Source organism: Oxyura jamaicensis, chromosome 1 (genome assembly GCF_011077185.1).
Source record: "Oxyura jamaicensis isolate SHBP4307 breed ruddy duck chromosome 1, BPBGC_Ojam_1.0, whole genome shotgun sequence".
In the NCBI taxonomy this organism is placed as follows: domain Eukaryota; kingdom Metazoa; phylum Chordata; class Aves; order Anseriformes; family Anatidae; genus Oxyura; species Oxyura jamaicensis.
In genome coordinates, this window is record NC_048893.1 from 56,581,003 (window position 1) to 56,725,181 (window position 144,179).

The 144,179-nt window shown below is 39.7% G+C and overlaps 5 protein-coding genes across 7 annotated transcripts in view; 3 read left to right on the forward strand and 2 right to left on the reverse strand.

Annotated features, from left to right (window-relative positions):
- Positions 1-7,966: 7,966 nt before the first annotated feature.
- Positions 7,967-45,900, forward strand: APPL2 (adaptor protein, phosphotyrosine interacting with PH domain and leucine zipper 2). Its single transcript, XM_035341386.1, has 21 exons — positions 7,967-8,020; positions 12,938-13,036; positions 22,878-22,937; positions 23,366-23,437; positions 26,826-26,913; positions 28,598-28,639; positions 28,759-28,817; positions 29,795-29,941; positions 32,819-32,901; positions 36,806-36,964; positions 38,154-38,342; positions 38,669-38,711; positions 38,790-38,846; positions 38,963-39,051; positions 40,706-40,858; positions 40,963-41,015; positions 41,846-42,020; positions 42,674-42,710; positions 42,842-42,982; positions 43,689-43,736; positions 44,371-45,900. Exons 1-21 carry the CDS (start codon positions 7,967-7,969, stop codon positions 44,497-44,499), a joined length of 1,977 nt encoding a protein of 658 aa, XP_035197277.1. The 3' UTR covers positions 44,500-45,900.
- Positions 45,901-46,665: 765 nt separating this feature from the next.
- Positions 46,666-88,532, reverse strand: WASHC4 (WASH complex subunit 4). 3 transcript variants are annotated; one of them, XM_035341358.1, is made up of 34 exons: positions 88,416-88,532; positions 84,621-84,760; positions 83,598-83,651; positions 83,387-83,452; positions 83,179-83,224; positions 80,739-80,806; positions 77,666-77,748; positions 76,328-76,370; positions 75,704-75,807; positions 74,967-75,087; positions 73,299-73,422; positions 73,073-73,200; positions 72,190-72,350; positions 70,284-70,410; positions 68,922-69,047; positions 68,257-68,364; positions 66,295-66,441; positions 66,069-66,148; positions 64,866-64,971; positions 64,003-64,119; positions 63,228-63,396; positions 62,939-63,093; positions 61,357-61,431; positions 60,467-60,571; positions 57,225-57,359; positions 56,320-56,428; positions 55,517-55,583; positions 54,681-54,767; positions 54,019-54,166; positions 52,325-52,421; positions 51,662-51,858; positions 50,574-50,673; positions 49,117-49,192; positions 46,666-48,381 (listed from the first exon to the last, which is right to left on the reverse strand). In XM_035341358.1, the coding sequence occupies exons 1-33, from the start codon at positions 88,474-88,476 to the stop codon at positions 49,125-49,127; spliced, it is 3,522 nt and encodes a 1,173-aa protein (XP_035197249.1). In that variant the 5' UTR covers positions 88,477-88,532; the 3' UTR covers positions 46,666-48,381; positions 49,117-49,124. The 3 variants fall into 3 exon arrangements, with proteins under 3 accessions (XP_035197249.1, XP_035197261.1, XP_035197239.1); XM_035341370.1 differs by having other exon boundaries at positions 46,666-48,438; XM_035341348.1 differs by having other exon boundaries at positions 46,669-49,192.
- A 6,077-nt stretch (positions 88,533-94,609) lies between these two features.
- Positions 94,610-128,423, forward strand: ALDH1L2 (aldehyde dehydrogenase 1 family member L2). The gene is made up of 23 exons (XM_035341427.1): positions 94,610-94,751; positions 101,500-101,641; positions 103,958-104,192; positions 106,198-106,363; positions 107,217-107,318; positions 108,977-109,066; positions 110,471-110,605; positions 110,979-111,104; positions 112,513-112,604; positions 113,529-113,676; positions 114,415-114,534; positions 115,529-115,656; positions 118,788-118,938; positions 119,607-119,677; positions 119,783-119,888; positions 120,246-120,333; positions 121,096-121,189; positions 121,463-121,559; positions 123,019-123,117; positions 123,770-123,935; positions 125,188-125,293; positions 126,437-126,636; positions 127,666-128,423. Exons 1-23 carry the CDS (start codon positions 94,701-94,703, stop codon positions 127,719-127,721), a joined length of 2,769 nt encoding a protein of 922 aa, XP_035197318.1. The 5' UTR covers positions 94,610-94,700; the 3' UTR covers positions 127,722-128,423.
- Positions 128,424-129,500: 1,077 nt separating this feature from the next.
- Positions 129,501-133,386, reverse strand: C1H12orf45 (chromosome 1 C12orf45 homolog). The gene is made up of 4 exons (XM_035341459.1): positions 133,259-133,386; positions 132,446-132,532; positions 131,207-131,343; positions 129,501-130,162 (listed from the first exon to the last, which is right to left on the reverse strand). Exons 1-4 carry the CDS (start codon positions 133,311-133,313, stop codon positions 129,980-129,982), a joined length of 462 nt encoding a protein of 153 aa, XP_035197350.1. The 5' UTR covers positions 133,314-133,386; the 3' UTR covers positions 129,501-129,979.
- Positions 133,387-135,278: 1,892 nt separating this feature from the next.
- Positions 135,279-144,179, forward strand: part of SLC41A2 (solute carrier family 41 member 2) — a 60,245-nt gene continuing 51,344 nt past the window's right edge. Inside the window, exons 1-2 of the mRNA XM_035341443.1 lie at positions 135,279-135,300; positions 143,718-144,179. The exon at positions 143,718-144,179 is cut by the window's right edge and continues 283 nt beyond it. Of these exons, the coding sequence (XP_035197334.1) occupies positions 143,908-144,179 (272 nt within the window). The 5' untranslated portion in view covers positions 135,279-135,300; positions 143,718-143,907. The remainder of the gene's footprint in view (positions 135,301-143,717) is intronic.

A 144,179-nucleotide genomic window follows, 5' to 3' on the forward strand; every position in this document is an offset into this window, starting at 1 on the left:
AAGATCTAAGAGCTAGAATGCTAGGAAAGGTAGCAACAGTACATGGCTTGCAACTCTCTGCTCCCCTTGTACTGGCCCCCAAGAAAGAATGCCACCAGCATGCTAGGATGATGCTCCTGCAACCAGTGGCAATGCTGGAGAACCTCAGCACACGCTGCACAATTCTCGCTTTCTGGTAGACAAGAATTTTACAACTGGTGGTCCACTCATATGAGGGGAAAGGGTTTCCAGTATCTGGCTTTCTCCAGACAGCAGAAGAGCTTCTAAAGGGCTGTCACAGGAAGAAAAATTGGAAAGTCTGATCTAGCAAAGCTAGCAGCACCTGAGCACTTTGGAAGAATACAGAGCTCAGTGAGATGATTCCTGTTGGGCTAGACTGGAGGTGTCCAAACCCTCTGCCTGGGCAGCAAGGCAGCAATGCCTTTTCCTGCTATCTCTGCACTTGCTTGTGTACATGTGTTCATGACACTGCCTTGGCAGCCTGCCTAAAAGAGTCACTCCCCTTCAGGAAATAAACAGATTGTGGTAACACTGCCCACTCAGGCATTGCCTAGAGCTTCCTTATTGCTTTCTGTCTCATCTTCTGTTTTTCTGCAAACACAAAATGACACCCTGTTGCACCACCATGCCACTGAATCACAGGATGGTTGTGGTCAGAAGGGACCTCTGGAGGCCATCTGGTCCAAGCCCTGCTCCAGCAGGGCCACCCAGAGCAGGCTGCCCAGGACCACGTCCAGGCAGCTTTTAGAGGTCTCCAGGCAGGGAGAGTCCACAGCCTCTCTGGGCAGCCCGTGCAGGTACTCTGTCACCACCACAGTGCTTCCTGATGCTCAGACACAACCTCCTGTGCTTGTCTGCACCCACTGCCTCTTGTCCTGGCACCGGGCACCACAGAGAAGAGCCTGGCCCCGGCCTCTCTGCGCCCTCCCCTCAGGGATCTGCACACATGGACGAGATCCCCTGAGCCTCCTCTTCTCCAGGCTGACCGGTCCCAGCTCTCTCAGCCCCTCCTAGGAGAGGTGCTCCAGTCCCCTTCATCACCTTCCTGGCCCTTCACTGTCCTCTCTCCCCAGTACGTCCCTGGGAGCCCAGAGCTGGGCCCGGTGTTCCCAGTGCAGCCTCACCAGCCTAAAGCAGCCTGGGATACCACGAGCCTTTGTGGCATGGCACGTTACTGGTTCAAGTCCAAAGCTGCCTTTGCCTTGGGCAGCACAAGCAGGCCCCACTCAAGAGGGAAGCAGCCAGGAGAGCTGTTTGGGGCCTCTGTATTTTCCTTAGTACCCTCAGTTATCAGGCTCGGGATGCTTTGTGCTACACTATGTAAACAGAACAAAAAGGCCCTAAGCAGCAAGCAAGGTGGCCTAAAGGGATATAACAATGCTAGTAGACTTTTGTGGATTTCTAGTAGTGTCCACACTTAGGATATTTCTACTACTTATACCTTAATATTCAACTTTAATTAAATCTAGAAGTTTTAACTTTAACTAAATCTGAATGATAACTCTTGTCATTCAGGTTTTTTAGATTAAGCAGAAAGAGAGAGATGCCGAGGAAGGGTAAATTAAAGAGAGCGATCAATGTTACGACAACATGAAAGCTTCAGTTCTGTTGTTCAAAACAAAACACAGAGTGCAGGGCCTGGATGGCTCAGGTCGTCTCAAGATAAAAAAAAAAAAAGCTGGTTTTAGACACAGTGACATTAGGTACATTTGCATGTGCTATTTATATTAACTGTATTTTAAAGATGATAAAAGAAGGGCTCTGAGTCAGTAATTCCTCTGACACCCAGGTGACAGTGCTACCTGTGGAGCCAACCTGCATTTGCAACATGGTATTTTGGCCTTTAGTAACCTTTACAGCTAACACATTAATCATTAGCATTTCATAAAACAATTATATGCCAGGCATTAGATTTCTCTGGCTTTAATCTACAAACTCATACCACATGCACATTTCTTTGATGAAACACATTTTATTTTATGTTACTTACCTTTCACAGTAAGATTTTTCCTCAGATACCCACAAACTCTAGGATTATCATCTGAAGTAGGGGAGCTCTCTGCTAGGATAGGAGGTTAGGGAGCAGTGTATCTAACAGGTGAAAAGCTTCTGTACCCTAGCATCTGCCCAAGCACTGCAAAAGTTGTACACAAAAGGTAATATGAGCTTACAATATTTCAATACTTCTCCCCACCGATGATTTACCCATTCTCTGTTTGACCCCATTCCCTACAAAGCAAATGCAACATGGTAAACCAGATCCCCTTCACCAGGCAGGCTCCAGACAAAGGGCTGTGTGGACACCAGGAGGAGCCACGCAGCACAGAGCAGGCACGGGCTTAGTCCTGGCAATACCTCTAGCTGATATAGTTATCAGAGACTTGGGCTTTTTAAACCATGTTCTTATTCAGGATCTAGATGGAGGCTGTTCCTGTTTCATGTACCCATATGGTTACATAATGGAACTTAATTGTACTTAAATTACGTGAAATTAAAGATGGCAGTTACACCCTTCACCTTCAAAGAGGTTTTAATTCAATCTATCCCACTATCAAGTACATCTGTACATACCCATTCTGGCGTATTACTAATGTGTTTAATGGAAATAAACAAAGCCATGTGTTTTACATTAAAACAAAAAGCATGAGGTCTTGGTTACATGACAATAATTTCAATGGAATTTTATTTCAGCATGCTATTATCTTGTGGGTCATACACAAAATCACAAAATACTCTTTCTCTCTATGCCCAAGTTCTCATGTATATTAGATACCCTATTATTAATCTAACCAGTAAAGTATTCTGATACTGTTAAAAATTGGATGCTTCTGGCAGTGAGAGTAGCAAGACTCTTTTTTCAGATCCTTCATTTGTAAATAAATAAGAAATAAAATTTGAAGTCATTTATTACAACTGCCATTTAATATACCTTCAGTATTTATTCAAGACAGTTATTACACGTTATTACACCTCTAAAAGTCATCTGTAGTTCAAAGATTTCTTTGTCATTGTTTTAAATGCATAAATAGACTCAGCTGACTTAGCAAACATGTGACTAGCACACCACTGTTCAGAAATTTCTTGTAGTACAAGGTATTAAGCCAAAAAGGAAGTATAATGCAATATGTTCTTTAAAGTTACAATGGAACATATGAAAAAGAAAACACAATGCAGTATGACTTACTCCTGTAACTAGTCTAACCGGAAAAAGTAATTATAGTCAGCTCTCCATTAACTCTGGGTGGATTATCAAATTTGGAAATAAATTATGCTAAGGATGCATAACAGCTGCCTTGTTTCCAAACCGGCCAATTAAGGCTGGCAGGGCTTATTAACCCACACGCAGCACCATCCATTCTCAGCACTACAGCTCCCAGCCCTGAGCAGGCACTGGGCAGTTAGGTGGAAACGTACTTTGGCAAATAAGCCCTCCTGTGGAAGGCAAACCTGGAAGCGTGGCTCCAAGAGACTTGAGTCCTGCCTAGGAGGCACAGCCCCCAGCTGCCATCTCACACCACAGTCCCTTCTGCCACATGAGAAAAGGCAGTCTGGGGAGGAACATGCTTGGCTGGCTTGCTACCAAGGGACATTCCTGGCTGCCCTCAAACAAGAACAAGACTATCACATGTAAAACCCCAAATCTGAGTTTGAAGATGCACTAATTTCTGCAAATCTGCAGTAATACTGTAAGCTTTTACAGCAGTTTACCAAGAAGTGCATATAGCAGACATATCTCAAGCTCACAGATCAATCCAAACTTTCTTCTTTCCTTTAAAATTGTTAATTCTCTCAGCTGTGAAATCTTTGGGCTACATTCAGGCTTTTGCTGGAAGGAAGCACCATCTCTATTTAGAAACAGTACAACTAGCTCATTTGATGAATTACTTCATCCTCAAAATAAATTATTTAGTGATTTTATTTCATGTTATTAAGCCTTATTAGCATTGTAAGCAGTACGTATCAAGTATTTGGCCAATGCAAGGATTTTACCTTATGTTTTCATATTCTAAGAAGCATTTATCTTAACCTAATCAAGTCAGCTGTAGCTTACAGAGTACACATACAAAAATTAGTTGGACTGCTTACTGGAGCTGTTCTCCAGCTCAGCTCATACTTCTGTGATAGATTTTTTGAACTAGAAGGTATGTTCAGGTGAATGATTATAGGTACTGTCTGCTGCTTCCCTATTCTCTTTCTATATGTCCTTTTAAATATGTCTTCAAGGTATAGCTAAGAAACTGCTTTTCAGTAGCAGGATTTCTGTTGTGACTTGAGCGTTGAATTCAACACCTGGATTTAACAGACAGGAGCCAGAGTGGGGTGAGTTCCCCACTACCACTGCCCAGCGCAGTGAACAGCTCTCTGATCACACAGCAACATAAATGTCATGCAGCCGCTCTTCTGGAGGGGGATAAAATACTCTGCAACAGGAAGCTACTGAGCTCTGAAGAAGTCAGCCTGGGCACCAGGTGCAGTACAGGCACTGCAGCATGCCCCAAAGCACGCCAGCGAGAGCTGAGCTGGCCAGGCTGCTTCCTGTGCCCTGGCCAGGCTGGGCAACCCAGCCTAGTGGTGCTGGTGCAATGTGTGGAAACCCATAAAACCCAGAGATGGCGTCTTCTCATCTCAAAGGCATAGGCACCTGCTATGGCAAGGCTCTGCCTTTACACAAACGTTCCTAATTTCTGAATAATATCACTACAGCTGTGAAAGTAGTTGACATCTTCAGTTGTAGTGCTATATGGCTTATTTATTTTAAAAACATAGGAGTTGCCAACACTGAAAAATAATTCTTGAGACTAGTAATACTTATTCTTAATAGGCAGAATATATATATATTTATATATTTTCAGAAACTATGGACTATGTTGGGGCACTTCAATAAAAATGTTCTGATACTATACATAAGAAATCAACAAGGTTTATAGCTGACATAAAAAAGAATGAGAGATACTCACTAGTTACCTACCAGTGGTTACCGAAGTGCTTTGTGCTTTGTTTAAATAAAACTAGTAGAACCTGTTCTGGAAATAGCTAACCTCAATTTTAAAAAGATGACAACAGGCTTCCACGCTTGAACCTTAGCCTAAACAAAGCCATCAAGAAGAACAAGATAAGACCTTAAAGGTTATAGCTCTTGCGAAGCTTCCTTTTATTTCACACCTTGAAATAATAAAAACCCAAACCATACTTACATCTTCTTGTCGAAGGAAATACTTCAGCCCAATGGGGAAGACCTTTTGCTGAACTATTTCAAGTTGGAAGGGGGTGTGGGAGGCACAGAACAGGGAGAAAAAGGCAGAGACGTTAACAGAAATATTAGAGAAATATTCACAAATGCCCTGAAGCTACTTTAATAGATACAGAAAATATGATAAAGCATGGACTTCTCTTCCTCGGTGAATTTCAAGTAATGTTTTTGAACTCTTTGAAAAATAAGACTTTAACACAGGCTGACAAAATTGGCTCAGAAGAGGTCATGGATTCTTAAGGCTAATGCCTGGCTTAAGATTCTGTACACGCACACAAAAAACTCTGACCTCTTTCCACCATTCTAAAACTCTCTGAGACAACATTATTATTACAAAGCCATATCTATTTTTGTTTTCTCATTATATAAATATAATTGACTGTTTGTCATACTTGATATTTTTGGTCTTAGCTAGTGATTTCTATTAGTGCTCAGTGTCTTTACTCAGTCGGGAAAAGGAGACTGAACGTGAGAACCCTGTTTTTACTCAAGGGACTGGAACAGGGAGTCCAGCTTCAGGACTGATGGAGTGGAGTCACGCCGAGGCAGGCTTGGCACATTGGGTTAAAGGTCCTATCACAAGCTTCAGAAGCAATACCAATCAATGTCAGACGCACAGAAATACCTTGGCCAAAATTGCAGGGTTCAATGATCATTTCTCACACATAATTAAAGCAAACAGTCATCCAGCTGATTTGTAAAACTTTTCTAAGGCCATCTACTTGCATACACTCTTTTAATCAACAAGAAAAACTGTATTAGCAGTCACCTTTCTTGCCATACAGCATGTTCACTATTGTTTAAGAATAACAGAAGTGGAAAAATCCACCAGGATTTAGGTGCAAAGGGCAGGCACTTACCATAATGGCAAACACAGGTCAATGCTAATGTTTATAATTCTTTTACAACACAGACACCATTCTTCTTTCACTATTTTCTTTCTTTCTCACTATTTTCTTCTTTCGAAGGAGAGCAGCAAGATGAGTTAACCAAAGACAGGCATTTTTTCTTAGAAGATAACTTCCCAACATTTTAAAACCAAAATTTTTGTTTGCATATTCTGTTTAATAGGCAAGATTCTTCCTAAACTCTTCAGAAATGCTTTTTTTTTTTTTCTTAAATTGTATTGTTTTTGATTATTTCCACTTTTACCTTGAGTCATACTGGAGTAATGAAAGCTACAGATGATAAGCATGGAACAATTGATCTTTACGTAGAAAACTGAAGACTTTCGTAGAAACTGAGGCATCCAAAACCAGTGGCAATCCTTCAAAAAAGTGAACATAATGAAATACTCATGGTGAGACAGTTAACTTTGAATATGTTAGCCTTGGTATCATCTATAAATCTGAATTAAGCCTAAAATACTGAAGTTATACAATGCAATTTAGACTGCAGTAAGATGGCAATAAAAACATGGGTTTTTACATAAATGACCACTACATTAGCACATGTCCCTTTCCAAAATCCTGCATTCTGGCTTGTATCAGGTATAGCATAGCCAGCAGGACCAGGGAGGTGATTGTCCCCTGTACTCTGCTCTGCTGAGTACTGTGTTCAGCTTTGGGTCGCTCAGTACAAGAAGGACATTGAGGCTCTGGAGTGTGTCCAGAGAAGGGCTCCGAAGCTGGTGAAGGTGCCAGGAACCCAAGTCCTGTGAGGAATGTCTGAGGGATCTGGGGTTGTTTAGTCTGGAGAAGAGGAAGCTCAGGGCAGACCATATTGCTCTCTACAACTACCTGAAAGGAAGGTGTAGGGAGCTGAGGGTTGGCCTCTTCTTGCAGGTAACAAGCAATAATACTAGAGGGAATGGCCTCAAGTTGTGCCAGGGGAGGTTCAGGTTGGAAATGAGGGGACATTTCTTCTCAGAAAGAGCAGTCAGGCATTGGAACGGGTTGCCCAGGGAGGTGGTGGAGTCACCATCCCTGTGGGTGTTCAAGGAAAGGTTGGACGTGGTACTTAGGGACATGGTTTAGTGGCTGACAGTGGTAGTAGGGGGGCAGTTGGGCCAGATGATCTCAAAGGTCTTTTTCAACTCTAATGATGCTATGATTCTATGATATGGCTGAGCTGGGATGAGCCTGCCTGGAGCGCTCTATATTTCCCTAATTTTGCTTGCAGAGCAGCCTGTAAACATGAGGAAAACAAAAAAAAACAGCTTAGCCAGCGGCTGCACCCTACCCAGAAGGTCACCCAGGACCTGGGGTGCTTCTCCAAACCCCCTGGGCTAGCCAAGCAGAGCAGGGACACCCCTCCGGGCTGGAGGCCGTCGGGCCCCGCAGACCTAGGCTGGAGGATGCACATTTCCCCTCATTTCCATCACGCTTCCCCCTGCCAGGGAGCATCCCTAGCAGCTGAGGGGAGAGCCCAAAGCCCCACCGTGCAAGGGGGCTGAGCCACGAGCGGGGCAGCGGGAGTGCACTTCAGGAGGAGGAGAAGGGCTACCCCCCATTTGGGGCCGCCAGCCCCCATGGGGGAACCTCCAGCGAGCCCCGAAGAGTTAATGGCGGCCGGGAGCCGCCTCCTGCCCGCCCTACGCCGTGACTCGCTTCCTCCCACGGACGGGAACTGGGAGGAGTGAGCGGCCCCGGGCTGCCGCCCCGACCCCGCCAGCGCAGCCAGCAGCCGTGCCCCGCTGCCCGCCCAGAGCCGCGGCCGCCCCGGCGCGGAGGGACGCCGCCGCCGAGCCCCAGCTCCCTGCGGCCAGCCGCCGCCATGCCCGCCGTCGACAAGCTCCTTCTGGAGGAGGCTTTGCAGGACAGCCCGCAGGTAGCGGCCCGCCGCGGGGGGCGACGCCGGGGGGATGCACCCGAGCTGGCGGGGCCGGTGTCCCGGGGAGGTGACACCGCCGGGGAGCGGGGCAGACGGGTGTGTGAGGGCCGGTGAGGAGGGCAGGGCGCCGGGGAGCGGAGCGGGTCCCGGCGGGTGGAGGGAGGAGTGGGTCGGGGGCTCCAGCCCGTCGGGAGGATGCTCGGCGGCTGGCGGTGGAGCAGGTAGGTGGCATCCTGGTGGTGTTGGTGAAGGCTTTGGGCTCCTGATGATCGTCTGTTTTGGGAAAATAAGCTGTGGCTGGGGCTGGGGAATCTGGGGAAGGAGCAGGGTACGAGGAGGTCAGGGCACAGCGCCTTTCCTCCTCACCGCCCTCAGGTTAAGCCCTCCTTTGGCTTTTTCCTCGCGCTGCCCCATCCCGGGGTGCTTTGGCTTTAGGGGGTGCCCTGAAGTGGTGAGGTCTGTTTTGGGGGGGAGAGGTGGCACGGCTTGTCACCCTGGCTCCCGCCGTGCTCCGTGAGAGGAAAGCAAGCCGCAGCGCTGTGCGTCACCTGGCCCCAGCGCGGGCGGCAGAAGTAGGCTGAATGGATCTCGTTGCCAACATGCCCGCACTCCTTGCGAGGTGTCCCAAGGGGTGTAGCTCAGATACAGGAGCTCCCCGGAGGACACGTGAGGTTTGGTGAGGTGAATCTCACTGAAGGTGACCTCGTTCTGAAGGAGTCTCAGAAAGGAGGCTGGTGGTTATTGCCTTTTCCGCCCCAGCCCTTGCAGGCAAGGGAGGAAGGACATTTTTCCTCTCACCCTCATGCTCTGTCAAAACCAGTGTAGAATCTGTGCTGGGAGCTCCCCTCGGCTGCAGAATGGACCCCTGAGCACTGTGGGAGCCCCACAGGAGAGAACATGCCATGTAGAGATGGTTATAGGCATTTTGGAGGGGCATGTGGCCTTGAGAGCTGGGAAGGGAGGGTAGAGGGAAGGAAGAGGGGAATTTTGTGTGGAAGAGAGACGTGAGGGGAAAGGGAGAGAGGAAATCCCACAGAGGGGTGGAGAGGGTGCACTTGAGGTCAAAATGTGGTGCAGGCAGAGATACACAAGTAGCTGGTGAAGCAGGGAAGGAGGAAAGAAGGGCGGGGTGGATCTGCGTGGATCCTGTTCCCGGTGCCCTGTGTTGTAACCCAGACTCATCTGCTGGTGGACCAGGAGGACAAATCTGTAGGTAAGCTGTGGAGCAGATTGCTAAAAGGTGTTGTGGAGTCTGTCATGAGACATTTTGAAGGAGAGATTGGACGTGCACCTGTCAGGAATTCGTGAGTCCTGGGGCTCATCTTGATCACCTGTTCTTGTCTGTCTGTGATTCCGTGAAATCCCATCCCAGTAAGAAGGATTTTCATCAAATGTTTGATGTGACCCGTGGAATCTCAAAGCTTGGAGATTTTCAAAACTCGATAGGAAAAAGTCTTGAGTAATCTGATGCATTGTCAGACTTAGACCTCCTTTGAGCTGGGGTTTGGACCAGATGACCTCCAGAGCTTCGTTCTGACCTGAATTGTACTATGCTCCACAGTTTAACAAAATCTGCTAGATTTATTATGAGCGGTTATTAACATTTTTAGTAGTTACCTCCCCAGAGCATTCTGGAGCTAAAGAACTTGACATGCAGGATACATGAACTCATTTTCCTCTTCAATCAACACTTCCTTCAATGATTAAAAAAGTAATGCTGACTGAAAGCAGCTGAACAAAGCACTGAATTGTATTTGGAGGTCTTCATCTTTTTTTTTTTTTTTTCTTTTCTTTTTTCTTTTTTTTTTTTTCTGACCTGAAGGCTGTTAACATCTCCTTTCCAATTACTGGAAACAGTGGGCTGAACATAAACCTGGGTGTTTGCAGGATGTTTTGGCTTGATTCGGTCATCACTTTCTGTTCAAGTTATGCAACTTTGGAGGGATGGGCATTGTTTAATTTTATAGAATGGCCCAGTGTTGCTAAAATCTACTTTTTCATGCAGGGAAATAGATTTTTTTTTTCCCTGGTCTTTTGCATTTTTATTATTTTTTTCTTGGGGAGGCTTTTAGAATCACAGCCCTACAGGTTGCCTCTGTGAGCTGGATACTGTAAAATCAAAGCAAAAAGACAGTTTGTGTCCCTCAGAGCTTGCTGTGTAGCAGCTTATGTGATCACTACTTACTTTTGCATAAAGTGACCTGATTCTCTTCTTCCCCGTGCAGAAATGCAGAGAGACAGTAAAACAAGGACATAACCTCACTTTGTGGAAAGTATATGAAGTATGTAAATTATGTGCAAAAAAGAAGAGGATTAGGCCATTATTTCTTCACTAGTTTTCTGAAAGTTGATTTCTTTCTCCCTGACAATACAGTATTTTGTCTTGATTCATCTCCAAGCACTGACCAAAAAAGGCCTTAAGAAATGGCTTAATTTTGAAGTGCTTGGCCACGGCATAGGAGAGAAATTGACGTAAGCAGCAATGCTAAAACCAAGGGAAATACTTACATGAAGTAAGATTTTTATTTTTTTCCTGTGTTGCCAGCAGCCAAGATGATGGTGCTATTAACGAGGCCTCCAAAAACATAAGCTTAATATTTGGATTCCTGCTTTATTTCAGGATTGTTATCTGCTATTCCAGAATTTGTCGAAACAGAAACAACAAAAATTGCAGACATTGCTATTTTGTTGCAGTATTTTAAAGTAGTGTCCTTACATGTGAAAGTTTCCAAGCATAACTTCCAAAGTGCTTAATCATTTATTGTTTTTCTTATTTTTGAACAAAGTGCTAATAACTGAGGCCAAGACCTTCAGAAATGCTTTCCCAGAGCTGCTTTACCTCGAGACATATTTCGACATTCTGAAAAACTGAATGTGCAAAAATTCAGGAAGAGTTAGGAATCTGAATGAATTCAAATTTGAAAACCTGAAAACTAGGGGGCAGAAATGTGATGTGTACTCTCATGCAGGCAACTACTTTCTAATTTTTTAGTCTTAGTTTGAGATTGGTCTTGATTAACATTATATGTCAAGTTTTATCATTTTTTACCTTCCCTAAATTTACTTTTCTTTAACCACCCTGTGGAACTCATCTGCTTTTACAATATGTAGCAGGGAAGATAGCACTGTATAGTTAGGAGATAGTTTGATGACCTCAGTTTTGCTTATCTTAATTAATTCATCATTGAAGATTAAACATTTTAAACCAGATATTTTTGAAAAGCATTATTTTCTTAATTACTGAAGTAATAGTTTAGTACTGAAAACTCAAAATCATGCCACAGTCCCTGTAGAGAAGTTCTGCGCAAAGGTCCTTTATAAATTTGTGTTCTTGGTATCAATTTCATTGATTAGTCCATTTCTCCATGCTTCGTTTTTTTGTTTTCTTCATTTGAGAACAGTATTTTGTATTCTGTATCTCCTTCTATGCTGAGATCTCCAACTAGTTTCCCCAAAGCATTAACTGCCAGTGTCTCTAAGGTAGGAGGTGTTGTAGCAGCTTAGCGTGTCAGCAGACTGAAATGCTGAGAGCTTTTGTGTTGCTCGAAGTGTGGAAGTACTCCCGTGCAATGTCTAGACCAGAGCCCCAGGACTGACTCCCATGTCATGTACTTTAACCTCTGGGCAACTAATTTCTGGCTTAGATACTTCTCAGCAGAGATGAAATGATACCTTAGTCCAGAGTTCTTGAAGGATGCTGATTTCAAGTTTTTCAGGACAAACAAAATCTTGGCCGAGATTTGCAAAGAAGAATAAATGCCTTGGGGAATTACAGGTTAAAATACTGGAGTTACTTAAAACTTTCTTAAGACTATAAAATAAATTTTCCAGATATTAACCTGGATATTTCAGCTGTGTTAGAGGTTCCTGTAATAGGAGGGCAGATAAAGCATTTGCTCTGTTACAGGACTGACATGATTATTAGAGTACTGCAGTTTATTATGGGTGCCCCTCAGATAAGCAGATGAAACTAATTAATGTCATATAAATTAGCTGTACAGACGGAAAGACACTGCCGCTTAGCATCAAACAGATTGGATTTACCAAAGTTAAGACTAAGGATGGATCATGACTTTGTAAAAGGGACACTGTCAAATTTAGTGACAGCCTTTCCTCTTTCGATACTGTGTTGATCTAGCAAAATCTGGAGCCGCCATTATTGTGAGATACTTTTCTTTCCCTTCTCAGAAGCTGTGTCAGCAACACAATTCATTGTTACTGGTGATTCCACCAAAACAAACCAAGGGAATTCATGGCTGTAAGATAAAGCCAGTCATTATGCTCTTCTTTTCTCTCGTTTGCTGACAAGGATGAGCTAGCAGAATGGAGAAAGTACGGGGTATCTCTGAGCGGGTGTGTGCTTGTGTGCCTGTTGTTGCAGATGAACACTGGGTTGTTTGGTGGGGCTACGTCAGCAAGGTTTGGCAGCAGCCCTTTAAGAGTTGCTCAAGACAGTTGAGAGTGAATAATACTCTGTAAATTACCTAATGGAAAGGGGTGCTTTTAGTGCAGCCTGACATTAGAGAAGTAAAGTGAGCAAGCACTGGTGTTTGACCCAGAGTCCTTAACGTGGTTAGGATTACTGTAGTCAGCAGGCAGATATTCAGGATTTTTTACATTCCTGATTGTGTTGGAAGGAATGTTTATTAGTTAGAGGAAGAGTCCGGGAGTTAGGAGTTGTCCAAGCACTTTTCTCACTTTGTTTCCTAATGCCTCGGTTTACCTGTCCCTAGTTGGAGGGCTAATTTCTACGAGTGTGTTTAGATTGTGAATAAACAGAACCATACAAAGTGGAAGGCTTATTGTTTCTGATTGATTTATATTTTTGCTACCACGTATTTGCAGAGTCTTTTATAAATTTTTAATATTTTCACTTGTAACTAAAACTGTTTGCTTTTTTTTCTCTTATCAAAGACTCGGTCGTTGCTCAGTGTATTTGAAGAAGATGCGGGAACCCTTACTGAATACACAAACCAGTTGCTTCAGGCAATGCAGCGAGTCTATGGTGCTCAGGTAATTTTTCATTTGTGTTTCTTTTGTTCCATGTGCAGTAGAAGATAAGTTGCTATTATGATGCTGTTATTTACGTGAAGGGTGCCAAGTACCTGCAGCTCTTGCGGCTTGAGTAGAGTTGTGGGTGTTTTCCATCTGACGTCACAGCCCCTTCCCACCTTAATGTTCTGAAAAGCCGTACACATGAAAAAACATCTTACCTGCTTTGTCTGTCTGCAAACTATTCACAAAAGAAATATTGTGGTATGTCCGTACTTCATGGTGTATTAGAAGGCCAGCCTTTACAAAATTGCTGGCTTGCACATAGGTAAAGTCAGGTATCACTTTAGCCACCTAACTTTGGTGCTCTGACTCACCATCTTGAAGAAACTGTCCATGCCCATTGATTACAGAGAGAATGTACACTCTGAGTCATCCTGAACCTAAGTACCTAAGTAGTCAGTGTGAAAAGTATGGGAGTAGGAACAGAAAAAGATAACACTTTCCTAGAGCACCTACATGACCTAGATGACTAAATCCCTTTGAAAGTAAAACTTTTAAGTCATATCCAAATGCTTTCAAAAATATAAATCTGGGTGATTTTTGGTGGAGCTAGGGATTCCCAGGTGTGTAAGGCCAGATATTTTAAAGTACCATATCTAGGCCTTTAAAGGCATACGCGGTATCTCATGGCACTTGTGCAGGCGTTTATGTAAGTTAGGTATGTGACTTCCTAAGCAGCAACGGTTTTCCCATTCTTCAATCAGTACATCAGAGAAAATGGAAAGATGAGAGGAACGAGAGTACTTGGAACTTACTGGGAGGCTGAGTGCCTGATTCTCATCTTAAGTTACCAGTAATCAGCTGTATAGCTAGTGCAAGTATATGCCCATTTGGTGGGATTGCTCTTTGGGCTGACCGGTGCTGTGTGACTGGGAAGAAAAAGCAGTCTGCTGAGGGTCTAAATATGTAAGTATTTACCTGGAAGCTCCAGCTTTGAAGATCTAGTCTTAATGTCCTGGATCCTGTGCAAATGCAGAGCAATCAGAGACTTGCAGCACAGCTCAGATACTCAGAAGACAATACAGTGCATAGGCAGGGGCTGGAGAGGCGGCATGGAATCTGCTCTCAAAGTTTGTGCTGGGTGTTTTGTTAGTGTCACTGAGCTTTAAGAGAGTGTTGGCCTGTTGGACGGTGGAAATGTGAGGCCACAGAGCAGGTAGGATTGAAACAGGTGGAAGAAGGAAATCAGAGGGTAAATATGGTTTGGTTAAGTGTTCAGCCTGTGGACTGTGTGTCCATTTCCCCTGCTGATGCCTTTTTCAGATGCAGTTTTGGGAAGCAGTGCCTTTACTGTGATTCATGTAAAAATGCTTTGTCTGCTTTTGTTTGCCTCTTTCTTTCCATCTCAGCTTTTAGCCATCTCTATTTCTGTTGCCCCGCTGTTATGACATTTCCTCTTTCTTCTCACTATATCAGCGCATTTACCCATCTGTACTTTGCAATATTACTGAGTCTTTTGTATTTTCATAGCGCTTCTTGGCCATTTTCTTCCTGCTCAGTTCCTGCTTTAGTTTAATCTAAATATTCAGTCACTTGTGAATATTAGATGTGTGCCTTGAAATAGAGGACGTTTGTTGACATTTTGAGATGGGGAACACTTTTTTAAGTCTTTGTAAGGATGCGCTTACCAATGACTTAGGAGAATTCAGGTTTAGTGGCCAGAGTTGGAGACTTTACCAAAGATGTTGCCTTAGTGTTTAGTGTTGGTACTGTTGCTACTTCTGCCATTTAATTCCTTGGGAATTGTGTGTTGTGACTTTGTTTTGGGTTTGTGCTCCTGGGACCCAGAACTACAGTAGCAAAAAATGACACTGCATTAACAAGCAAGCAGCAAGAGATCATATGAATTATGTAAGTGGAAAAGGAAGCTGAAACCTTTTTTTCCCTGTGTGCTTTAAAAAGTCGCGATATTCTTGAATGAGATTTAAAAGAATACAGTAAAATTGGGGCAAAATTCTGATTTTTAAATAAAAATTAATGGGAATAATGAATTCAGCCATATACTATGGTGGTTAATTCTACATTGTCGGTGCTGTGTAGGATAACAGTGATTTCTGACTGATTTTACTGAGCTTTGCAAATGTCAATGTATCCTTTTAAGGAGCTGTTTCTGAATATTTTGAAGGAATACCCTCTTCCAGACTGAATGCACCTTCAGTTTTTGAGATGCACACTACTTGCTACAAAACTTTTGATTGCACTTGCCCTAGAAAGAGAATTATAATACTGAATATGCACCACTGAAACTTGAGTGGAGGGTTACGAAGAGTCAGGGTGCAATATTTCTTTGCTGCCTCATCACAAGAGAAAATAAACGTTTGCTGATGCTTGTGGTAGGAGACCCACTGTCTGGGCCTCGTTATCTGCACACTAGGAGGTGTTCCCAGCACCTTTTCATTTTGAGAGGGAATGAGATTAAGTAGTGGGAATGTAAAAGTTGAGAGTAGTGAGAAGACAGATTCTGAATTTTCTTCTTTATTTGCCCAACTGCTTTGTCTTTGCAAAGTCACTGTCATCCGCTGCTCTTATTTCCTTATCTGTATAATAGGAATTACAGTGACTGACCTACTTTGAAGCAGTGATAAAAGTTCTGATTGCACAGCCATAGAAATGGCTGGAATCAGAGTCGTGGCAGTTGGACAGGACAGAAGTGGGTTGTACTGGTCAACAGGACTGAAAAATCGGGGTTTATGCCCCCTGAAAACAGTTACTACAGTCTTCAAAATGTAAATTTCTTTCTAACTGTGCTCTGAACTTTAAAATCTCCCATATTTTCAAGATATCCTAGAGAAGTTTACTAGAATTTTGGTGTTTCTTTGTGATGAAAACTTGGGTTTTCCTGTAATTCAAACCACTATAGCCTGTGATCAAATAACAATAGTTGATGGTTCTTAATGGAGCAGTGCAGAGTCTCGGGGGACTTGCAATTAGTACCAACTGAAAGCTGTTAATTATCCATCTGGATATATGCTTATATTTGTCCCAGAACCCTGCTTTGTGTGCAGAGCAGCAGTAAGTTTGTAAATTGACAGCTCAAGCTGCTCTAAATGCTTGGATCAGTGCCTTGGAAAGGAATGCGAGAAAGATAGAAGTATTTGCCCAGAGATTTTTTTAAGCACTTGGAAAGTAGGATTTTTTTTTTGAAAACTTTTTTTTAAACTATTAATGCTTCCTCCTTCTCACCCTCCTTTTTTTTTGTTGTTGTTTCTTGAAGTTACAGAATTCAGCTAGGTGCTGGGGCTCTTACAGTTCAGAAAGCTAGGTATTCAAGCAGAACTTCATTTAATGTGCCTTCGTTGCCAGCCGCTCTTCTAATGACAGCAGGGCGGTTGTTGGGATGGGCACATTTATTGGGATGGGCTTTAGTAAAGGCAGTAGAGAGACCTTTGAAGTGACTTGGAGCTGCTTTTGTCCCATGGGAGGCAGCACCCTGTTGTGTGGCGGAGGTGTGGAGGTATCTGTTGGTGGACGTGCTGCTGAGGCACGTGGGGCCAGGTGGTGCAAGAGGGGCCATAACCCTAAGCTGCAGCTGGGTGGTGGGCTTCAGCAGCTCTCTTTTGGGTGCAAGACCCTCAGGCTGTGATGGCTGCAAGGCAGGTGAGTGCGTGGTGCTGTGGTTAGGGAAAAGGTCACAGGAGCCAAACATATGAGCTGTGCTCAAGGAGCAAGACTTGGTAGCTCTGACAAGCCCGTGTGTGTAAATAGAAGCATTTTTATATTTCTTCTTCAAATAAACCACATCCGTGTGAGTACGCGTTGTGCTTCCTGCTCTAGTTCTGTTCTCCCATCTGTGCTGTAGAACCCTGAAGTAGTTCATCACGAGATGGTCTTAACAGAAGAAATGTTTCTTACAGATTTTGTTCTTGTAGTTCTTCCTCCTTGCAAGCAAACCCTCGTGCTGCATCTGGCATTGCTGCTGTCTGATTTCTGTGATTTTATGTTAATTGTTCTGGACATTTTATTACCTGAGCAGTATGTAATGCAGCAAGCAGGGACTTAATTTACTGGGTTGCACGCTGAAGCACTTGCAACAGTGTTTGACCAAGCTGTGCCCAGTTCACATTCCTGGCTTCCCACTGCCACATTAAATTATTTGCAGAGCTTTGCCATCATCTCTAGTTCTTCATCGTACTACAGAAACGGCTTACGTGGGATCTTCACATAATGAAAAGGAATGCCGTTTATGAACTCAGGAGGCTGTTGTGTCTCTGCGGACTATTAGAAGGGATAAACAGTTAAGTAAATTAGAGGAAAATAAGATGTGTTATGTCTTTGGAGAGAAGTTTCATCTCGTTATTTCTGATAAATCTGTCTAGATACTGAAAACAGCGATGGCAGAAAGAGAATCAAACTAAACCCATGTTGCCTTTGGCAATATATCCAGAGAGAGAACAGCATGGGAATTGTGAAGAGTAATTCTGTTCGGCTTCAGTGTCTCTGCGAGCAGTTGTCTTGTGATTCCAGAGTCACGAGGGTACAGCAGCTTTATGGCCAGGCTCTTAAGGAAACTCTCAACAATTGTGAAACAGCCTTGGTTTATATGCGCCACATTACTAGGTATCAGGACGGCTTGTATCTGTCCAGGACTGTTTTAAGTAGTGCTTTATAACTGTTATTTTCCTCCCCAAATCCGTGACACCTCGTGTCTGCATTTTTCAACAGTGCTTCTTGTTTGATCTTACCATCTACTGACTTCTGCGAAATAGTGTATATAATACTGTTCCTTTTTCGGTGGAGGTTTGCACCACATACCTCTGCGGTTCTTGAGGTCTGTGCACCATATGCTGCTAACAGGTAAAGGGCATTATCCCCTGAGAACTAATGCGTTTACAAAGCCTTGGGAGTTGATGTTAATACTGCTGATGAAGTGGGAGCCCCCATGCTTGGAAGCAAGCCAACGTTGCGCTAAGCAGGATCTGGAGACCCGAGTACTGCAAGGAAGCATAAATATATAGATGCCCTGCTGATAGGAGCTGTTTCGCAGGAAACTGAAGATTCTTTCCCTACTTAACTAGATATCCTATGGTGGCTGCTTTTGCTGTTTTACAGCAGAGTTTTGACTGGTGCCTTTTCTTTTTTTTCAAGCTGTTAGGTGATCCTTTGCTGAACTTACCGCATTTGTGAGGACTGAATGCCATGCTGTGAATCAGCAGCAAGGCAAACTGTATTTTAGCCTGGTCTTGGGAAGTGCTGGGCAGCCTGAGCACCCCGGTGAGGCTTAGCTTCTCTCAACATGGGGTTCAAGATTCCAAGCAATTTAATTTGAAAACCCAAATGTGTGGGACTGTAGCATTTACCAGATTGCTGGAAAATTATATTTTGTAGGAAGATACCATGCGCGTGTAGACAGAGATGCATAAACCAGAAATATCAAGACCCAGTTCTTTCTGTGCTGTGTCTGGTTTTGAAGGTCAGTGTGTTCTCTAGTTCTGAAAGGATGAGAAGGCTGCAACTGCCTTGTGGACCTCCTCTCTCAACCACCTGCCTGGTTTTTCCTCATATATCAGGCATTAAGCCTTCCCAAATGTAAGCCAGACTTTACTATGTGTCATTCTGCACATACAGACTGCATGAACAAATGCGTTTTCCAGTCTCTTGCTTGTTTACATGAAGAAGCATTTGGCAGTTCTGTGTGCTGGTTACTTGCAGAGTTTTAAAAATGCCAGCTTTAGCTGGGGTAGGAAAGTAGCTTTGCAGAAAGCTTCATTATATTGGGATTGGAAGTGGATGTGAAGGAATAGCTCTCTCTGTCTTTAGAAGTTAATTTATAGCTCAACCTAATCCTTTACATGACCTCAAACCTGGAGTCTGTTAGACAACTGTCTGTAGAAATATCTTCTGACTTTTAATGTGTTGGCTCTCTGATTTTATTTTGAAAAATACAAGAAAGAGATTCTAAAAAGTGATGGACTGCCTCACTGGTAAATGGTCAATACAGCAGAGATTTTATTACAAACGGGTTACAGAAAAATCAGTCTCTCCTGATACGAACAGCTTGGTGAATAAAGGTGATAAGTGAGAAGGTGGAATCAGCCCAGAAAATCATGTGGCTTTACTCTGGTGCTAGATCAGAAAACAGTTGGACATTTTGTTGCTGACTTGTTTGAAGGCAGGATGAGGTGCCGAAGTAACCCAAGAATTAAACAGAATGTTTTTTAATCTGTTGGGTTTTTATTTGTGGTGGATTAATGCTGGATTCAAGACACCACTCACATTACCTTATTATGTGAACTGGTGAGAGTGAACTTTACAAAAATCTGTTCCTAGGGAATGTCCTAGCTTGCCAGCCATGGGCTTTGTTTGTTTATTTTAACTTAAAAAGTACAGGATTTTATCTGTGATCATAACTGTCTGCTGGATACCTATTTGTGTCCAGACCTTTGCTCTGTTCTTCTAGTGTACTTTTTGCATTATTGCTGCAGTGATGCTTTCCCTGATGTATAAAATCATCTGATGAAAATTAATGAATTTGTGAGTCCCAGTACTGGTTAATTTTGCTGCCATGTAGGATGCCTTGATTTCTGTTCAGGTTTCTCTTGGTTTTCTGCCTGAAACTATCATTTCATCAATAGCTTTTCCACTCCAGAAATACTTGATGCATTCTGAAGTTTTGAGGTAATGTGGAAGAGATGCTGAGTAGGCAGTTGGGACTGTAGAATAGCTTTTCTTTTGCTATGGTCTACTGAATTTCAGTCACTTCAGGATAAAGGAAGTGAACGTTGCTGTATTGTATAGGAGAATATTTTTGAAATAGATTGAAACCCGATAAAATGATTTGCCTGGATTCAGTGGATCTATCAGTTGAAGCAATCCAAATAATTTATAAGTCTTGAGACTGGTATGTCGTGGCAGTAGGGGGGTGGGAGAAGGCTGGTTAGGAACAAATGGGAGGAGGATTAACCAAACTTTCCCAGATCAGTGCGTTTAGCAATGCAGTATTACCACTAGGTCAGCAGAGCACTTTGCCTGCTTCCTGTTCCTTATGCAATATGATGGTGTTTAAATTCACCAACTTAATTTGAATCATTTGCAAGTGTTCTTTTTGTGCGTGTGGTGTGATGGATATAAGTCTGGTGGCAGAGAGAGTTACAAAGAGGCAGGGAGGGAAGAGGGAAGGGCCCAGGATTAACTCCTCCACGTGGGCAGGGATTGAGTAAAAAGCTTGCTCGTGGTGTTTTGACACACAGTAAGAGGCATGAGCAATGTGTCCTGCTGGCATCCATGGGACGTAAGTGGGATGTGGAGCTGGTGGCCTAAAGTCAGCCCAAAATTTTGAAGGAAATTTTATGTCAGGCTTTTCCATCACTTTGGACCTGGGGTAGCATGCCATGGTTGTCTGCTTGGGGTCTTCATGTGGCTGTTGTCACCTGATTGTATATTAAGACATGATGTTAACTTACAGCCCCATGAGACACTCTGGGTGTGTGTATTCTCCCTGTTAGCCTGCCACATACTAGAAACCTCTCCTGGGGAGTGGTGATCACTGGAAGATGCTTCTTCCACACCTCTCTGCATTGCCCACTCTCAAACTGCCTCAGGTCAATGAGTAAAGATGCTCCTTGTTACTCTTTGCATATCATTGGGATGGGGCAGGAGGGTGAGCATCTGGTAATCTTAAAAGTCAAACTGGTCGAAGCTTAGAGGATGGCTGACACAAAGGGATATAATACCTTTGGTGTCAGGCTGGTAATCCAAAGATGTTTTTAATGTTGGCAAGTTTGAGCCACCAACATGTATTTTCAAAACAGGACAGCAGGAATAAGTGAACTAAAACAAAGAGGGGAAGAAGGCTTATTTCTAAATGCAGATTATTTCAGAAGATTCCTCTCACGCTGATCCACCTGTAAAACTAACAGCACCACAGCTTCTGTGTGAGGACTTACTCTTAAAGCTTTTACTCAGCTTTATCTTTGACATTGATGGAGTAGATCCCATGCCTGAGAACCTCTGCTGCTTTCTGTAGTCTTAAATCCATCTCTGGACTCCAGCCACAAGCACACAAACAAGCACACCCTTCTAATGTCATCAGTCCACACGGAGCGAGTCTCATCCTTCCTGTCATCCAGTCCCTGCTTGCCAGCGCCAGCTTTGAAGGCTTCGGTCTCTCAAGTGTCCTTACTGCCTGGGGGCCGATAGTTAAGGCTTATGCCATCCTTCCCTGAGCCCTTAACAAGGTTTGTTGATTCAGAAGGCACAGCCTCCTTTTTCATCCACTGGCTTGGGAAATACTTAAATGCCAAGTGTTTGTGTAGAGCCTTTTCACGTTGAAAACTTCACAATCCGTATAACCTGCAAATCTTACATGAATCCTGGGTATTATTGCTTTATGAAATTGTAATGCTCGTTACTAATTGGTCTGAGACAAGCAACAAGACTATAATCCCCTGTTGTGAGAGTGGTGAGAATAGTCATGGGGTGCACATGATCTGAATTTGGGCCCAGATTAACTCCAGCTCTGAGCCCTTGTTTGTGACTTGGAAGGCCTCTGCCCTTACATCTCCAGCCACCTGTGAGCGTTACTGCCCAGGTGTTTTAAGATTGTCAGACTTAGCTCATCCTTCTTCTGCTTGCGTTCACAGTGCAGTTATTCACATACAGCTGCGCCTCTTTTTTTTTTTTTTTTTTCCTGTTCTCTTGGGCACACCTCAGATGCTGGCTGAATGTTGGGGACAAGCCTTGCTGTCTGGATTAACGCTCCTTCCTGACGTGCCAAAGTGGTGCAGAAGCAGCAGGCTGTAATGCAGTATGTCAGAGGTGGCATGAGGCCAAAGTAAAGCTGTTTCTGGCCCAGATGGTTAACCTTGCCATGTTCTGCATGCTCAGGACGGTGAGAGAGGGAGCACACAAACTCTGTCCCAGTTTTAATGATTTTGTATACAAGCCTCAGAAGAAGGATGCTATAAAAGCAGTTCAGAGATTGCCCTGAGTTTTACAAACTCTCTGTGGCCTTAACATACTTTATTCCCCCCTCCAAATGTGTAACGTTTAAAATGAAATTACAGGTGATTAGTTTTGTATGTTACCAAGAGAAGGATCTGACAGAGTCTGAGACAGATCTGAGTTCCCCCGCTCCCTTTTTCTTTCCTTCCCCAGTTTTAAGTCACTGCTAACAAATGGGGCCACAACAGCTGATTTACTAGTGTTGTGAATATACTGAGTAAAAGCTGACGTATCCAAACGCTTGGCTGTATTTACTTCTAGTGAGGTCAAGCAAAATTATGCCCCCTCCCTACAAGCCTTGCTTTGCTTAACTCTTAAGGATGTGTGTGCTTTCATTGGGCAGTTTAGCCATAGGAGTACAGAATTACATGCATCTTGTACTCCTGTATCAACTTAAGGCAGTTTAATTACATCAGTACGTTCCCTGAGCATGATCACGTCATATAAAGGCACATCTGTGGGTTCTCTTTATTCCTGTGGATTTTGGAGAAAGATGATTAACAAATATGAAACATTCTCATGCTAGTATGACAGCTGACTTGTTTGAGGTTGTTCTGGTTCTGTCCTAGAAGAAAACAAAATGACAAATTTCACCTCTGTTCAAAGAGGTTAAGCTGAAATAAGCTGTGTGTTGATTATGTGTGAAATGTACCTGATATTGCTGCTTCTCTGTGCAGGTATTTAGTTCTATTTTGAGCCAGGTATTGCTTTATTTTTGTTTTATTTTCTTTGTTTACATGCAACTGAATGTTTGTCTGAGTAGTTGCAGATTCAGGCAAGAGGCTGATTATGAAATAGTAGTAACAGCAGAGCTAAAGATTTGTCATTATTTCTATTAATATGTAACTTCTGTTTGTAGAATGAAATGTGTCTTGCCACGCAACAGCTTTCGAAGCAGCTCCTCGCCTATGAAAAGCAGGTATGTTCAACATTACGCCTCTGATTTACTTGTCCGTGCCGTGAAGCCTGTTGTAAAATTCCCCAGGATTTTCAAGGGTATCGAGTCACTTCTCAGCATCTTTAAAAGTAACAAAAAATAAAACAAAAACAAGCCCCCCCCAAAATAGTGCAAAATGTAAGTTAATAAAATTATGAAGATGAAAGCCAGTTTGTTCCTACTGTATAACCATAACATTAAAATGAACCTAATAAGCATTAATTGCATGTTGTCCAAAATGCATTAATTTAAAACAAGAGTAGCAGTGCATAAAGTACATATATATTGAGTTGCTGTTTTTCCATTTAGTTTTACTGCATTTTGTAAAAGTACCTTTGTAGTAAAACGCTTCTTGTGTCTTAGGCTCAGCTTTGTTGATTTAGTAACCAAATACTTGTTCCTATTTTCAGCATTTTGCCTTAGGGAAAGGAGATGAAGAAGTGATATCCACCCTTCATTACTTTTCAAAAGTTGTGGATGAGGTAATTTGAACTGCCATTATTCTATTATTACAATGTTAGTGGAATATTGGAGCTCTTTCTTTTGATCTTTGCCCTTTTGGTTCTGAGCCTTCCCTCTGAAGGACAGATTGTGTGAGAGTTTTATAGAATCATTTATGCAGGGTTGGAAAGAAGTATAATACCACCCTTTAGTAATGGTCTCTTTAGCTCTGCAGATCACTAGAGCAGGGTCTGTGGCTTCCTCACACATGCTATTCACAGAGCAAATCTGAATTTAGTAAATTGGGGAATTACAAAAGAGATTGAAGCAGGACATGTTTCAGATAGGCTGGGGCCATTTTTGATTTCATTTGATTTAAAAATGACACATTTTCAAGCTTTAAATACTGCAGTTTGAGCCAACACCATCCAGGGATGGGCACAGAACAGCTGTGCAGTGGTACAGTTGCAGCTTATTTACTGTAGGATCACACAGAATCCAAAGGTGTCTGGGGAGGCTGCAGAAAGGTCTGCTGAAGGCAGGTTAGCTACTACAGCTGTATGTACACTTGTAGTATGTACACTGGAGTGTACACTTGTACACTCCATAGGTGGTGGCTAAGTAGCAGGTGTCTTCTTAAATGTGCTCCTGTTAGACCTGCCCATGTAACATTTCATTCTAATGTCAGTATCTGGGTTCTTATTGCTTCCGTATCATTTGTTACATCGTTCTCTCTGGTGTGAGCAGGACTGAGTGTCATCAGAAAAGTGCTGTTCTTCTTTAGTCTACTTCTAACCTTCACTTAGAAGACAAAGGGCTATAACAAGGTTTACTTTTGGGGAGAGGAGAGTAAAGAGAGTTGATTGCAGGGCAAAAATAAGTTAAAAATTTTAGAGCTGTGCTCATTCCATGGATAACTTTAATGATATAATGGGAGGAATTCCAAGGATTAACTTTGCCCTTATCCTTATCCCACTGCATGCCTACTCTCAGGATATACTTGGAAGGAGCATTTACTGTCACAAGTACTTGTCTTGGTGATGTATTAGTAGATGAAAACTAGTACATTCTCCTCCCTAGATACAAGAGAACCATCGCTTTTGTGGGCTGAAGGTGGAGAACCCTGCTGCTCATTTCTGTCAGTCACATTTTCCCTCACAAGAACCTGCTCCATTCCTCAACATCCTTTCACATCTGCTAGCTAGCCCCTGTATCTATTTTCCAGTTGTCCTTCCTACAGGTGTTGAGTTGCCCCAGTGTAGTTCTATGTTGTCGAGTGGGAAATACTGACTTCATCCTTACCTACCTAACCCTAATCACAACAGGAAAATGCTGTGAAGGTAAAATACTGCCCCCTGTTGTGACTGAGTCCTGGGTAACCTTCCTGAATGGAAGTTGATTCTAGTCATGGAAGTGGAACTGTAACTGTGGTGTAAAGCTTAACAAAATCTGGTTAATAGAAGCAAATTACAGACGAAATCCCACTGGGTTACTCACTAGAATTAATCATCAAGTGAACTGCTCTAATACAGCACGTGGGAAATGAAAAGTTCTTGTATCCTTATAAAACAGTAGGCAGGAATTAACCACTTAGAGAAAAATCCCCATCTGTCCCACAGAAATATGTTTTAAGCACTGAAGCACATGGAGGTACCTTACGTCTTGTCTGCTGGGCACAAATGGCAGGTGTGGCTCTTCAAAAGCTGTAGAGTGCTGGGGCCCGTGCTCTAATTTAGATGGTTCTCTTGTGGATCATCGCTCTGCAGTTTGTTCCTCCAAAGCTGACTTTTTTATTATAGGGTTTAGCAACTCTAGCTGATGGCTGAACTCAGTTGTCATAGGTGATTCAGTTCACGAATCTTTTTTTCTTTTTTGAAAGAGTTTGTATACTTTTATTTCCATGAGAGAAATACATTTTGTAGGTTAGATATACAGATCTTACACAAACACTTAGGTGTCTGTATCTTCAAAAGATTTTTTAAAAACTTGCCTTGCATCTGTGTGCATCCATGTGTACTGAGGAAGCAGAGGTTACAATGAAAACCTGCAGTGGGTGCTTAAGTGTTCACCAGAAAGCTGTGGTAGATACTAGGCTGGAAAATATAGCAATTACAGTAACGTGAGTATTGTGGTCATAGTTTAACCACTGGGGCTTGTTGGTCTGCCTCAACCCACGTGGAAATGGGAGTAAGAGGCGTTACGTAGAATGTGGTGCTAATTTTTCTGGTGGAAAAAGGTCACTGTGGTCATCTAATTCTTACTGGGAAAAGTGCATGTTGATGTTGACAATTGCACGCAGAAAGACCGTAGGAGTCACTTATTTTTGTAGGAGACATTTGAGTTCAAGTATTATGAAAAGAAGGACAAAATCTGTAAGGTGGCTGTGGTTGCCAGACATTGAACTTGTAATTTTGAAAATTTTGGTTATACTTGTAACTTTTTCCGACTTTACATGGGGGGCAAAAAGTAAAGGAACAGAAGTGTAGATAAATTGAAAGTTTAAATTTAAATTAGCACATTAAACTATATAAAAGTTAAGATTGCTTTACGTTTTACTTTGAAAACTTGAAATTGCACTGACTGGGTACTTAAATCTTTTATTTGGACAAAATGTGTGTTTATAAATGTACCAAAGTAAGAGACAGGAATGGTTCCCTGTGTCAAACAGTGTGGGCAACGCATAGCATGAAGGTACAGGCTTTTGTTCCAGTTTTATCTTCTGACAAGTCTGCCTCATTTACCTGGTTATTAATTGATAAGATAATATTTCAGACTTCAAGATGTGTGTTGATGGCTGCTGGTCTGTAGCCATCAGTGTCTTGATGAGGACTTGTTTTTTTAGGTGGCATCAAGGAGTGTTTTACATGAGTTTCCAAAGTAATTAATATAAAGGCCCAAATACCAGAATTTGGATACACTGATGTTTTCTGGTCACAGATTTTTAATGCCTTGAAGAAGGCACGGATAAGGCCAGAATGATTAATAGGGTAGGGGTGGTCAAGTACTGGAACAGGTTGCCTGGAGAGGTTATGGAGTCTCTTGTCTGAAGTTACTCATAACCTGACTGGACATGGTCCTGGGTAACCTGCGCTAGCTGACCCTGCTTGAGCAAGGTGGGTTGACTAAATGATCTCAAGAGGTCCTTCCCAACCTAAACGGTTCTGTGGTTCTGTGTACAATAATGAAATTTGGTGTTGATATGATATTTCTGATCCCAAATGGTAGAAATATAAAACCGCTGGACCTTCCGTAATTTTTTTTTTGGTGAGAGCTTTGCTAAGAATTTTGTATTGCTCATGATTTAAGGTTAGCACGTGTGCTTTATTAGCCTGTATAAACACTGGTTACAGAGAGTTCAGCAGCAGACGGTGTATGTTATTCTTTTTATTTACATCCTGTCTTAGGGCATTCCTCTATTCTCTGTTTTAGCTCAATATTCTTCATTCTGAATTGGCAAAACAGCTTGCAGATACAATGGTTCTCCCAATAATACAATTTCGGGAAAAGGATCTCACAGGTAAGTTTTATTTTAAATTTTAATTTTCCTCTTGATGTTCCTTTTGCTTGTTTTATAATAAGCTGAGGCATAATGCCATATAATTTGTTCTTATGGTAATTCACAGAAAAGTTTTGTTTGTTTGTTTGTTTTTTACCTGCTACAGAATTTTCTTTACAGGTGTGTGGTTTTACTCAGACATAAATAGTGCAGTTTTGCCACATACAGATTATGCCCCACGTGGTGCAAGTCCAAAAATACACAACTTGGTCTTTGTTGGGTCACCCCACTTTTACATGAGTGTAATTTCATGGAAGCCAGTGATGTTGCAGTTGCCTAAAGCAAGGAAATTTAGCAATGTATCTGGCTTGCAAAAACATTCATCCCACTTCCGAAGTTGGGGTTGTTTGAAAAATCACAAGCAGGAATGCTCTTTCAACTTCATAGTATATATTCCCTCCCTTATAAGCAATTAGTTCTCTTTAAGCCCCTTCCATCCACGGGTAGTTCCAAGTAACCTGATTGCGCAAACTTGGAAATTCCTTAGACAGTAAAGCAGGAGTGCAAACATTTGTCGTAATTTCAAAAGAGACAAGTTGATAGTCAAGGTCAAGGATGCTGTAACCTACATAAGCATCAGAAACATGAGTTCTTACTGCAGCATCCCCACCACCATTTTGCTCTGACACAATCTGTCAGAGCAGCGTTTTTAGCAGAGGATTGGCCATGTTGAAATTTCATCATAGGCTTAAACAAGGAAGGGCAGAGAAGATAAACTTGTTTCACTTCTGATCTTGTTATGTATTGAGTGCTGTAGAAACCCTTAGGTGCAAGTTAGTCACACCAGGGAGGAATTTTTGTCATTCTGCATTGGAATCATGTGGAAGTGTTCTGGGAAGAAAAAGGTGGCATGAAGCTGATTTCTGAATAGGTTGTTACAAATAATCAGAGACCATGATGACATACTACAGTTTACCCATTTTCTTTTCAGAGTTGCATAATGGCTGGTCTTACAGTCTTATGAGCGTGCTTAGTTTGTCCGTTTCTGAGAAGGGTTTTGCCAACGAAATGTACATTGATAGGGGAACTGAAAGCGATTTGTACCCAACACTACTGAAAGTTGAGTCGCCTGTTTAGTTCCTCTTCCTCCTACCTGCATAAGAAACTGGTGGCCAGTGTTTGTTATGTTAACATCGCAGCCAGCAATTGGATGGATTAGACAAGTATTTCTTTTCACAGAGAAACTTAGCCAAAAAAAGGTTCCACATTGATGAAGATTATGTACAGGAAAGGGGCTTATTAGTTCATGCATCTCTCGGACTTCATTAGATTTCTTGACATCATATAGGCACTGTCAGGATGTTCAGAACTGCTGGTCTCTTAAGGCAGTGGAGGGCCTTTTGTGATAGCAAGCATAGTGAAATGGTGCTTTGGGTAAATGACTGACAGATAAGGAATCTTTTTCATAGTGATAACTTGCACAGTCAAATAAACCAACTCGACTCTTACTTTCCTATCTGCCTGTTAATTTCTCTAGCAACTGATGTGGTTTATTATCATTTTCAAGATAGGCATGACTTTGTGTGTGCATCTCTGCTTTGGAAAGACTGGAATGACTTAGGTATTAACAATGCCATAAGTCATCTCAGTTGAACAAAGTGTTTACAGCAGTTTTTACTTTGAATATTCAATTTCTCTTTTCCAGAAGTAAGCACGCTGAAGGATCTTTTTGGCCTTGCTAGCAATGGTATGTTTCCTGGTTTTGTTTGTTTCTAATGGCGTGCACCTGTTGTATCACAGAAGACATTTTTAATCTATGCACACACACATCACATTTCTAAAAAAAATAATATTCCTTGTCTACAGAACATGACGTGTCCATGGCAAAGTATAGCAGGTTACCGAAAAGGAAAGAAAATGAAAAGGTAAAGAACGTGAAAGGGAAAAGGAAAAGTTTTCATCAGCCGTTCTGTCTTCATCATTGTAGCTAGTCGTTACATACACTTAAGAATTTTGGAGAGTTCATCAGTTAAAGTCATGGTAGCTCAAGAATACTCGTGATTTAGTTTCTAAGCAGACACAAAGCTTTTAGACATCAGTTCAGCAAAGTTATACCTGTTTCCTCCAAGTTAGGCAAATGACCAAGTATTACCTAGAGCCCTTCAGGTCCAGAGGAGCTCTTCAGACAGATGCAATCCAAATGGCTATAAGTAGATTTGTATGGGCCTACTGTTGTACAGCTAACGTGATGATGCTGTATCACCGTTGCAATTCATTGTAAACCATGTCATGAAGCCTTGTGTCTGCTATTTTTTAAGCATACCATTGTTTCACATCTGCCTTCCTGCTAGATTTCTCGGTATGGATTGTCATTTCATTTGCAGTGCACCAAACCGTGTTGGTGGGATTGTTTTACATTTCTTCTTCATTGTCCACTGGAGCAGTATTCCAAAATATACCTCTGTGTGCTGGAAATGTATGATTGGCCCTATCCTTTAAGAGTGCTTCGGTTCTACAGGATGGTCTTTCAAAGGAAGTGCATTGCAGAACAGAATGTGATACAGCATATTGTGAATTATTCATCTCTGCTTTCTGCACTTAGAGGCTTGTGTTGTGATCTCAGCTGCAAATAAATCTCTTGCATTGGGATCAGGTCTAGAATGTTAGTTGTGGTAGTTGAGTTAGTTTATAGTCACAGGGATTGTCCAAATGATAAGTATCTTGACAGAGCAGGGCTCAAAGTTGATTTGGGTTTTGGATTTGCTTTGTTAGTTTCTCATCCTTCATTCTAATGTGGAGAAGTTCTGTAATGACTGTTGTTTAAAGATAATTTGAAAATAATCAGTAAATATATGCATATGCACCATAACTCTTTGTCAACCTCTTATCAATTTTTGTTTAGCTTAAGGCAGAAGTGGCAAAAGAAGTGGCAAATGCAAGGAGAAAGCAGCATCTTTCATCTCTGCAGTATTACTGCGCCCTGAATGCTCTGCAGTACAGGAAGAGAGTGGCAATGATGGAGCCTATGCTAGGATATACACGGGGACAGGTATGGACAGTAAAACAACTCTGTCAGTCAGACCCTTCCCAGGGAAAGTGAAACATTGTAGCTCTAGATTTTTTTTTAATTATTATTTATTTATTTTTGAGAACTGACAAATGAAAATAAAAGAAAACAAAATAACTTTATTCAGCGTGCCTAGGTTCTAACAAATTATTTTGTTTGTGGCAGATGGTGAAATGTTTAGCTATCCAGGAAAGATAGCAATGGGAAAAATATGTACTATTATCCATACATTTACATACATATGTATGCAAAATGAGCCTGGGGTTAATTCTTTTCACAGCTAAGTTATCTGTACAGCAGCATTTACTTCTAATCTTCACTCTGTGTCTGCACAAACTCTCCTATGTAGCAGTTCCCCTCCTTGCACATAATGTTCAGCATACTGATGAGGAGTGTACACGACAGGGAACAGAGCCTCCACTGGAGAACTAGAAGGACAGAACAGTAGGGTGGATTGAGCTTAAGTCTGGGAAATCCTGTTTCTAATCTTTATTCTGCCAGCAATTTGATATAGTGGCTGAACGCACATTTCTCAAATCTGTGGATTGCAGCAGTGATACTGTTAATGTGACCCTCTGGGATGTCAGGAAGATTAATAAACTAGCACTTTCACAGCACTTGATTCTCGTGACTTGCCCATTTTAAGGGTCTGTTGTGCTTCAGCATTGATGAAAGAAAGCATAAGGGAAAATGAGAATTGGGCCATGAAAATAGAAAAAATGAATGCAATGGTCCCTTTGAGATTGAAGCCTGGATCACCGTGTCAAGTGTCCTGTGTCTGTTGTAGATAATGTGTCCTATATAAAGCAGGTACTTAAAGAGAATTCAGTTGCTTTACATGGAAATTCATACTGCTTCTCTAGTGTATAATTACTTATCCTGAGAAAAAAACCTGCACCAGTTTCCCTTTTATGGAAGCCAAACAACTTCCTTGATCTGGCAAAGCCACCTTATCTCATCTCTTTATACAGGAAAGTCTCAGGTTGTCATAGGAATGACTGAGTAGCCAGAAGCCAGTTGATACTGATGCTTAAATACTGTGCCCCCCCCCCCCCTTCAGCTTTTAAAGTATGTATTTTATTTATTAATTGCTCGAAACATGTCTAATATTTCATGTTTCCAAAGGATGAGCAGGCCATAAGGAATTTTCCGAAGTCATGGCTAGTATAGAGGATTTATCCAAGTTGGACTAGATGATCTTAGAGGTCTTTTCCCAACCTGAATGACTCGGTGATTCTATTTGACTGAAAACTGACGTCAGCCTCTGTTGTGGTTTAACCCGGCTAGTAGCTAAACACCACACAGCCGTTCGCTCACCCTCCCCCCTCCCTCTCTGGGATGGGGGAGAGAAACGGGAAAGTGAAGCCTGTGGGTTGAGATAAAGGCAGTTTATTAAGATAGAAAATAATAATGATAATAATAATAATATGTACAAACAAGTGATGCACAATGCAATTGCTCACCACCCGCTGACCGATGCCCAGCCCAACCCCGAGCAGCCGGCCCCCCCAGCCCGGTTAGCCACCCCTATATATTGTTTAGCATGCCGTCAGATGGTATGGAATACCCCTTTGGCCAGTTTGGGTCAGCTGTTCTGGGTTTATCCCCTCCCAGCTTTTGCTGCACCCCCAGCCTGCCCGCTGGCAGGACAGAGCGAGGAGCTGAAAAGTCCTTGGCATAGTGTAAGCACTGCTCTGCAGCAATTAAAACATCAGCATGTTATCAGCACTCTTCTCATCCTAATCCAAAACATAGCACCCTACCAGCTACTAGGAGGAAAAATAACTGTCCTAACTGAAACCAAGACAGCCTCTAAGATAGGCAGGTCAGTCTCTCATTATTGTCAGTGGAATGTAGGGCTCTTCCCTCCTGCAGTAAATTTCTGAAATAAATAGGTGAATCATTCTTGAAGAGAATCTGTTTTCTCTCCTTTGTCTGTAAAGGGAGTCTGTGGTCAAGAACACAGTTGCAGAAATCGAAGTTACAGGCAAGAGGAATCCTGTGCCCCAAAGACAGGGGAAAGGAGTGGAATCACAAGTAAAATTGCACTAAATATCTAATAAATTGCATAACAGCAGAAAATTGTTTTGATGTTTTTGCATTTCTTTCTGGAGTAGCTCACTTTTTTTTAAAAAAAATAATAATAATTAATTGCATACACATCACTACCCGTGTCCATGATTCACAGAGCTGTCAGTAGTTCCTAACTCTGACTGCGTGCCCCACAGCCAGAAATGAAATCTAAGATAGTCTACACTGAGTGCTTTGCTTCTACTGCACGCCTGCTGAGCCATACCAGCAAAGTGGACTCTTCATCTGTTATAAAAAGTGCACTTGGCTTTAGCAGAACAAAGTCTGTAGTAAAACTGTAGTTGATGTAACCGATTGCCGTAGAGACTTCCGCTAGTGCAGCTACACCACATCATTTTCTTGTCTGACTTTGCCATAGCAGTCTATAAAATTTCCAGGTTGGACTACTAAATCTGATGCACAATTTATGTTCCAGTCCTTTTGGTAAGGTGTTACTGCATGCAGTGGCTCGTGACAGCACAGAACCAGTTCCGTACGGGGCTAGTATGGGAGGAGGCTGCCTGTTCCTTCTTAGTGGTCATTCAGCAATCCATTGGAAACGTACCTGCCAGCAGCCAATAGCTTATGTGTGTAAAGGGGTACACGAGCAGGTGGGAAGGTGCAAAAAAGAAAAATACAAGAAGTCAACACAGTTGTTTTAATCACATATTTGTTTGCCAGCCCAAAGCATCAGTCATAGTGGGTTCACCATTAACACAGCTCTGGCAATCTGTTACTTGTCTACCAGAACCAGGATGACTTCCAGTGTCCCTTATTTGTATTTTTCAGATCAACTTTTTTAAGAAAGGAGCAGAGATGTTTTCCAAAAGGATGGACAGCTTTCTTTCATCTGTTTCGGACATGGTTCAAAGGTAACGCAATACTTTTGCTTCTTTTTGTTTGTTCTTTTGAATTCTGAGCGATAGTACTGAAACCTTCAGCACGTAAAAGGCAGCGCCCATGTTTCTGCCTCAGGAGAGTGCTTCCCCATGCTTGCATTGCACTGTTGGGCATATTTTGTTAAAGTAGCAGGTGGAAAGGGAGTGTGTTTGTGCATGTAAGGGAAAGTGCTGTCAGTGCACTGCACGGTGTTTTTACAGTATAGCCAGGAACTGTGTCCTGTAAAGTGCTCAAATGCTTTCTTACACCCCAGTGTCTCTTCCTGATCTTGAAAGCATGAAATTTGGGCTTGCAATGGGTTAATAGAATTAATGTAATAAAGGTGAAGTGCATTCTGACTTCGAGGTGTTTATACTTGCTGGGTCTTCTGTAATAATAATGGATTGTTGTTGCAGTAACCTCCCAAATAAGGATTTAGGACTTGTAGTGTTTGATGTTGTAGATACACAAGGCAACTAAAACTCCTTGCCCTGGGCAATCCTCATTGCGTCTGGTATAGCCTGTATCAGACCACTGAGTTCAACGTGAATTGTTGAAGTCCCTATTTCAATAAAGCGACCCACTTTTGTGTTCCTGCTTTTGTGATTGTTTTTTCTTTGTTCCCTCTCTTCGTCCTCCTTTTTTTCTAGTGGAGATTGACATTCTCTTTATAATTAAGTCCTTGTAGATGTTATAAACTTTACATTTAAAATGTAATCATATTAGAGAGAACACTCATCGTTTATTTTAAATCAGCTGGAACGCCAGGCTGAATCCTTCGCTTTATTGCTTCATACCTTTCATATTGGAGTATATCCAAGTCATTACTTATTCTGACTCTGGTGGCATTTTAAATAATGCATGCTTGTTAATTTGAGAACAGTGTTACCAGTAATCGCCCTGTGTAGGAGATTCTTTTTCTAAATAATTCTTTATTTCCTATAGCTTCATGCTTATTTATATATCTTTTCACATTCAATTCCCAAATAAATTCCTCTACAGTCTCCATATCATTTGTACAGAGTGGAGGACAGATTTTAAACTCCCTTTAAATAGTGCCCTTTATTGAAGGTAGAGCATGCTGCTGATGTCTTACAGGCACAGTTAGGATCTCATCACTGGATTGTGGCTGTAGAATAAGCCCTTGTTGAATATCGGGTGGGTTTGCACTCTGGTCAGTGCACAATACTGAATGGAAGCAGAAGTAGGCTGCTCAGTTGGTTTGCTCAGTCTGATTTTCATGTTTTCTGTCATGCAGCAAAGCTGGAAAGTACAACTCAAGTATAAATAGTGCAGTTGTGTGATGTCTTTGGAAAACCCAAAAGAGAAGCTTGCAGAATCTTGATTGACCCTGCAGCTCAACAGTTACCAACAGAACTTGGTTTCATTATTTAAGGTTACACAGCCACTGAAAAACATGCTGCCCAATCCTCTCCTCCTTTAGGTGCTAGGGATCACAAGGCTTCAGTGAGTCAGATCTGCTTGCTAAACAGGCTAAAAGCTTTTTATTTGTCAGATTTGTTTTCATTTGGAACAACAAGCTGATGAGAGCCATTGTGCAGCTAGAAATGTCAGCAGTGATGTGGTCTTGCATCTATTCAAGCTGATTGCGAAACTGACTCTTCATATTTAAAAGTATTTTCGTTTACATAGTAAACACTGCTAACAGTGTCAAAACACATTAGAAAGGAGAAATCATCGACATATTCTCAGTAACCAATCTGTATAGCTGCCACAAACACACAGAATTTCCGAATTCTCACCTTTTCTTGCCTTTCTGTCTTGGAGAGAAGAGAAATGCACCTTAGGAAGATTCCAGTCTCATGAACCACGAAAGTGCCAGGACGGTTTTTATTTTTAAATACAATACAGGCTGTGCAGTACGCATGTGCTCCAAAAGGTTTAACCACTTGGGATGCAAGTAGGGGGTTAAAGTTGCTTAAAGCATAGGTGCCAGGGGTTAATGGCCTTCTAAGATAAGCAGTGACAAATACTGTTATGTTCTCACCTCTTGAGTTTTCCTAATAGCCTGGATGCAGTTAACAACTCCTAGAGTATGGAAAAGTTAATAAAGAAATCAAATATGTCCTGATATTGTTTCTCTGGAAGTCAAAGGACAGCTGCTGCAATATGGACCTCAAGCGGCCATCTCATCCAGTCACCTGCTGAGAGCAGGATCAGCTAGAGCCAGAGTGCTCAGTGCTGTATCCAGTCCAGTTTTAGGTATTTCTCTCTGTCACACACATACACGGTATCTTGCCACAATTTGTGTCTGCTCTCTCATGTCTATTGCTGCACGCCTTCGAGAAGGGTCTAGCTCCATCTGCTGTATGCTCTCCCATTCGGTAGTTAAGCTAGCAGCAAGAGCTCCTCATAGCCTTCATCTCATGAGGCCGAAAAGCAGTTCTCACTGCCTTTTTTCATGTTGCATGCTGTGCCCTCCTGACCACCTTGGTTGCCCTTCACTTGACTTGGTTTAACTTGATTCTGGCTTTCGTGTGCTGGAGCACCAAAACGGCACCATTTTGCAGCTTGTCATCAAGGCCCCCTGTGAACAGCAGCCCTCCACTCTAGCATAGCTATCCAGTCTTCCCAATCTGGTGACATCTTCATGCTTGCTCAAAGCGCGGCTGTTGTCCTGTTGTCCAGCTCGTATTAAAGACTGTAAACCTGTAGGCTTCAGTATCGGTCCAAAAGGAACACCGCTAATAGCTGAATGCCAGCTGGGCTTAGTATCACTGCTTACAACCCCTTAGTGTATTCTACCCTAATGTTTTCTACAAAAACAGCCATGTTTTCTACCCATCTTATAGTCCGTTTCTGCAGTTCGTATTTCACTAATTTGGCTAAAAGGATGCTATGGGAGACCATGTGAAAAGTCTTGCTGATCTCAAGGCAAACATCTTCCACTACTCTCCTCACACCCACCAAGCTAGCCACCGCATCACGGCAGGCCATCAGGGTTGGCAGGCATGATTTGTCCTTCGTAAATCTGTGCTTGCTGTTCCCAGCTGCCTTCTTAATCTTCAGGTGCTAGGAAATGGCTTCTAGGAGAATTTGCAGGAATTCCAGTGTGTTACACCATGACAGGAATAAGTTGTTGTTCTGTGAAAGCCAAGAAATACTACAGCAAAGCCTACTTTGAACTGTGCTGTTGTATTACAGCACCACTTGTGTATGTTCAGTCGTGTAGACTCATACATGCATTGCTTTGAGATGATTTCTCTCTGTCTCTCTCTCAAAAAAAAGAACTTCTCTCTTCATTCTCAACATGCCTTGTGTACTCATTTCAGGCTTACAGAATAATTCTGATCTCTGTATGCTGTTTGGGGAAAGAAGACACCTATATTCAATACAAATCAGAGGGGAAAAAAAAGCATAGCTACTGTATGAGACCTAACAGAGCAAGTTCACACACCTTCAAGCTGAGCTTTCAGAATAAAGAGCAAGGGGAAGTCTTGGCTGTGTTTTTACTACCAGCCTCCAAAGACAGCCATATTTTCCTTAAACCAGTGTTAGTATCTTCAGGGTGTATGCGTCTTGTCTCTCAGCTTCAGGTGGCATTTTCTGGGAGCAGTTCCCTATTGTATGCTGCTTCTTCCATTCTTTCCTAACTGAACTGATTTATCCAGTCCTTAGAGAAAGCCTAGGGCATGTAGTCTTATATTATATCTTATATTACATTTCCTATAAAATCTACTCTAAAAATAAATTTTATCTTTGCATTCATTACTCTCCAAACCAGTAAGAGATTTTACTCAAATGCTTTATACATTAAATTGGATTCATATTTGATCTCAGCTGGTGTATTTGTTCATGTTGGGTTACGGATGTTAGTTATAACCTGGTATAAATTGACTAATGATGGCTTTGGATTTGTTTTGTTTTGTTTTCCAGCATACAGGGAGAGTTGGATGCTGAAGCTGAAAAAATGAGGATATCCCAGCAGGACTTGATTTCAGTTAATGAGTCTGTTTACACCCCAGACTCTGATATAACTTCACCTGCTATCAATAGAAACCTCATCCAGAAGGCTGGCTACCTGAATCTTAGAAAGTAAGAAGGCTGTTCTACTTGCTCATTTCTTTAATCGCTGACTTGTTGCTACATATTTTCTTCTTAAATCGTGAAGACTCCTCCAGTAATGAAGTTTTAGACTCCTCGTTCACTGTAGTAGCTTTACCCCTCAGCTCCAAAGTATTTCTGTCATCTTTGACAATATGTTTTAGAAGTTTAAACCAAATTAGAGGCATCTGAAGCAGATTCCTGGAACACCGAAGTTTACTTCTGGATTAATTCACCTTCAGGTTCCTGTGTTCAGCTGGCTAAAAGTTAGAAGCCTATAGGGCAGGGCTCAGATTGTACGCAGTTCGTAGGGCTAATGAAAACAGAGTGTTTACAAAGAACAGCTACATTTTGTATTTAATATGGGTTTTAATTTAATATTTAAACCACCTTGTTTGCATAACTAGAAGGTTTGTGGACAATGCAAGTGCATAACTTTGAATGTATGCCATACGTAGAATTACCTCTCAGATTTTCCAAATAAAATCTTCTATCGCCTTCTACAGGAGCTATGTATATACAGCAGCAGAGTTTGGTGGCATACAGTAACCCAGCCTACGTAATTCATTAAGCTTCAGTTCATTCCTGTTTGACTAATAATCTTCTTTTCTGTTCTTTTTTTTCTTTGTATTGGATATTTATTTAATTTATAGCAGCATTCAATCCATTCAAGTGCAGGATTACAACATAATAGAAAGGACTTCGTAGCTAGGGAAAAGATGGGCTATGAGATACTATTTGCAGAAGACACTTTTTCTTATGATGGTTCTGTTTTGAAACTGCTCGTGTTGCTCATCAGCTTGAAATACTTCTTATTTTTTTAATCAATCTTACTAGTATTTCATGTCAATACTAACAATACTATTTGTTAGTAGTAGTAGTAGTTGTTAATACTCATTTCAATACTAACAATTCATTTTTTCCTTAACTAGGAGATAAAAAGATTCTCTGCAGTAACTTGGGGTGTTTAGAATTAATTTATTTCTTCAGCTTTTATTAAGGATTAGTCTCTGCTAGGAATAGGTGATGTTTTTACTTCTAAACAGACTCATCATTAAAAAGTGTTCAGGGTTGAACATAAAGTTCAGCTTTAGCACCAGGGTATGTCTGAAGTTTCGTAAGGTCATTTGGAGTCATTTCTGAATATCAACGAGTCTTTATCATTGCATCTTCTCTGTAGTAAAACAGGTCTGGTGACTACAACCTGGGAAAGACTGTATTTCTTCACTCAAGGTGGCAACTTGATGTGTCAGCCGAGGGGAGCAGTAGCTGGAGGATTGATTCAGGACCTGGACAACTGCTCTGTTATGGCTGTAGACTGTGAAGACCGAAGATACTGCTTCCAGATTACTACTCCTACGGGCAAAGCGTATGAGACAGGTTTTCTTTGAGGAGAGCTAGTCATGCCTACTCTTTCAGATGCTGTTTCGTGTAAAACATGCTTGCTGTAATAGTAAGCCTTTCTGGGTTTCCAGAAAGCTGTTTCCAAATTAAAACCATGTTGATTCCCATCCTCCCCCACAACTGCCTGAAAAGCAATGGCAGTATTTAAAGCTGCTCTAGCTGCAGCTTATTTGTGATTTTTGTTCCCTTGATGGTTAATAGAGACAAAGTTTGATGGCTTTATTGTAAGACTGGGAGCCAGACGTTCCTTCTGTCCACTCCTAGCACTGATACACTATGTTTACATTTTAGGGGTATAACTCTTCAAGCAGAAAGCAAGAAGGAATATGAAGAGGTAAAAATATTGTCTTAATGTTTCTCATTTTTGTATACAAGTGCGCTTGAAGAGCTGAGTTTCATTTTTGCCTTCTAGTGGATATGTGCCATCAACAACATCTCCAGACAGATCTATCTCACCGACAATCCAGAGGTAGGAGCTTGTTTCCATATTTCAGCCCATTCCTTCTAACTTCCTTTGCTGTTGTTCTTTACAAGACGGTACACACAACGTACATGTGTAAAAGACTTGCTGTTTTGTTTTCCTAGGCAGCTGCAATCAAGTTAAACCAGACAGCCCTACAAGCAGTGACTCCCATTACCACCTTTGGGAAAAAGCATGAAGTTCACCATTCCAGGTAAAATGCTCACTTTCATGGACTAGAGCCTGCTGTGTGCTCAGTTGTGTTCCTTTGACAGGGCAGCCGTCACCCAGGCCTGTCTGGGCCCTGGCTTTACAAGCCTTTTTTATTTCCAGCAAATTCCCCTATTTCTGATGTTCCCTACTGAAAGCCAGAAGAGATGCAAAGTGTTGAGGGTAATACTTACTGCTCCACATCACAGCTCTGAAGATGCTTGTAGGTGCCGTTGTGTTTTTGCTGTTTCTTCTGAAACAAACACAATGATTTACTTCTAACCATTTTGCAGTGAGGGAATGACTTGTAATGTAGATAATACAGCAGAGCCCCCGCTATACATTTAAATAAGTTTATTCTTGCACATCACTGCAACCAATTCCTGTCAGTCTGACACAGGATTATGCCTTGCGAGGGCTGTTAAAATAGTTGCTTTTGTTCTCTTGTGCTCATTCAGGTCAATCAGTAAAGCTTCCTGCTGCGCGCACACACCCCTCAAAATTGTTAATAATGCTCTAGTATATGCTTGTATTCAAAATCCCTATTTTGTGTGTGGTTTCTTTGTATCTGTTTTGTTAATAATCCCAGCATCTTGCCCAGTAGGAATTATTCAGACTCCACAATCAGAGTTGGCTTTCAAGCCTCGTGCTGGAATAAATTCCTACTTTCAGCAGCAATGTGATAAATAAAATAGGGCAAGTTTGTTTCACGCTGACTTCCACACAAAGAGCATTCTCTCTAAGATTTGTTTTAAAAAATTGTATATTTGTGTTCAGGTATTTACTTCTAGAAATTCAAACCTTTTCTAGATCTTCTGTCTCTCAGACCAGTGCCTTTATTATGATTTATTATCCCCTTGATGATGACTGCTTTTAGATTCCAAAGTTCCTCTGCAGGCATGGGGAATGCCAGTCAAGTGACTTTCTCACTTTGTTAGGAGGTAGAGCTGTTTCACTACGGTTAGAATTTTATACATAGAAAACTATCACCAGATATTTTACTGGGCAAAGGAACGAGCTATTTCCTTGATAACTAATCTCACAAGTCACTTTTACGTCTGTATTCAATCAACTTTGTAGAAATAGAAGATGTTGCTAGTAAAACCAGTGTACTATATGTAGTGACGTGTATAGTTATGACTTTTGGAGCTGTAGGAAGCTTACAAGTTCATGCTCTTTGAAAAAGGTGCAGGAAGAGGTCCAGCCCAGTATGTAATACTTGTTAACTTCCACCTTGTAATAAGCCCGTGGCCAAGTGAGACCTCCAAATATGTCAGGATCACCATTTACAGGCTTAGAAACAAATCCAGGCCTCTGCTGTTTGCACTGGTAACGTGTCTGTAAATACGGCCACCAGAGGGCAGGGAGGCAAACAGCAACCTATTTCCTGTCTGTCAGTCCACACAGAGTTGGTATGCAGTCAGGTTTCATATACCAATATTATTTTTTTTCCAAATAATTTTAGGTATAAAAAAAATAAAATGAAGATTTTATTAGAGTCCTCAGTAATAGGTAAATAAAAAATACTCTTATTTATGTTAAATGAATACTGGTTCAATCTACCTTTGATTATTTTAGATCTTTGGAAATCTTGTCTCCATTCCGAAGCAAAGATATAGTGTCAATGATTGAAACTTTTTTGTCCATTTTCACTTTAGCCAGAATGTAAGGAATACAGAAAATGATAAAACAACGCCCAACGAATCAGCTGGTGCTCAAGACTCGACACAACTCATTGCTCTTGGAACACCGATTCAGTTTGATATTGTACTGCCTGCCACGGAATTCCTGGACCAGAACAGAAGTGGCAGGTACGGTCAGAGACAGCGGTTGATCACTTCGAGTGATTTCAGAGGAGAATATTAGGTATTACAGCACTTGGATGTGGTGACCAGATTTTATTCTTATTTCACAGGCGTGCAAACCCATTTGGGGAATCCGAAGACAGCAGCAAAAATGAGGAAGAAGGTCAGTGCTGCATTTTTCCAGATAAAATTAGTCATGATCTTAGGCACAATACAGCTGTCAGCCTATCCAGTGTCTCTTAGTGAAAGACCTGAAATCACGGAGCAGCAGTAACAACCTACAGCACAGCTGAAGCTAGTTATGTTCAGAAGCCTGTCTTTTAAATACCACTGCCTATGAAGACAAACAGCAACACAGACACATCTCTTTTAGCCCTTGAGCAGTCACATTCAGCAGAGCTTATCCTGCTTTACCTTGCTCACCACTAAGCATAAAGGGAGATGGATCAAATGACATTTTTTTCACATAATGACTACATAATTATAAATAGGCTACCTAATTCTAAATAAGAGAGTTGTGGTGATAGTCAATAAGCAGAGAAGGATTTAATGAAAACCTCATTGGAACTACCTGCAGTGTGGTTAGAAGGTCAGAAAATCAAAGCAAGGAGCATACAAAGTTTAAATAATTAGTTTGTTGGCAGCTAAGGCTTATGCAAAACCATCAATTTATCACAGTTTGTGTGTTGTGGTCCTTCCACCTGATAGCAAGATAAGCAAAGTGAATTTTAGTGGCTAATCAAACAATTCATAAAGGACCAGTTGCAGTTTTTAAAGCTTCTGAGCAGCTGTGGTTCTTTTTTCCTGCTTGCTGCCAGTTCAGGCAGTTCAAAACTGGGTCAGAGTGATGCCTGGCTCATAGAAGGAAGCCATCACCCACAGTCACCACCCACGAGTTTACTGTTGAATAAAAAAAATAATTCCATTGGTATTTTCCAGCTACTGGCATATCAGAGTGGCACAGAGAAAGCTTTCATGCCTTTTATCTTCCAGATTCACTCTTGCAGCAGATGTTCGTAGTTCGGTTTTTAGGATCTATGGCTGTCCAGTCAGATGACACAAGTGAGGTGATTTATGAAGCTATGAGACAAGTGTTAGCTGCTCGTGCCATTCATAACATCTTCCGTATGACTGAATCCCATCTCATGGTCACCAGCAAGAACTTGAGGTACTGTAAAATCTTCGTGGCTTATCCCTTGTCAATATTCTGTTCTCCTCATGCAACTTGTGATTAGTACTTTTTGCTTTTCCAAGGAAGGCACCTTTCAAGGGAGCCAGATCCCAAGATTCACTTTACTTAGCGAAAAACCCTCCTGACTTCTTGTAAGAACATCCTACCAAAATTTAATAGGATGCGTTGGGTTTCTAAGACCCTACAACTACTCAGGAAAAGAGGCAAAAAGAAAAACGCACTGAAAGATTCTCTTACCTCCTATGCAGTAACAGTAAGAGGCATCGCTCTGTCCTGTTGTCAGTATTGTTGGTGTAGAATATGGTTATACAAGACGTCCACTTTAGCTGGATTGCATTTTAGTACAGACACATATGGCGTTAGCTCATGCAGGCAGAATACTTACCAACTTAGTGATTCAGGAAGATGTGGCCAACCTGTAAAGCAGCTGAGAATCAGGGTCTAGAGTTGAGTTTTGCCATTGACTGACTTGAAGTCATGACTAAGGCAGTTGATTATGTGTGAGTGTTTTCTCATCTGTAAAACTGATTCAATGGTTGCCTTACTATTATTATAAAGCACCTTGAAATTACTGCTAGGAATCATTCTGAAAGCATTTACTCTCTTTTTTTCCCTACACACAATTGCAGGTTAATAGATCCTCAAACTCAAGTTACACGAATAAGTGTAAGTAACTTTGTTTTGAATCTGTTTTTTTTTTTTTACCATAGCATTGAATACTTAGTCATATGAACCTTAGCTCTTGACCATGCTAACTACATGCTGATTTAAAAAAGACTTTTATTATAATTTTCCAGTTTGAACTTGCCACTGTGACACAGTTTGCTGCTCATCAGGATAACAGGAGACTGATTGGTTTTGTGGTCCATCTCAGTGAGACTCCGGGAGAAGAATCCATGAGCGCATACGTTTTTGAGAGCAACACAGAAGGAGAAAAGGTTTGCGTGATGTTTATTAATATACTTTATTTAGAAAGCAGGTCCTAGGCTTCTTGGCTTACACATCTGGGAAACTGTACTACAGAGGAGAGAGTAACGAGATTTCTTAGTAGGTAAACATGCAGTGGCCTATGTCTAAAAAGGCCCCAATCTGTTTTATGTGCTGCTGCACTGGCTATAAGAAGGAAAGGGTGTGATTCTTAATACAAACACTAAGAGATATGGAAAAGCATGTCTGCATCTAGCTGAGACCAAAAAAATGAATTTATCGGTGATATTGAGACAAAATACAGCTAGAAAGCTCTCACCAAAAAGGCAGCCATACTGTGTTAACAGCAGTGCGGTGCTCGTTGTCTGTCTTGTAATAAGAGACTTCTACATAAGGAAGATGTTGGAGAATTTTTCTCTTAAACAACATCTGAGGTGTACTGGAGGAGATTCCTAGGTTTGGAAATAGTTTAAATTTCACACAGAGAAAAAAAAATGAGTACAAAGATAAACTTCAGTTCATCTCTAAGAGCTTTGAAATAAGACTGCTTTATTTTTATGTAGTTAATACAATGAGTTGGTTTTCTACCTCTCCTTTTACACCTGTATTTAAAACTAAGTTTGCATCAACGCTTCTGTGTTATAGTCCTGATGAAGCAGCAAAACCCGTAACAAAGCAAAAAAAAAACCTGATATCTACATGCATTTCTCTTTCTAGATTTGTTATGCCATTAGCTTGGGAAAAGAAATCATTGAGGCACAGAAGGTAAGTTTGTTTGATTCCCCATAAATGTCTGTCTTTTCTGCTTTTGGTGACACCGTCCAGGTATCTCTCCTGTACATAAGAAAAAAGCACTCCCTACTCGTAATGACGAAGTTTTGCAGGCATTTGAAAACAGTCTCTAGGGTAGCTCATAACTGCCAACTTAGTTTGACTGTAGTAGCTTGATTTGAGATAGAACTTGCCACCCTAAATCATATTCAGAACTATACAAATCCAGGTGTTCATGTTTGTAAGGAAGTTGTGGACAAAGTGTGGAAAAAAAAGTTGTTTGGATGAAGTACGAATTGTACCCGTTACTATTTCATTTCTAGAAACTTGTATTCCTTTCTGCCCTAGGAGAAAAAAAGAAATCTCATGAAGACTTTCCACTTAAGTATTGTGTAGGAGCATTTATATGAATTGACGTTACATCTTTATATACATTTTTGATGCTGTGATTTCAGAACAAATTGTGGGAATGAGCTTTTAGTCATAGTCGATAAGCATAAATATAACAACTTACCCAAACAGTTAAGGTATTGTCCTTCTCTTTCTCAGCAATATAAAGAGCAATAAAAGTTTAAAATAAAGACCCATTTTTACATACCGTTGACCTCTTTTTTTTATTTCTCTTCAGGACCCAGAAGCATTAGCTCAGCTAATGAAGTCTGTGCCATTAACAAATGATGGGAAGTTCATGCTTCTGAACGATCAGTCAGAAGAGGATGGAACCACACATGAAGAAGGGGAAGAATCAGAAGCATAAAAACTCTCGACCTTTCCTACCTCCTGTCTGGGAGCAGGAAGAGCGGGGAGTCTTCGCCAGAAGCTCAGTTTTTAAATCATCTGTGCACACTCAAGGCCAGCTTCCGTCATCCTGCTAGAGAGAATGCGGTGTCTTTGCAGTGGAGTCTCCTGGCTTTACAGCGAAACAAAAGCAGAACCTGGGCCTTGGGGAATTTTTGCATTTGTGAATGTGTAGTGTAGAGGGGGTCAGGGAAGCTGACAATCCTAGGAGATGTTTCAGCATTAGCCCTTTGCTGCTGGCAGTTCAGACAGCAGAACTGTCAGCCACAAAGGGTTAATGTTACTTCTGCAGATTAACAGTGAGAAGCCTTCATTTCTGCTGAAATTAGTACAAGTTGTCAGCTCCTTTAAAAAAACCATCAGGCCTCAAACTTCCTACCATAGTCAGTTTTTATAGTTTGCATGATTCTGTGCATCTGAATGAAGGTTAAAAATGCACTATTTACTTTATTTTCAGATGAAGTTATTTTTAGTCTAGTTTAAGTGTAACAAGATTTATCTTTTGTGCTAGTCTATTTACAGAACAATTTGTTAAACACTAAATTTTTCCTATTAATATAATCTATTTTTATATTGCATCTGGAATAAGCTTACAAAACAAATCCAAGTGCCTACTCTTACCTTTATGGGGACCGCACTCACATTCCGTAATTAAATAATGGACATACTGCACCTCCTCCATTTATTACTCTAAATACCACTGACATGCAAACATCAGAAGTAGTCAGCAAGTGGGGCACGTTAGCTGTGTGCAGTTTTTCTATGGTTAGGTTTCTTAAGTTGCCAGAGACAACTTGTAAGACAACTAAGTACTTTTTATAGAGTTCTTTGTATTTTTAACATTGTGGTGACGTACAACATTGCAGAATCTACCAGCAATCTTCAATTTTAAGAAGCTGAGCAATAGTTTCACAGTGCATTCCTGAAATTAAATGCTATATACCTTGGCTAATAAGTTTAGATTTTTTTCCCCTCCAGTTTAACCTGAAAACATGAGAAGCTGCATTTTGCAAGAACAAACAAAAATAAATAGGAGTTTGGGGGGGGGGGGGGGGGGGTAGAGGCAGGAGGGCATCCGTATGTGGCACTGTTTATATTAATCAAGATACGGTAACTGGACCAAATAGCTGAATGTTCTTCAACTGAATTTAACTCTTCTCAAGCACTTAATAGGAAACTAGGTTTTCTGTAAGCAATATGTGCTACAGCATCTGAAAGATTACAGTTTGCAAGTGTTTGACATGGAATAAATTCGTTTAGTTGTTTGTTGAATGTTTGTAAGAACCATGGAAGACAACTGTTAGTAACTGACACAAACACTTCTTCTTAAATAAAAGTTGAAGCTGTCATATTAAAAAAATTGAAAGTGAAGTGCTGTTACTGAAGACACTGAGAATGAGGTTCTGAAAATTACATTTATTAACAGTTTTATGTACATTAGGTACTCTACTCACAAACCAGACTGAGGTAACAAAATACCCTTTTGTACAATGAGTTAGGAAACACTGTTACATTTGGTCCTTTGTACCTGAGAAGCTGAAGACAGCTGTTGTTGATGGACATCAGGTGGAAACTCAAATTTACTTCTGATTAGGACCTCTGGAACCTACCCTTCAAGCAAAGCTGAACATACACCAGCACTTTGCTTCCCAGGGAAGCACAGACCACTTGGGTGCTGCTGGGGCCATCGCTCAGCACTGCTGGTCAGTGACAAATGCCTTTTGACCTGGGGGCTGAAAGGCAACGAGGGCATCAGCTGCGCTCTGCTTCCCCTACCTGGTAGCACAAGGAGGAAAGGCAAGGTAGCCCCGTGGCTTCTGGCATAAAAGGACACAGCACCATATCAGAAGCAGGTTTCAAGACCTCTGGAGGAGCTGCTGCCACCACCTCCACCTACAACAGCCTCGTCACAAGACGAAGCGCAGGAGGGCAGCGGTGGCAGCTGCCTTCTCAGGGAGGTAGACTGGCCTTCAGCCTGTTCTGCCCCTGACTTGAAGGAGAAAGAAAACTAGAGCTCCATTTCATGTCCCTGCAGCAAACTCATCATCCTCACTTCCCTTTATCACCTCTGGGAATTTTGGGTGAGCAACAAGTTCAATTGTTTGGAGGAATTTTTTTATTATTATTTTTTTTAGATCCATCATCATCTCCAGCCAACCTGTTGGAGCCCATTTTGTTCCTAAAATCAGAGCAGGAGGGCAAAAGCAATGAAGAGTAGCACCACAACAAGAATTCTGCACCCCTGCCAGATACTTGGGACAGAGGAGTGCCATCCAAAACCAGGACCCAGCTTTGCATTTCAGATGAAAAAAGCTTTCAGTATCCATGTGCTGCTACATGACAAAAAGTGTAAATATAATAAACTACAATCCTGTCTTAGCAAGAATAGCTCTATTATCACTGTACATATGTCTGTATATATTTTTGCCACATATAGTATACATTCAGGTCCCAACCTCAAAACAGGACTCTATAAAAATAAGCTCATGTCTTTTCTGTAGAACCTCCATTACCGGAACCACATGAATTTGTTCAGCATCATGCGCACATTAGTAACTGTGGAGTATCACCTAGCTGAGATGGTCTTTCCAAAAAACGTGGGAGAAGGAAAAATACAAATGCAGACTTCATTAGAGCACAAGTAATGCCTTGACTGCATGCATCTACCTAGCAAGTCCATCCTGGGGGGAAAGCACGCACGATATGAGAGTCTGCTGTTGTTGCAGAACCAAGATAGTGCTCGACCACTCCAAGACAGGAACTTCCGTGCCCTCGGATGAGATAGGAGTATGGAAGTAGGAACACTGCAATTGCAACAGCGTGGAAATCAGCAGGAACAGCCAGCCTGCTGCTGCTGTTCTCAGCAACGCTACTGAGAGCGTTCAGTGCGGGCACAATTTGGTCAGAAAAGAAAGTGTACATAAATTATGACAAAAACTATCAAAAATAAATCAAGTAATGCAGCATTTTTTAGGGCAATCTCTGCAGTTATAACAAACAGACCTTTTAATGAGCCCAGCTGATTTAAACAGTCCACAAAGCTTCTGGGTCATGTTTTCAGAGCCAATGAAAGGACTTCCATCAGTCTGGTCTCTCTCCAGTTGCAACAAAAAATTTGTCCTAGTTTTCCAAATGCTGAACTGACTGGCAGGAAAGAATGAATCAAGAAGTCTGCCAGGAATTGTCTTAGCTAGTGACACGAGGGTGGGGGGAGCAATCTGAACCATTTATATTAAAGCATTACTTTTTTGAGGGGGGAGGAGGGGTGGAATCAGAAGAGATGAAAGAAGCTTTCAAGTACAGGCTTAAAATACAGTTAAGAATGCCAAAAAAACAAAAAGGCAATTCTCAGGCTGACTAGAGTAGTTTCTAGCTAGTAAAACCCAGAAGTCTGTTATGTTCTGGGAGATTAAAACACAAGAGTATCTTTTAATGGAACTGGTGTTTACTTTTAAGCTAAGTCTAGCTATTTACTTAAGTCAGGTATCTGAGTTAACTCTTGTACAACCTAGAAACCTCTACTTGCAGGCATTAACAGATGTTAAAATTTATACAGAGTTCTCACAGTGTTCAGCAGCTTCTGAAGCCTGCAGTGCAATTATTGTTAATAACCAGGCATGTAAGACTGTATTAACAACACAGACAATACAACAGACCTACAAAGGCTAAGAAACACAGATTTGAGGCTGAAACTTGCAGTTAGGCACAACATATTCATGAAGTATAAGATCACTTAATAGGTACAGACACTCATCACACAGTGTCTGGTCATAAAAGGAAGAGCTGATTGTGGTTCTGTCTTGGCTCTTGATTTCCTTACTTCTGTGGATGCAAATCAGACCTTCAGCATGAAACGAAAAGCAGTTTGTTATCTTACCTCTTCTGGTTTTCCCTTTCTCTGATATGGGGGGGGGAGGGGGGCAGGGAGAAGATTCGGGGAAAGTAAACGCTTGGCAGGACCTTAAGCTTCCAGAGTGCAAATCCCATACTAATAATAAGGTTTTGTGGAATAAAACATTGATAAGGACTTCCACATTGTGCAACAGCCTTAACATACACTCACAAGGTACACTGTTATACCTACAGCGTAATTTGTGACTGCGTTAAGCAAATACAACAGGACTGCATGGCCACATCTGGACAACAGATATTGCACCATATCTTTCTTCAATTTTCTATTTCTTGTTGAACAGATAGATGTATAGATTCAAGTCAAGTCTTTTTTTTTTTTTTAAAGCATATGTTAGAGATGCAAGAAAGCATCTAAAAATTAGTAAGGTTTTTTTGGTATATACATCTGTAATTTAAAATAACTACCTCCAAGCTATATTTCATGTAGTTATTTTCACTAGAGAAAGTGCTGTAGATAAGTAACTCCTGAAAAATCTGAGTTTCTAACGGAAAACTGAACAAACACACATCTAGAACTAGCCTCACTGGATGCTAGTACACTATGATACATTTTCTGTTGGGTTTAACAGAACAAGTAAGTTGAATGCAGAGCTTTTACCCCTACAGGGTGTTACTGATATTGACAAGAAAATGAATTATTTGAGTAAGTAATTAACACCCATACCAGCCATATCATTTCACAACAGGATCTGCAGGCGTAGTGTTGGAAAGATCTCCGTTGCTTGCTTTAACAGATTCTTCTATAAAAGTAAAAATTGGAGACATGGGTTATGTTTAACATTTTACTCAAGGCAGTAAAAACAGTCTTAGCACATATACCATGTTGATCTCATAAAGCATTTGATACGCTGTACCATGGTCAGCATATGCTAACTGACCTTGTGGTATAAGGATCCTGGCCCTACGAAGAAATCCGTATTTGGGGTGAAAGGTTTCTTCTCATCAGTAGGATTACTTGTGTAAAGATTACATACACGTGCTCACACATTTTGCAGAGTACAATTCTAAATACTGTGGTAGAAAGCAATGATACAACCATGTTCAAGTCTTTCAGCCTGGTATGCCTTTCCAGCTTCCCTCACCACAAAACACATTTTCCAAACAACTGAACATGTACCAGGACAGTGAATATTTAACCTGAACTGCAAGTAACTGCTGTCCTACAGAAGGCTGTCCTAAAGAAGCAAGGACAGTATATCTAGTCCTACTGACCACAATGCTCAGAGTTGGCTTTTGAGTAGCACAATTCATTTGAGAAACACCACTGAACATCAAATACAAATTCATACTAAAAGATTTTGCTTTATGAACTGTTTTCCTAGTACAGAAGAAAAATTATCTTTCTCTCAGTGACAGTCATCTCACAGATCATTTCCATCTTTGTCAGAAGTAAACGGAATTGGTAAACCATTTTCCATTGTTTAGAACACTGCTACATTCAGCTGTGAGAGAACTGAGTTTCTAAGCAACTTGTGACTGAACATCTACATCGTAATCATAGAGAGCTTTCTCATTTCTCCATTAATTTTCCCAAACCCAAGAGAATTTCCCATAATTCATGAGGGAGACTATATCAGCATGAATGTAAAATGCAAAATTCCCATGTTACTCAATTCAAGCAAGTGTATATCACAAGTGGAGATCTTGCCCTTTGAATGTAATTCAATGGTAGACCAAAACATGTAATAAATATTAAACATGTGAAAGTCATGTATAGTATCTGCATTATCTGCCTATGTAAGTTGAAAAGCAGCTATAAAACAGCAGCTGAAAAACACCAATGTCACATCAAAGGTTGTGCAAAAAAAACGTTGATAACATTAGTAATCCCGAGGGTAAATATGATGCTAAAGTTAAGGAATTTAGTATTACTGCAATATGCATTCTCCCTATCCCTGGTTTTGCTTGTTTGTTTCCAGAAGTCCAGCTTGAAATTTAACTTCTCCAAAGAAGGCCTCCTGAGCTGTTCTTGACTACTTAATCATCCTGAACCTCAAAAATTCTCTCAGGAATAATATTTCAACAGAATAGCAAGAAAGCAGCTATGGAAGGAAAAGAGCATTTTCCCTACTAAGGCACACTTTCGGGAACCTAAGTATTGCACACATAGTATTCACTCACCTTCTTTTTCTTTCTTTTCCTGGTTTTCTTCTGCTGCAGTTTTATCTGCTCTGAAAAAAATTCTTGCACTACTTAATGAAAAATAAAGGAGTTCAAATTCCTGAGTAAAAAGATACAGAAGAGAAGTGTCAGTGTATCACAAGAAAGACTTTGTAGACAGATTAATATTCTTCAGAAGCATCAAAGGCAACTGGATTTCGGTGTCTATATCACTTATGTGCTGTAGAAAATCTTCCTCTATTCATATCCTTTTCACATGCATTTTACAAAAAGCGTAAGTCAGCCAGAATCTTTAAAGAGTAATTTAAGCAAAGCAGCATCGATGCAATAAACCTGTGACTAATCCACTGGGGCTGGATGTGAAGTTTGTAGCCACAGTGAGAATTTGAAACAACTTGCACATGGAAAACTATGCAACCCAATAATTTAGATGACTGCAAGGTAGATCAGTTTCTAAACAAGGTTCAGTGATACACATGCTTGTGTCAGTCATGCAGGGCTTTCTCTATTCTAGCAACAGCTGTGCTTCTACAGAATGTAATCACCAGCTATTTATAAACAAACATCTGCAGATTTGTCCCATAACCCCTTCAAATGAAAAGCAAAGTGAGAGAGACAGGCTTTTATATCTCAGATAGAACCTGATCTACTGCACTTGAAAATTCAAGTGTATCTTTCTCCTGTTCGACAGCTGGTATGCATCATTCAACTCAGTAATTCAGAGAATTAACACCCAAGCAACTGAGGGTTCACAGCGTTATGTTAAATTTCTTAAAACTAAGATTTTACAAAAAAGTTATTAGCTCCTATTTAAACATTTAGGTTTCAGTTGCATTCGATTTTTGTCTGGTGGACAAAGACTTCCAATCAAACAACTCAAATTCCTGACTCACGCAAATATCACAAATGCTTATGACACCCCTTCAGATAGTACACCTCAAGTCTTTGTGTTTTTTTTGTTTGTTTGTTTTTAGGATTGTTGCTCTAGACAATGCTTTATGTTGTTTGTTCTTGATAATCTCCTTCAGAAACCAGCTCCCTGAACTGTGCTGAACTCAACACATAACAGAACTAGACCCATGCTATACCTGTAAGCAAACTTCCAGTCGCTTGTGAGTAAGGTTCATAGTTTGTAGCAGTTTTTCATCTTGATTAATGGACTGCACATTCTGTTGCTTAGCTACTGCTCTTATTTCCTTCACATACTTCTCTCTAACAGACTGGAACCAGTGCAGGGAATCAAACTCCTGGTACTGATCCAAAAGCTTCAGAATGTAAGCCACACCTACAGTAATTAACAAACCATGTGCCAAGTCAACATGCAATTTATAAAACATTTTGTGAATGTTATTAATGGATCAGTTTAAACTGATAATTTCCATGCAATTAGAATTTAAATTGCAATTAACTTACATTTAAATCTAACAGGAAAAAGAATTGTAATAAAGAACAAGCTTCAATTTTTAAAAGCCTCACAACTTATCCAAAGACTTGCATGAATTCTCATCTGCTGAGACCTGCAGGCTTTGAAAGAAACCAGGGAGTACCAACGTATGACAAAACTGGCTGCTGCCATAACCAATTATTCCATGCTTAAGAGATTCTGAACAAAATAGCCCCCAAGTCCACTGTGCTGGAGCCAAGACAATCCAAATTTATATTATGGAAACACACACATAAAAGACAAACTTTTCTTGCAAATATCCATTATGTTGGCTTACCTAAATGTTAGTCAGCAAGCTGAAACTTACCCATGGCAAAGCCATCATCAGTGAAGGCAGCTCCGCTTTTGTTCTTCTTATTCAACTTCTCCTTACAACTGATTGAATGCTCTACAAAATTGAGGGTCTGAAAGAGTGAAAAAATTGTCCTGGAGTCATCAGCAGACATAAAAACAAACAAACAAACAAAAAAACTACAAGATATTCACATGCTTTTAGATATAATTCTTTGCCACTATCTATGCTAACTGTGTCTCCCATCATGAGGCTTTTTTTTTTTTTTTGGAAAAGCTTGTCCTTTTTCTAGAATTCTGGGGAAGAAAGTTAAGTTTTGGAAAACATCTGCGTAAGTAAAAACGTAAGGTACATCCGCTGTTCTTGTGAGACTATCACTTAGCAGAGTGTTGCTGATTAAAGGTAAACATGTACGTAAATAAAGGATAATTAGAATAACCAGGGTTCCTGGAAAGCTTAAAAATACCACTGTCTTAAAGCTACAGTGCATTATTTCACTTCATTTAGAAAATTATAAAAAGATTTAGTCAGTCTTACACTTACAAGGATATTGAACAACAGATCCAGGTACTAACATTAAGTAATGATTATTTGTCTGTATGCAGTAACTACTCTAAGACACGAATATCTGAGTACATTAACAACTTCTCAAAAAACTATGATCCATTTTCAATTTAACTACATTGAAATGTAGTTTATTTTTATCAAGTAATGGCATTTTATTGAAACTGTGTTAATGAGAAAAAAAATATTCACAAATTGTAATCAAAACGTGCAAAGCGTGTGCCTTAGCCGTTTATTGTCCTTCACTTCTACCACCATGACATATTCATCTTCTCAGTTTTATTAAATTTGTGGCATATATTTATCTGACATTCCAAAATTAGTTTCTAAAATGGTGTTCTGGTTTTGGCTCGGACAGTTAATTTTCTTCACAGCAGCTGGTACAGGGTGGTGGTTTCAGTTTGGAATGGAAATAATGTTGCTAACACACCACTGTTTTCACTGTTGCAGAGCACTGCCTGCACAGTGTCAAGGACTTTTCACCTTCTGATGCTGCCCTGCCAACTAGGGGGCTGAGGGTGCACGAGAAGCTGGGAAGGGCCAGAGCCAAAACAGCTGACCCCAAATGCCCAAATACATGGAATGTTATGTTCCGTAACACATGGCATCATGCTCTGCAACAGAAGCTGAGGGGAAAGAAGGAGAAGAGGGACACATCTGGAGTGATGGCATTTGCCTTCCCAAGAAACAGTTACACATGATGAGCCCTGCTTTCCTGGAAGGAAACACCTGCCTGCTGATGGGAAGTGGCAAACAGATTCCCTGTTTGGTTTTGCTTGTGTGCACAGCTTCTACTCTACCTATTGAACAGCTCTACCCAAGAGCTCTCACAATTTTACCTTTGCAATTCTCTTCCCACTCCCACTGTGAGCAGGGGGGAGTGAGCAGCTGTGTGGTCCCGAGCTGCCTGCCAGGGTTAAACCACACCAAATGGGATGTTATACCTACCACGCAATTAATGGAGATGGAACTGAAAAGAAAAACCAGGCTTTGGACAACTACCAGCAAAATGGTTCTCAACACAGTTCTACTCATAATTAAGGAAGAAAGCATAACATGGCAATCAAAATCCATAAACAAACCATTGAAACGGAAACTTTTACTTTATTTTTTAAAGTACTGGCACAAACAACGAGTATACTAACCAGTGGGGGAACAATTATATAGAAGTTCCGCAAATGCATATTCTTTGGGCTGCGGAATTCAGGAGCAAATACATCCACAAGCATTTTAAAGTATTCCGTTCCTTCTGCAAAGTTACGTGTGAGGTCACTGAGGACAGAGTCCAACTGCCTGCAAACGATAAGCAATGTGTTACCTGTTTTCTGCTAGAAGTTTCTTTACAAACTCATCTTTCCAAGTAAAAATACTCTCTTTACCCTGTGGCTACACCTACAACCCAATATTCTGACCAGAGAGTCCAAGATGACACCCTGCCTCTACAGCCACCTTGAATAATATAGTTTGATTTAATTTCCTCAGAAGTGTTCTATAGAATACTTGTTTTTTTCTCTAAGGCCCTGAATATTAAAAAAAAAAAAAAGTCAGACACATGGTGAGAAACACTTGTTAGCCTTTAAATCACAAATACATTATCAAGAAACCAGATTCAGTAACAATTCTCTTAGTACAAATGATATTTTATATTCATTTTTACAACTGCTTATATTTTCCCCACTTTAAACTAATTTTATGCAAAAATGTGTTAAACTTAAGACATGTACACACACAACCAACCAACAGCTTTAGAATTAAAACTCTCTCATCCCAACCCTGCCCCAGACCTCAAAGCAGGATGTTACGGTACCTTGCTGCTTTCTGCGTTTCTTCTGAGAGTCCTTCTTCTTTCACCAGCTCTTCAAAATTAACAATGTCTTCCAGATCAGGAACAAACCTGAAAACTTACTATTTGTTAGGATTGTCTTGACCTGGTTACATTCGCTGAAGTATCTACCATGATTTATAGTATATTTAATCTAGTCTTCTGGGCTCAAACTACTTGTTTGAAGTTTTATCTTACGTGCCATTCTATTCTCATCCGAGTCGTGTTAAATCCACTTCTAAATACACACTAAATTATTTATACTGATTTTACCAAGCTACCATCTCCTTTCCCTAGCTCTTGTCCTTGGTAACTACAAATTTATTAACATTTGAAAGAAAATCAACTATTTGTTGATACATAAAAGTCACTGGATCTTAATGACCTTATATAAGCATACACTTCTTTACATATAGATGGATGATTGTTATCAAGTAAGTGTTAATTTCAATTTTACGTTCTTCAAGATTAGTCCTATTTTTCTTTTATTGCACCTTCTTGAAGTGATTAACATTAGGAAGTACTTAATTATAAACTAATGACTTACATACACATTCTATTAATTATTTTGCAGCGTATTTGCATATAATTTGTTTGATTTGGGGTGTTTAAAGGCAACAATTGAGCAGATCTGAATCCAGGCAATATTTTTGATAATTCCACTTCAATGAAGGATTAAAAATGGACTTTAACTTAAATATTTAATCCAACAATACATTTATGGCAGGTGGGTGAGAACCTTTTCAAGGGAACATCACCACAAATAAGGAACAAAGGAATGAACAAGAGAAAACAGAAAAATAAAGTATTTGTGGAAGTACCTAATTGCACTACTACAGCAGTGAAGTCCACCAGATCTTATCATTCGGACATAACCCATAGCATTGCCTTTAAAAACAAGAAGAAAAAAACAGAAGGAATTTCTAACTATTTAAATATATATACATATATACACACAATATGCACACGCTTCAGCATTCCTACAAGCTCTGAAATGTGAATTAAAGTTTCCATAGGGTATTTCAGCTCTCAAAGCAGTTTCTTTGCAGTTAAAAAAAAAGATAAAAGACATTACACTGAAAACTGATGTCAAAATATGATTACTCATCTGTCTAGATGAGTAAAACACAAAATCATCATCTAGCAACACTGAGCTCACTTACATGATAGCCTAAGGGCCAAATAGTCCAAAATTTTTCCTCCAGGCACATTAAGTATGTATAAGTTCAGATCAGTCCTGCACATCTGCAGTATCAATGGCTGAAAATGCTATCATAATTTCATGCATTACTCAAAGTTACTTCAGATGGATATACAGCCTTTTTCTGAAAAATGTGAAGAGTGTTTTACCAGGAAATATACTCAATCTGTGCAAAAGTCACTTCCATAAAGAAAAGGAGAACCTAAAAGGAAACTGGGTTCTATGCAAGATGTAGGTACATTATTATGATATGCAAGGCTCCTTTCCGTGCAATTAGATAAGAGTATTTATTTTCCCGGGAGTACAAGTGAAGCACTTTCCATCTGACTAGTTTTAGCCTGTACTAAGAGTTCAGTTACAAGACTGTGAAGATTTCTTCCATTTACTAACATTTATAAGATTGTCTCAGATAGTGTTTCATACCGATTTGACTTATGAGTTGTCTGAACTGGTCAAGGTAGCTCTGGCCATCTGGGGTTATTCCAAGTTTTCTGATGCCTCTGTTGAATTTATCTGCTCTTTCAAATGGATACTGAAAAAAAAATTACAGTAATTTGTAAAATAAATAAATAAATAGCGTAGCCTTAAAAGTCTATTTTTTCATCGTGTCAATACTATTCTATTTGCACTGTATCCCTACCTCACAGTGACAGCTTCAGCATTTAAAATATATATATATACACCTGTCTGTTTCTATTAGTTTGTAAAAATCATTTGACAAGTCACTTCTGCAAGCTGAAAAATGAAATAGAAATGTTACTGTGAACAATAAAATATTCCTACAAGAAAAAAAAACAAAAAAAAACACTTGACACACAAAGAAGCTGACAGCAATTTTACTGAAACACATTGCGTGTCACATTTTTGAGAAATCAGTTTTCCAGCATAGGAAATCAGACCCTAGTCCTCAAAACCTGACTTACTTAAATCAATGTCATATGTCCATATCATTATGGATTCTATCTGAATAATCTTATTATTCAAAACTGACAGAAACTGTTAAGCATGAACCTGAAGTTTACAGCTTCTAATGGACCACAAATGCCGCACATTATTGTTTTCAGGTCACTGACAGAATAATTTTAACCGACTCTGTAACATCAAAGAAAATATTCACGGAGGAAACAGAATGAAACTAAGCTATCCTGAGTATGGAAATTCAAAGCATTCTATTGTGCTAGCACAAAAGCTTTCATGTTGCCTGGAATTATATGTTTAAATAATAGAAAAGTTGTGACGTGTTATGCAGAGTTCAGTCCACCTTTAGTCACGTGAAAGAAGTGCTTCTTTCAACCAGGTTACTCTCAGTCCTTCAAAAATTACTATACCTTGTGATCATTTTGATCCTTGACTTCCCTGAAGAATCTGATGTCCTTGATAAGTCTGGATTTGATATGTTCATCATACATAAACTGGCTAAAAATATAAAATTTTTTCCTCAAAAACTGGTAAGTGAAGTTGACCTAAAAAAAAAAGTTGTATCAAGAAAGTTGGCAGAGTAACACATACCTCTAGTGACCCCTGTTCCGTAGCTTCCAAAACCACTCGTATTTATAATAATGTAACTTTGAAAAAAAGGAAACTATTTCTCAGTTTATTTCATTTTGTTATTCTCAACTTATCTATTTTACTGCTTTAAAGAATAAAGAAAAAAACCTTCTCCGGGAAGACCTACTGTCTTCCAGGAAGGGCAGAGGGATCAAGAAACAAATTAGCTATTTCAATTCAACGACCTGTCTCACACAGCCATTATTTTGTGTCTGGAATATCCTGTAACTGTCCTCTTGAAACAATACAAGTATTTTAAGTTGAAAAGGGCATCAGACATGCTCAACTTCCTCATTCAAGTAACGGAATCTGCATAACGTCCCAACGTACCTTTTCACTTTCTCAAAATTTTCTAAAATACTCTCCCATAAGATGGAAGTACATTTCCACCCTCCATACCTCATGTACTTCTCCTGTTTGCACAAAAAAGCTTTAATGATGATCAGATGTGAATAAAGCAGTAAAATCCACATCACTTGGAAATAAAGCAAGTAATAAGACAACTTTCTGAGTAACCAAAACCCCCATGATTAACTATTTCACTCACAAAATCATTCTCAGAAGAATAGTGCAAGGAAAGTTATTTCTCAAAGTAAAAGGAAGCATGAAAACCCTTTTCTCCTCATCACTTGTGTAGCTGGTGCCATGCTCAAGGATTTGGCTTCCATGATCACAGATCTACCTTTGTGAAACCATGTCTGCTGGGAGCTGATGGGATTCACCTGTCCATGAGGAGCAATGCTTTATTGGCAACAAGTTGGCCCAACTTCTAAGAGAGCTTTAAACTAAGCTTAGGAGAAGGAGGTGGAGTTTTGAGTACCAGTGAAGATCCCGGGACTGCTGATATATTAGGAACAAACAGAGAAACACCTGCAAAATGTCTCAGAGGAAGAGACATGTTCCTCTAAAAAGGCAATGTGGTCAACAGCCTGACTGAAGTATATCTATATCAATGCACACAGCGTTGGTAACAAATGAGGGGAAGTCAGAGCAGTTAAAAAGCTAGGATCTAATTGTTATTACTGAAACTTGGTGGGACAAATCATACAATTGAAGCGCTGCAATTCATGGCTATAAACTGTTCAGAAGGGACAGGCAAGGAAGAAGAGGCAGGGGGGGACTATCTTCTATGTAAAGAAAATCAAACGAACAAAAAATGAGATTGCAGAGAGCTGTCTGAGAAACAGTGATGGACAGGCAGAGAACTTGTAGGTGAAAATCAGAGGCCAAATCAAAAGAAACCTCATGAGTGGTGTTCACTACAGGCCACCCAGTCAAGGGGATGATGTTGCTAAAGCTTTCTTTTCTTCGACTACAGGAAGCACCACACTCACAGGCTCTGTTCCTTTTAGAGGACTAAAAATAATCTTGACAACTTCCTAATCCAGGTGATAAGATAGCCCAACCAGAAGAAAAGCATCTCTGGACCCACTGCTTACCAACACAAATAAGCTAATTCAAAAGGTGAAGATTTGCTGCAGGCTGGTCTTGCAGTGATCATGCCCTGGTGGAACTTAGGATCCAGAGGGATACAGGCCAGGCAAAGAGTAAAGTCAAGACCTTGAATTTTAGGAATACAAACTTTCAGTTCAAGGAATTAGTGGATGGGATCCACTGGGAAACAGCCCTCAGGGATAGAGGAGCAGAATAGAGCTGGCAGATGTTTAAAAACATTTTTCTTAGAGCACAAGAGCTCTTGATTCCCATGTGGAATTCCTGTCAGGCAAGATACACTGGAGACCAGCATAGCTGAGTAAGGTCAAACTAAAGTGTAAGAAGGAAGTGCACAGCTCCCTCAGCCTGAAAGGAAAAGGCTTTGGGAAGACATTATTGTGACCTTTCAACATACAAAGAGAGCTTTTAAGAAAGATGGAGTAAGACTTTTTTTTTTTTTTTTTTTTAAATCAGAGTGGTTTTAAATTGAAACAGGGTATATTTAGCGTGGATATCAGAAATAATTTATTTATTTTTTAAAACAGTGAGGGTGGTGAGACACTGGAACAGGTTGTCCAGAGAAATTGTGGATATCCCATCTCTGGAAGTGTTCTAGGACAGGTTGGATGGGGCTTTGAGCAGCCTGATCTAGTGAAAGATGTCCACATCCATGGCAAGGGCACTGGACTAGATTATTTTTGATGGTACCTTCTAACAGAAACCATTTTATGACTCTATTATTTCCACTTCTAAAATTACTTGAGAGTGAGTTCAATATTCAGCAAGTTCTCACCCTGCCCCCCCCCTTTATTTTTAAATGGAGCCAGAAGAGAGATAAAAACAAAGCAGCAAAGAGGTAGAAAAAAGTTGAGCAGAAGATTTGAAATTACCAACCTCAAAATAAACTGAACTGAACTTTAGCACTGTATCCAAATCTGAGGACCGCAATGATAAACTCCTGCTGTAGTGAGCAAGCTGTGGGAAGTGCCCTCATTTAACATGCAAAGAGGTGAATGCCTTCTACCAGTTAAAGTGACCATCTACACTACAGATATCCAGCAAATTGTCATCAATCTGCAGCTTTACTTCAAACACTCAAAAGCTGATGTTTAAGCTTAATGATTACAAGATAAACTTAAAATTAACATTTCATGTCTACTAGATTTGCTTTAAGTACAGTAAAAGTATCTGCCTATTAAGTATCAACAAGCAGCAACTTAGGAATCAAAACATTCTCTGTTTATTCGTTTATTTTCATGTTTATTGAAGGTCACAGTCCCACCAGAACATCTGTACCTTATTAGATGTGTTTACAGATCTCTTCATCAACTTTTATGTAACAACCAGAAGTGACATAATTCGTAAAAGCTTTTACAATAGGGATTTATGTTGTCCAAGAACCTATTTGTTTTATTAATACACAAAAACTGTTATTTTCACATTACTAGAACTGCACAACCAAATAAGCCACTGGGAAATGCAGGAGCTTGGGGCATTACTCATGCACTTAAGCAGCACTCTTTTGTGCGCTATTAAGAAGGGAAGTTCAGGAAAAAAATAATCCAACAAATATACAAAAGATACTCACTGTTGTGTTCATGATTCCTGTTCCATGAGTTCGAATTGAATTAGCAATGTGTCGAATATTAATAGTGTTCAAGTGTTTGTTATTACTAGTTCTTTCAATGAAGATCTGGAATAGGTGGAGGGGAAAAATGTTATTTACCCTAAATTAACTCTGTGATAAATTACCAGTCTAGGTAGCCCACACCCTGTTTCTGAGAACAAGCTAATACGTGGTGATTGGGGAAAGAAAAAAAGAAAAAGCATGCATACAATGAACTTTATCTGGTATGCTCCACCAGTTTCTGGAATGCTGTGGTTCCAAGGCAGATGCTTCACCTGAACCTTCATATGTATTGAGGCTATCCTCCAATGATTAGTCTAAACTCTTCTAGCACTGTTTGTACTTTTGGCCCTACTGTATATCACAGCAATGAGCTTCACTATCAAATTATGCGATTTAAGAAAAAGTACTTCCTTTCTTGTCAGAAAGTTGCTTATTTTCATAAAGGGGCCCTCATTCTTTCATTGAGAGAAACCACAGTCATTCCCTGTACGCATTTTCCGTATCATTCACTGTTTCACAACTCCAATAATCCATTTTCAGATATCCCTTTTTTCAAGCTGAAAAATCATGTATATAACACATCCTTATATAGCAACCAATCATCCCTGCTGCCTTCTCCTAGCTTCACTGGAATTCTTAAGTTTGAGTGATCCTTCTGGCACACAATACTCAAAACATGCTTACAGAACATTTTCCAAGACATATCTACACTATCTTTTGGAGTAGCAGTAGCTACTTGACAGCTTGTCACTGTGTACGTTCAGCTTGGGTTACTATCTTACATGTATAATCTGCACTTCCCTTCAGACTGGAACCAAATCCATAAAAAAGTATAGAATATACCTTACCTGATTATTCAGATTGTAAAGGTAGCGAGATACAAACACGTGAATATTTCTCATGATTTCCAGAACATCCAGACCCTGAAACAACATTTTATATTGACAATTTTTATCATAATAATTCTCAAAATACTATTTGTGTATTTCTGTACTTCAAAGCATTTTAGGAAACAATGTTTTCCCTTTTCAAAATGAAGGATCTCTCCACAATTTTTAAATGAGAATTCAGCTCACATTTTGAGTTTACATTTCTGCCTGTTTTTGCTTCCAGCTTCCCTTGAAAGCAAGGAATCCACAGGTCTATTCCACAAACCCAAATTAAAAAAAAAAAAAAAAAAAAAAGAGAGAAACTGAGGATTCTCAGATCCTCAGATTTGAGAAGACAACTGTTGAGGCTTCTACAGACACACGGATTTCTATCGAGACTTAAGCAGCTAGTTACTTTTTGATGTCATTTTGCCCAATATGTCTAGAAGACTGAATTTTTTATTTACAATATCAGTTTGAAATTTGTTTTGCTTGATAATCTCTTGAACAAGACCCTTTAGTATCATTGTGCATAGAGAGGATCCTGTTTAATCTATACACTCTATTTCCAAGGATTGTACCAGGACTCTGTGGGGGTAGAGTGCACATGTACGTGCATGTGCATTTTTGTTTTGAAGTAAAGCTTATACCAGAATGAATGCTAGGAAACCAATATTGTCAAATGATATAAGTCTTTACAACAATGTAATGGCCAAACATTATTGGTGCTAGAAAGCCAAATCCAGAAACAGAAACTATAATCCACAATGCTTTTGTACCAAGAAGTAGCTAGAGTTCTTAGTTCAATGCTGTCTTCCAACTCTGGAAGGAACAGCCATCATGAACGTTATAAAAAGAGGCTGTATCTCTAAGAGCTTTCACCAATGTGCTAACCCAAATGATGAAAATGATCTAAAACATCCAAGATACTAAAGTTCTCGAAGGAAAGTCTTCAGAAACATGAGCTGCATTTATTTTACATCCACCCTATAAACAGTGAATGCCTTTACCATTAAATTGATGAAACCCTAACTTTACTGTGTATGTAACCTTAGTTCAAAGTTTCTCTGAGTCATGCTACTATTAAGCTAAGCAGGAATCTCCTGAAGTCCTTGATATCCAGCCTGTGAAACAGTTTCTCTTGATCATCACTAACAAGAACCTGCTGAGAAGGAAGCAATAAAAATAGGGAAGAGACCCACCAGTCATGGGTCATTCTACACTTACCATCATCATATTGCAAATGTATTATTTGTTAAAGTGCTGATATTGGAATTTTAAGAAAGCATTCTGACTTTGTACATCTGACTTCATTTTAATAAGTATGATGTTAAAAATAAATGATACCTTTTAGAGCAACATGAACTTAACTGGCAGCAGTGTTAAGCAACTCCTAAGACAGACAGAGATCCTGTTTCAGAACCATCCAGAAATTAAAAGCCATTTTTCCCAAACAGTTCTCTATTCTCAGGTCTTTAATTCCAACGCCTCAGTCCTTTGAATAGCTAGCAAATATGAACACGTAATGGAACCAGTGATACTCATCCAGTGGATACTGTACCTGTTCCAGAGTCTGACTGGGAAGATGTGCTTCAGTCATACTTAAACCATAGCGCTGAGTTGCTAGGTTTCTCATCTCACTATAGGTGGCCCAGTCATGTAAAGCCACAGTTGTTAAGTTGTAGAAGGTCTTGTCCAAATAGTGAGTTACATAAGCTGTAAAAACATAAAAGGATGAACTAAAATAATCATTGCAGTTTAGTTAGGGAAGTGTGGTTTACTATATCATTTTACTTCTTTCCAAAGCATGAGAGAGATGAAAGTAATGGGATAAAGTTGTAACTACTCACCTTTTATATCAATGAATCGATTGAAAAAACGTATGGGGTTGAGAAAGAAGAAGTGAGCTAGATCCTTCATACCAACTCTGAAGGGATTTCTGTCATCCAGTTTTAGGTGCGTATGAACTGACAAGCGCAGGTCCTTTTCTATCTCTTTACATAATTTGTCCAGCAAGTGCTGTTCAGAGAGATTGAAAATAAAAACATATTCAGTGCCTACTTACAGAGCTCTGTTAACAGAACTAAACTCTCTTTTCAAATATGTTCTCAGAACTTTCTTCTCATCTCAAGAAGAACAATTTAGGGCTATCTACCTAGATAATAAGACCTCATTCATCATCTTTCCACAGAGTATGTAATATTTGTTTTTGAACTAGTCAAACAAAAAGAGTTGTGCAGAGCCTAAAACCTAAGACTTGGGAAATCTGAATTCACACTTTTTTCTTGCTCAAACATTATTTATAATTCTAGATAGTAAGTCACTATAGAGGTCACTTACATTTACAGAGCCTCTGCTACTAAAAGCCATGCATATATACTAAAAGCTGATTTGACAAAATGCAAGTCTGTCCACAGTATTATGTTCCTAGCCAACACAGATACCATTAGTAACATTCTAAATATTCAAGATAATAAGTAATAATTTTCTTATTTATTGAAATACTTCACACCACCTCAAGGTCACTAAGCTATTTTTATACGTTATGTCAGGTCTGCTACAGTAGATATTGGCCTAAAACCTTCTCCACAGTGCTGTGTTTCTTTTCCATTTGAAATAAATTACCTCATTGAGCACTTCCATGATTTCTTTATCATAGCATTCCAGAAGCACCTCATAAGATTCCAAGTGCCTTGCATGCATCATAGCAGGTACACAGTCCCTCAGTGCACTAAACATATACTGAAAACAATAAAAAAAAAGCTTTTATGCTTAACCAACAGATTGACAGACATATCAAGATCTCAAATAGTTTGTGTTCAAAGCTAACAAACAAATTAAAACCACTAGTCTTCATTTACTACTAAAGCTTCCTGGCCTTAACATGCTTATCTGAAGTACTTAGCTGCTACCAATCCATTCACTCGAAGGCCCTAATTATTAGCCATTTCATCTTAAACGATCTGTACTATAATCATAGTGTAATTGACTATGGCATGCACCATACTGGATCAGATAACTGATTTTATCAGGAGCAGCATGACAAAGCATGATTCACTGCTACAGCAAATTTGTTCCCTAGCAAAGATGGAACAAGAGATGTGGGGTAGAAGAAGCTACAGAGCAACTATCCCACACAGCACTGAAGACAGTGTTAAATGCGTTAGAAATACTTAATCACAACTGTGAACAAAGACTTAAAATGTTCAAGTCTCACAAAAAGTGTTAATTTCAAATTAAAATGAACAAAGAATAGATGAACAAGGAGGCAGACAGTAAGAGAGATTTTTACAGCAGTCTAACAGAAATATTTTCTTTAAACTTAGAACAAAAATTGTTTTATATCCTCCACACTGAGAAGAAATTTCTGCATCAGAAGTAACTCATCTGGGATTTTTTTGACGCTCTATTTTTTCCCCTAAGATTTGCAGACTAAGCATTTCCCTTTCCTCCTGGGAATACCTCCCACTACTAACGTTATTACTTACATGCAGTCTAGCAGAATCAACTGCATTTTCATACACATCATCTAAATAGATTGGGAAGACTGCTCGATGCCAGTACAAGAAGCAACAGTCACATTGTGCTCGAACTCTAGAATACAAGATTACTAATTAGACAAAGAACTGGAAGAAGCCATTCTTCAAACACAGTGATACACATTTTAGTATGCTTAAAGGCAACTGCTCCTCAAGCTTAAGTTTTACATGTTTATGTTAATGTTCCAGATGCAATGTACTTCAAAGCAAAGTTCTTGAATAAAGGTATTCAGCACTTCAGTTTTCCATTAGCCTATTTAGAAACAAAGCACCCCTAGTTTAGAAACAAGGTTTAGTCAGTCTTTAAAAAAATAAATTGTTACTCTACAGCAAAATCCTAACTAATTATTTTCTTATTGCATGCAATGAATAGCCTAGAAGTCAAACACATATTTTAAACTTCTTCTAACTTCTTCTGTAGCCAAAGAGGAAGAGGCCCTTCCTTACAGACCTTGTGTGAAATATTTATCTCCATAATTTTTCCTGCAAGTCATCCACTGCTGATGTTTGTTGCTCTCTATAAAACATGCATGTAACAGATATTCACCTGGCTTTCAGATGCCTAACATTATGTTACTTGAGTGCCCCCTAAAACTACACTCACAGTGGAAAAAACACGGCGCCACATGTGAACTAACGGCATGATCTCCTCTAAGGACTGATATAACCTTCTAACTAATAACAATGGAAGTGACAAAATGCCAAAAATAGCCATACCAAATTCATATTTGAGAACTGACTGCTTCAGTTTGCCTTATGGCCAAAGGCCTAGTAGTTTCAAAAGCTACCAGACTCTATATGTATGCGCACTTTCACTAACATTTATGAACAACTCTGATGATCAGTTGATCAGAGCTTGGGTTAAGTCCCCACTTTAGCTTAACATAAAGCCTAGCCATCTACATGTCTCAGAAAGTGACAGAATTTCAAAGTGGTCAAAATGTATTACCTAACTCAACTTGCACTTCCTACCCAAAGGTTACCAAGCTTTAGGTTTAGCTCTGGAATTCTTTTTGTCCATCCCTGGTCTACAATACATATAAAAATCATGACCAGCACACAGCTTCTAGATTTTGCAATTTGCACAAAGACGACCCAGCTCCCCCCATGACACTACACCGCCTCCAATATATATCACGTGCTGCTGCTTACCGCTCCGTAAGTTCACTGATCAAGTCTAATTTTTTCAGAACTAACTGAAGGGGAAGGAGTTCTTCATCTTTAAAAGTTTTCTGTTTAAAAGAAAAAGATGACAACCTTATATATATATATGTATCTATATATATATTAATAAGATACTACAGTTGAAGGTCTTTTCCAACCTAAATGTTTCTATGATTCTAAATAATTGAAGGTCTGGAATAATTGTGGCACTTACCATCTGTGTTCCCACACTCAGTGCAAGGGAAACAATTAGTCGCCTCTGTTTTGTACTCGGCCCATTGAGGGTGTTCTCAGCCAACACCAAAGCAGAAAGGACATCCAGGCGCTGTTCACTGTACTTTTTATCAGAAATGACTCTTTTCTTGACAACAGAAAGACACAGAAGTTCAGAGAAAAGTTAGCCCAAAAGCAGTATCTTACCTGTTACTCTCAAAGTAGAGATTTGTCATAAATTGAGTATGTCTGATAACAAATTAGATTTTGTGAACAAAGCTAACTGAATCCAGATTAACTTCTTCTGTCAATTCAGTGGTATTACCTATCTACAAGCTTGGAATATGCGCAGTTCAGCATGAACATGGGTCTGGTCATATTACTATGGAAACACTGCATAAACTGCATGCCAATTTTTGTTCTAAAATACACTTAAGGTTTAATTCATTCACTTTCAAGTAGTAGCTTCCTATTGTTAGTTAAAATAAAATAAAAAAAAATACAATTTATGGAAAAGAGCCAGATGTACAAACATAGTAATAATGGTAACTTCTGATTTTCTACAAGTTCTGGTTTATCAGAGAGACTACATACCAAAAAATTCACGTTAACAAATGCAGCATTATTCAGAAGAGGCACAGTTTCATGAGAGTTAAACAAATTTCAACTTTAAAAAACTTATTTCAACTTTAAGCACATGTGCTCAATGTGAAACTCCTACCCCTCAATGCTAAAGCTATGCGAAGTATATGCCTTAGACCTTTACTCGACTTTGTCATCTGCTAAACACATTTCCAAGTACAGCAGATAAAAAACGATTAGTACTAATGATCTCTTCTATTTACCAGCATTTGCCTGTTACATATTTTCTGAGAAGGAAAGTAGTCAAAACATCAAGATCTGTTCACAGATCTGTTCCCTTTGATATCCACTCATAAGCATCAGCATATTTCTATACATTTAAAAATAATTTGTAATGCAATTACATATATTTTATATACACACATATATATAAAGGTTATGAAGTTATCTGTACACATGAACTGTTTCTTTGAAGACATGCAGGTTTTTTTTAGCAGCTCTGAAGTTTTGAACTTCTTTAGTTGATGTTAATCCTGATATACACGCCAGCTTTTTTGAAGTTAAATTTTATTTTTTGGCTTACACCAGAAAATGTGGAACTGCCAGATAAATGGAGATTATAGCCAAATTTCAAACATATCAAACAAGTTTCCCAACTAAAGAAATCTACTGTTAAAATTGCAATCTGTGTGAACGAAATCAAACCAAAACAAAGCTTTATAGCTGCACTTATATCAACGGCGTACCTCCTTTGTAATTTGGCTACTGAACACAATGAAAGAACAAAATCAGCAATACATCAGAAGAGGTATGATAAAAACTCATTTTCCCTTTTACCCTAAATTCAGATATACATGAGCTGATAAACAAAATATGTATTAAACTAATTATATCTTTCTGTAACCAATTATGTACTTATTATGGTATGTCAGAACCACAAGCTGTTTCACCTCACTGAGAGGAACAGTGAATTTATGCCCACATTAGAGCCCTGTAGGCCACCATATATTAACCATGGCTATTTTGCCAAGTGGAGAAAGATTTCAGTAAGTAACAGCCTGCTTACTTGGATTTAAAACAGATTGCTTTTAGAATATGGTTCAGAAAGGAGGTTAAAAGAAGTCAGGCTGAAAATCACTAGAAATAAAAATGGAAAAGAACATAACAGGGATGCAACAAGAGATGCAGCAGCTGAGAGGAAGATTTTTTGACTCAATCAAAAAATAGATAGCCATTGTCTATGCTGTAAAGTTTAAGGCAAACTTACTGGAAAGTTTAGATATCTATCAGTTTTGCCAAACCAAGAAAAATACTTTAATTTGAAATTAAGATTTCAATAAAAAACACTTAGATAATAACTATTAGAATTTGAGTTACATACCTTGGCTACAGAAATAGAGTGAAGAGCCTGATACTGCAGATGCTGAGCAATGTGTGTCACAGAATCTGCCACAACCATACTTCTTCGGTAAAACATGTGTTCTATTGCCTAGGTCAATGCCAAAACACAAGAGTTGATGTAGTTACCAAAACTGTTGCCTCTAGAATTTGCATTTATCCCAGCTAACTCACCCACACTGCAAATACAGCCCTTTACACTTGCAGTATACTGTCAGTTGCCATTAACTGTCACAGAAATTAAGAAAATCAAACCATTCAAGAGTGCAAAGATTTGTGGTTTTGTTTAGTGCTTTCTTTTTTATTATAAATAATCCAATTATGTTCAACATAATTTTAGAAAGGAGTCCCAAAACAGAGTATTTCCTTTTTAGAAAAAGAAGGAACAGAATTCACCAGCTAAGGAAACTGGTTAGAAGTTACATAGATCAGTTCTGTCTCCCAAACCTTCTGTTCTCTATTCAAAACCAGTCTTGAACAAGAAATCACAAAAGAGCACTTCCCCTTTCAGGTTCCCCACTCCACCATTTCCACAAACATCCCCACCCCACCCTTTTTTCTCCCGTTTTTTAAAATAAGTTGTGATGTTTGATCTAAGTTCTCTGTGACAACCTACATGAATTCAACAGTTTTCATTCTGTGACCTACCTTGAGAAGTTCCACAAGTCTGCATAGAGCTTTCACTGAGGTTTTGGTCATAGGCTTTTGCATTGACATGTAGAGATTCATTGTAGTTTTAATGATGGTGCTAAGACTGTATGCATAAAGAAAACCCTAAAAATAAAGTGAGTAAGAAAGGAATGAGTATTTTTACAATATACCAAATAAGTCCTCTCTGTTTTCCTTCATGCATGCCAGATAACTAACTTTTGCCTCTAAAAGAGAGGCAATCACTCCATCTAAGCAGCAAGACTGGGATCTCAAACCTGAATGAGACGATCTATTAGGTAGATATTACACACCTTCCCAGGAGTCAGTAAATCACCTGGTCATTAACTCTCCTAGAGTCATTCAAATTAAATGTAGGTCGGTGAAATAATTAATTGCATAGTCTGAAAAGTCTAATTACCACAAAAATTAAAACTTTCATAGAATAAATACACCAGCAGTTATTTACACAGTTCTATACACTTCTAAATAGAACTGTCCATCCCACTTCAAAAAACAACACCGTACCTACAACAAACAAGTTGGCCAAGCTTAAAAATCACTGTTGACCATGTACAGGAAAACAAAAATGATAATCAACTTACTTCAAAGGAGAAGTTGTAACAACAACAAAAAAAATAGGAAAAGGCAAGCGGTCTAGGAAATTCAATTTGCTACAGAGCCAAACTTACAAGTTGCAAATAATTCAAATATAAAATAGACTCATCCTAGTACATGTGTATCTTTAGATATGGAAGATCAAGTATCATGCTCCTATCATGTGCCTATTCACATCAGATTTCTGTCAGGCAGACAGATGCATAACTAAACTAACAAAAAACAAGACGCATCTTACATCGAGACTAGATGCTGTTAGTAGGCCAAAAAGAAAACCAGCTGCCTCAGTACATAGTAAGATTCTTGCAAAGTACCATCAAAAGGCAAAGCACAATGAAACAACACAAAACCTTTTACTGGAGATATGTATTGTGCTAAATAAAGCCAAATTACACACTGTTTCAGTCCAATTTATATACCTCCTGACTGATTCAAAAGGAAAAATAACACCTTTACTACAGAGAAAATGAAACCTTGTAGATTTCGTAAGAGAAAAATTAAAAAATTTAAGCACTGAATATTTAGTCAGATTTGTTTTCTACCACATGCCTTATGGAAAACACCTTTTACACATTTACTCAAAAGAGTATCAACTGGACATTTCAAGTCGTAAACTAACAAAAAAGATAACCGCAGGATTTCAGTGATTTGTTTTAATGTTCAACAGCCTGAAAAAAAAAAACAAAAAAAAAACCTTTTTTTTTGTTATGATTTTCTGTACCAAAGCATTAGAAGACTGCACACCTGAATGAAGACATTACAGCGGTTAGAAAGATCTTCAGCAAACTTATCCATGCGTTGCTCCTTCGACAAGATGGATTCCATTTTTGTCATCCATGAACTCACGAAGACATAGTATGACTGCATATCTCTGGAGAGGGAAACAAAGAATGTTTTTCACTTCATATAGGAAGAGTATGAGAATTTTCTTTTCTCTTTCCAAAGCCTAAATTGTTTGATGGGAAATATATTAAAGGTTGAGTCCCCATGGTAGTAACTTTCTCCATTGCCAAAAGTATCTCAACATCATATTCACTTATGCTTTAATTCTCAATAGGTAAGGATTAGTCTGTCCATTATATGTGTACAAGCATACCCTGAGAGAATCAAAATCTTGTATCATCTATTCTTTCAAGAGACAAATGGCATTCTGAGTAGTACATACAATACTAGTTAAATTAACACAGTAAATAGAACTGCTAGAAAATGCTTTCAAACACCAGGCAAAACAGAGTCCTCCATAAGTTGCAATTTTTTCCTCCAAGTTTGAATTTGAAATATACAGAACTTATCATTACATCAATGCCAGACTGGATTGTTCTTGAATTACATACTTCTTCAGAAGATAATCTACTTTGATTACACAAGTTATAATATTTAAATTGAGATCACTTTTAAAACTGCTATTTATTCCACACTACAGAACTGTGACACGGCAATACCATATACAGTAGCAGTTACAACAGAAATGTACTTAGGTCATTGATAAGTGTCAAAAATTACTCATTAATAAGTGCTCATATTTAAGGGAACAGTTACCAGAGGCAGTGGAAGAACTTTTAAAAAAACAGGTAGTAGATATCACCAGAATTCAAATGAGCAGATGAAAAAAAAGGATTTATTGTAATGCCCTCAAAATGACTGTGAATACACAGATCTTTTTTTTAAACCTTTTCTGAATCATAAGAGCTGCAAGACAAGATTCGTACCACTGCCCAAAAACAGAAGCAAAGCAGCGGTGTAATTATGCTCCACCCATGATTTAAAGCCCAGGAAAAAATTTGGTCAGAGCACTTGATTATTCCAATGGACAAACCACAAAGTGAAACAGAAATAGGCAGAAGTGAAAATAATCTGCTGGAAGATCACGTAGGCATGGAATCACTATCCTTGGTTTCCCCCTTGCCCCTCCTCTCCAACCCACTTTTGCACATAGGGTTGGAAGTCAACCTTCAAACTGTTTATTTCTGTTCCTCAGACCATTTTCCACCTTGTATCAGTTTGCAACACAAACAAAAGATGTAGCTGTGTTACATTCCAACACAGTGCAGCACATTGTTCATAGGACTGAATTTAAATTTCCAACTCATCTTTATAGAGATTTTTGAGCAGGAAATGATGTGCAAATGACATGCAGAGCACAAAATATAAACCTTTTCCAATGTAGACAGTTTCATAGACCACTAAACAAGCAGTTAAACACTAGATGAAAACAAATGCTTGCAAAGGAAGTATCACTGAAGAGAGAAAAATCCCTTTATAAATCAGTCAGTCTACATGGGCCTTATCTCCACAAACACACAGAAACCAGACAGTGCTAACAGAAAAGAAAGCAATCCAGGTTACTGGCAGTTCGAAGTATGGAAATAACCGAGAACAACTGAGAAAATAAATAACTGGGGAAAAAAAATCCAACATCTGCCAAGAATTTTGTGATTTCGGTCATATAACACACATTTTTCTGAAAGCTTAAGGTTGACCAATATTTTCTTTTAACAACATTAAGCACACATTACTGCAGTGATATTGACCTTTTTCCCCACACCACTTAGCAACGCTGCAAAACACATTAGTATGCTGAGTTTATAAAGACATGAGTTTCTTCATTATTTGCCAACCAGTACAATGAAGCAATATTTAGGAAGCATACTTGGTAAGTGACTGTGCCTTCTGCTGTAGAAAGTTTTCCCTTTGCATTTTAACTGCATGAATACTTTTCTTGTCCAGAAGTTTGGCAGCAGCTGGTATCTTCTGAATCAGAAAGTTGTCAGCAAACCAGATAATATTTGCAGTTAGTGTGATGGCTGGTACCTGGAAGAAAAAGGGAAGGGGCAGATTATTAAAAAGTAGCAAAACACATAAGTGATGCACTATGCACTGTGCCAGTCCTTTTATTTACAAAACATCTGTTTTTATGCCTCTTTTAAATCGTAACAATTCCGTTTATTTTTGCATAATTTGTTTCTACACAACATTACTGTTCACATTAAAAAATGTTCTTCCCTTAGAAGTCCATAAAGGACACCGGACACAGAGTTATTACCACTCTCAGTGCTTCTTAATAGTGTTTGAGAACTTCTTAATACCACACAAAATGAAAAAGCCCTGATCACCTTTAGACTTAAGGGTCTTTCAAAAAAATGTATGCTTCTACCCAACATCAAAACCCAAAGTATTTGATCAGTCTTGCAATACTCAAACCTCAACAAACAACTCTTTGTCCTCACTGCCATATTAATCTTGAGAAGAAACATTTTAATGGTAATTTTAAGTTATTTGATCTTTCTGCTTATCAAGTGTAAAGCACAAAGTGAGTGCACAGGCTTTAGACTATCTTTAAAACAAGGGAGAGGTAATTATAAAAATGTACAAAATATTAAAGTCTGCTCTCTGACCTGTTTTGGTAACTTGCACGTTCTTCCTGTTCCCAAGTCTTAGCCATGCTACAGAGCCAAGAAAATTATCTGCTCATTAATGAAGTTTTTTTTTTTTTTTTTTCCCCTCTTAATTAACAAAAGAAGTAAAGCACTCACCTTTTTACACACATCCAGCAACGACTTGTAAAATTTCTTGTCTACCGTCCGAAAAATCTGAAAATGCAGTACAAAGAGGCCACAGATGCCTACATATCTATCTCTCTGGTCAATTTCTGAAGGTTCACCTGCAGAGACAAAAAATAATTTTTTTGAAGTACTCTCAGACAAACAATAGACACTTAGAAGCATGGAACCTGGCAGGATAAACATCAGCTTGCATTACCAAGTTTGGCTTCAACATTTGCAAAAGTTGTGCGAAGAGTATGAGCAAATTCTTCAGCAAATGCACTATTTTTCGACACAGACACTCCACCGTTTGTGGAATCAAACTGTTGCTCTATGCAGGCCTGAAGGAAAAAAAAAAAAAATGGTATAATGCCATAAATTTCAGACTTCAAAAGAATACCAATTTTGCAGAAGAATAGTGCAAGAGTACATTGGTTTGTCATACAGCACAAGCCTGAAGTTACAATCTTAAACTTTACTTCATACAGATTTTTAAATCTGTTTAAGTTACTTAGTGTACTAAACCAGACATAAAACATTATAACCTCTTATGTCTAACAGTAAAAACAAACAAACAACAATAAAAATCCACTACCATTCAATTTATTTACTGATTTAGTATTTCTTCCATGAGGCACTTTCAAAGAAACCACACGATGCTAGTGCTAGTGATAAGAAACTAAAAGCTAACATATTAAGTACGTTACTACAAACATGCAATATCCATTACCTAAACAAGATCATCATACAGGTAACATGTACGATGTGGCTCATGGTCTCGTAGCATAAAAACCCCACAACACTGGTGGTTGTTTTTCTAAATGTATTAGAATAGTCTTTAGTGGGATTGTACATGAGATTTTTTTCCATATGTTATTGTTTTGGTTAGGAAGGGGTACTGGCAGGACAGCAGGGGAAACATCTTGAACAAATAGCAGACAAATGCTATTGATGTCTCAAATTAAACTTGTAACAAAGATTTTGTACTAATACAACATTATAGAAAGTTAAAATGAAAAAAATGATAGTTGGATATCAGTATCAGTTTTGAAAGGAAAAAAACTAATTATATTTAATGATTTAGCTACAATTTCACTTTTGAAGGCTTTTCCAGACCAGAACTTTCTTCCCTATGCCATTTACAATGTAACAGCAGCAAGAACAAAGTAACAACCTTGTTCAGTTGGCTCTGTCTTGACCAAATTCAGCAACATCCAATTGGAGTGTCTCAAATACTAACCCTTTTCTATAAAATGGCTTTTTGTATGAACACATTTAAATAAAACATACTGAAAAAGGAGCAATTCTCCTCCAGCTGTACACTTGCACATTTCAGGGGTATACACTGCTAAAGTGATTCTTAATGACAAGTACTTGTCTCGCATGCTAGGAATGAGACAAAATATGTAACAAGAGGTCACACAACATATTTCAAAGATTACAAAGAGATTTTAACTTGCAACCAGAATGAAGTGGACCTATGCTACATAAGCCTGACCCTATTAAAATTTCTGGATAAAAATCAGACTCCCTGAGAATACCCAGTCCTAATGCCAAGTTCTCTGCTTTTCTTTTATTGTGCAAAACAGTGAGTGCTAACTGCTACCATTCAAAGCCTGGCACAGTTCTAGCACAAGAGAATAGCAGGGAAGGGTCTTACAATTGAGCTTTTTTTTCCAAAAAAATATACGAACGCAAAAAAGCCAAATTCACACATCACTATCTGAAACAAACCAGACCAAATCAAACAACAACAACAAATCCCATGCACATACACTAAAAAAGAAAATACGCAAGCGTGATATCCTATTTAAAGCCATTCTAAGAACAGTCTCACTTTAGCACCAGTTTCCCCTATCATATTGATGAACATTAATGTTATTACCTGAAATATCATTCCATCAAGTAATTGGCATTCCAGTTTTAACAGCAACTTTTCAAATGGCTTCAGTTTATCTTCTTGAATTCCAAATTTGGAAGGGTTGTGATGGACAGATTTTAGCAGCCTGTACGGGGTAGGCATAGAACACACAGAGGCAAAACAATGAAAACATACTAACAGTTTTATCACATCCTGTACTATTTTGATAACATCACTGTTCCATGGAACATACCCAGCAACAACTCCAAAATTCTAACAAAAAATAAAAAGTCTGTGTAAGCCACTTGTATTTGAACAACTACCATCTATTTAGGTTTTCAATTAAACAGCTATTTTTCCACTACTTTAATTACCTATAGAATTGTTGACTCCAGCTCGATCTTTAGACAGTATTCTTACTCAAATCTGTATGCCCATCCCCATGATAAATATGGAAATAGAAAATTAGATTTCCTACTGAAGACATTTAAACGCCCCCACCCACCCCCCAAACCATTAAACTTTCTCAAGATACTTACCACGTAGTTTTAGGAATGGCACACAGAACATTCAGCACTGTAAAAAACTTACTGATGGTGTTAGAAGGACAAAGTGAGAGCTTCACGCTGCTCCTCACTGAGGTTTCTGGTATGCACTCAGGGCTAATATAAATCCATCTTCCTAAACTGACTTTCTTCAAACAAGACGCATGCACATGCTTTTATGTCATGAGAGTATTTTTCACACCTTCAGAGACACACCTCTTGTACATGGTCCAGTGATCTTTCAGAGTAGCATGATTGTCAATTATTTCATCCAGAGTGATTAAGACAGTCAGTAATTCTCCCAGATGGTCGTACATTGCCTGTTTAAAAAAATAAAAGGTAGAAGAAAAGGCCTGTAGTTATTGTAATGTTTACTGCAGTAGTGCATTGCATATACAGCATCAATTCTTTTCAAGCCAGCAAGACATGAGCTAAGACATCATCTAAGTCAAAGATTTTTTGGTTGCTTAAAGATTTGGTATTTCCTGTGGTGGGACACAAGGAATGTTAGTTTGCATGCAGGCACCACCTAAAGTTCACAGATCTAATTTAACATTGAAGGTGGGATTTTCAAAATCAGCTAAAAGTAGAAGCACATAGTGCACACAGTAACAAAGCATGTCAAAACTTTTTAGCTACGAAAGCTAGAATTTGACAGACAGAGGTACCAGCCCTTTCCACATAAAGGCCATGAAATGCTGATTAATGAAGTAAAAACTTCAAAAGAGACTCCAGATTGAAAGATGTACTTAAAATTCATTCTTGTTACTTTTCTCAGAATTAAGACAAATACATTAAAATGAAATTAACATAAGCCAAAGGGCACAAAATCATTCCCACCTGAAAATGAACTCCTGACGTCTCTATAATTTTAGGTGCATTCCTGTAAATAAAATAAGTGCTTTAACATCTTTTTAATCCTTAGAACATAACATATTTACGGTTTATGTATCAAAGTGCATACTTTGTTTCTTGGGGTATGTTTTTCTTCATTAACATAGTAATGTCAGCAAAATTACTCTCAAAATCTGTTTAAAGTATATGCTAGGTGAAATGTGTGCTGTATAATCTAAAATGGTACTGCAGTTTTGAATGTACAGCATGCAGCTGGTTCAAGCCACAGATTTCTTTCAGTGCACGTTTATGTCAGCAATTCCCAATTCAGTTATGTAAACAAGTAGCCCTGATACAGCCTTGTGGCCCAAAAGTACAAAAAAAAACATTAAAAAAATCACACATTTAACCAAGCCATAACCAAGCTACGTATCCATCCCTGTTCACTCCGGGCTATACATAAAGTCTACCTTGTGCTGCAGTGTACGACAAGAATGAAAACAGGTAAAACTGAGAATGATGCTACCCTGTGTGGGGAAAAAAAGATCTAGAGCCCTGCAGTTGTATTCAGAGGTAAGCCCAACAACTCAGTTCAGGACTGATGTCTCCTAAGAGTTCTCAGAGGAACTAAGCCCAACAACCATCAATAAGCTCACCATCATGCATTAAAACCATGCACGTTCCATGAGGAATCTGTAACATGAATTACAAAATCAAAACAAACAGCAGTATCCTTTATCTAAAGATTCTAATTATTGTTGAATATTAAAAAATAAACTAGTGATGTCAGATACCACAGGCTCCTTTCTGCAAGACACTTGCCTCTCCCTCAGGTATACCAAAACATCACTGCATACACGAAGATGTGAGTACACATGGCAAGTGACAGTAATTTGTTTTTAAACTCAATGATTTAATACTGATAAAGACCACACATTTAAACATCAGACTGTGAAAGTGATCAGATTTTTAATCTTTGGAAGCTACTGGTATCTACTGTACCAGTCAACAGAAGAAATCTCTCTCAAACAGATCAAGACTGGAAGAATAATAGGAATATCTCTTGAACATCAAGACTAAGTGCCTCTGAAGTATCAAATCTAACAAAAATGGGGAAAAAAAAAAAAAAAACACTAAAAAAAACACTTGCATCTATTCAAATAAAAGCTCTGACTTTTCCAAAAATAAAATGCACTTTAAAAATGGCTTATGAAGCCTCAACTTACACAGCAAAGCACCATCTGCAGATAGTCATATTCCAAAACTGACCATGCCTTAAGCAGTGTTTATATTACATACATTTTTAACTACGCAACATGATATAGCATTTCAGGGAATAATTACTTGTTGCTGGTGTAAAGAACAGCCAACTGATGGACTACATTCACCACCACTTCATAGCATCGGGTAACAAAGCAAGACAGCTCCTGAAATACAAGAAAATAAAATGCATTACAAGAAAATAAAATGCATAACCCCTGCAGCATTGCTACTTCCAAAATACAAAACATAAACCACTGAACTTGCAGCCCAAGTTCCAGCTACATTCCTAATCCAAGTCAGTGAACAAATCTACAGTAGGATGGAAAACAGATCTGGGTTTAGGTCAAGAAGCTAGTGTACAAAGCTCCTAGTACAACTTGGTATTTTTTAAGTACCAATAAGCACTTTATAAACAGAAAAGCATAATAAAGAAGTGATTTCACACTTGCCTATGGTTTTGACAAGGTAGATACTGAAATACCATAGCTGATGCTCAAGGCCACATTTTAAAAAAGGATACAGGGTCTTTGGAGAAGGTACAGAAAAGAGTCACCCTCAGGAACTCAATGTGCTTTAAACATCTTGCTGTAAAAGTTTTCAAGAGTTCTATATATTAGAGATGGTAAAAAGTGACTTAATAGCAGTGCCAAGGTACCTTCAGAGGGAATATTCAAATACCCCTGATAGCAAGAGCTGAGCCTTTTCCCACTGGATTCAAGAGCCACACACGAAGCCAGTGACAGACAAATTCAAATGAGAAATTAATACAGAAGCCTGTACCTGCTATAAGAACGATTAGCCACAGAATACTGTCTTAAAAAATAAAAAAGAGTCTTTGAGATAAATGCTTCAGTAAAGTAGAACCTGTGCTCAGTTACATAGTACAAAATGAGTAAGAAGAGGTCAACTTTGATCACAGAAAAAAAAAAAAAAAACTGATCTTAATTTCTATAATGGATTTTAACAAGGTGTTCCTTAAGCAATAGGGTAAATGAATCTGGGTTTCCCTTAACCGCAACAGTGTTTATTTATTAATGCACCTTACAGGTGCATCCTACCAGGCAGGAGCCTGCATGAGATGAGTGGCCAGTCAGCACACAGATGGCTCCATAGCAGACAGCCCACACGGGCTAAGCAGCCAGCCTGCTGTTCTTGCCAGAAGACTGGCTAACAGCTGAATTCTATCTTCCCCTTCATCAAAAATAGATCTTATGTGGGTTTCTGCCTTTTATTAGTCACCAGTTTGCACAAAACATGACAGTGTCATTACTTCTTATATTTGTATTGCTCTATCAGATTGAGCTGAAACCAGCCAATAGGTTTCAGAAGAACAGATTAATAGACAACTGAGATCATGCTTCCATTGCCTTTTTAAAATTTCTTTAAAACAGCTGCCTTCTTAACACTTCCAGACAATGATCCAATTTAACAGCACGTGTATTATCAGCTACCTAATATAGATAATTGCCATTTTTCCAGAGTTCTTCAAATGCACTGTCTTCTGCAAGAAGACAACCTACCAGTGTTTCGTAGCATTAATTTTTTTTAATGTTTTTACATAGCAAACCAATAGGCTACGGCATCTAGTTAATTAAGTTCTCAATGTTCTCTGCATACCAAGAAATCTAACTCAAAAGAGCCCATAAATCAGTAGATACATGCTAGCTCTGTGGAAACAACATTTCACCTCTCCTAGAGTCTTCATTCATATTTTTACGCTGCCCTCAAAGAAATGCTTTTAACTTTGACCATAGCAGCATCCACCAGTCAATTTGCTACTACTGAGTGGATTTAGAGGAACACAACAGTTGAAAAAGACTCAAAAAGGGAAAAGTTTTCCTTACAGCTTTACCCAAACTAATAAAAACCTGTTAGCATAGTAACTCTCCCTCTGGAGCAATGTCTTCTTTCTGCGTTCTTTCCAAGGTGCTCAACATTCAACAAGCCATAGTAGCACATATACAGAGTTGGCTCACAAGCAAGACTGCTACATTTATGTAGCGTTTCCACTCTAAATATGGTTAACAGGATATACCACCTAAATGTACAAAAGTTTGTATTACAGGGTGGGTTTTATAATGCTGAAGATATCCAGACAACCAGACACCCTGCTTTCAACTTTCATCTCAAAAGAAAAAACACAAGTGTACAGTAGCCCCTTCTCAGAACCACCACCGTTTCTTAAGCATCTGCTCAATAAGAAATAGAGGATCAAAGAAAAAATTTACAATGTTGACAGGACAAAAAGCCTGAAAAAAATAGATATCGCAAAATAGAACGATATCGCAAAAACTAACTGCATATAGGCATGGGAAAAGAGGTTAAGAAACAACATCCTATGACATTCAACTACTAATGAGCACTGCCATGCTAGTATACAGCAAGAACAGGAATTTTAACATTTATTAAACAAGAATTGTTTTAAGCATTCTGAAAGTTTCCTTTATCTTCTCCACTTCAACATTTATGTTTCATTACAAGCAATACTGCATAAAAATAGAAACATTTTTGTAGCAGGACAGTCACTTAAGCTATAATGGAGGAAAAAAATCCATAGTAGACAGAAATACAAAAGCACAGGAATCCCTTAGAAGAAACACGTCTTCTTTTTTCTTCCAAAATAATGAATATTCTTCCCTGAAAGTTTGAGAGATGTACAAGCATCTTTTTTCCAGATACGTTTTAATTTTGCCCCTAACAGCTATATAACAATGTATAAACAATTAATCGAGGCCCAGTTTTCAATGAAAACTAAAACTTGAAAAACCAAAGCTATGAGATTAGAGATCATTAACATTATTATCAAATGAAACAACCTTAGTTTATGCTCTTCATGAATTTTGCTTAATGCTAATTTCTCTGTACAATGATCACAAACCGTAATTTATTCTCTCATTAGACTACCTGAATTTTAGATGCATATAAACAAACAAAAAAACTAAAAGCTAAAGTAAAGACCAACAGATGACCAACCCAACTTAAACAGCTGTCTTGTAAGTGAGCTGGTTTCAATGGATCTACAGGCAAAACATTAATGTATCAAACGACTGCAGTGCCTTTCAGCAAGATGCAAGCAGGATGCTGGAGGCTGCTAAATCCACGTTGCAAATAAAATTAAGATTATAGTTGCTGTCAGAATCAAAAGATACTCTACCTGCAAGAAAGAAATAAATCTTCCCATCTGTATTTGGCAATCTCCTTCTACCATGCTGGAATCTGTGCCTTGAAAAACAAAGATTTGTCACTACTTTATTAATCAAATTCTGACGCTTGCCCTCCAAACCATTTGTATGTCATACAAGCAGAATACATAATTAAAAGCTTACTGACAGAACTTTAAAGGCTTTTAATTTAGATTTCTCATTAAAAATTGGTTTAAGCTACACATAAAGCAGGAAAAAAATTCTCCAGCACATGAAAGAAAATAAAATCTATAAAATGTAGTTCTTTAAAGGATATCTTATGTAACTTTGATATAAACTTTCCATTAAAAAAGTCTTTAAAAAGCAAGGCATTTATATATTGCAAGGAATGCCTACTGGTATAGTTATTAACTGAAAAAATATATTGCATCATAAACATCATGCAGTATAATAGAACTGGTTCTCGCCACAGCTCCAAAGCACTACTTGTATGACAAAGTAGAGTAACCGGGTACTACGAGATACGGTAATTATATCACCAATGTCAAATTCTTTTGGATTGCTGAAGCAGTTGTAATACTAAAAAGACTATTGCCAGGTAATGTCATGACAGACTAATGCTCTAGACTTGAGATTTTTCTGTTGGGCCACTCTGAGTGAAAACAGCTTATAATTGCAAGTTTACCCACAAAAGAAATGACACCTTGTTAGAGAAAAGTCTCCTGTTACAGAGCTGACCTTTCAATCTGTAGAAGGAAACTCTTAAATAGCAGTTAGTTTTAGATTTCTGGTCTTTTGCTTCATAAAAGTGCTCTTTTAGAGCAATCACCAGAGTCTAAAGGAGCCTCCATAACTCTGTTAGAATTTTTGTCCCAGAGCTCCAATTAAACATGGTATCCTTCCCCTTTGAACCTTTGTTACGTAACCTTTACTCTACTGAGATTAGTAGATGACCCAAAAAGCAATCCGATGTCCTGAAATTCCTACACTAGCCCTAGTCACTTAAAGGACAAGATGAAAAAAACATTTCTTTCTATATACTGAAGGCAAAAGGTTGAACAGTGCTCCTCTGTTCAATTTATCCACCCTCAAGGCAGCAGTTTTACTATCTGTACTAAGTAAGCAAACTACTTGTTATCAAAAGCATACACTATTACAAGGAATCTGGGAACAGAGAATATCATTTTTATATCCCAAACCAGAGAATGTTGGCCTCTCAGTTTCTGCCATTCTGAAGCATTCCTTATGGACCATGGAAGCAGGAACAAACTGCTGCTATAACATACTAATCTGCAACAGTCTGCCTTTTTTCATGCTGGAGACATGAAAAGCTTTTGAGAGACCCCTACTATTATTTTGACAGCACAGCACTTCCTTTTCAGATATTAAAAACCATGTCTGAGAAGAAGTGAGAATCTACTAAGAAAAAACACAAGACCCACACATTTTTTTGACATTTCTCAACTGAACCACAAGAGACATCTTATAGAGAACTTAAAATAATGCTAAACAGTCCCTGCCTCAAGGATTTCACATTCCCCCATACTTCTGTCACAGTCAAGGCTCTTGATTTTTATATGTATTTTTTTTTTTAATTAAAAAAAAAAAAAAAACCTTCTAGAAGACTAGTCAGAAAGGAGCATGTTTTCCTTCATCTCACAATTCTGAATCAGAAAACAAAGTTAGGTAACATGTCCCTAAATCATTAATACATTTGAGTCCTCAGGGCTGAGATCTTTGCTTACACCGAGACTGCATCCTTTAATGTAGAAGCTTAAGACTGACCCTGTTGTTTTTCCTAAAACAACAATGATCTTATGAGTAAAGTCAACTCATAATAGGACTTGGTCCAAGTATTTATTAACGGTTTCATTGTTTTATTACAATCAAATTGCGAATTTATGGTTTTACTACAACCAATACAAAAAACAGTCCTAATACGAAATATACTATTTTAGGATAAAATATGCTCATATGAAACACAGGGATTCAAAGCCATACTTTGAAAAACAGCTGCTACAGAATATAAGCTCAGGTTTCTGTACAGTATACATTAAATATAATCTCATTTTTTTAAAAAAAGAAGCCAAAATGTTTATTGAAAAAAAAAGAGTGATGATGAATTTCAGAAGTACTGCTTTTATACATCTCATGCATCCTCTCAGTATCTGTTTTTAAAAGCCATTTGCCTGAAAAACGTCAACAGTCCATGCTCCCTATTTCTCATGTAAGGCTGCAACGAAACTTCCTATTAATATGACAATACTTAACGCAGGTAACGGAGCTTTATACATAAAGTTTTAATGCTATCTCTATAATCTTCAAGTCCATTTCTTAACATTCATCACTCAAAGATATCCGTAATAGAAAATTACACTTACTGGAGCATTTAATATAACCTGAAGCAATAAAGTAAAACTACAAACTTTTACTGGAAAGGGAGCTACTTACCTCCTTCTCCATAAAACAAGAGGCCGTTATAAAATTTAGTTTCTGCCTAACAACAAAAACAGAAATTTGGTTTTTTAAATAGTATATATGTAATCATGCTACAAAAATTTAGACATTATAACTTGTTTCTTTATTGCAAAATAATAATCTATATATCAGCTTGCCAATCTGCAAACATTTCTATGCGTATAGTAACAGCTGAATTTACCTCATATTTTAACTTCTTGATTTCACAGCAAAGGGCAGCATACACGGTTATTACTTTGTTTAGAACCTAGATTCAAAAGGAAAATAAAGAGATTACAAATAGAAAACTACAGCAGGTAAAAATCTTATAGAGTATTTTTCATGTTTTAAAAGGGCTTGGTTTTAGCTAGAATAACTTATTATTTTCCCCGTTTTAAGCATAAAGCACTTACCTTGTTTTCTGTCTTTATGAGCTCCAGTAGAGAGGACTGCTCGTAAGGCAAAAGCTGAAATTTATTAAAAAAAAAAAAAAAAAAAAAGGCAAACTTTAGAAAACACTTGTCAAAACCACATTTATCCAACTAGGTACGTGGTGTAATTTTTTTTTTTTACAGTTTAATCTCAAATAAGGTCAGTAATAAAAGGACAATAATGGCACATTACTGGCTACCTGTACTGCAAGAAGCCTTCACTCTTCACATTTATGCAGAAAGGGAAATAACCAGATACACTATATGGCATTTGTAACAATTTACTCACAGAACTTGGAAAGCGACAACATGGTCATTATAGTGCATGTAAAAAATTAAATAAATAAATAAAAATAAAAACTTTGCATTCAGTTTTGTACTGAAGTGAGCCATGAGATTGACTAGTTCATATACATCCAGTGCTGTAGGAGCCCGCATCATGTGGACAGACCGAGGACTGTTTGAGACTACATCTTCTGCACAGACAAGTTCTATATGGTAACAAAAGCCAAAGAGCTTTTAAATGATACGCACAAGTTCGGTGAGGAAAAAAAAATCATGCTCCACAGAGGACAGAAAACTTATAACCAGGGAAAAAAACACTTCTGGAAGAATGAAAATACTGTGCATTTTGATTTCCTAAATACATACATATTTATATTTAAGGCCATTAAATCAAAGCACAGCTATAAGCATACACACACAGTTCACCCTGCATTTATACATATATTAGGGGGCTCTACTAGATCCCCAGCCCTCCTCCAAAGAAAAAAAAAAAAAAAAAAAAAAAAACACTCACTGAGAAGTTTGTTGGAATTGGGCTTCCTAATATATGAAGAACTGACATTCATTTAACTTCCACTAATACCCAAAAATTATTGGAAAGCAATAATATGAAAACATCTTTTCTTGTGATATGAGCCAAATAATTGTTTGCTGGTTTAAACAGCATTAGATTAAAAGGAACATAACAGTTTCAATGCATATTAAAAAGTGTATGAAGACCTTTAACGCAATGGGATCAAGACTGAAGTCCCAAACATCTCCAACAGAGTCATCCAAAGCATCTTCAATCCTCTTCAGCTGAGATGCATACTCCTCAAGAAATTTTCCATAATTCTTCAGCTCCACTTCAGCATGGATTTCTGAGAATTCATAACATTTATAGTTTTATAGAATATTCAGTGAACTGCAATACCTAAAAGCTTATAAAGGTTTTAATCTGGTGCTATTTTGCTTGTAGCACTGCATTCCTCATTTTGCTGCAGCATTATCTCCTTAATACTACTGCATCTTTTCACTACAAAGCTCTTTTAAAAGAGCAAACATACAACTCAGTGTCAGTTTCAAAGAAACCCAGATATTAAAGAGCATCAAACATTTAAGAGGCTTACAGGAAGTTATATTTGATAGTATGTATATTTTCAAGCTAAGATCTTGACAACCTAAATATCACGCCAAGATGCTGAGCAAAGAAGTGACTGTTCAAATCACAGCATGGCAGGTGCTTTTACCCATCAGCTGAACCAGCACGTATGTATACAGCTTTACTAGAACTTTGAGGCAATGGGTCTAATCATTTTGGCCTGAGTAGCAGTTGTATTGGTAGCAATCCTTCTTCCACTCTCTCCCTACTACTTCTCAATAAGTCACTTGGGTATTAAGATGATGGCTTCCAATCCATCCCACCACTTTCCGATTCACTGCTTTCAAGCAGAACTTTTCTTCTGCTTAGCACCTGAACATTGAAAGGCATGGCTGTCCTGGTGCTGCTAGTTGCAAGTAGATTACCATGTTCAGAAGGAAGCATTCAGCTGGTCAAATACCAAGAGTAGTGGTGATAGTGAGTATACTAAGTCCAAAAATATTTGATCCACCAAAGTTTCATTTGCATTACCCTGATCATCTTTCTTCCCACACTAAAGCACACGCAAAGACAACTACCGACTTAGTTGCATTATCTGAGCTACTGAATGATCACAGCTCAAGGCTTATCCTCAGAAAGAACTACAATCCTTTCTCGTGTGAAGACTGAAGTCTCTTCCCCCTATTAGACTACACATCTAATAGCTTACGATCTTCTGCTATTTACTGAAAATAGGATTATCTAAGTGACTAAATCAATAAAAGAATGCAAGTCAGCTAAAGAAAGGAACTTTGCCTAAACAGGAAGACAACACTGCAGAGAGTACTCTTTTTTGCTTAAGTAGTGATTTAAGGCCCTTGTCACATTGTAGCAAGTAGGCTGCTCTATAAAGTTTTTATACATCTTTTCTAAAGATGTATAAAATACACTTTTTGGGAGCGTGTTTAACCTCTACTCACGTAAGCTGCCAATAACTGAGATAAATGGTAGTTGGCTACTTCAGCGGAAGAGGGCTGCTAAAGCAAGGATCCTTTGGACATTTCTTGGAAGCAGAGAAAATCCTTGATGGGGACACCTCACCAGGCATAAAGGGAAGAATTAATAAAGACAGATGAAGAGAGATGAGAAGTTCTATGCATAGGGAAGTTGAGACTGAGAAGGAAAAATGATTGCTGTGAAGACTGAACTTTCCTGAACTAATTCTGAGCTACTACTTTGAAACCAGCAGCAATGTGAATCATAAGGGCATGTGGACTACAAATCCTAACCAAGATGCATGGCAAACCAACCCATGGAAAGTTCTGCATTAGCACCATGGAGCTCCACCTGTACCTGTGGACCTGCTGGTGCACAGGCGTCATCAAAATAAGGAAACTGAATTTCACGTAAACAGATAAGAAGCAAGTGAACAAAAAGCTCTCCGTCAGCAGCATGCACTCCAGACACAGATGTGTATCCCTTATATCATATCGTCATATTGTCCTATTCCATCAATTCAGCCCAGGTTCCTCCCTGTGCATCTTCTGAAAGCTGTGCTTTGGTAAAACAGTAAAGCTGATGGATGCAGAGCCCTGCAGGATGGAGTTTAACTAGGCATCGTGACAGCTGCAGTACTTTGAGAAAAATTTTCAGAGCATGGAAATTTAAATTCTTAGCTCGCTGAGCTATTCCCCCAGTTCCATCTTCTCCCTTCACAAACAAAAAGCAAAGCTAACAGCGGAGAAACTGAAAGAGGTATTGGGGCTTTACAGGAAGAACTGAAAAAAATAATAATAAAAAACTCATGTAAGAGTAAGAATTGGCACTGCTGTTCAAATCAATTCCCTGAAACTAAACAGGCAGCATACCTCATACAAAATCTCACAGCAGCATTCTGCTAGAAACCCACAAGCTGTCACCTTTCCAACAGCCAAATGATGCATTTAAACAATGCTATAGCCCAACTTAAAAGATATTAAGTGTTGCCAAACAGATGGTCACCGATTTGCCACCTTGTACAGATCATAAACAAACAAAAAAATAAGAGACAGGTATGAATAGTTTATCATCATCTTTCTAAAGTAGACATGAGAGTGAAAACTATTAGCTAGCCAGATATAGGTGGAGTTGAACTGATAAAACATGACTTGGAGATGGAGAAAACTTTTTAAGATGCAGAAAAAAAATCCTAAACAAACTAGATTGCATGGAGAAAGAAAAAGAAATCACAGATATCCTCCTCTTCTTCAAAGTAAAAGACCTACTTCATAAGGCATTATCTGGTTACAATAAAGTTTGATTTAGCTTCTTGTCTGGTGATAAAATGAAAGCTTTACAGCTGGAACAATGCAAGGATCCACTCAGCAGTACAGATTCCCCAGTTTCATCTAATCTTCTTCCATTAAGTCAGCAATGTCAATATTCAGGCAATTTATTGCCCCAGCAGGACTTGCAAGTGCTGTGTCCATAAATACCTAGGACAAAGATGCAATAAACTGGACTTGCTCAGTGTCCTGCCTCCTCAGTTGAGAAGACTGTAACTTCTAAACATTAGTAACATAGATACAAAGAGAAAATAGGAAAACAACAAGTAATTTTCAAGTCGCTAGAGCTCTTTGGTGGGTTTTGTTTTGGCCTTTCTCTGAGAGTTGCATTCCGTTCCCAACAGCAGCCTTGCCGCTGTTCCCTGGCAGGATGGTGGTAACGGAGCACATTACAGCATGTGAGGTCCTCCTGGCTGCACTCAACGTCGATAAAGACCAAGAGAGACCTGACAATTTGTGTGAAAGCCCCACTTGGCATTCCACAGCTTGAGGGCCGGTAAGAACCTCAGCTCAGGGCAGCTCCAGTTTCCACCGAGAGCCAGCTGAAATGCATGCGGTACCAACAGCCGCCTCCCTGGGGATAGCGCCGTATGTCAAACAGGTGGTCCACGAGTGACTGATTTTCACAGCAACACCTGGCACCATTAATTTGGCACAGCTCGGTTTACGGCGCGTATTCCAGCGAGACAACCACACACGCCCCCTGTTTAAAAAGTAGGTCACCTCCACAGGCAGAGACAAACGTGGATTTTGACGGACGCTGCCAAAGCGCTAAGCATCACGAGGGCTCGCGTATTGGTTTTCTGCAGGTGAAGCAGCAAGCGACCGCCCAAAACGCCTGTATCGGCAGAAGCTAACTTATCCCGAGCTGCCTTCTCCGGCTAAATGGGAGGGAGAAACGCTTCAAAAAAAAACAACCATGAGCGAGGAGCTGCGATGGGGAAGGACCGCGGCAGCACCCGCCCACGGTGGGGGGACACGAAGGGACAGGGGGCGGCTGGGGCGGGGGCGGTGACGGCCGCCGGGTTCCCCTCAGCCCTCGCGGGGGGGGGCCCGCAGCCCAACAACCGCCGCCCCCTCCCCACGCGGCCGTTAACGCCTCAGCCCCGCCCGCCCCCGCCGAGCGCTCACTCTGCGAGCCGTCGTCGCGGCGGCCGAACTCCCAGTCCGGGGACAGCGTCTCCAGCGCCATCGCCGCCGCTGCCCCCCCGCCGCCTGAGTCAGGCGCACGGGACTTCCGGCCCCGCTGCTGCTGGGAAATGGAGGCGGAGAACCGGGGGGGGGGGGGGACGACTCCGGCCCCGCCGCTGCCGCCCGCCCCCATCTTGCCGCGTTGCCTCAGGGGACGTGGACGTGGCTTCAGAGTCAGCGGCTGCTGAGGGCAGGGAAAAGAGGGGCTCCGGGCGGAGCTGGAGCAAAGCCTTTTGCTACAGTCATTGTACTGCTTCGTTACCCTCCCCCCTCCTTTTTTTTTTTTTTTCTACAAAATATTTTTTCTTTCAGCTGTGGAAAACTGCCCCTAAAAAAGGGGTTGTCAGGCAGCTTAAAAAGTAGTCGCCAGGCGGTTTTTGTTGCCTGCCTCAGAAAAACGGGTCCTTGAGTTCTGCAGACTGACCCTCGTAGAGCTGGTACCCGGCAGGGCCCTCCCTTCCCCGCATCTGAGCTGGAAGTGTAAAGGGTAAAACTTTGTGGGGCTGGTTATTGCAGGGCTGTGAGGCCATCACAACTGCAGACCAGGAAACCCAGCTAGCTGGGTTACGCAGGGGCCACGCTAAATACACCAGGATAACCGTAGCACGATCAGATGCAAGCCTTATTTTCAATTATGGGAAAAGGAAATTATTTTAGAATACACTTTATTGACGTAATGCATTTTTTTAAAGGAGCAGGAGGCTGCATAACTCATAAAATCACAATTAAACAAGTACACCAGTGAAATTTTAACCCTGGCATTCATGATGCAGCTAGTTCAAAGACGAATTGATTATCTTGTGAAACGCTGGGTGGCAGTGTTTGTTGCTGACACTGAAATTTAGGTCCATTCTAGATGCTGCTAGAATTTCCATTTCTTCTGGAAATCTTACTTGGACTTTATCCTGAAGCCTGTTGTCAGTGACTCCAAGTCTAGCTCAGCTCTGGCTGATAAATTTACTGTGCTGACTTACCAGTGAATGGCCATATGCTGCTTGCACATGTGAAATTATTGACACATTTCATGAGCATCTTTTCTGAAATTCAGGTGACACTTACGGCTTTCATGTGTACCAGGATATTTTTATTTGGTACAAGCTTATAAGAAGATTGCTCCAATATCTGTTACTGTCTTCAGAAAGTACAGTAGTCAGAAAAATCTTCAGACTTTGTTTAACAGTCATTTTTGGTAACTGGAATATTACTGAACAGGCACACTTGATAAAGCAATCATTTCTTTTGACTAGACCAAAATGACCATGAAAGAAAGATTTCATGTTGAGCTTTCACATGAACTGAGTCTTACATAAATATGTACCAGTCAAAATTTTTTGCTATACCCGAGTACTAGAAAGGGTAGTTGAGAGAATAAAGTCCAAAATACAGTATCATTAACTTGGTACTATGACTCTTTCATTTATGAAGTGGCTAGTTATCTATGACTTCGTAAATCAACATGGGCTCAACCGTGTGAGGTATTAACCTTTTATTTTCCTTTGAAGTTATCCCAGTCAGAACCATCATTAAACATTAGACACTTACCTGGTATTTTTAACAGAATTTTTATGATAGTTGAAAGCTCAGTGAAAACTTCAACACTGCATCCAAGCAGGAACCATTTTATTTTTAAAAAATGGTGAAAGCATACAGAGCAAAAATTGCTTTTAGTGTATACAGGCAAAGTTCCACCAAGACTTGTAGTTACTTATAGGAGAAAGCATTTGGCTTGCTGAATCTGCAGGAAACCAGCTCTGCTATACATTCCTTGTCTGTGGAACGTTCAGTGCTGAGCTCTCTGAATATTTTAAATGAAATAAAGTTCTCCCTCAATTTTATGGCAGGATTCCCAGAAAAGTTTTACTGTCTGAGACTTGCTCTTTGCAACTGTGATCCACAAAGAGAATACCAATTTTTACAAAAGTGGTTTCTTGTCTATTGTAGGGAATATGAGAAAATTCCATTATGCATCTGAGTAAGGCACCTGAACGTGATAATTCTTTCCACTGCTTAAATTGGTAAAATAATTCCCTTTCCTCATCAAATATATACCCCCTTTTGGTTACTCTGCAATAAAGGAAATGCCAAACATACAGCTTTAGATGGTTGCATAGCTGGCAGAAAATCTGTATTAGTAGCCTGTGAAAACTTTGCTATCCTGTGTTTCTAGCCTGAAGTGGATATAAGGCCCAAATGGGGGAAAAACAAACAAACTTAACCCCACAGTTTTATATATAAATGTTGCAGAGAAAAACAAGAGATTAAAGTTTCTCATGAAATCTTACATTAGCACATGGCAGAACAAGAAAAGCGGCTCTTGTACAAAATTTGAGTTGAAACTTGTCATGCAATTAACATAGTTAGGGAATAACCTGTACAAAGCCTTACTTTATATTTTTTAATTCCTCAGTCTTTAAAATTGGATGAACTGTAAAGTACTCCTGAGGAATTAAGGTCTGAACTATGACCAAATCTTTCTTCGTCCTGAAAATCCCCATCAAGGCTGATTTCCAACGACAAACAGCCTATACAGATCTAGTTCAGTCATTTGCTAAGTCCCAGGGTATGATTTTCAAAAGAAAACAAATCCTGGAGGATCGAGCAGTTTCCCAAGTACTTCAGGATGTGCACGTACTCGGCGTCCCGTGGAACACAGCCTTCCTCAGCAGTCGTGCCAACTCTTGATGATATCTTTAAAGACACTGAGAAGCTTTCGATTTACAGAAACCAGTGAGGATTTATAAAGTTCAGCTGGGTTAGGTCTCACGTTTGTTCTGTACAATTCTGCACATACAAACACATTTTGCTTTGTAAGCTTGCTTTTTCAGCATGTGTAACTTCTGAATGGTATTTGTGTTTCATGCCAGTATATATAGCACCCTATATCTGTTTGTGCAACTTGTGGAAAAACATCCCAGGGAAAGTAGGGAACAGAAGCTGATTGGGTTAGGGAGAAGACAGTGCTGGAAAGCTTCCAATGGATAACTGCAATTTCCTTCAAGTTAACCTCTGGATTTAAGAAACAGAGACCAGAAAGAAATCCAGAGAGAAAACTTAATGTATAGCATGCACCAAATCTATTGCAAAAATCTACACTGATAATCACCAGGGCTAGGATTTCTTACCAGATGAACAAGAAATGTTGATAATTTGCAAGGTACTGCTGCTCATTCTCAGATAGATCAATGCAGTCATTTTCCACATGACAAAGAAACCTCCAGTCTGAATTGGCTGTGAAAGTTTATGCTGATCCCTGAAATTCTACACAATTTAAGTGTGTTTTTTTTTAAAGCCCTTGCATATGATGCGTTCATCACTGATCACAAGAAAGAAGCTGATGGCATGCAGATAGCACCCTGGCATGTGATTTAGCATGTCCTTATCCCTGTTTGTCTTCTTGCCCCTGTTCATTACTACAAAATATAAAGTAAAGCTTGCACCCTAATCCCCTCCCCTTCTTTATACTGAGGTTCTGCTGACAAGGGACACCTGCTCCACTGATTTTTCCCTTTTGTCACCCAACATTTTAATAGTTTGTGAGGTAAAGCCATCTGGACACAGTAAATGGAGATGTATTAGCATCTCAGTGGGTTTGGAGTTGTGTTTTGGAGACCAAGGTGTGCCAACTAATTAAAAAGCTGGTGCTCTACACATGAAGTGTTGTATCTACTGTGTTGTGGGTGTAGAAGGAATGGAGCCGTGAGTCATTACAAATTGCTTATCTCAGAACAGCGGGTATTTTGCCGTAAGCCTGCATGTCCGCTTCTAAATGCCAAGTATGTGGTATTGTAGTTGGGAGGATTTTGGATCACAAACCAGGATCTGGCGCTTCATGAACTTTGGCAATGTTTGAATCCAGCGCCACACTTTGTAGTACAGGAGCATTTTTGATGCCAGCCAACAGCAGAAGTTGTTTGTGCTCTGTTGCATGGAATTTGTGCAACTGGATCATCGTATGAAAGCTGCCCTACACCGCTTCCTCCTGCTGTCTGAGGTAGTGAAGCAGTTCCTTTACTAAGGGACCAGGAGCCTGTACCTTTTATTTGTGCACATCATGGTTTCAATCAGCTGCCAAAAGGACTGTCATGTGCATGCATGTGTATAGTCCCTGGAGAGATACAACATGACCTATCAAACTGTGCAATTTTTAATCTTTCTTAAAAAACAAACAAACAAACAAAAAAAACCACTAATTTAAAAGAAACAGATTAACAACAAGCATTTCAGAAAATGGTGCCTGTAGTAGTTAAATAATGCATTAGTCCAATAAGATTGAGGGTTTGGGCTATTTTATTTTGTTTTATTTAGTTATGGTTTTATTGTGCAATTTTCAAAGGATTTGTAGATTTTATGTGAGATAATTAGAAGATATGAGGCCACATCCCATAGGAGTAGTCAGTAACAATAGAACACATTAGGCTTTAAAAATAAGTCAGGAAGCAACATTTTGAAAATTTCTTATTGGAAATCTGGAATTACTGCACAGCCTTCTTTTTAAACTCATAGTACCATGGATAATAGGGAAGGAACCACTTGTCTAAAGGTGTCCTTCTTCCGTGTTAATGGGATGAATTCTACAAGTTTAGCCAATTCAGTTTTCAACGTCTCAGAGCAAAGGAACTTTGAGAAGAAAAGGAACATGAGAAGAAACTTCAATCAGCTGGAGAAAGTAGTCCTCTAGGTTTTAAACCTAGAAAGAGAGGAAATTACAGGAACTGACTAGTGGTTCTCTGTGTTGAATCGTCACTGCAAAAGCAAAGTCCAGTGGTTTGTTTTAATTATAATTTCTGCAGGTTCCACTCCATGTCGCCTATTCTTATAGGACTGCCTTGAGTAAGGGGCAGGGTATATTTCTGCTACATAGGGATGAGTTAGACGATGAGGCTTGTATAGCAAACCCTCGTGTTGCTGTACTCTGGGGAGGAAGCGTCACCTCTCCCTGCAGGATGTGTGCAGTGGGGTGCCTCTGCTTCCCACATCCCCGAGCACAGAGAAGCAGTGGCAGCTCTGCGGCCACGCTCTTCTTTCAGGTCTGGCCGGGAAGTTGCAGCACCCCGAAGAAGAGGATGGCAGCCTTGAAATTAAACCATGTACACTGCTATCACAGATCCTCTGCAGAAGAGCCGTGAGAAATGGCTGTTTGCGAGTGCTGGGCAAGACCTTTTCTACTGTTTTCTGCTGTGACAAGATCTCTGCAGGTTATGAATTTGGCATAAGTGTTGCATTTACTTCTCTGATGTGGCTCACAAGCCAGCCATATGATGACCAACTTCTCCACTTTTTTCCTTCTTGTTTTCTTGACAGAAACAGGGTGTGTTTCAGCCTCACACCCACCTCTATTTGCAAATGTTAAATATTTCTGAGGTTTAAACCTGACTCAGTTAGCAGTCATGCTTATACTACGGCCATGGTTTCTTCTGTTTTGCTCTTTGTAGCCCTTCTGGGGGCATTTTCATTTGCCTTAGGATAATTTTTGGCACTTTGAATGCGTTATTTTACTGACCTTCTCCATATGTGCAACAAGAAGATTTTGTCACGACTTTAGAAAGGTGTGAAGGTCGAAAACTTTACGTTAATAGCTGACCTCAAAGGAGGACAGGGAGGACTTTTTAAATTATTAAATAAATGAGCTGCTTTGCATATCCAGTGATGCTGGCAATAACACGGGTCTCCAGAATGCCGCTGATGCCCAGCACTGGCATTTTTGGAGTGACAGCCGGTAACCTGCCTGGTCCTTCCCCTGTCACCGCTGGTCCCAAGGCCACCGTGGCCCAGGGTGGGTGACAGCCTCCAAAACCTCCTCCAGAGCCTCCTCCAAGCCTCGGGTGGCCCGGTGACACGGCTCAATCCCCCGCCCTTGGGCCCGGCCGTGGGGGCTGCCCCTCAGGGGAGCGTGGGGATACCGGGGGTGAGGGTACCGGGGGTGGTGTGAGGGTACCGGGGGGAGAGTACTGGGGCCTTGCCGACCCCGCTGCAGGTGCGGGGCCTCCCCCGTGCACCCACCGAGCCCGGGCCCGGGGCGGGGGCGCGGCGCGGCGGCCGAGGCCGCCCGGGCTGGCGCGGAGCCAGCGGCATCGGCGCGGGTTGCATCAGACGAGGAGCTGCCGCCGCCGGTGCCGCCGGTGCCGGTGCCGGGGCTCGTCGTTCGGCTCGTCGGGGCCGCGGGGGGGGGGGGGGGGGGCGGGGGGGGGGGGGGGGGAGGCAGCCCCCCGGCGGAGCATCCGCAAGATGCTGCGGGCGGCCCCGCGGCTGCTGAGGACGATCTGCACCACGGGCGCGGTGAGCAGCCGGATGGGGGGGGGGGGACGACGACGACACGGGGAGCGGGGAGCTGCCGGGTTTGGGGGACGAGGGGCAGGGAGGGTCCGGGGGCGGCCGGGGGGCTTGGTGGGGGTGCGGGGCCGAGGGACCCCCCGAGCCCTGGCCGGGGCTGGAGGCCCCCTGCCCTTGGTTCCTGCCTCCGCCGGGCCCGGGGCTGCCGGCGGGGGCCTTGCCCTGCTCACGGCCTAAATTCCCCCGCAGCCCCCGGCGCGGCTTTGCGGGGTGCCGGCTTTGCCCCCAGCCCCGCTTCGCGTCCCGCGAAACGCACGGAGAGCGCAGCGCCCGCTCCGGGTTGTCCGGATGCCTGCGCCGGCGAGCTGAGGCTGGCAGAGGATCTCTGCTCCCCCGAGGACTGCTCTTTGTCTGGCACAAGGACAGCGGTCCTCCGAAGGGCTCTGCATGGGAAGGCTGGGAACGGAGGGGCTTAACGCCGGGCTCTGGGGACTGCAGGCGGCAGTGCCCGCAAGGGGAATGAATGACCGAGCGACTGGATGCGTGGTGGGAGGGAGGCTCGCCGGGAGGCTTCAGCTGGGGGCACTGGGATTTAGCACACGCAGGGGGATCCTCAACAGAAAGCAAGCTTTCAAAGCAAGCAGGGTTTAAAATTCATCCTTGAGAAGATGTAGCAATATTAAAATCTTTGCTAAATTCTTATAGCGGAGAATAAAATGCTGTCATCTATTTGACAGCAGTTAGCAAACATTAGCCTTCAGGAAATTTGCTTGACCCATTCACTGTTAGATATACCCACGTACAAAAGAGGCAGTAACAGAAAATGGGTTTAGCTATGAAATAAATATTATTCTCTACAAATGCCTCATAGCATTAAACTCTTATGAAAGGTGAAAATGCAACTCTTGGACTTGTCTTCCAATTTTAGGCAGTAGAATTTGAGAAGATAGTTACCAGCATTTGTCAGGCTGCTTCTCTATATGGTGCTTAATTCTACTGATTAATTTTATTTTGGATTGGGTGTTTTGAAGGAGAAAAAAAAAAAGAAGAAGAAAAAAAAAAAACACAGAATGGAAGCAAACAAAATGCTGCGTATATTTTAATCAGCTATGGTAGAATCAGTGAATCAGTTCCAGCTCTGTATCAACAGATGGCATGGCCTGAATTTTCAAATTGGGAAATTAAACTTTTAAACTTAAAGCTATGCTTTCATATTAGGGCAATGAAAAAAAAGCTATGCTTTCATATCAGAGCAACCTGATCTAGTGGGGGGTGTCCCTCCCTATGGCAGGGGGTTGGAACTAGATGATCTATGAGGTCCCTTCCAACCTAAGCCATGAAATAGAAGTGGACTTTCAGACAATCTGAGCATTCAAGACAAGACTGCTTTACAAGTAGCCTTAAGGTTTTGTGACCTTTACCTTTTTCTTATTTTCTCCATCCCAATAGGAAGCACCTGAGTCAGGAAAAGAGATTTTATTTCAAACTAGCCCCTGTGCATGTCCATCTGTGTTACAATGTAAGCAAAATAGTAGGTTAAAGAGGAAGAAAAAAAATCTGAGAAGGAAACCAACAGAATTATGGTAGAGTGAGCATCAACTGATCTGGTGGCACTGTCAGATTCACTACACTATTCTATGATTGGTGAACTAATGAAAGAAAGGCCAGATCTCTCTAAACTACCTGTGCTCCGTTGTTTCCCTTAAGTAGGAATTGGGCATCCTTACAAAAATAAAGCAAGAAATCCACAGTGGTAATAGATGGCCATTAACTTTCCCAAGAAAATAAATGCATCTATTAACAAGTATCATATGTCCATAGTCAGCCAAGCAGCTGCAAAGGAAATCTACCATAACTTCCTAACACCACTGACAGAAACAGTAGCAAGCTTGATCGTTGTATGTGCTAGCAATAATGATCCAGTACCCACCAAGCACATTATTCAATGCAATTGTTTTGGTGTTCTTTTTCGAGCTCCTTTCTTTAGTTTTATGATGAATGCTAGTGACTATATCCTGCCAAATTTGATGTGCCATTTCATTAAGAAAGGAAACACCAAACTGGTTTTCATTTCCCTCTAATTTTATAGAACTTTCACTTTTAATTGGGTGTCGTGTCCATACTGAATTCTTCTAGAAGGATTTCTCGCTGTCACAGGTCTAACTCATCTTGGGTAAAAATGTTTGAGGAAAATTTCCAGAATAATATAGAGGGTGGCTATTAGATCTTCTGCAGTGAGTAGGTTGTCAATTTTCAAAAAAGACAAAAAAAAATAAGGACTGAATTTGTGGTCTGATCATGCAAGCCTCTCCGCATACGGGATTTCTCCCACTGAACTCCACAGATATCCTGTGCATGGCTGACTTGTGGGTTTGGCACCTGCTTTCCGCTGATGACAGTGCATGTGTTAAGGTGAGACAAGCAAACCGCCATGTCTAAGCCAGATGTTAATAAAATTCACACAATGCACATGTACCATTCATTGGAGAAGTAACGCGAGAATCGCTGGTCGTAGCCCAATTACAAGATCCATCTTGCAATTGAAGGCAGTCTCCAACTGAGTAAGTTTCTGTTGGGTGAGACAGCAGAGCTGATTTCTTGCCAGGCAATCTTTTTGTGCACTGCAGTTAGGATATGGGACTTTCTGAGTTGGCCCTTCTGCAGTTTGGTCAGTTTTGTTTTTTGGTCCTTTGTGGACTGTGTTCTCTCTTCTCAACATTTGTTCACTCAGCTCCACAACTAGCATGAATTAAGCAAGTGTAGCTTAACTGAAGCTGTATTTACAGCAGCTCAGGATTTGGGAGGGGAACTGGCATGCAGTTCCATGTAATATGAGGATCAGACAGAGAAACATGAACTAAGAGTTAAGTTTAGGGAGATAGGTTACATGTGCCATTAACACTTTGTGAATAAGTGGAGAGAAAGTAGCTCTTAAAGTGGTGGTACACGTGGACTGTAAATTACAAGATTGCCAAGTATCAAAAAAGCAATAGAGTAGAGCAGTGAGTACTTTTAAAGTAATTTAAACTGGAGGTTGGATAAATCTGTAAAAGCAATCATACAACATTTCTTGTGCTGGCAGAGCACTGGGTTTTTAGCTAAGGTCATCTTCGAGTCTTGTGTTCTTACTGAGAGATGCTAGCAAAAGGATGCAAGTAGAATAAGTAGCTGGTCTCTGTCCTATCTTTAATGTTTCTGAAGTGTACTGGTTGGGCTACCGCTGTAAATTAGCGTTGCACGGAGATCAGAGGATTTCCTACCGTGCCAAACATGTTCAGTGAGCTGGCAGGTTAATCTTTCCCCAACTTGCCTGCTATACTTAAAATAATTAAACGATTAGGAAAATCTGATGACTAATCTTTATAATGCAGCAGTGTTTCTGCTGTAAAAGTAAAGATACCAGTCACAAAGCATTGGGAATACAGTGTAACTGCATCCACTGGGCCTCACTAGGTAAACACTGCAAAGGTAACTTGTGCTCACTGTAATTCAGATCCAGGACTTGTCTTTACTATTGTCCACTAAATACTGGACATATTTGGGCATTACTGCCAACAGCGCAGCGTTGGTTGGGAATATCGTCATTACCAGTCTCACAGAGGACGTTTACCAGCCAGCTGTGAAAATCTGATTTTGCAGCCCAAGTTATGTCCACCTTTGCAACTATTTATTGCTACTGCAGTAGCAGGCATGCTGACTAATGCTGTAACACAGGGATGGTTTTACTTATGCAGCTTCATTCTGAAGAAAAACACTGCCTCTGGAGACAAATAGTTATTTCCTACTGGTTTATATAAAAATGGTATGCATAAAATAACATGCATGCATCAGTATTCCTGTAGTGGAGCCTACCATTTTGTAATGTCCTTTCCCTGAGGCCCTCTGCACAACTTGACAATGGCAAAATTCATCCATAATATTTCAACTGTGAAATGAATTGCATTGAAATGGATTGTGGCTTTGAGTAACCTGTTTTTCAGGACATTTCTGTTTGCCACAGAATTTGTCATTTGATCTGATGGGCAGTGCAGATCACCTGGTGTCCAGTTAATAACCCACTTCCTCAAACCATCCTTATGTCCATAAGAAAGGGAAGAGAGGAGGCAGGAGAAAAACCTGCGAGTGCCGACACACAGAACAAAGACCGGTGGTCAAGACACTCAGACAGTGCCTCGATTCCTACGTATTACTCTGCGCTCATGGCACCTAATGGGTCATTCAGGATAAATGGCAAAGTTCAGTTGGGAAAGATGAAATTAAGGATGAAGGTGGGGATGTGGATTTATACTCTGTCCTTCTTCAGGCCTCCTGAGAGGAGGTCCTTTAGTGGTCCAAATCTAGGAATAGTTTCCATCTGATGCAGCTGTGGGGAAGGCAGCTTTTTGTTTATTGTGTGAGGAGCTTTCCTTCATGACCAGGTATGCCAGTCCATTTGTTTTTCAAAGGTTTCAGTCACAGCTGATGAAAAATGCAAAGGCAGAGCTTACAGGGTCAGTTCCACACCATGCTGATTCCTGCGCCCCTGCTGGACATGCGTTAGGGCTTGTGGTGTTGCAATGAACTAGATCCATGAATAGATCCCGTTAAGATTTAGCCACATTTTGCCAGGCCACTGACCGCCTGTCTCAGTACCCTAATCCAGTTCACCTTGCAGCCACAGGATTAATACTGCTGGGATAGAGGTGGTAGGGGCAAGGGGCCAGAGGTAGGATGAAAGAGGAGCACAAAGGCACCAAGGGACATGGTTTAGTGATGGAACTCAGTAGGTCAGGTTGATGGTAGGACTTGATGATCTTGAAGGCCTTTTCCAACCTAGGTGATTCTGTGATTCTGTGAGATTTTGGATTATAGAATCATAGAATCATAGAATATCCTGAGTTGGAAGGGACCCTTAAGGATCATCAAGTCCAACTCTTGACACCGCACAGGTCTACCCAAAAGTTCAGACCATGTGACTAAGTGCACAGTCCAATCTCTTCTTAAATTCAGACAGGCTCGGTGCAGTGACCACTTCCCTGGGGAGCCTGTTCCAGTGTGCAACCACCCTCTCTGTGAAGAACCCCCTACTGACGTCCAGCCTAAATTTCCCCTGCCTCAGCTTAACCCCGTTCCCGCGGGTCCTGTCACTAGTGTTAATGGAGAAAAGGTCTCCTGCCTCTTGACAACCCCTTACGAGGAAGTTGTAGACTGCGATGAGGTCTCCCCTCAGCCTCCTCTTCTCCAGGCTGAACAGGCCCAGTGACCTCAGCCGTTCCTCGTACATCTTCCCCTCCAGGCCTTTCACCATCTTCGTAGCCCTCCTCTGGACACTCTCCAACAGTTTCATGTCCTTTTTATACTGTGGTGCCCAGAACTGCACACAGTACTCGAGGTGAGGCCGCACCAGCGCAGAGTAGAGCGGGACAATCACCTCCCTTGACCTACTAGCGATGCCGTTCTTGATGCACCCCAGGATACGATTGGCCCTCCTGGCTGCCAGGGCACACTGCTGGCTCATATTCAACTTGCTGTCTACCACGACCCCCAGATCCCTCTCTTCTAGGCTGCTCTCCAGCGTCTCATCGCCCAGTCTGTACATGCAGCCAGGGTTTCCCCGTCCCAGGTGCAGGACCCGGCACTTGCTCTTATTGAACTTCATGCGGTTGGTGATCGCCCAGCTCTCCAACCTGTCCAGATCCCTCTGCAAGGCCTTTACGCCCTCATTTGAGTCCACAACTCCTCCAAGTTTGGTGAAGAGCATCAATGTATTTGTAGTGTTCACAGTAAAACTCAGTTGGTCATGGAACAGTTTCAAAGTTGAGATGGATTCACTGAAGCTGGGTTTTCCCCACCTTCCCTGGTTGCACAGGGGCTACACTGAGCCTAGAAAACGTGCACTGTGCTTCGTCTAATGTGTTTCCTTGAAAGGGAAGGATTAAAATTAGAGTGTCCTCAAAGCTGGAGTCCTGCAAAAGACCATTCTTTAGATTTTGGGGAGTCTAAGGGAATTAGTACTTTTCTCAGAGTGTGAAGAGCTTAAATAAAATAGCAGTAGGTGATTTTCTTGTATTATAGCAATGTTATGCTTCTAACTACCCTAAAAAATCAAAAGCTGGGGCTGTTATTGGCACCTACTCAGTCTAAAGAAGCATAAAAGCTTGATCCACTGTACTGATGAGCAAACACAGAAGGCAGGAGAAGTCCAGCAATGGAACCTCATATTTAGTGGTATTTCTGTGTAGGAGGATCAAATGGATGATCACTGTTTTTAACTTGGCAGGAACAATGCAAGCTTGTCTTCTTTGTCTGTTCATATTAACCACAAATTATATGCCACCATCTAATTATATAGATTCTGAGGGCATGTTCCAGACACCTAAATTATGCCTAGGAAAACTGTTGTATGAACCTGTTTTAAAAATATTTTTGTATTTCATATCATATTGGTTATGACTAGGAACAAGGTCATGGAGCCTGTTATGCCTCTTATAGAGTGAAGTGAGTTTGTCTAAAAAAATTATGGGAAACCAATATAAACATCAGTGGCAATATCAAATGATACATTTATGCTCAGTGAGTTCTCATTTATTTATTTCTGATAGATTAACAATAGGTAAAAAATTGATTATTTTTCCTCCAAAGGCATTTGAGGTAAAAGATTGTTGTATTTTAAATCAAAATGAATGTTGATCAAAAAAGAGCAAGAGAGAAATATAAGAAGCAACATCTATAATTTGCATCCTGTAACATGGTTTGTTTTAATTCTTTTGATCAGGTCTATCAGAATAAGCTAAAGCTAGCCCTTATAGGCCAAAGCATTTTTGGACAAGAAGTTTATAACAAGCTGAGAAAAGAAGGCCACAAAGTTGTGGGAGTATTCACAGTGCCTGACAAGAATGGACAAGCTGATCCTTTGGGTAAGTGTAACCTTAATCTAAATGCTAACTTACAGACGTACATAACAAAATTGCCTTGCCGTGAGAAGATGATGTCTATATGGGAATGACTTGCATATTTTGCCTTTATTACACTGGATTCAGCACAAGAACTATGCTTAAATGAAAACACAAGTCCCAGAACCGGTTTGACCTTCTTAATTAAATTACTATTTAAAAGTTTTTTTCTAGCCACGCAGGGCCATACATTGTGATATTAAGAAAATAAGTTAATCCAGGTATCTTATTTGAATGTGCAATCTAAAGGTAATCAGCTTGAACTAGATCTGTATCTTAACAATATGCAAAATATGCAAAAGCAGGTTCAAGGAACAGTTCGATAGGCTGCATTAGCTCCAGACTTGTTCCCTTTTCTGGAGAAGTAGCAAATAGCTGCTGAGCCTCTACTCAAGCACAAATGTCTGTCGCCTGTTTCATGGTGCTGTCTGGGACACTCAAGGCATGGAGCCAAGACTGTTTATCCCTGGCTTTCTGCCCTTTCTGACAAGCTTCTGTGCAGCAGTGCACCTGCAGAGCCTATTTCTCTTCCACCTGGACTATGGAAAACCCACTGAAAAGGGTAGAAGAGGCTTTGCTCTCCCTGTTTACAATGCCAAGATGCATAATGATTTTCTGGACCTCCTAAACAAACAGTTGCTGGGCAGGTATTCAGAACTGTACTTGTGCAACAGAACTTAGTGTGATGAAGAAGTTTCTTTGGGGTCACTATCTGAATGGTAACTTTCTCTTATTTTTCAGTGCCATAAAAAGGTGAGTTAATAGGATTAGCAAATGTAAGTGCCAGAAAGGAATTTACTTTTATGGATAATCAGAAAGTAAAATTACATTCCAAGAGCTGTCTCAAGCATCTCTTCTGCTTTTTTATTTTGGTCAGGTCCTGACATGTTTTCACAGAACTCTTGTAAGGGAAGAATTATACATAAATTTTCCTTAGTTGGGCTATGGCACTCCCAAACTAGCACATAGGTTTATTACATTCTGTAACCCCACCTCTTTAAAAGAGTTAATCACACATCGGAAGAATTACAGGAGGTATTAGTTTTGGAAAAGACATTTAACCATCCAGCTGTGGAGGCATACCATAATACTTGGATGTATTACACAAACTATTACTATACAGTTAAACTAGCAGATGGAACACACCAACTCTTCCACTGATTTCAGTCATGGCCATTTTAACTAAGCTGTGGAATGTTTATTGCTCTCCTAACATTTTGTTGCTTTTCACTTCGTGATGATCCAAACAGCTGAAGACTCACGTGAAATTGGCTAATGTTTCTGTATCCTCAGTCAGCTATGATTTATATTTCTAAAAGCAATTGCAGTGCATGCTAACTTCCAATGCACGGTATGGAATGATACTTAAGTATTTACTTAAGACCTAAGTTTGTTGGCTAACGATGCTTCAGGTCAAACTCAAGATTCAATTTCAGAAACAAATAAGAGGAAGGAAGCACAAAAATGTGTTTAGAAACAGAAATTCAATTAGGTGAATTGTCTACACCTCTTCTTGTCTTCCCTTTTCTTTCAATTACACATCCATCTCAACAGTTGTATAATCTGACTCTATTGTCCTCCCTGTGATGGGTTGGTAAGCAAATGAATATAAATTATAAAATATAAAAATATAAATTTTTATATAAAAATATAAATTTATAAAAATATAAATTGAATTTATAAAACACCAAAAATTCTCTCTGCAATTAATGCTGTTGCTTTTTCTCAGCCTTGAGCCAAATTTTGGGTGTAGTTGTGTGTCACACAGATAAATGGAAACAGATCCAGAAATCACCAGTAAACAGAATTTTGAAGAAATAACTGAAGGCCACTAGCATCTGTTAATATTTGAGCCACATGGCAAGATGCTACTGAGATGAGCATGTAGTAATATTCACATACAAATTGCTGAAATGTAAATTTGAGCTCTGCTAAACTAAATCAGTTGCAGGTAAATGTAATTATTGGACAAGAAATGAACTATTATTTTTTAATAGTCAATAGCATTCATCATTCTTTTCTGTTTTCCTTGTTACTTATGAGCCAGGCCATAAGAGTGAACTTAAAAGTTGAGAAGGACACAAGCTGTAGGAATGAGAATCAGTGACAGAATTAATAAAATACATTCAAGGACAAAGTTTTCTTTCAACACCATACAGAACAGTACAAATGGCCCTATGTATTGCATTTCATGATCTGAGTTGTCTTGCCATATCTCATTTGAATTTGAACTTTTAACAAAAAAATGTGAATTAACAAAAAAAATATCTTGTCCCTCAGCACTGGCAGCAGAGAAGGATGGCACTCCTGTTTTTAAGTTTCCCAGATGGAGAGCTAAAGGCAAGCCTATCCAGGAAGTAGTTGCAGCCTACAAATCCGTTGGAGCAGAGCTAAATGTCCTTCCGTTCTGTACGCAGTTCATCCCTATGGATGTTATTGACTGCCCAAAACATGGCTCAATTATTTACCATCCATCCATCCTACCACGGCACCGAGGAGCTTCTGCAATCAACTGGTAATCTTTTGCATGCTGTTCATCAAAACTGCGTGTATGTCCTGGTGGAATGTTGGGCCAGGCCCATTACTCATGTAATTGCTGACACAGTTCTATCAACTTGCAACTGCTCTAAAGCAAGTTCTCTGAAGCAGCTGAGTATTTGGATCATGAATTGCGCTTCATACCTGAGATTCAGTATGATTTCCACTGCAAGTGCAGCTGTTATTCTGGGAAGATCAGTGATGTGATCTGTCTGTTCATATGTTTTACTCACATAGGTAAATCAACAGCATGTATTTTCCATAGGCAGGACAGTACCCTTACAGTTTGTCCCCTTCAAACAAACACACTAGATAACTGTCTAAAGGGCATGATACAAAGCTTAAGATTTCACAAAAAAAAAAAAAAAAAAAAAAAAAAAAAAGAGAGAGAAAACTATATACAAGAATAAAAGGTTATATGCTATTATCCTGAGCAATGCACAAAGCTACATTCAAAACATTATTGTGAAAGAACTACCCTGTGATAATGAACACAGTGGAGTCAGATCTAACATTCCTGTGAAAACAGAAATGTTCCTATCATAATGTTTAAATTCAATAAGAAATTGTCTAAATATGAAGAAACAAATTAAAAATAATCGTGCAGGTAGCATGGTGATTATTTAAAGATGCATTGGGGAACAGTGGGAATTAGGCATCGCTAAGGGACACCAGCCACAAACAAAGGTCCTAAGCCACTGAGGGTTCCTCACTCCATCAGTTACAGCCTCTTCCAGCTGCTGCCACTTTGTTATGAGCAGCTATCTGCAGAGGGAGATGGTGCACAGAGGAAGGAGCTCACAGTAATTCTCATCCCGTTGTCTACTCAGCATCAGCGACATTTGCCCACATTACTTTCTTCTTCCTCAGTGCAATGCTGAGGACATGTACTTCTCACCAGGGTGCTTCTTCTTATTATTTTTAGATAATATAAAACAGATGAGATACTGCTTAAATGTGTGAAAGATCTTACATGGACTACCCACATTTTTGCAAATTTTCATTTTTGATGTAACTGCTAACTTCTCCAACTTCTTCAGAGTTTTTTCTTCTTTTGCTCAAATGCATGGTTTATTCCTTTTAATAATGTAGTTTCAGTGTTTATATTGTGAATTTTCTTGTGTATAAGCCAGATCTCAAAAGATCCTGTCACAACATGGACTACCAAGGGAGTATTTATATATGTCTTACAGAATATGGCATTGGCGTTTGCATGCATACATATTGTTAAAAGCATGCAGAAAAGTTGTACCTCTTCACTTCTGGTTGCTTGCTTAAGTACTTTGGTTTGGTTTTCCATCATTCTGAGGCACCTGCAGCTCCAACAGAGAACTTGAAAATCCATGTAGCTGAAGTTCCCTTCAAGTTCAGAGAGATCCTGAGCTGATGTAAATCAGTGTAGGTCTGCAGTATGAGCAGTGCTATGTTCATGCACACCAGCTGAGAATCTGGCTGGACATAAAATCCCCCACTGACTTTTCCTTAAACAGTTACACATTCCTGCTTTCTTAAGCATCCATCATTTTCCACTCTCACTTTAGCTCTTTTTCAGCTGTGGGACAGCTGTACGTCCCTTGCTGACCTACAGATAAGCTTTGAAGCTTAGCTAGTTACTGTAAACAATTCGGAATTATTTAGAAAATAAACTGTCTAGATACTTCTGTCTTTCAAACTGTGTCACAACTATTGCATACCTTTTGCTCTATGTGTCTTACCACTGATAATCCACTTAAGATAGCACAATGAACTGTGTGATAAATGCTCTGGATTCAGTTGTAGCCTTTCTTATGTCACTTTGGGGAAATACGCATCAACAGTATCAAAACTTTGGGTACCTGTCTATGAAATGAGCAATGAAACGGGGTAAATACCATTGGAATTTTCTTTTCTGCATAAGGCAAATAAATGTGTAACAAAAGGATGGATATCCCTGACTGCTCTCATACTGTCTGTATTTACTGTAAGGTTTCTTTTACTTCCAGGACTTTAATTCAAGGAGATAAGAAAGCAGGATTTACAATTTTCTGGGCTGATGATGGTTTGGACACTGGACCAATACTTCTGCAGCGAGAATGTGACGTTGGCCAAAACGATACCGTGGATGATCTGTATAACCGGTTTCTCTTCCCAGAGGGCGTAAAGGCTATGGTATGTTTACCTGTATTAAATATCAACATTTTAAAATGAAAAGAACAGCATCTGCTGGAGTTTGAAAAGAAAAAGAAAGGAAGAGGAAGTACAAAATGCATAAATTTGGTAAGACAGGTTGTTGTGTTCAGATGAATTTTAGAGTTCAGAGGAGCTCTGCTGCTTCACAACAGCTGAGGAGGTGGCCTAAGAATATTTGTTGCTGGCAGTGGGCAGAGCATATCCTGTTACTGTGGAAGGCAATAGGTCAGATTTGTCTCGAGTGTAGCTCTTCCACAGACTTGAATGTTTTTACAAGGTGAAAGTTTTTACAGGCTTAGAGAGAATAGAAAGTTAGGGGTGAAGCTGAAGAAAAAAGAAGGATGGTGTTTAAAGTTCACAGTCATGGTGAAGAAAATGAAAATGCATAAAAAGAAAAAGAAAATGCATAAAAATAATCAGCATGGATCATTAGAGGTGTTTTGTTTTGTTTTGCTTTGTTTTTCTCTCTCTCTATTTTAGTGTAGAGAAATATCTTTTTGCAGAAAGAAAAAGGAAAGAGATGGATGTAAACATACAAAACCTCATTCTGTCCTTAGCTAAGTTCTGGTCCTGCAGAATTTAGGCAGATGCTATTTGCATGGCGACTAGGCACTTCAATCAAATTTCTAAGGCTATTTCTTTTGTCAAAGAAGTTTAAGTATATATGTTTGTTAATCAGTGCAGTATTGGTTCCCTAGATTTTGGAAAACCCACGTTTTAAAAAGAAACCTGTTCCTCTTGTGGAAGAAAGTCTTCTGCAGTCAGTCACAAGTATGACTGAGTTCAAAAAGGGAAACCAAGCTAACATTAAACCTGTTAATTTTTTACTTAGGTGGAAGCTGTACATCTAATTGCTGATGGTAAGGCACCTCGTATCCCTCAGCCTGAAGAAGGGGCAACATATGAAGGGATCCAGAAAAAGGAAAATGCAGAGGTAGTGTTAAATAATGCTGTGGTTATCTACTGCCTATGTACTGCCTATCTCTAGAAAAGTTGTTTCTAATTTATATTTCAATAGTAGTAACATGAAATTTATACAGGTTTTAACTCAGTTGTTTCCTCATCTCATATTTCTGGGATAACCGCATGGATCTCCAGGTTAAGTTCATATTGCCTGCCAGCAGTTACATATATAGAAACTCGATGACCTACTTGGGATCATCTACAAATAGCTAGATAGCAGCTGCGCCTTCAGTGACTTCTTAATATGTTACCATACTTTTAAATACGACAATGAATGGAGATAGTTTGTTTACCAACAATCCATGCTATATTCTCTGCCAGAAATAGGTCTGATGTTAGGAAAAATAAGTGTTGGCACCTACCAGAAAAACAAACAAATAAGCAAGGAGGTCTCATAAACAAACCACTTATTAAAAAGTAATAATAATAACCCCCATGTCCTGGAGCATTGGCAACATATACTATATAATTATTGCTACTACATTAGCTGGGTCTTCTTTGTGGTTGGGAAGGCCACCATAAAATGACAGTGAACACTGCATGTAATACCCTCTTTTCCTTTTCTATATCAGTGCAAAAGTTTCAAAGAAACAAACAAACAAACAAGCAAGTAAAAATATTACCAACAATTTCAGTCTCTTGTCCTTGGTGACACTACTCCTTTTCACCTGAAATTTTAATGCTTTTTTATCATATTACAGTTCCTGACTTAGCTTAGCCACAAACAGCTTTTCATATATATATTAAGTGGTCTGACCTTATGTAACAGTTATGGACCAGAATTGTGTATTATACATAATTGTGTAATACAGAATGCTGTATTCATCCCCTAAATAGAGTATATAAGGAACTCCCCTGGACTGAACTAGCTTAATGTCCTGGTTAGAAAAGTAATCTCATTGCCTTATAACTTGCTTCTAAAAACTCTTTGTGTTTTAATTAAGATGGACACTTGAAATTTGTTATTTAATAGATATTTTATTACTTTATTTAATTCATTTCATACATATACTCATGACACTTGCAAAGATAAAGCAATGCATTTTCACTAGTGTTACATTTTAAACATATATGACATTCTTTACAAAACATTATTTCATTTTTCCTCAAGGTCTTGCAGGAACTGCAAGTTTTAGTAGAGATTCCATTTGTGAAACAATTTATAAAGGGTTAGTAAATGATTAGTCAGTATTTTAATAAAAGTTTTTAAAGAACTTAGGAACCAAGCAATAAATAGATCATGTTCAGCAGAAGGTGTTACCCTGACATATGCTATTTATATTTAAACTGTGTTTAGTAAATTTGTTAATCATAATATTAAATATTTGTGAATGAATACGTGGTAGGAAGAGTTATGTTTTCATTACATCAGTGTGAGAAGGAGAATCTGTGGAAAGATAAAGGCTGCACAGAGCAGAAAATGTTAGGAAGAGCATCTCATTTGATAGGTCTTTAATGGTAAGCCATGCAGAGTTCACTGATCTTCCTGTATTATACCGGACTCTTTCTGTGTTCTTAACAGTTGAAAGAAAGGGGTGAGTGTGAGGGGGATTTGTAGCTTGGAAAGCCTTAGTAACTTGATTTATAATTAAACAGAGGAGAATTACCTGGCATGTCTTGACTTCCTAGATCTCCTGGGATCAACCTGCAGCAGCTTTGCATAATTGGATCCGAGGGCATGATAAAGTACCTGGAGCGTGGGCAACAGTAGATGGCCAGGTATGCACGGTAAATTCTGTACTCTGTTTGTGACTTTTTATTACAAAAGCTAGAAGTGTCTGCATACAGGTGAATACAATTCTGAGTTATGTCGGAGAAGCTCTCTCATTTGGTGACTGTATGCTTTGTATATGTCTAGAACAGGCACATAAATATACAGAACATAGTAGATAACATTTTTATGATAGGTGCATTGAATTAAAAGAAGGATAAGAGCAGTATCTGAAAAATAGTATGAATGGTACAAAGCAGTAAAAAGCAATGGTAGAACCAAACGGTGCCAGTCATTTAGGGAAGCAGGTATGCATTACAGTGTAATGAAACCCGTGTTGTACAGTGGACAAAATCACAGTATAACAGCAGCATGAAACACCGAGCAACTGAAATAACAAAAAAAATACTTATTTTTTTAAACAGATTTGGTCCTAGGAATACCAGAATCATTTGCAGAAATAAATATATCTAATTTAATCCCAAAACAACTAGTTCCTTTTCATGTTGCAGCTTTTCAATACTTAAAGGGGACTTACAGAAAGGATGGAGAGCAACTTTTTGTTCAGTCAGATAATGACAGAACAAGGGGGAAAGGTTTTAAACTAAAAGAGGTGAGATTTAGAGTAGAGGTTATGAGGAAATTCTTCACTCAGAGGGTGGTGAGGCACTAGAACAGGCTGTCCAGAGGAGCTGTGGATGTCCTTTCCCCGGAGGTGTTCAAGGCCAGGTTGAACGAGGCCCTGGGCAGCCCGATTTAGTGGGTGGCATCCCTGCTTATGGCAGGAGTATTAGAACTGGATGATCTTTAAGGTCCCTTCCAACCCAAGCCATTCTGTGATTCTATGATTCTATTCTATATTTTAAAACCATTACACATTTGATCCGCATTTTACTTGCATAAAATATTTTAAAGTCACATTTCCTGGGTATGATGTCCAAATTTTGTTACTTAACTATTAGCCAGCTGCTGTTAGTCTGCTCCAAAAGCCTGGCTCTGCCCTAATATTGAGAGACTGCTTTGAGAGCCCAGAAAGAGCAGAAGAAGCTAAATGAGAGGTAGCATTCAGCATTTCCAGCCTGGAGGCAGATCAGGACTCCACCACTCACAGTCAGACTTCTGCTGGTCTCTCACTTTGGACATGCACTGACAAAAACTGCTTCCCTTTCTGCATTGATTTAGTCTTGCACAATGTTACAGCTAAGCAGCTTTGCAGGTTTAGGCAGCTTGAAAAGTTTTACATGTTCTGGGCTGCAAAGATACAGAAATAATGTTATAACATGTTTTCCATGTTATTCCACTTATATTTTATTACTTTATATTTTATTGAAGCTTCCAAACAATATCACTTCATCATTAGGATTCTGAAGCATATTTAGAATCTGTGTACTTTTAAATCCATTTCTTTTTAGGTGGTTACTTTTTATGGATCATCATTACTTGATGCTTCGGTGCCTGCTGGGCAAGAGCTGGCAATAAAAGGTGCTTCAAGACCTGGACTTGTAACCAAGAATGGCCTGGTCATTTTTGGTAATGATGGGAAAATGGTAAGTGCTCACCCTGGCAAACATGAGTGTGGATGGAATAAATTATCAAAAAGTGCAGGTAGTGTGGAATTGCTATGCTATACAAATTGAGCTGCAAATGGTAGCTAATTTGTTTGGAGCTTACCAGTCCTCTGCAATCCTAGAGAAAAGACATTCATGTTTTGCTCCAAACTAAATCCATATTCATTTTCAATGGATTAAAATGTATTAATACTAGGGGAGAATCTGAAGACAAGACCTGTTAAATTAGCTGTGTCATAGCAGCTTTCCTACAAGCCATTTATTTTACTATTTCCATGACCATATTAATACCTAAAAACTCTCCACACAATGCCTCCCAGATAATTTGAAGTCATATCCCCTCATTTTTCAGGTACTAGTGCGAAATCTACAGTTTGAGGATGGAAAAATGATCCCTGCATCTAAATACTTCTCTGCTGATGAAACAACTGCCCTGGAACTTACAGAAGAGGAAAAAAAGATGGCAGAAGATATTAGGGTAATTTAATAAACTGTTTTAGTAGTATATTACTTTAGACAAAAACATTAGGTACTTCTCATTATAAGGAAGGCATATATTTTATTTAACCATGAAAATTGTTTTTTGAAGAGTATGGGGTCAAATCTTTAGTTATTGAAATTAGTTCAGACGGATGCGAGAATTCACTAGAATATACAAAAACTTACACATAACCCTATGAAATTTTCTTTCAGATACAAGTGGTACAAAGACAGTGATCACAGGGTCAGTTATGGTAAACGTTTGTGAATGATGAAGGTGGGAGTGAGTGTGGAGTGAGGAGAAACAAAAGGACATTTTTCTCACAACAGTGAGATTTTCAAGACCTTGACAGTTCTGAGATCCTTTCATCACTGTGGTAGCATTAACTTGGATGCAGTCTGAATGGCTCTAGTGGACAAGCTCCAGGGAGTCTAGGAACAGCAATCCGAGAAGGAAAAGCAGCAGTTTTCTACCTCTAACTTTGTGCTGTCTTCTGCCACAACCACACACAAGAGGCTACCTTGGAGAGGGATGTGGTGATGAGGCAGGGAACAGAAATCTCACAAGGCCAGAGAGGCACCTTGCTGCCCTCTTCCAGTCTTCCCCTCTGTAACGAGTCTCATGTGCTTAGATTGAAGCCACGTTGGTGATTAGTTTGGGTTTTGTGCCAGAGCAACTGAATCACAGATGTCTTCCCTTCCGCCAACTCTGCTCAACAGAGCCAATAACTTTTGGCACAAGTCAAGCAGCTTGATGCACTGATGTTTTAAACTGCTGCTCCAAGATTACTTTGAACGTGCTTGCCAGCAACTCAAATGCTGCCTGGAGCTATTGACTGAGACAATAGCTAAAAGAAAGATGAACTCTTTGGTTCATGACACAAGCTGCTGACTCTGAAACCTAATTATAATTAATAGAAATTTCATTCTACCAGTAATTTCACCTTTCACGTTAGCAGAAATGTCTATCTGATGCATGCAGCTTAAACAACTTCTCAGCTCTGCTCAGCTGCCACCATCCAGTCACAAAGTTCTCCAGGTTATCCCCACCTCTGCTGACAGCACATTCCATAATGCAGCAGGAAATTATTATTTGGATAATAAAGGCCTTAAAAATGAACCTGAAAATGATTAACATTGTACCATTCAGGTTGTGTGCCTGATTAGGTGAAATTATCATGGAAGAAGTATTTTTTATTTTTTTTTTGTATATGATAATTATGTTATTAGCTAACATGAGGTCTATAGAAAGTTCCAGATCCTCTTAAAAATGTTTTTCTATTTTATAATCCTATGAAATAATATACTTTGTAGGGATGGATACCTTATAAAATACCACTTGATAAATACTTCTTGCAATTAGTGGATCGTTCATCATTGTCTCCACAATTTTTGTGTATTATTAGGCCATTTGGAAAGGAATTTTGAGCAATATTGCTGTCATTGAGGATTCCACAGACTTCTTCAAATCTGGAGCATCCTCTATGCATGTTGTCAGGTAAAAAAAAAATTAAAACAACAAAATTTTAAAGCAAAAGTTAATGGAAACAATGTCGTCATGGTGCTTTTAAGTCAGGGTTGATAGAGTAGTGTTCAATAAATAAATAAATAAATAAATAAATAAATAAATAAATAAAAGATTTGTCCAATGTATTTTCTAGTACTCTTTATCTATTTCCTTTCCTACCTTTGAAAATGTCATAGGATTCTGTTCCCCAAATTAAGAGTTATTGATGTAATCCTGCTCTTTCTATTCAAGCAAAGTTCCTTGTAACTTCAGGAACGTAGCCATATGGGGAAGAATGGTGGTGCCCAAACCTGTCTGAATGCAGTGACAGGTATCTAAAGAGCAGGAGGCTGCTCTGGCAAAGAACTCCTGAGAAGGAAAGAGGAGCCATCTCTTTCACAGAAAGGATTCAGCCCATGCATACAAGTGCACCGAGTTCATGTTGTGTTGGGTCTCCTCAGTTAAATTCTTTTTGCAAGTTAGATATCCCAGGCCATAAAATAAGACCAGCATTTCAGTGTTGGTTTCTTGTTTTGTTTGTTTTTGTTTTTAACAAAATGATTGTTGTCCTTATTACTTAGCAGTCTCATAGAGTTCTAAATTTCCTTCATGTATGGGTAGTCTCAGATGCTGTTTTATCAATCAGTACATGTAATTTGTCATTTATTTCCAAAAGTTTATCTGAGAGTATTCCAAAACTCGCATCTTCTTTTCCATAACACCCCCAATTAACCCAAGGGATTTCAGTAAAATGTACAAATGCAGTGCCATTGTTCTCAGAGAAACGCACACACATATATTCACATGCATACGAACCAGTGGCCAGTTTTAACTCCTTTCCAACTTACAATGTTTTTTTTATCTGAATAGTTCTTCCATTTTTAATTCAAATTATTATTTCTTTAAAATCTTCAGAATGCTAGAAGAAATCAAACAGAAATATAGCGGGCTTCAGCTACAGAATGAAGATGTGTATATGGCCACTAAGTTTGCAGACTTTGTTCAGATGGCTGTCCGAAAACTCAGAGGAGAGGACAAAGAAGAAGAGTTGGTCATTGATTATGTAAGACCTTTTATTTTATTTTCATTGCTTGCTCTTCATTGTTTTTTGGGAGGATAGACAATGCATTTTCCCAGACTGCTTGATGCAGGGGGAAATACAAGTATTTGGTCATGCAAACTATTTGTAACTTTTTTTCCCCCCAAGTTTTATATACTAACATTTTGGAGTGGAAGTATATATATGACATCATTTACAATGTTACAGAAACTGTGAGATCAAGAACACACATTGGAGTAGCTCTCATACATGCAGATATTCCTACCTCCCCTGCTCTGTCCTGCCAGTATGCCTCAGTCAGAATGGTTCTAGACCTTCTGCTGTCCTGAGGCAAACTGTGCTAGATTTTTCTCTTAAGTGTTGACTGAAAACTTTGTGCGAAGGGAGGATAGTGTGTTTTGTGAAGTCATTAAGCAAGTCAGGATAACTGGAATTTGGAAATTACATATTCATTTCAAGTCCACTGGGACTGGCCTTAACCAGGATTTAGTATTTTTTTAACCATAGAGATCCAATGATAAAAATTATGGAAATCTGCTTCACTGTTTCTGTGTGTGGGCATTGGTGTTAATGGAGAATATAATTTCAATTTCATTTTACTTTTTTAGACATTCCTAACAGCCATATATACATCCCAAAATGTGGGTGGATGTTGGCTGTACATACCAGAAGCTTGTTAAACTACATTAAAATTTTAATTATTAAAAATTCAAATTAATATCTTATTTATTTTGCTCTTAGGTTTCCAAAAATGTGAACAACATGACTGTGAATATGCCATACCAGTGTTTCATAAATGGTCAATTTATAAATGCTGATGATGGAAAAACATATGACACCATAAATCCAACAGATGGATCAGTAAGTAATTTTTAAGTATAATCAATACCAGTTTATTTCAATTTATTTGCCTACAAAAAAATCTAAAATACCAAATATGGCTGAGTTCAAAATCATAAATACATTAAAGAACCCTTAGAAATAATTTTAAATTTCAATTTGCTTCTCAATTTGTATACTCTACAGTTTTTGCATTTCCATCAAGTTGCACATTACAAATAACCCAATTCCACTTCAACTAGTATGTCAGTCTCCCTGCCCACCTCTATGTTTTACCTTGTTTTCATTCTTGTTTAGCTTTACAAACAAAAATTGGTAAACAAAAAAACAAAATTGCTAAAGAAGTATTTCTTTTAGAATATTTTATATATTTTTTTTGTCAGTCATCAACAGTTTTTGTTTTACTTTTATTAACAAAGCTGATGTCATAGGGCAAATATGACTTTAAAATATCCCATTAAATTCCCAGTTAGAAATGAATTCTCAACAGGAAAATACAGTTACACTTCATCCTCTCAAAAACACTGAATATTTGTTGAGTGACTCAGAATTATAAATAAGTGCTGCTGATGCCCTTGTATGCCATTTAATTCTGGAGTAACTGAATTCTGCTGAAATCAATATCGTAAATGTCACTGTCATCAGAAGCCAGATTCTGGTACTTTTTTTTAAACTCCATAATGGAATGGAATAAAAAACATAGCAATTCTGTGTTAGGATTTACAATGCATATATTGATAGAACACCATCATCATAAAATACTATGTGTATAACAGTGAGACAATGTGCCTTGATGTGAAGAAAAATGTAGGAATACGAGTACCTGCACTGTCCTCCAAATTCAGCCACCATCAGCTGTGTCTGAACTTCTTGCAGCATGATTCACCCATGACAAATGATGGGCTTGATGTTATTGATTATTTGCTTATACCCTATCAAGAAGTTTAGGAGGAACAAGTTACACACAGCATAGCAGCCTTTCAGTCTGAGCTAACACATCGCTACCTTTTGACAGATAATAGCCAGTGTATCTTCTGCTTCATTGGCTGATGTTGACAAAGCAGTGGCAGCAGCAAAAGAGGCATTTGAAAATGGTGAATGGGGAAGAATGAATGCAAGGGAAAGAGGGCGACTCATGTACAGGTATGTAAAGAACAGTTTTGTGTTTGTTTCGTTTTTTAAAATCATGTTGTTTTATTCCTCTGAAGAATTGTTACACATTTTCTGAACATGACGGATATTCTTAATCACAGAGTTACCAGACTAGTTATCTTTTTGTCCCCTAGCTAACTTCAGTGCCTGTGTTTGCACTACATACAGTAACCATACAGCCACGTTGCCACTAATTTTGCAACTGACTGTAACTGATGCTAGATTTTCCATGTACATAAACCAGCATACTTCTTAACCTGCTACAGACCCACCCTAGCAGATATTTTATGGTCTGTTTTGGAAGAATTGCACTGTATAGAAACATTGTAAGCTGAATCCCATTTTTAGCTGAGATGCTTCCAGCTCAGTTCTCATTTGAATTTGTTTCACTGTGTCAGCCCTAGAGAACATCTGGTTCTCTTTTTGCCTGTGTTGTTATTGTTTCAGAAGACAGAGATTATGCTGCATGAATGTTGTTTTAGTGATGGTTTCTGATCCTTGAAAGGCAAGACGTGATCTTGGAAGGATAGGATGATCATGCTAGCTAGATACTCCAAGGGCAACACTAGAGGCAGCTAATTAAAACCCAGTTACTGAAGATTCTCCATATGCAGCATGACACTTCTGACACCAGACAGCAAGCACTGGTAGGGGACTATCTTGCAAACTTGACCTAACTAGAAGCTTCAGAGCTTCCCTATAAAGACAGCCTCTTTTGTGGAGCTACATGAAGTGTTTTTACTGCCTTTGGTGTCCTTTTTTCAATTTCAGTACACATGAATGGACGACTAAGTAGAGCACAGATGAGTGAACAAGCAGATTGCTACTCCTGATTGCCACAGGTTCACAGTTAGCTAATGTGATGATGAAAAATCAATTCTCAGCACAGAGAAAGATATGTATTTGGCAAATTCCATCCCTATTCAGTAGGCAGAAAGCTTAGTTTCTGTATTTGACATAGCAGTTAGCTTTAAGGAAGGTAGGATCTTGAACAGATTTGAAACTTCCTGCACCAAAGAATTCATGAAGGAGTAGGTCCTGTGTATTGAACATCTTTCTTCTCCAGGCTGTAGCCTGCAGGCCTATCAACATTACTACTGGATGTCCTGGCCAAGTCATTTGTGCAGAGAAAACTGCATGTTCATCTGTAGGGAAGAGAGGGATTTTTTTTTTCCTTTCAAAAAATATAATATTGCATAGTGTGCCCATATGCACAGCTGTATTAAGCCTGTATTACCTTGTGCCAGGAAGTTACATGCCAAATAGGTGTAATTAAGAAGCAAAAAAGTATTAAAAATGCTTTACAATACATTGCAGGCATCTTAGCAATACAGAATGAAAGCAAAGTTGAAAACTCTGCTTGTCTCATAAAGTAAAAAAATATATATTCCAGGAGTTCATGGTGAGTGAGAAGTTTGTATCTGGAAAAATTGGGAAAAAGGCCTGCAAAACTGAAAAAAAAAGTTCACAACAGAAAACAATCAAAACTAATATTAAAAACTCACATTACAATTAAACACCACCACTAACACTTAAAACTTTCAGAAGTGTACAAAGTTCAAAACATGTACAAACTTGGATTTAAATTGTGTTAGGAATGTAGAGTGCTTGAGAACCCAGGGTAACTCTGCCCTGGAGATAAACCCTGAATGTCTTAGGACTACTGCTCTGTGTTCTACACCTGAAAGACCTGCAAGCAGAGCTATGTTGGCTAGGCATATTGAAAAGGTAACTCCCCTGCACTGCATAGATTATTCCTGGATTAAACTCTTCTCTGCTTAGGGGACTGGCTCTCCAGGATAGGTATACCAGAACATTTATGTTGCAAATCATCCCCAGTATGAATGAAGTCTCTCTCCAGTCCACCTTAATTCAAACAAGGCCCTTTCTTCCTCTTGAGCTTTTGAGTGCTGGACTGAAGAGGTCTGTACCTTTAAAGCCTCTAGCTCTGCTATTTTGTCCTAGGGAATCATTAATAGAAGATATGAGGCATGCAGTAAATGGAACTTCCTCCTTTGTGCCTGACATGCTATACCTGTTCTTTTGGACAGTGCTGCTTATGCCCCGACCTGTAGCTGGTTCTTGAAAATACAGTTTAAAAAGGTATTGAAGTGCATTTTTCCACATCTCTGCAAATGTTTTAAATGTGCAGAACTGACATAATGGAAAAAATATTTTCCACACCCAGTTTCAAATACTCTTTACAGGATCTAAAATGCACCTAGTTAACCTCTTAAAATCATGAGAGCATTGTTTATACATCTGAGTACCAAAACAGAGAAAGAAGCTTAAGAAAAACTTAAAGAAGTTTTACTTCTCTATGAGAGACATAAGACCTGGATGCAAAAATTCATTCATGCAAATGTACCTTTCTGCCTGAGAAGGGGACCACTAAGAGACACTTCTGCCACTACTGTTATCTCAACAGTACCACAGATACCCTCACAGTCTTAATTACACATCACCGTCTCGCTTCACAAATCTAACAGATGGAGAACTTGAGGCCTAAGGAGACCCTGAGACAGATTTTTTCAAATGTACCAATGCATATAAAAGTCATTTTGTGTTACAGCTTAGGATCTGTATCCTTGGACATCGATGTGCCTTTGAAGCATCTAGCACTTAAGCAATTTGTCCAAGTTCAGACAATACAAAGCAGTGTTATGAAGCTAGGTTTCCCAAGTCTTAAGCTAGGACACTAACTAGCCCTTCTCGGTACTTTTGATTACTTGACGTTTCTTATGTTACTGTGTATTTGTTTTCTGACTTACTGGTCTGATTTTTTATAATTGGCTCTTTGTCGTACAACAGAGAGAGAGCATAATCATTTTCTAATGATTATGTTAATTGCAAAACCATAATTGAATGACCAGGTGACGTTTTCACAGATCTGGTCTTAATCCAGTGTATACTACAGTCTATGTGAAGACATTTGCAGACTTATCAAACAATTGCTCAAGCACTTGCTGACATTAACGAGCAGTGGATCCAATGCTGCACTTCCAGATTCAGTGGCAATGCTATTTTAGTTGTAGTTCTTTACCATACAAAATACCATTTTATGCTCTCAATGATGAGAAGTCATTTCTCTTTGATGTGCATTTGTAATGTTTTGGTTACAGACTTGCAGACCTGATGGAAGAACATCAGGAAGAGTTAGCAACCATAGAGTCTATTGATTCAGGAGCTGTCTACACTTTAGCTTTGAAGACCCATATTGGAATGTCTGTGCAAACATTCAGATATTTTGCTGGATGGTGTGACAAAATTCAGGCAAGTGAACTTTTTATTATTATTATTTTTATATATATATATGCCGACACAGTGCCAAAAAGCAGTGTTATCAAAGTAATCAAAGAACAATAATAATAATAAATAGAATTTTACCTACAATGGATGTTCCCAACAATACAAAAGCAATGTCTGCTTCCAATTGGAGAATATGGATTTAAAATCTGACTCCAAATATCTAAGAAATTACTTGAGATGTCAGAAGATATGTATGCTTAGTCAGTTCTTGATTATCCATGGAACAGAATATTGTCGTGGAACAGCAGAACCTCGTGATATGTTACGTCCTGGCCAAGACTGCTAAAGTTGCTTGGTACCACAGCAAACAGCACAGGTTCAACAGCAAGTACCTCTAAGATCCACAACTAGGAATATCATTCAGTTTTCTTTCCTCCATTAGATTCTTGCTTTATGTTCTTCCAGATTTTTGTTATCTATGCCTTTCTGTCACCCAACTGAAAATCAGGATTTGGTTACAGTAATCTTAGTAGGAAATTTTACAGTAGAAACATCCCTGCTCCTTTCTCTGATGCCTAAGTGTTTCTGGTTTTGAAGACCATTCTCTGGCTTTCCAAAACATACTTATATGGCAATTCTATTTGAAACAAAAATGATTAAATGGTACCAGTATTAATCTGTATTTTTTTCAGGGTGCTACAATTCCAATTAACCAGGCCCGGCCAAACCATAATCTAACATTCACCAAGAAAGAGCCAATAGGGTAAGTATCACTTTTTTCTTCTTAGTGACAACCTTGGCATATAAAAAAGTCATTCAAAAGCTGCCTTCCAAACTGTAATCTTACCCCATTTTTCCCTACCTTAAGTGTCTGTGCAATTGTTATCCCATGGAATTACCCACTGATGATGCTTGCATGGAAGAGTGCGGCATGCTTGGCTGCAGGCAACACATTGGTTCTCAAGCCAGCTCAGGTAAAAACTAAAAGTAATGTACAAATGGCTCAGGTCCTCCGGTATTTGTTCAGGCAAAATAATTCAGTCACCCTAGTGAATTTCATCCATAGGCTAACCTGTTCTATGTTTTAAAGTGCATGTATAATAATATAAATAGCCATGATGATACAAGATACTGGTTGTCTTAAATTCTACTCTGGTGGTACTCTCATTTTCAAGAATGATACAATATCCATCTTCTTCCTCACAGTATTGACAAATTAAAAGTTGTTGTTTCTTGCAGAAAATAATTCAAAATTAAGAAGTACTTAGTGTAAGAGTTACTGTTGTACATTTAATTAAAATACGAGACCTAATCTTGGTGCTTATAATTAGGTCACACCTCTGACTTCCTTGAAGTTTGCAGAACTCACCGCTAAAGCTGGATTTCCTAAGGGTGTTATAAATATTCTGCCTGGTTCAGGTAAAACTTCAACTAATCATTTTTTTTTTCTGGGAAGAGTAGGTCATGTTAAAGCTGGGGAACTAGAATTGTGCCTTTGAAGACCTGGTACATAAGTTTGTTTATCTTTGTAGGTAGTAGGCTTGCATCCGTGTCATACAGCGATTTCATGAATTTCCAGAACTGAATTGGAAATTTCTGTATGTCACCTGGCTCTAACTAGTGGTAAGAGCTGTCAGCCTACACCCTTTCTAAGCTCAGGCAGATAACATGAATACTCTGAAAAGCAGTGCATTAGAGAGAAACATGTTGCAATAGACTGTAAGACTTCATTTTTTCTCCTACTCTTATCATCACTTGGAGGTATTTAAACATGATTTTGAGACCAAAAGCAAGCAGGTAAGATGCTTATTGGTCACTATAAATAATGTGGTCCATCCCGTGTTACCTATTGACACCATTTTCATCTTTCCCTTGAAGAAGTAAAGTGACAAAGTAACTGTACAGAGCAGGCTCTATTACAAATCTGATCATTCCACCTACAGTGGAATATTAGGGAAGATATTCTTTGGAACAGAGAAATGAGGGAATTTGGACACATTAATGTGATTTAAGTTAACTAACAGGATATTTTCATAGTCATATGAATAAAGCTGTAAATATAAATAAGGATGTGATATTTCACTTGATCGACATAATCAGCTCTTTCTGTGTACAGTGCTATTACTGGAGTAGTAAAAATTGCTTATGTACTGTCCAGCTAAGCTCTTTTTCCCATCCCAGGTGGCCTAGTGGGACAGCACCTGTCTAAACATCCAGATGTTCGCAAAATTGGATTCACTGGTTCAACGCCAACTGGTAAAGAGATCATGAAGAGGTATTCTCAGCATAAGATTCATAAATAAATGCCACTTTATCTAGTTCTTGAGTACTTTATTAGCTATATCTTGCATGTAGCAGTAATACACAAGCACAACTACAAATGGTTGTTTACATGTACGTAGAATTCTAAGTCATTGTTAGAAAGTAGAGGTTTATACTATACATTTTCACTAGTTATGATTCAAAGGAAATAATGAAAACAACTATTTAAAAAGTTTGTGCGTTTTTGTTGTTGTTGTTTGTTTTTACATAATCTTTATTTTTCCAGTGCAGCCACTAATCTGAAGAAAGTTTCACTTGAACTTGGTGGTAAATCACCACTGATCATATTCAATGACTGCGATCTTGACAGAGCTGTAAAAATGGTAATGTTACCTTGAAATAAAGTAAACCCAAAGCCTTGGTGATACAACCTCAGAGTATAGCAGTACTCTTTTTGTCAGAAACTGCAGCAGGGAACCCTTGCATGAAGAGCTGTGTAATCTGTTAGAAAACAGACTCCCTTTCCATAAGATGTTACTTTATGCCAGCACAATTGAATTGTACACACTGTGCCAAAAAGACAGGGATTTGTCCTACAAGAAGTGTACATTAGACAGAACAACACAACAATGAAATATAATTAGAAATTATTTTCATCAGCCAAGTTAACACATTAAAAGTGATTTCTTGTCAAATTCTGATACTCAAAAAAGGAAAAAAAAAAAAGGTTCAAAAATAAAAGTCTGAAAGTGAGCTAAGATATACAGTGAGCTCCCTTTTGCCATACAATGCTTCTTAATTCACCATCAATCACATAATTCACCTTCCCAACCAGTTTTAATGCAGTTAAAATTTCAAAGTAAAAATAGCAAACAAGAAAATTGTTAGATTTAAGCTTATTTAAGCTCAAGTGATCTGACTCGACAAAATGACAACAGATACAGGTTGCCCACTAAGAAGTAAATGAAGGTCTCAGAAATCAGGAAGAAACTGTTATATACTTTACACATTTGTTGAGCTTGTGTTGGCAGGACAAGAGTCTGAGTGACTGCACAGTGAAGTATATGTGTAAATAAAAGTTGAAACTCTGCAGTCAGTGCACTGCTTGGTCATACCACTCTTTTTACATGTAGAAGTAAGAGGGTGATGCAGAGGTTGGCCTGAGATATACATAACATTGATGGTTTTTTTAAAAACTGTGCATTTTTTTGCCACACACTTGACATTAGCACATGATCCTCATCTTACCTACTAATGGCAAAATTCTAGGCCTTTGCAGCATCCAAAAAACAACTTTGAGTGAATTCTATTTTTCCTGCCTTTTTTTCTGCCACCTCCGTACTTCCCCTGCAAAAACAGTGTTAGGCATCAATTTTTGGTAAATAAAAGGGAACATACTGCATTCATTCTGAATCTACACTCTTGAAATAGAAGGTTCACTGCAGATTACAGTGAGGTAATGTTCACCCCATTACATGAGACTATCTACACAAGCAGTATTGCTCAGTGGATTAACACAGCTTTATGTTTGCTGGTCATGCTGTTAGCTCTCTTCACTGTGATGCTGTAGCAGGTGTTTCTGTGGAACACTGATGGAAATGAAAAGAGCAGTGCTAATGGGTTCATCCCAAGCCATTTGTCTCCAGAGCAGTGTGTTGCCAGTTATAAGATTAGTCTGCTTGTTGCATTGATGATGTCCCTTTACATGAAGCATCACACTTTGAGTGTTACAAGCATTGAATGCATCTGAAGGAAACAGAATGAAACAGAGAATGAACAAGAGGATACCTATAAATACATAAATATTTTATTTTATTTTTTATTTTTTTTTCCCTTGATCAGGGTATGGGAGCAGTATATTTCAACAAAGGAGAAAACTGCATTGCTGCTGGCAGGCTGTTTGTGGAGGAGTCAATCCACGATGAATTTGTTAGAAAAGTGGTAAGATATTTAAAGAATAAAGTTTAAGCAGATGTGTTACTGTGGCACAAAGATCCACTAGTTTTATAGAAACTTGCATTTCTTGTTATTTTCAGTTGTTTAACTTCTCATTATTGCTTAGGGTAGGCAATGCTAATTCTTGTGACCCTCTTACAGGTTTAAAAGGAAGACACCAAAGGGAGATATTTTTTATCAGTAAAGCGGAGATAAGTGACATTGAAGTAGATAGTCAGTGTGATTGAAGATTGCTATGAAGTTTGAAAAAGGCATATTGGATTCGTAGCTAGTCATTCCTAAAAATCTAATAGTTACCATACCATACCATTGGAGAATTCATTTCTACAGTTCAAGACCAGGAAATGATTGTGATAACTCATTTACCACTGGTAAAAGCTAACATTTTAGATGTTTTCTTAATAACAGAAGAGAATGAGTACATGAAAACAGCATCAAAAACTTAGAGTAGTAACCAGAGCTTACCAAGATTATATACACTGTCTCATTTTAGAAGGGGAGGAGCTTTCACCCTCTAAGAGTGCAGCCCTTTCTTTGTGCCAAGCTTCAAAACACCATCAAGAAGCGCGCTCAGTGACATGTCACTTTAACAACCATTTCATGTTACATAACTTCATTTTAATTGGGTAACCCATAGGTGGAAGAAATTAAAAAGATGAAAATCGGTGACCCACTTGATAGATCTACGGATCATGGTCCACAAAATCACAAGGCACATTTGGAAAAGCTGCTGCAATATTGTGAAACTGGAGTAAAAGAAGGAGCCACTCTAGTGTATGGAGGAAAGCAAGTATGTAGACCAGGTAAGGTATTGTCCAAAAGTGTTTGGAATTTTTACACTTTAAATAAAAGCCAGTGTTTATGTCTCTGCTGCTATACATAAAGCAGCAATATCATTGAAACTGTACAAGGTAAGTCCAAGGTAGCACTTGAGAACAGTGTGTTCAAGGCTCATATTAAGAGATCCTGTGCAACCAAAATGTAATGTACAAAATTGAGTCAGAATCTAGTCTGTATTAGAATCTTATGATCATTTACTGCTATTGTTTGTGGAGCACTGAAGCCTTTTTTGGAACATCACTGAACTGTCAAGCATAATTATATCCATTTAGATGAACAAAATACTAAAGCTGACTGAGGAAACTGCTGGCAGAGTCTGCATTAGGTACTATTATCAAAAGCCTGTTTTGTTATATAAAGCATGTGTGCATTAAGTTTAATGGGAAAGCAGCGTTTTCTCATGGGCGTCTGTGATTTATCAGAAATGAATAATAGACATTTGTGTCTGAGTTTTACAATATACCAAATGCATCCCCAAAGAAAAAGAACATGGAGATTTGTAGCTACAATAAATCAGTGTAACAAAACTAAGCAGGAAGGAGGAGGCAATTATACAAATTCTTGGAAGTTGATTTTACCCACTACAGCGAAATACACTTGCTCACCAAGATCTAGGTGGCCAGGATCATTTACATCTAAGACTGGAACAATTCTTGATTGGCAACAATGAACTAATTTTTTGATTTTTTTTTCACACCCCTTAGAAATGAACAATTGTTACTAGGTGAGCCTTTGTCTTAGAATTTTCTTTACTTCAGCCTTCATAAAACTTAGGCAAAGTTGCTGCCCATCAGGTGATTTCCCTTGTTTGTAACATACAGAAATTTATGGCTAGTCTGTCTTCCTGTTGGGTAACAAGAAAAGCAGTGACCTCTGTGACATGCCGTAACCTTTTCTTCCTGATGCCATAGTGCAGGGTCTTCCTCTGAGGAGTCACCTGGGCTTGTGGCATGCAGGCCTTCTGGTCTGGGCTTGAGCAGCATGTTTTTGTTCTGATCAAGGCCATTCTTTTAACCCTTGTGCTGCGGTTACACTGGTGCTTACACACATGCATTTCTATTCATACTTCATTCATATAGCTCTTACTGTTTTAATGTTTCAAGTCTCAGCATATCTATGATGATGTCAAAGTACACAAAACGAATGGCCTGGATGATACAAACCACAAGGCATTTTGTCCATGCCTAAATAAATGTTGCTTTATCTTCTGTTTAGGTTTCTTCATGGAACCCACGGTATTCACAGATGTTGAAGACCATATGTATATTGCCCAGGAAGAGTCCTTTGGTCCTGTGATGGTGATTTCCAAATTTAAAAATGGGTATGTTCTCTTCTGGTTACTGTCTGAAACTTTACCTCCTCATTTTCACCTTACGCATAGAAATGATAAAATATGTAGCGTAATTCTGTTTAATCTTGTAAACCTGGCTGAATCCTGGCTGAATCCCTCCTAGGTCCTCTTCCACCTAAACCCTGAACATTTTTAGTATGGGGTATCCTTCTCTGTGTCAGTATAGAACTAATGCTATTAGAAATGTGCAAGGGAGTTGGAGGCAACCCCAAGTGCCACTTCTTAAGTAAGAACTGGTATTTAATGCAGTTATATAAGATCAGTAAAAATATTACGAAAGCTTGATCAAATTACAAAATGTGTATTTTTTTTCCCAGTGTAATTGCTTATTCTTCTCTTTCTCTCAAAGGACTGCATAGCATTTTTGTGCATTGGGTGAGACTGGCACATTATTTTTTTAAGTGAAACCTTTTAAAATTGGCAGTCCACAAAATCATTTTATATCATAGGAATTATTTTACAAACAGATGAGATAAGTTACATGATGTTTTTATATAAGGTTATTTCTAGCAGGTTTCATTTTGCGGCAGTATCAAACTGCATTGAAGAACTGGCCACACAGATACCCTTTTATAGCTACAAATTATGTAGAGTGATGAGGGACTATAACACGTTTTTGAAGTTTTAGTTTTGAAGGTATATGGAGGTGAAATACAATCAGAAAATAGCACTCTGAACATGGCCTGAAAAGACGTGTCACAATAGAAGGCTGAGATACAACATTTATTCTCTGTTAACTTGCAAATTTTGGCAAACTGATTCATAAACCTGCTGCCAAGCTCAGCTTTACAAACGTTTTCGTATTGCTCTAATCCCCAAGTTGTGCCATAGCTGAGCAAAGTTAGCATGCATAGTGCAACTTTTCTTCCGACATTTCTTAGTGTAGTCTTACACACAGAAATGTAAATACAAGCTTTATAAATTTGAAGCAAGTGTATGAATTTCCTTAAATGTGACAGATTGACACACAGAGTAGTCACAGAAGTAGACACACAAAGCTAACTGGAGAAGAGAGCACATGGGAAAAGGTTTTTCAATGAAAACGAAGGTGAAAGCTTGCTAGCACTTGTTTATTTTACATCCTAGCAATTAAATCAATTCTTTCTCCCACAGGGATGTTGATGGAGTGCTGCGACGGGCAAACACCACAGAATATGGTTTAGCTTCAGGCGTTTTCACAAAAGACATAAGCAAAGCTCTCTATATCAGTGAAAAGCTAGAAGCTGGGACAGTTTTTATAAATACATATAACAAAACTGATGTGGCAGCACCATTTGGTGGATTTAAACAGTCTGGCTTTGGAAAAGATTTAGGTAAGTTGTTCTCTACTTCATTTCTTATCCAACAATCAAAATCAATAAAAAAACAACCTTACCCATGAACTACTAAAGCAAAAGTTCTGGATGCATTTCCTGCATCTCCCACATTCCTCCAGGGAGCGATCTAATTCCTCTCCCATCCTCACAATATTCCCACCTCAATACCTCCAATTCAGTCCCTCCTGTACAAATATTAAGTAATGCTACAGCATCCAGAATATTCCTCTCAAGCAGTCAAATGACAGCTTATCCAGAGATGCCTGCAGGCTACAAAATGCTGTCAAGCAGCAAAGGTATTGGCCAAAATCTTCTTTCATTTCCCTCAGAAAGAATGTTAATTTAGGTCTCTCCTCTAAGCTTGTAAGAGGTTCAGAAATCTCCTTATGCCTCGAAATGTTACCAAAATCTGCCAATGAGCACTGAGAAAGATTGCATGAAGATATTTTCGTTTTAAAAAATGTTTCAAAAAATAGTCAGGTTTAGTCTAGCAAAGAAACTTTACAAGTCTGGACAGATCAAGCCTCATGGCGATGAAAAAGTAAAGATATTTTTTTCAAAGTAATGCAACAGATTTTTGCCTTTTGAATTTCTAGCAACTATCAGACATCTGTAGAAACCAAAATGATTAATATTATCGGGGGGGGGGGCGGGCAAGGAAGATTAAAAACTTCCACACAGAATTTTTATCTGGAAACTTAAAGGCAAACCAAACTTCTTAAATGCAAATATGAGCCCCCCCCCACAGCTGCCATCTAGAGATTGATGCCACTTCAATCCCACCCAAGTGATTGCTTGCTAAATTCCAGCTCTTTTCTTTCCACACTTTTTGGGTTTGGTCTCTTTTTGTTAAACCATTTCTGTAAATCTGGGGGGGGAGGGGGGTAAACAATTAGTTTCTCATAATTTGTTAAGGACTCAAATGTTGGCTAAAGCATTTTGATTTTTTCTTCAATGATATAGTTACATTCTCTGACAACTTTCATTTAGCTGCTGTTCTAACTGATTAATATTGTGCTTGTACAGGTGAAGAAGCTCTTCATGAATATCTCAGAACAAAGGCCATCACTGTGGAATATTAACAGCCTCACTTGGAAAGTAAACTTTTGGCAAAGTTTTAATCTTAAGAACTCCACGAAGCACTTAATACCATGCCCAGGATATGCTGTTTGCAGTGCTACAACTAGAAAACAAATATACCCATTCCATTGATAAATTTCTGTAAATCAGGTCCAAATTTTAGTCTCACTGAAAGACAAAAGTATTTGGGAATTAACCTGAAGTTATATAAATTATCCAGCAACGGTAGCAGTTGTAAGCACAAGCCAAAAAAAAAAAGATATTAAAAAAAAAAAGCCAAACCACAACTGAAAGATAAGTTCTCACATGCCTACTACTTATTTGTGTGAACATAGTATCTACGTGATCATTTTTAATCTTTAGTCATAAAGCTTGACTTAAAGTTGAACTAAAATATGCATATTATGTCATTTTTGCTATAAACGAGTTCAAGTTTTACAGTAGCAATTAAACACGCTGCTCTGGTGACTCTTCAGCAGTACAGAAAACCTTTGTGCCATAAGAAGTAAATCAATGCAAGAAAGTGCACTTACTATGATCTTTGTATAACGCATACAGAGTTCAACATCAGTGTTAAAACTATGCATATCAAGCTAAAGTTACTGAGAATATTTTCTATCTTTTTGTTGATATGGAACATGTGATCTGCCTGCAGTTTGAAAGGTGTTTACATTAACAGATTAAAATCACTTTGTGTCTGCGCAGATGGACTGTTATCACCATTTTATACTAACCTACAGGAAAGTCTATTTTAAAATGACTGAGTTAAGACATTGGCTTTCAAACTTTCTTCAGTTTGAAGCTTTCCGAATAGGTCAAGACCTCATCTAACAAACTAAACCTATTTAGGACTGCTTGCTCTTCTTAGTCTGCAACTCCACCTAGAGTTTAATATGATCTGTGAGCTACCGTTAAAAGTAGCAGCCCCATTCATTGATTCCCATCCTCCCCATTCCCTAAAATACTCAGTGACTTAATCAGGTAATCTCAGTGAATCATGCTCCCCCTTCCATTTTTAAGAAGCCACTCTGTGAAAGACCAGAATCCTTGTAATTTCTTATCAGAAACACTACAAAACAGATCATAAAACTCTAGAAAAAGTGCTGGATTTAAAATAAATGGTGTAAATAATTGCAGGTTTCAAGTCATGTTTTAAATTTGATACTTCAGTAAATACAATATGGAAAATTTTACTTTAATGGTGTAGAAAATGCCAAGTTCCTTTAAGAAAAAAACTGATACCCAGGAGCATCATAGATTCTTCTAAAATGCAAAGCCATCTGTAAATTCAACAGCCCAAATCATTGTATTTGATCAGTCTGAGGGAAGTACAAATAAGACGTAACTTCACTGATTACAGTTCTACAACTGTTTCAAACTAGTTCAACCTCAGTACAGGCATACTGAAAATTAACCTTCTTATTCTTCTGGCAGTGGCGATTGTTAACCAAATGGAGAGGACAGAAACGTGGTAGAGAAAGTGGGAGATGAGAAGTGTGGCTTAGAGCAGTTTTAACACCACAAAGGCAGACTTTTAACTATGTAATTACTGAGGATATCTACACTATAGCCACAAACACTGCAGATACGAGCTAGTTCAGGGACTAGCAGCAACCCACCCGTAACTCCGTGCAAGCCAAGAATCCTTTCTCAAACTCTCTCAAGTCATGGCTTGTTACAAAGCTGTCCTTTACCATGCTACCTCATCTTGAAATGGCTCCAACCACTGCTTTGGTGTTCAACAGCTACTATCATGAGCGCAATGTAGACAACCTCTGATGTACTTTAAGATAACGTTTAATATTGAAGACATGGTACATAACATTTCACAGGACACCATATTAAAAAAATATTTTTCTCCTAGTTACCTCTTTCCTCCCCTTGAAGCAAATATTTATTTTAAGAACACTACAGAATGCTACAAAAATCTTTATTCAACAAAGTAACAGTTCTTAACTAGCTCTGCAGCACGCCTTCCTGTTCAAGTGCCCCAAATTCTAGCCACTTTCTTTGTCTAATCTCATGATGAAGCTTGGAATTTCCATTTTGTTTGATGAATAAGACAGTACTTAATCTTCAGAGATGCAGCTTGCCTCAGAGCCATGAGTAGATCCTGAATTCTCCTCTATGTAAACTATAGCATTTTATGTGATTTTGGAAAACGTCACATTGGGAAACAAGGTAGTTTTAAGGGCCAAACTGTCAAAGAAAGAAAACATAGTTGGTTTTTCTTTTTAAAAAAAGTAAAATAAAAATGGATTTACTCATTCACTTTGCTGTCCAAAATTTCTATTTTGCCCTTTTCTCCCTTTGGTTTAGGAAACTTAATGTTGTGTATTGTCACTTCATCACTTGTACAGTCATCTCCAGATTCCGAGTCATCTTCTGAAGTTAGTATCTCTTCATCTGTATCAGAACCACTCAGTTCAACTACAGCCACGTTCTGAAAACAAACAAACAAACAAACAAACAAACAAAAACCACTGAGTTAACACATTATATGTTTCTGTATCACTTCTATCATTTGAGTAAAATATAAAGAAAACAAATCAATCAGCCCTACTAGCATAAGAAAACCACAGCCACAATTAGACTTTTGGCTTCTTCTATGATTATGACAGGTATCATAAACAGATTCATAAATATTAAAGTTGTAATTTTATTGCCCAATAACAAACATAAGGACATATTTGTATCATTATAAAAGAGAGAACTGAATATGATTCATTCAGGCTGAACTCAGTCTGAATTAGAAGTTTAAACTGATGAGTAGCAAGCATCAAAACTAATATTCAGTAAAGAATTTAAATCAAACCACTTAATGTATAAAGGGTTTGTGATATATGTATATAAAGTGTGTATATATATTTATGAATATAAATCATATAATCTAGTATTATTGATGGTACTACAACCATCAACACAAAGTAGCAAGTAGTTTAAATCACCAGGATATTTTCTGAAGCAAAAATGATTGTATATTTCCATACGTAGAGCTATGATTTGAGGTCTGTGTTTTTCTCTGAAAACATCTGTCTTAAACTGACAGTTCTCACCTCAAAAACTTCCTGTATGCTGCAAGGCAAAATACAGGAATATAGATTTATACAAAATATGTTAAATATACTAAATGCACATATAAATATATACGTGTATATAAATATATGTATGAATACAAAATATGCAAAACACAGGATACATATTTATTATGCAAATACTTTTCTTACATGATCTGCAAATAGCACTATACTATTAATGACTAGGTCTCCTAGCTCATTTATTATAAAGCTAAGACTTTTATCAGATGTTGCCACATGAAAAATCTTTTTAAAATCCTGCCCGTTACCCATACCACATCAGCATGTTGCAACAATTCTCATAATCCATCTTTTTTTTCACTATTCTTCAGCCTAGTTCTTTCTAAGATCAGAGGGTTATTTTACTTGTATCTAAATTTTTTGTATAGAACCAAATATATAGTATTTACCATTTCTATAACTTTTTCTGTGGCGTCGTCTAGATTTTCAATATCAAATTGATGAGCTGGTGCTGTTACCATTTTTCTTCTTAGCTCATCATTTGCATGCGCCATCTGTGGTAAAAAGCTCTGTACTCTGTCCAAAACTGAAACAGAAATAATTACCACCTGCATATCTATAAAAAGACACATAATCACTTACACATTTATACCTCAGAAATCTGAGCTTCTAAACAGATTCCATTTCAATTGTTATTTCCAATTGTCAGCTTATGTTTTAATAGGAGGATTCTTTGTAGTATTCTATTTCCCAAGACATAAATTGCAAAAAGACACAGAATTGGTCAGCATGTGGTACAGGTGAAGAAATCACACCTACAGTTCCATTTGGATTCTTCAAACAAAATGTGGCTAGTAAATGCCATGGTTAAAAATACGCATCGAATGCCATCTTGAGAAACTTCCACATCAGCATTACCTCCAGTGGAAATAAAACTATGTCCTCCTCCTTACTTTCCTTCCAAACTGAAGGACTCAAAGATGACAGAAAAATTAGCTGTAGCACAGATATCATGGTACACAAAATAAAGTAATACTATTACCAAAAAGGGCTCTGAAGTTAAGATGGTGGGAGAGAGACAGATGATCTAGGTTGAAATATAACGCACTTGTCCTCTACAGAAACCTCCCTCAGTACTAAGTACTATTCTGAATGAGCCCCATGCAAGTCTAACAGGCATAACGTACATCTGAAACGCTGTCATTTCCATAAAGACATGCATTCCAATTAATTAATTATGAATGAAATATTATCTGGTCTGGCTTAATAATTCTGGCAGAATGTTCATCAAAAAATAAGTTATTAAAATGATCCACATAACATGCATGAATTTGAAAGTAGCTGAATAAATGAAGACCAAAGTTACAGCCTAGCTAATTCACTGTATGCAGACATTGGGATTTTTCTCTGAGCGTGAGTCTCTAAAACTTAAAACTGCAACACCTAGCACAGCAAATCTAGTTTTGCAGAAACAGCAGTTACACCATAAACCTGTAGGACGTGTAACTGCAACAAAGAATCTAACACTAACAAAACAGAGCATGAGAATTCCTCCCTTTACCACGGCAAGGAGATACTTGCAGATTCACAGATGCATAAGCACGTTGAACTGTTAAAGTATTAAATGTTAACTTACGTTAAATAAAATACCTAGTAGTTGCCACTGTCCCAGCAGCAGTTATACGTACCATTACTCCTTGGCATCCTAACCGTCTGTAAAGTTGTGGCCTTCTTGCTGCTATGTTTAGAATTAATCAGTAATGTTTCTTCTAGCCCTGGAAACAAAACGAGCATTTAAATGTTTACCTGCACCAACCACAAATTCACATTTTAAGCGTGAAGCTCTTCTCTTGCTGCTCCTTCTCCCCCTCTCTACTCCAAACCTAAACAGATGAGGGTTAACTCAGCCGTCTCTGCCTCCAGAAATTCCAGTCCGCTTTCCTGCAAATGCTGTTTTTTCACGTTTGTTTGGGATGGGACATGTCAGTACCCCTGTACACACGTAGGGAGTGGGTATCTAGAACCTGCTACCACAGGGAGCGTGAGAGCAGCCGGCTCAGCAGGTACAAAGCGGGGTGAGACGAGCTCAGGGCAGCGGGCACCACCAGATCCCGCGGGGCTGAGCGGGAACGTGCCCCCCAGCAGCCCTACCCTGCAGCTGCAGGCACAGCGATTGCAGAAACGGGCAGCAGCCGCTGCTCGGGGTAACGAGCCCTCTGTATCACATGCTACCGCAGTTGCTGGGAGAAAGGCTACCAGACTACACGGAGCACTGGTCTGCCCAGCAGTCATTTCAAAGCCTTCCTCAGAGGTTTACTTGGCAAACTGGAGACCCCCGGGCTGCGGCTGGGGCCGGCTCCCCGCTACCGGCCGAAGCGGGGGGCACCCCGGCTGCAGGCCCCGATCCCCGGAGGCCCAGCTGAAGAGGGCTGGCGGCGCTGCCCCCTCCCCGAGCACGGGGGTCCCGCCGCCCCCTCCCCGGCCCCGCGTCGGCCGCTCACCTGAGCGGCGCCCCGCGGCCAGCAGCTCCCGGGAGGCGCCCGGCGCCGCCGCCATGCGCGCACCCGGCCGGAAAATGGCGGCCGGGGAAGGCCCCTCAGCGACCCCTGGCGGGCTCCGGGGGGAGGGGGGGGGTGCGCTCCAAAGCGAAAAATAATTAAAAAAAGGAAGTTGGAATCTTGGTGGAACGCCTTTTTTGGTAACTTTACGGTTTTTATGATCAGAATCTGGGAAGGTAAATGTGGGATCCTGAGGGAAGTGTAGTTGTTTGGAAAAGCGAGTGCTGCAGCTGCCAGGTTCAGCTCCCGACGCTGTCTGTAAGCTGGGCAGCGGAAAGCCCTAAAACCAGAACTGAATGCTTCCTAAGGGAGGAGATGGGATGTCCACGCCCAACATGAGGACAAGGAGTAATCAGGTAACTATTGCCCTAGGAGATGTGAAACTTTTTGAATTTGCTGCCTGGTTCGCACCTTTCTGCCCAGCTGTGCTCCGGAATTCCAGCTTCCAAGAAGGATCCCTCTGCCCGCTCTTGAAGACTGCCAGATGCTGAGGACTGAGTTATTTAGTGGTGGGCCACAAAACACTGAGAGTCTCTGAATTTGCTCCCAGCCCAGAATAACCACACGTGTGCCCCAAGTAAGGCATTTCATCCATGGGCACAAAGCAACCTGAGCGGAGGGAGGGACACACCGTGCTGCCAAGGAACCCCTGGCAGGGTGTGATGCGGTGAGTTGTGCAAGATGCCCAAGCAAGCAATGAGAAAAGCCAGGAACAGCACCCTCGGGTGCTATTCTCGTATATTCCAAGCCACAGTTGGCAATACCGATAGCAAAAGAGTGCTTTACTTCATTTGCACAGCACCCAGCTGGGTACCCAGGCTACATAGCACAAGGTGCAGGTACCTGTGGCTGTCAAGAGGCCAGGGGACAACAGCTCCTGTAGCCCACAGGGTTTAAGAACTGATAGCCCAAAGGTTTGGGCTGCTTCATTTCTTCAACGCAGTCTTGACTCAGAGCTCATGGTGATGCTTTGTGTGCCACTGCTGCAGTGCAGAGCGTTTTGGCTGTCATCCTGTGAATACATCGTCCTGTGCTTGAGCTGCTGCTTTTCCAAGCACCTTGAGGCAGCTAGCTCCAGCCGATGGCAGATACTTGGTGCCTTGCCACTGCTCTCTTCTGGTCTGTTGACAGAAAGGAAAAAAGATGCTGCAGGCTTGGCTACTGCCACCATCATTAAATCCAGGTTGCCTTTCCTTCCTCTACCTTCTCTTTCACTTTTCACTTTCCACTTCAGGCATCCCCAGTGCCTTGAAGCGCGGAGCAGCCGTTGGGGAATAACACCAACAGTGGTAACAACCGCACAGATTCAGCAGGCTTTGCCATTTTAATGCACTAAGCTAAAAAAACAAGCGTGCTTCCAGATGAGGGTTTTGAGGGTTGATTAACAGGGCCCAGAAAGGCCTTGGCCACGCAACAAGTCAGCGAGTGGCACTTCACTTGGGACGGGCAGTCGGTTGCAGGCATGGTATGCACGGACTTGCACTCAAGCGCTTGGTGTCGTGGGCAGGGTAGGCGGCCTGACAAGAGCCAGAATATTTCAGCTGACCCAAATACCCAGAAAACCCCGTTTCTTCAGAAGCTATTTTTAACCACGCTGCAGGACAGAACGAAAATGCCCCAGTAGCAAAAATAAAAACAAAAAATCCGAAGTAAAGCCAAAACTGCTGCCTCGGAAAGCTCTGCCAGCAAACCTTCCGCCCCCCAACCCCTAGGCCAGGGCTGCCTCCACCGCCCCTTGGGCTCCCCGGGGGCTGCGGGGCGGCTCCCTCAGCGGCGGGGCAGCGGGCGGGTGGCGGCCGCGGCCGCCCGGCCCCTTCCCCTCCGCCGGCTGCGGGCTGCCGGTGGCGGCGGCGCATCACGGGGCCACATCATCGCGGGGGCCGCCCGCCGCTTCCGCGCCTGCTCGGTGCGGCGCCGCTCACCTCGCCCGCAGCTGTCACCGCCGCGATGGAGCGGCCCCGCCGGCCGCTGCCCGCCTCGCTCAGGTGAGGGGCGGCGAGGGGAAGGGGACGGAGGGGACGGGGGGGGACGGGGACGGGGCGGCGGGTAAGGGGCGGGCGGCCGGCCAGCTGCCGCCCCCACCGGGGGAGGGGGAGTCCGGGAAAGTTTCCCCGCCGGGCGGAGCCGCGGGGGCCCGGCCGGGTGCTGCGGGGTGAGGCGGCCCCGCAGCCTGCCCCTGCCCGCGGCCCCGGTGCTGTGGCCTGCCCTGGGGCTGCTCGGCCCGGTACCGGCTCCGCGGAGGCACTGCCGGCGCCCGGCGCTCCCCGCATCTCCCTCGCGGTGCTGGTCCCACCTGGCGCCCTTCAGCTGCGCCGGGGTCTGGCTGGGGTCGCTGGAAAAGCAAGAAGCTTCTGCCCGACCAGGAGGCGTGCAGGATGCGACCATCACCTTCCTTCTTTCTTTTTTTTTTTTTTTTTTTTTTTTTTTTTTTTTTCCTACAAGCTTTGCGATTAACATGTGGTGACACAACACTTGCGCTCGTTCCATCCTCTCCTGCCAAAACATAAGAGCTTTCTGTCATTTCCTCCACTCCATCATTAATTCTCAATTACGTTCAAGTAGGAGCTGCAACCACTTTCCCTAATTTCAGTAAATATTACTGCGCCTCCCGCCCTGTGCTGTCCAGGATGCAGTCGTGTCCTAGCATTTTATCCTAGATTATAGACCACAATATATTAGCCAGGCTCTGATAAGTGCAGCATATAACATTAAATTATTGTTTGGTTTTAGTATCAGTAATAAATCATAAAGATACAGGAAAAAAAGTCTCATACGTCTCTTCTAGGTAGAGTCCTGCCAGCTGTTAGTAGATACCCTAAGTTATCTGTGCTTTACCAGCTCAGTAATGCGGGTAAAAAGATGAGATTAGATGGGAAGACCTGTTTTGGCAGTATTCCCCGCTTATATTGCCTTAGAGAGATTATGAACCTGGAAGCGTAATGACACGGTACGACTGGTAGACATTTCAGAAGGAAAAAATAAAACATATCATTTTCTTTTCAGATACTTTAGGATATTATCCCCCCAAAACAATGTGAGGTCTGGGTTAATAAGTAATTTGTCCCTCCCTCATGATGACAGTGGAAACCTGTAATCAGGATCCCAAACAGTGCAGTTAGGACTCATCCAGGTAAGCACCTAATGGTTACTTAATCTAAAGGAGAGCGCTACCTCTTCTGTTTCAAGCTTCCCCACCTGCTTTTGATGGTCTGGATGTGATTTGCCAGACAGTTTCCGTGCCGGCATTCCGTTTGGGTGATTTTGCAACCTGACCGCATTTCACAGCCTGCCGCTTCGTTTCTGGCTCTGTTTGGGTCTCTTTTAATTGAGTTGCCTTAAAAGTGCAGAGGCAAACCAAATCTTTTTCTGACAGCTGCTTTTCCCTTTCTCGGGGCCAAAATCGAAAGCTGCCATGTTCAGGAAGTGAAATGCAGCAGTCTGAAACTTGTCTGAAAATTGAGCCTGAGGCTGGCTGCTCTTTCAGTGTCTTCATTATTTTCAAGAAGGCATTTGGAGGTTGTTTCATCTATTTTTTTCTCTTTTTTTGGTCTCATTTGCAGTTGATTTAACCTACAGCTGCCAAAAAATGAACGCCATGTTAACTAGTATATCACATAATATTTTAAAAAATGGTATGTGATGCCTGTTTATCTGCTGTGCACACAACATTTATTATTTTTCAGCATGTTTTCCATTTTTTCATCCCAAACATTAAGTATCGGGTATAAATAATCTTAGCATAGTGCACCATGTTAGGATTTGGATGCTACAAACTGGTTAATAACAATACAGCCTGTTTTCTCTGTCTATATGCTGAGGTGAACTGATGTAGCTTTCACTTTCTGCTATGTTCACCAGGACACAGCCGTGTAAATGATTAGCCAGAGCTGACATAAGGATGTCGGGGCGATACTGGGAATTTGTACAGACACAGGGCACAGCAGTGGAGAAGAGGCCGTGCAGATCCTATATGACCCGTGTAAATCTTATTCTAAACCTATAAAATATCCCCTAAAATGTCACATTCCAGACTTCAGAATCTCAGAACTGTTGAGGTTGGAAGGGAACTCTGGACACTGCCCCATCAACCACCGCTGCTCAGTGTAGGGTCAGCTAGGGCAGGCTGCTCTGGGCCGCGTCCGCTTGGATTGTATCACCAAGAATGGAGACTCTGTAACCTGCTTGGACCAGTGTTCAGCCACACTCACAGTGTGGAAAAACAAAAAGGGAAAGAAAAAAAAAACAAAAAAAAACACTTTTTTCTTATGTATAAACAGAATTTTAAGTGTTTAAATTTGTGTCCACTGCCTCATCCTTTCACTCAGTACCACTGAAGAGTCTGGCTTCATCTTTTTAACTACTCTCACCAGTTACTTGTACACTTGGCAAGATCTCTCTGAGCATTTTTTTCTTGGTGTTGAACAGTTCTGGCTCTCGCAGCCTCTCCTCACCTATCAGATGCTCCAGTCCCCATACCATCTTCATTACCTTCCACTGGACTGCCAGCAGGATTCAGCCTGGGATGCTCTTGGCCTTTCTGCAGCAGTTGCATGCTGCTGGCTGATGGTCAGCTTGTTCTCCCATGGGGCCTTCTCTGTACAGGTGCTTTCTAGCTGCTGGGCCCCCAGCCTGTGCTGGAGCGTGGCCTTATTTCTCCCCACCAGCAGGACTTCGCATTTCCTGTTGCTAACCTTCATGAGATTCCTCTTCTCCTATTCCTCCAGCCTGCCAAGGTCTCTCTGAATGGTAGCACAGCCATCTCACATAACCTTCTTCATTATATCCATCTTTAGACATGGCAATGACCATTTCGTTATAATTATCCCAGTGTTGAATAGTTAGAAAAAGCCCGTGAAGGGAAAAGAATCAAACACTAGATATTCAATAGCTACACAAGCTGGTATAGAAAACTGTTTAAAACCACATATCAACATCTCCTTCAATGGTACTTAAATATGGTGGTTTAAATTCAAAATCCAGCCACACCAGGATCTCTCCTTAATTAATAAATGGTGTTTGCAGGTGTGTCTCAAATGGTGAAATCCTAACCTCAGTTAAACTGATGGCAAAATTCCTGTTGCTGTACATGTGGTTAGGATGTTAGCTGTTCTGAAGAGGAGAGTGTTGCAAACAAGTGTGAAAACGAGCAAAGCTAGAGTCTTGAATTTTCTCTGCAAGAAATTACTGCATACATAGTCTGTTGCCCAAAGAAAGGCCCTTTCTAAGGTACTACCTACCTGTTTATTATGGCAACATATTAAAGCTCAGTATTTCATTAATGTTTCATATAACATGCCTGAATATCCCTTTCCAGGGATTGTTCTTGTACTGAGAGGTGTTTCTCAGACACGTTTAACCTATGGTGTTTTACTGTAAGCCGCGGAGAAGTGCAACATAGAGATTATTATTGCTTAAAAATTACCTGTAAAAATTGTTTGCGGCTTATAGGAAAAAAAGGGCTGGTATGATTAGATATGGATCCTGTGAAAGCTCTCAGTATTGTTTAGTTTGGTGTTATCTTTTCATTTTGTTAGCCAGACTCTGAAAGAAATCTGAAAATTAATTTTCCCAGCCTTAGACTCCAATAAATATTTGTTTTAGCCTGACACAATGTTGACTTTAGAAAAGTTTTGTATTCTGTGCTTCAACATTCTTCCCTCCTCCGCTTTTTCTAAAGGTACTTTAAAAAATATGGTGATTGTTTTCATGCTTCAAATCAATCGTCAGCAGTCTATTTGCAGTATGATCAAATTTTTAGCCACAGAGCCCAGTCCCTTGATCCTGCTGGTGGTAGATGTTCTTTAGGTGCTGGCAAGGTGTATAAGAAGCACCTCTTTGCTATGCTCCTGAGAACTGAATCCTCACTGTGACTGAAACAATGTTTGGGTAATAATGACGACCGTTCTTGCTGCCTCTTCCTGAACAGTGACATTGTCCTTGTCATCCTCATCTTCCTCAGATGCAACAAGACCTATCAAGTCAATCAGAGGTGAAGGATGGAAAAATCTGACTACAGTCAGGAGTTCAGTTTCATGACTGAAGTATCTGAGATTTTCCCGAAGCAGCTATCCGTTTCCAAAAATCAGCATCTCTTCCAGCTGGTGGTCCTCTGTATTTTCCACACCATCTCCTTCTGCCTGTCCAGTTTCAGCAGCAGACATGCCGTCTCTGTGTGTGTATTTTAAAAATTGCTGTATGCATTAGTTGTATTAATTCTCGCGGAGCAAATTGCTTTGTTGTGTGCCAGATTGCTAAGTGTCTCACTTTTCAGGAATATGTCCTCAGCACACAGCAGGGTATGACTCTGTTTCCTATTCGTGTGTGTTTGCAAGGCTGAGAAAGAGAGGTGAATAACACACAGTAATTGTTATGTGGTATAACGCGAATGAAGGAAAAGAAGGAACTATTAAATGTAGCTATTTAGGAAACAATAACAAGTTGAAAATGATTATATTCATACTCTGGGCAGAGCTCGTTATTTTGCTTGTAGGCAGAAAGACAAGGTGTCCTTTCATTTCACATGTAACATGCTGAGTGTAATAAATGTGAGGCTGCTTTCTGACTTCTCAAAGGATCTTTGTTTTTATCACTTTTTTTTTTTCTTCTTTATTACTTCACCTTTCTCTGTGACCTCCTGATTATATGGCAAGAAACCAGATTCACTTATCTCCTCGCATTTTTGGATGCAATTTTAGATATTTTTGCCTCCTTTATTTCACATGAGTTACTCTAGTAGTGCTCGCTCCTTTACCTGGCTATATCTTTTCTAGACAACACAGTAAGATTGCAATTGTTCTTGTCAATGATAAAGCTTCTTAGGGACTTCTAATCCCTGAGATCGTGTTGTTCCTTAGATGTAGTAGGTACAAGCGTTTTGTAGGTACAAGCAGAAAACTAAAACTGCAGCAATATTAGCATCCCGTAACTCAGGATAAAATTATTGTATCAGATGACATTTGGAAGATTATCTTTCCTGGAGCAGGATTTTAGAAACGAATGCGTACATTCAGAAGGCTTCAAAGTTATTTCCTCTGCATATGCTCTAAAGATGTAATTACTCTTCATTGTATATTTATATTTCGTAGGATAGTTTTCAGTTCGTCTTCTAAAGTTCTCATTTTTTAGCATTTACCATTACCTCATTTGGGCACTTCACGTCTTTTTGGTAGGAAAAATAGAAATGACTGTCATCCAGACTGCTTTGTACTTTCTCATTTCAGCTGTTAGCCATCCAGGCCAGCCTTTTTCCCTGGTTGTAACTTTTGCAGTTAACTGGATCATTTTCCTGCCCCCCTTCTTTGTTCTTTTAGGTGTGATTTCTATTTGTTAATACTTTCTCATATGAAATTAAATCACAATAACCCCAGAAGATCTATATCTTAAAAAAATAGAAAGTATAGACGTTCAAGGAGAAAACCCCATATGGTATAAAGATATGGGCAATTAACCGAAATGTTTTTGGCCAGAGTTCCAGAGAAATGAATAATTTCCATGAGTCAGCGGTCTAGCACTCCAGTGATGTGACTGGAGGACACTGGAGTAACCACAATGACAGCCAGACTGCCTTGTTAAAGCTATTGGGAAAATTTCTCAATGTATTTCCCTGGGAGCGAAATGAAATCCTTCATGTCTTAGTCCTCCACTCTGCCTCAAAAAAAAAAAAAAACAAAAAAAAAACAACAACAACAAAAAAAAAAAAGCAAGCCCACCACTCCTAAAAAACCTTAGAGTGGGGCTGAGTGGGGCTATGTGGCTTTTATCTTGGACACTTCCCATCTTAGTTCCACATCCCATTTTTGAATTCTTTCACCTCTAATCTGGATGCTTCCTGTGCTTGAAACTCACCTGGCTAAAGCAATCTTAAATTTTCCCGGTGCAGAACTCCCGTGCTGCTTTCCATCTTCATAAATCAGCTGGGAACCTTCAGCACCCTGTGTTACAGCCTTCCTGAAACCTTGATTTTCCACCATTTCCATGAGCTTCCCTTTCATTCCTCTCAATCCTTCTACAAAGCTCTGTTGTCACAAATGCTGATAATAGGTTGCTAGTTTAATGACACATCTGCTTGTCTTTTTTTATGCACCCTATCTTTTCTTTTACTTTCTTGACTTACCCTTGTTTGGGTCAGGCAGAAACCAGATTGCTCCTTCTTGTTCTCTTTCTGTAGCACATAACCAAGCACCATTTTCAACGGTGGTTAGAGCTCCTCTGGGACAGCAACAAAAGTCGTTTTGTTGTTTTGTTCCTCGTAATTATGTGTGTGGAAACTAGAATTGAGGACTAGGAGGTTTTATATATAACAAAAGGTTCAACGTAGCACAAACTACTACAGAGTGGCAAAAAGATATTTCAGGAATCTTGGTTCCTCTTTTTGACATGTAGAAAAAAATGTGGGTTTTGCTTTGTTTTTTTCTTGGAAAATTTGACTTCTTTCTAAATCAAGAGATAAACTCCACTGCTGCTTTTAAAAAATTATTTTCTTGGTCAGAGCTGCCTTGGATAATGCAATCGGTATAGGGAAAGTCTTCACGTTGAGTCTGAGTTGTCTCCTCACTCACAAAAACCAAACAAGCAATTCTGTAGGCAGCAGGAGATTTGAAGCTGACTTGCTGTGGCTGTATGTGGGTGAACTGTCCTAACTAATGTTTGTAGAGGCCTTACAGCGAGGGCACCAATCGGGTTCTCCTGTAAGGCTGCTAGTAACTAAAAGCTTTGACATCTCTATTTTCTGTCAAATGTAATTGAAATTGCTTAGCAAATATTGAATGATTTAAAAACATCGAAATGGAGAGATGGAAAGTATAGGCATCATAACATATGTATGATCTTAGGAGCCCTATTTTCTCAGGAAAACAGATAAAAAATCCTCCAACCCTAAACTATTTATTTCTATGTCCTGCAGTTTGTAAAAATATAACTTTTTCCAACTTTGCATAGATTTTTTTTTTTTCTCTTGAGCCTGTGGGATTGTGTTATCCAACAGCGTATTAGTTCAGTCTGCCAACCTTTGTTCTTTGTTTGTACCAGCGATTTACTTGTGTTCATGGAGTCTAGTAGTAAATGCAGGTCAACAAACTTAGAGTCTAATGAGTGCTGTTGTACTTCTAGTAAATTGCTGTAACTATTATTGCAACATGAAAACTAAGGAAGAGGAAGGCAAAGTGGCCAAAGGAAATGTCAAATGACTCGAGACTGCCTATATATCGTTGTCTAATATTTTACCATAACAGCAATTTGAAATCAGAAATAATACACATTAAATCACACTAAACATAAAAGATACATTGTCTTTGGGTGACTTGCAGAAAACAAAACAAACTGACCACATCTGGTGTTAATATTGATCAAGTAATAATATTTTAGTGGTCACCAGACAGCAGAATAAAATATCTTTCAGGAAATATTTGCAACCGATGCCTCATGCTAAATTAAATAAAAATCAGTTTTGTAATATCTTATTTATCCTAACTCCTAACAGTGTTTGTTTCTAATTTTAATGAAAATTTAATATCCCATATTTATGAGTATAGTGCTGCAGGTGTATTTTTAATTCACTAGTATACTAGATACACTAATATAAACTTCGCTTATATACAAATATAAACTATTGTAGACTGGGCTGAAGTGGTCTGCATTTCACTACTGCCTTGATATTGTAGTATTTCATTAAAAAACATCCAGCTTCATTGCATATTTAGTATCTCTTTATATTTAACCTAATTTATATGTTTGCTTCAGAGCAAATTCAGTAAGTAAGGATCTTAAATCAGCGTGCTTTTGAATTGCACGTGCGCATATTGTTTTGTGATCATTTTACAGGGCTGAGGAGCAGAGGCTATCAACACATAAAGACTGTGCCACCCAGAATATCACTTCAGGCTTACCACAATTCTTTTGAAATGTGTTTTTTTCCCTTTTTTTTTTTTCTGTGCTCCCTGCCATTAGCGCAGGGTATGAAGAACAGTAGCAGCACCACAGTGCACCATGTGGGCTCTGTTTTAGCACACCTGTGCACCTTCCACAAACAATTTCGTCTGGGGACTTACTGCTTTCAAGGCCACTGCAAGTCTACGACTAAACACAGTACTTGCCTAATGGCTTTGATTTCTGGACTTTAAGGCAAAAGCTGGGCCCTCACCAATTCACTTAGAGTCCTCATTGCTTTATCTTTCTCTCATTGGAAAGTACGCTGATTTGAGAAACTTCCTCACGCACCAATTTTCTCTTTTTCCCTTTTAATTTCTTTCAATTTAGGTAGTTGAAGGTTGGAGGAGAGTAGCATGTCTACAAACACTTGCTTTGAAAAGGTAGTGGGTGATCTAAACATTTAAATTATTATCTTGTGCTTTCTGTAGAGTTAAAATATTTTCAAGTTTTTTATGTATACTTTTTTTTTTTCCAGGTCCAGATTTGCTTATGGAATTGTTGAAGATTTGAGATCTCTGAAAAAAACTTTTTGCATGCAAAAAAGGAACATTTTGGTTTATCTGTTTTAAAATTATCAAGTGCGGCACTTGATGACTCATCTACAAGATTTCTTCACTGACGTCTGAAGAACAAAGTGCTTCTCCAACCTGCACTTCTGTAGCACTATGACTAACTGTAAAGGCAGATCTACCATTGCCAAAACAAACAGCAAAGTTCATGACAGAGAAGGTTTTGTAAACTGGACCATAAATTTTAGTACAATTCAGTCTGATAAATTCTTGAATTTGCTTTTGAGCATGGTTCCTGTTGTTTACCAAATAAACCAGGATGAAAGACACAAAAAAGTGAATGGTATCTGGCAAGATGGATTACAACCAGCAGGACACAATTATAATGTTAGATCTGACCAGCACACAGACTACCATCACTTTGCAGA

Bases quoted from the DNA above. Each gene is read 5' to 3' on its own strand.
- APPL2 (XM_035341386.1), top strand. From the start codon at position 7,967: ATGCCCGCCGTCGACAAGCTCCTTCTGGAGGAGGCTTTGCAGGACAGC. The intron at 32,902-36,805 runs GTAACGCAATAC...TTTGTTTTCCAG, and splicing joins GTTTCGGACATGGTTCAAAG to CATACAGGGAGAGTTGGATG. The intron at 42,711-42,841 runs GTAAGTAACTTT...ATAATTTTCCAG, and splicing joins CTCAAGTTACACGAATAAGT to TTTGAACTTGCCACTGTGAC.
- WASHC4 (XM_035341358.1), bottom strand. From the start codon at position 88,476: ATGGCGCTGGAGACGCTGTCCCCGGACTGGGAGTTCGGCCGCCGCGAC. The intron at 73,201-73,298 runs GTAATGCAAGCT...TTGTCTCTGCAG, and splicing joins AAATGTTGAAGCCAAACTTG to GTGAACCTTCAGAAATTGAC. The intron at 63,397-64,002 runs GTAATTTATTTC...CTCTCTGAACAG, and splicing joins TCATGGAAGTGCTCAATGAG to CACTTGCTGGACAAATTATG.
- ALDH1L2 (XM_035341427.1), top strand. From the start codon at position 94,701: ATGCTGCGGGCGGCCCCGCGGCTGCTGAGGACGATCTGCACCACGGGC. The intron at 112,605-113,528 runs GTAAAAAAAAAA...TAAAATCTTCAG, and splicing joins TCCTCTATGCATGTTGTCAG to AATGCTAGAAGAAATCAAAC. The intron at 119,678-119,782 runs GTAAGTATCACT...CCCTACCTTAAG, and splicing joins ACCAAGAAAGAGCCAATAGG to TGTCTGTGCAATTGTTATCC.
- C1H12orf45 (XM_035341459.1), bottom strand. From the start codon at position 133,313: ATGGCGGCGGCGCCGGGCGCCTCCCGGGAGCTGCTGGCCGCGGGGCGC. The intron at 132,533-133,258 runs GTGAGCGGCCGA...TTTTGTTTCCAG, and splicing joins GGCCGCGGGGCGCCGCTCAG to GGCTAGAAGAAACATTACTG. The intron at 131,344-132,445 runs GTACGTATAACT...TTTCTGTTTCAG, and splicing joins TAGGATGCCAAGGAGTAATG to TTTTGGACAGAGTACAGAGC.